Below are 125,671 nucleotides of genomic sequence, written 5' to 3'. Positions count from 1 at the left end.
TATTCATTCACTCCCATTTAAATGCACTAAGGTGAAGCACTTAAAAGCATGGTCCCTGGAGCTACCTGATCTTGAGCAAGTCACATAAATTCCTGTGTGTTTTGGTTTGCCCATCTGTAAAATGGGGATTATAATGGTATCTGCCTTACAGCTGTGAGGATTAAATGAATTCATACATATAAAATACTTAGAGGGATGTGTCTGGCATATGGTAAGCACTATACCATTGTTAGCTATTATGTTTCCATTCCTAATATGTGTCAGACTCTGTGTTAGACTCTTAAGAACACAAGAAATATAGGGGCACCTGGGTGGCTCAGTCGTTAAGCGTCTGCCTTCGGCTCAGGTCATGATCCCGGGGTCCTGGGATCGAGCCCCGCATCGGGCTCCCTGCTCAGTGGGAAGTCTGCCTCTCCCTCTCCCGCTGCTTGTGTTCCCGCTCTCGCTGTGTCTCTCTCTGTCAAATAAATAAATAAAATCTTAAAAAAAAAAACACAAGAAATATGTATGATGCAAACCCTATCCCCCAGAAGCAAGCTCAGGCTTTTTGGGGTGGGAAACACTGGAATATGAGATTAGGGTTGGGTCTGTCCCTCACCTACTTTTAATCACTGAGGAAAATTCTCTTCATCATAGTAGAGACAGAATACCCATCTTCAAAGGTAAACCACTGGGCAAGGTTAACCAAATTGTGACAGGAGCAAGATTGATCTCTGCTAGGCCTCTCACCCCTTGCAGAAGACAATCAAGTGGTGCGTTCTTCTTTTTTTTTTTTTATTTATTTGACAGAGAGAGACACAGCGAGAGAGGGAACACAAGCAGGGGGAGTGGTAGAGGGAGAAGCAGGCTTCCCGCCGAGCAGGGAGCCTGATGTGGGGCTCGATGTGGGGCTCGATGTGGGGCTCGATCCCAGGACACTGAGACCATGACCTGAGCCAAAGGCAGATGCTTAACGACTGAGCTACCCAGGCGCCCCTAAGTGGTGCATTCTTGATGAAACATTTCCTCACTGCAATTACCAAATTCCTTGACTCACTTTTTTTAGGCTCTTTTTTCCTGAACTCTCCAGGGCTTGCCTAAGCAATGGGTTGCTCATGTTTGGTTCGACAATATTTTTGAGGGCCTACCATGTGCCAGGCTGACATTGTACCTGCTGCCACAGATAGCCGGGAGAGCTCATAGCGGCTTGGACAAACAGGAAAAGGGATCATTCCAATACACTGTGGTGAGTGCAATGATAAAAGGTATATACTAAATGTTATGGGAGTTCAGAGTAATGGGAGGCCTGGTAGACAAACTAATCAGAACTAAAATGTCATTAGATGATAAAAGCAATGCATTTTTCTCCCCTAGTAACTTAATGCAAAAAATTAAGTAATGATGAAAGTTTGGGCCACTACTTTAGGTTGATGGGAGAAATCTTTTAACATATATTTTGCATAAGTAATGCCTTTGAGAGCCAAGCACAAGCAGGCACATGCCTATGTGTAGGGCCACACCTGTAACAGGTGGGACTATTGAGAGACTCCGGAAGGGTGAGTGGGGGAAGGGAACAGGAACCTTGGGTTCTAGGGGTGTGCAACATAGAACATTTCTTGAGTATGACTTGTATTAAGTAGGTGTGCTATTTTAAAGAAAATAAAAATCCAACACACATGGGTGAAGTCACTTTCTCTCAAGCTATTTCTTCATCACTATCATCATAAACAGGAATTTCCTGATGACCCACAAAAGGCACCATGTGGGTCATCCTCATCAGAAAAGGAGGAAAAGAGTGTAAGACACAGTACTTTACCTCAAGGGAGGCTAGTTGATGAGAGAAGACAAATAACGGAGTCCTAGGACTCAAGGGAATCTGCTGTGTTAACATAGAAGGATCTCAGCTAAAACAAGGCCTCAGGTTGTCTGAGGCCAGAGGAGAATCCCAGTATTCACATTTCTAGAGCTTCTTAGGGCATAGTCTCTCAGGCAGTTTGTCTCGAGACTCAGATTCTGAGGTTATACCAGTGATGAGCAGCCCTGGCCCATAGGTCTCATGTGGCTGCCAAGTGTCAACTTAAGGTGAAAATACAGAAATTTGCCTTCATATTGCTATGTTTGAAATATATACCATTTTAGTGATGAGAATGCAGGTCAGTTTTCTTCATTGACATTTTTAGTCAACCAAAGTTGAATTCTTTTCCCTTGGAGCCCAATCAAGGTTTTTTCTTTTATAGATAAAAAAAAAAAAAAAAAAGAGGGGCACCTCGCTGGTTCAGTTGATAGAGCATGCAACTCTCAATCTCGGGTTTGTGAGTTCAAGTCCCACAATCTGTATAGAGATTACTTAAAAAAATAAATTTTAAAAAAGTGCAGCCCATACATATTTTTATTTTCCCTCCACCAGTCCTTGTGCATAGAAAGTTGTGCACTGCTCACCCTCACCTTGAGCGGTCTCCAAGGGAATTTACTCCCCTGGCCATTCCCTCATTCCTTCCTTCTGAATACCTTATATTCCTTGCCTCTGAATGAACAGGCAGGTAAGTCAGCCTTTCTGCCCCCACCCCATCTGCCTTTCTTAGGGGTATGGACGTCATTCAGGGGTGTATAGAGTAACCCCGACCATAAACACTCATATGAGAAAAGAATTCTCATGCAAAGTCTTATGCCTCCTTCTAACTGGACCATTGGGGAGGATCGTGGGGGAAGATGTGAAACAGGCTTGAGAAGCTGGACAGGATTTTGACAAGCAGGGTGCTGTGGACATTTGGGGGGCAGGGGAGGGAGTGCAAAGTAAGTTCTAGGACCACTGTCTCTCCCAGTTTGAGTAAGTGGAGGTAGCTCTGCAGAGTGGCGAGAGCAAAGACTGAAAATGTATGTAGTCACTTGACAGGTTGTGAAGATCTGGAGTGATCAAGCAAAGGTTTTTGGGAAAGAAAAAAATCACTAGAAACACTTAAAAGTCTATTACTCATGGATAAGCACTATTTCCATTTGAATATGTGTTTTTTTCAGATATTTTACTATGCAAATGTAGCTATGTCTAAGAACAGAAATGAGATTATATCTTACTTACAACTTTGTAAACTGCTTTTTTTATGAGAAATATCATATTACATATGTCAATCCATGACAATTAATATAAGCGTACATAATAAAAATGGCAGTTAAAAAAAAGGCATAGGCATTGAGGGAGGCAGTGATGAAGTTAAATCAGTACTTTAGAAGGATTAATCTGTCACCGGGTTGCAAGATGGCTAGTGGGAGGGAGGGAGGTTTGAGGGCAAGAATGTTAGGTATGAAAGTGTTGTAGTTCAGACCAGAGGTTCAGGGAGCCATAGCTTTTACTGTGCTGTCTGTCATTGTCATCAATGTGGGCTGATGCCAGGCCTGATAAAGGACAATGCTTGAAAAGACCTAAATAAAATACAGTAATAGCTCATCCATTCCATAAGAAACTGCATCCACTGCTCAGCCTCAGAGCCTTTGGAAAATTCCAGGCACTTGACTTTGGCAGTCAATGGGAAATCAATCAATCCTTTTTTTTTCTGCTCCTCCCTTCCCCACCTTCCTGTGTAGACTGTAGAAGGAAGGAATGGCATGAGGGAACATTCTGGTAAGGCCATAGCCATGGAAATTAGCAAATCTCACTCGTAGTTTACCAGATTCGTGATTATTTCAATCACCACCACAGACTGATGCCCTCGATGGTGCAGAAGCAGCAGGGTTTTTTTTTGGAGGGGGGGAAGTTGGAGGGTAGGAGTGGTGGAGATTGTTGATTGGTAGGGGATCCTTCTGTTAAGACAGCTTCTGAGGGTGCCTGGGTGGCTCAGTTGTTAAGCGTCTGCCTTTCGATCAAGTCATGATCCCAGGGTCCTGGGATCTAGCCCCAGATCAGGCTCCCTGCTCCGCGGGATGCCTGTTCTCCGTCTCCCCCCCACCCTGCTGGTGTTCCCTCTCTTGCTGTGTCTCTCTCTGTCAAATAAACAAATAAAATCTTTAAAAAAAAAAGTCTTTTTTGGATTAAACAAATATTTATTTACTGTAGTATTTCTCAGTCTTTAAAATACTAACATTAATTGTAATTCTCTAAAAGAAAGATGTATACAGTTTTGCCCAAACTTACCCAAACTCTGAATCCTTTAAAGGGGAGAAAAAAGAAATATTCTAAAGAATTACTCTAATCTGAAAAAAGCAGCAGGACTAGCATGGGTCCTGGGGGATGGGGTGTGGCTCCAGCTGTGGGTCGGGAGGAAAGGAGTGTGGAAGGGGGGATGCCTCGTGATTGGTCAGGGCTGGATGAGAGCAACAGAGCCTGAACATCTGGCAAGAGCTATAAAAGACAAATTGTAAAAAGCCATACCATTTTCTTTGCCTTCTTAAAAAATGAAAACATTGCAAGGCACCTGGGTGTCTCAGTCAGTGAAGCGTCTGACTTCAGTTCAGGTCATGATCTTGGGGTCTTGGGGTGGAACCCTGCATGGGGGTTCCGTGCTCAGTGGGGAATCTGCTTGAGATTCTCTCCCTCTGCCCCTCCACCACACTCATGCTCACTCTCCCTCTCAAATAAATAAATAAAAATCTTAAAAAAAAAAAAACCATGGCTCTTCATGAAACAGCATGTTATAAAACAGTATGCTAAGTAAGTCCAAATATAAATCATAAAAGTCTGGAAGAGTCTGAATCAAAATGTTCATGGGGGAAAATTTTTTTTTGCATGCTATGGTTTGTTATCTTTTTTTACTGAACTATATTTTCCATTTTATATAATAAATGTCCTTCTTCCATAATTAATTTGTAAAAATCACTTTATTAAAGGAACCAATCATAAGCAATTAGGAAATCGAACAAAACTTCTTGTGCAAATTTTTGAATGTTTAGAATTTAATTTGCAGCCTTGGTGATATTATTTTATTACTTGTTATTTTTTTCCCTTTAAGCTAACCCTGGTTAGCTTGATTCATTTGAATGGACCTCTTTTAGAAAGAAACTTTTTCCTACGGCTGCTATAATAAAGTATCAGAATCTGGGTGGCTTAAAACAACAGAAATATAGTCATCCTCAGTTCTGGAGGCTAAAGACCTAAATCAAGGCATTACAGGAAGACGCTCTCTCTGCTGGCTCTAGGGAGGAATCCCCTTCCTGGCCTCTTCCTAGCTTCTGGTGGCTCTGGCAGTCATCGGCTTATAGCTGCATCACTCCCATCTCGATCTCCATTATCACACGGACTTCTTCTTCCCCGTGTATCTGTGCATCTTCTTCTCTTCTTATGAGGACACCAGTCATTGGATTTAGGGTCCACAATCATCCAAAATGACCTCATCTTTCTTTTTTTTTTAAGATTTTATTTATTTATTTGAGAGAGAGAGAATGAGAGATAGAGAGCACGAGAGGGAAGAGGGTCAGAGGGAGAAGCAGACTCCCTGCTGAGCAGGGAGCCCGATGTGGGACTCGATCCCAGGACTCCAGGATCATGACCTGAGCCGAAGGCAGTCGCTTAACCAACTGAGCCACCCAGGCGCCCATGACCTCATCTTTCTAACTACATCTGCAAAGACCCGATTTCCAAATAAGGTCACATTCTGAGTTTCTATCTGGATGGATGTCAATTTTGCGGGACACTATTCAATTTACTATAGAAATAATTTAGTCCACAAACCCTTCAAAGTATAAATTAGCACATTTTGGAGGGCCTCTTTGAGCCTATCAATATTTTAACTATAACCTCTGTGGTAAGCAATCCTAATTACATGACTCTCCTAGACAACTGTGTTGACAAGGTCCCTAGGGATGTTCACAGCAACAATTTTTGTAATAGTGACAAATTGGAACAACCTAAATGTCCATCAACTGGGGACTGGTTAGCTAAATTATCATACATCCATGCCATGTATACTGTATAGCCTTTAAAGGGAGGGAAAAACTGAATGGGAAGAAATCGAGAGGGAGACAAACCATGAGAGACTCTGGACTCCAGGAACCAAACTGAGGGTTACAGAAGGGAGGGGGTAGAGGAATGGGGTAACTGGGTGATGGGTATTAAGGAGGGCACATGTGATGAGCATTGGATATTATATGCAACTAATGAATTGCTGAACACGACATCAAAAACTAATAATGTTGTTGAATCACAGATCTGTACTTCTGAAACAAATAATGCAATATGTTAAGAAAAAAAAAGAAGAAGATAGCAGGAGGGGAAGAATGAAGGGGAGTAAGTCGGAGGGGGAGAAGAACCATGAGAGACTATTGACTCTGAAAAACAAACTGAGGGTTCTAGAGGGGAGGGGTGGGGGATGGGTTAGCCTGGTGATGGGTATTCAAGAGGGCACATTCTGCGTGGAGCACTGGGTGTTGTGCACAAACAATGAATCATGGAACACTACATCAAAAACTAATGATGTAATGTATGGTGATTAACATAACAATAAAAAATAAAAAAAAACTAATAATGTACTATATGCTGGCTAATTGAACATAATAATAAAAAAAAGAAAAAGAACTGAGTGACAGATATGGAAGACATCGAAGATAAAGTAAAAAAACAAAATTAAGTGCACAGTGTTTAATGTGTTTCCATTTATACAATAAGCTCCCACAAATTAAACAACCCTACATTTATGTTTATGTTTTAAGGGATGACTTTGTCTTTCAAGTACTTACTGTTCTCCTTCGATTTTTCTGAATCGCACTTCACCCTTGTATTAGTCTGCTCAGGCTGCCATAACAAAATACTGTAGATGGGCGGCTTAGACAACAGAAATTTATTTCCTCACAGTTTTGGAGGCTGTGAAGTCTGAGATCAAGGTGTTTGGTGATTCAATTACTGATGAGAGCTCTCTTCCGGGCTTTTGGACAGCCACCTTCTCACTGTGTCCTCACATGGTGGAGTTAGATAGTGAGCTCTCTTGTGTCTCTTTTGAAGGACAGTAATCCTATTACACAAGCCCCACCTTCATGACCTCATCTAACCCTAATTACCTCCCAAGGCCCCAACTCCAAATATAATGGCATTGGGGATTAGGGCTTCAACATATAAATACTGGAGGAACACAATCAGTCCACAACAACCTTCCTTCCAAAAAATTCAGGCCATAAAGCAATGCTTATACGTGAACCAACTTAGGCTTTTAAAAATTAGCACATAGGGGGGCACTTGGGTGGCTCAGTCAGTTGGGTGTCTGACTCTTGGTTTTGGCTCAGGTCATGATCTCAGTGTCCTGAGATCGAGCCTGGCACTTGGTGTGGAGTCTGCTTGTCCTTCTCCCTCTCCCTCTGCTCCTTGAGGCCCTGCCCCACTCGCTCACACGCTCTCTCTCTCTGGAATAAATAAATAAAATCTTTTTAAAAAATAGCACATAGGAAAAAGTACCATAAAGGACCTGGATTGGTCATTCAGATACTTGATATAGAGATAGTTCAGCTCACTTCCAAGATAGCTGAAATTAATCATCAGAATGAATCCAGAGTAACCAAGCTTGAAGAAACATGCTAGGCCATCAGCAATGTATCATTATGACTCATGCTATGGTTGTCATTCTTATCCTTTAATAAGATCTGTGGGAATGGCAATCCTCCCAGTTTCCTAAGCAAGTGCTGGAGGGATGTGCTATAATGGGAACTTGTTAAAATGTGAATTGCACAACAGCTCTCCTGAAATGGAAAAAAAAAGGTAATTGCTAAGGAAGAATGGTATTACTAACTAACATTTTCTTCCAGCACTGTCTAGTTCATGTCACTGCTGACAGGGGCATTTCATGACACTGCAGAGCCGTAAACCAGAAATTTTTTAAAAAAGTAATCCACATAGAAATGATGCAGAAATTCAGCGCTAACTCGGAAGGTAGTATCTTACAAAAAAAAAAAAAAAAAGAAAGAAAGACCTAAACTTGTTTTTTCCCTGAAGGGGTTTGAAATTTCAAACAGACAAAATGGAGGGGAAAAGTTTCCTCTCGTTAAAACACTTATTAACACAGAATAAATTGCATCTTGAATAAAGTAGTGTAAGGTGGCCCTTTTCAGAAGGCAGTGATGATACTAGAGTCAAATAACACAAATAACTGGGGATTTGCAATGGAAACCCATTTTACAGAAGCTACCAAAAGTCACAGGACCTTTTAGAGCATACTGGAGGAACTGGTTGGACCGTGGAGGAGAGCAGAACTATTATAGAGACAATGTTAAATGGCATAGACCAAAATATAAGACACTATCTATAAAAGCTTCCCTCCACCCCTTTGGAGAGATCCATTCTTGCAAATCTGGTTGTTTGAATAGAAAGTTTCCTTTTTCAGGGCACCTGGCTGGCTCAGTCAGTAGAGCACATGACTCTTGATCTCCAGATGGTGAGTTTGAGCCCCACGTTGGGCGTAGAGCCTACTTAAATTTTTTAAAAAAGTAAATAAATAAAATTTCCTTTTTCAAGTTTCAATCCAAATGCAACTGCTCAGCAAACGGCATGAAGTATTAGAAATAGTCAGCTTCTTAGACCCCTAAAATGGTGGGGGGGTGAGATTCAAAAACAAAGACAAAAACTGTGTAGATGGCCGAAATATAAAAGTCAGATGAGGCAACTCACACGACCTATGGAATCATGGTGTGCCTTCTCAGTTTCTTTAATTAAAATCATATTTGCTCAAAGGCACAAAGGGAAGTTTAACATTTATTTTTACAAGTTGAGCATTTCCATTACTGTCTAATTCAAGTTTAGTCCAGTGGCAGGCATGCAAGGAGGCTGCCCCAAACTGCTGATTGTTTGCTTAGATTACTTTGTGTAAGTTCAAACCTTTTAGAGCAACAAAATGCTCTGGTCAGTGGTTCTTAGTTCTTGCTGCACAGTAGATGCCCATGTTCTACCCTAAGCAAATGAATTAGAATCTCTGGAGTGTGATCCAGGTATCATTTAGTATTTTGAAAGAGCTTCCAAGGTGATTCTCCTGTGAATCCAGGACAGAGAACAATTATGCTTTGAGGTTTGGAAACACGTCATGTTATATTACTAACATTTATACTTTTTTCTAAATCCAAAAGTGGTACCTGCACAATGCAGAGACCTAGGAAAAATATGGAATAGCACAATTTTTTTTTTAAAGATTTTATTTATTTGACAGAGAGAGAGACAGCCAGAGAAGGAACACAAGCAGGGGGAGTGGGAGAGGGAGAAGCAGGCTTCCCGCAGAGCAGGGAGCCCGATGCGGGGCTCGATCCCAGGACCCTGGGATCATGACCTGAGCCGAAGGCAGACGCTTAACGACTGAGTCACCCAGGCGCCCCAGGAAAGCACAATTAAAAAAAAATTATCTGAAATCCCATTACTCCTTTATGTGTTTATCATTTTTTCTATGAATATATATGAAAGAGTAATATGCAAAATGTTTTTAAAAATATATTTTAGAATTAGAAGGTAACTTTAGAAGTCATTTAGTAGAAGTCTCTTATTTTATAGATGAAGAAATTAAGGCCAAGAGTTCCTAACTCAAAGTGACACAGGTAGTTCATTTGGAGTCAGGATTAGAATCTAGGTTTCCCTTGATTTTTCTTGAAAAACATAATTTGTAAAAAACAAATAAACAAAAAAACAACTTGAATCCTCGAGTTTAATTTCAACTTGAAACTGTTTTTATAAAGGATCTATTATTTCTTATGATATTCTAATAATCTTAAAAAAAAAAAACAAAACAAAACCAAGCAGAGCTTTTCAAGGACTACATTCATCTTTCTCCTGAAAAATTCTAGCATGCTTGAAGAAAGTTGCCTTCATCGTATTCTATGGAACACTGACTCCATAGGAAGTTTATAGCTGTGATAAGGGAAAATAAAAGTGGGGGGAGCTTCTTATTTAGGTGAATGGGAAGCAGAATTAAAGGAGATTCTTTATTGAATCATTTCTCATGGTTTTAATGTTATACTAATCCCACTGAGAATCTCTAAGATGTGTGTACAGAAGAGCATCTGTAGTTTTTCTCAAATGTGTTTTGACCCTGGAATCCTTCTTCAGTTCAGTTCCAATTTTCACCTCAGTCTTCATGTTTTTTTTTTTTAAACTTTTTTTTATTTATTTGAGAGAGAGAGAATGAGAGATAGAGAGCACGAGAGGGAAGAGGGTCAGAGGGAGAAGCAGACTCCCTGCTGAGCAGGGAGCCCGATGCGGGACTCGATCCCGGGACTCCAGGATCATGACCTGAGCCGAAGGCAGTCGCTTAACCAACTGAGCCACCCAGGCGCCCCAGTCTTCATGTTCTTTGGAACATGTTTTAGCAACCAACACTCAGGACTCCTAGGATAAAGGAAAAAGGACCTGCACTAACCTGAGGCCAAAGCAACCTTGATTTGGGTTACAGTTGAAACATTTTTGTAGTAAGTGGGGGAGTACTTTAAAAGGGAAGGAATATATGATTTGAATGACTGACAACCTTTTCAAAAGCGTTCCCTTACAATTTATTTAAGAAGCAGAACAACAGCTTGAACATCAAAAAAACTGCATGAAAACCATTAATTTGATATAACATATAACATTCTAAAATGTATTCTCTTCTAGTTTTTACATTTTTTCATATAAATGTAATTATAGTATATTCAGTTCTGTATTATATTTACTTTCAATTAATTTACTCACATTCACTAAACGTTCAATACATTATGTTCTAGGCAGTGGAATCAAATATAATTAACATGTAGTTCCTAACATCAAGGAATTTAGGGCAGAGTGCAGTGAGAGGAGGTAGATACGTGCTCAGAGGAGGTCAACAAACACAAAGGCAATGTGGTAAGGACTGCAGATTTCACTGGGACAAAGATTGACCAATAGGGTCAAGACCCTTGTGAAGTCTGAGATCAACCTCAAAGTTTCATCAGAGACAACAGATAAAGGCAGAAAAGTAGAAAGAAGCAGGAAAGCAATCTACAATTTCCGTCTTCCTATGATCAGATAAATAAACATTTTAGAATGAACTGGAAGGGGAAAAGCCTTTTCCATTACTGCCTTATTCAAACAGTCTGCTATGAACACAAAATATCTTTCAAATCAGGAAATAAAATGGGGGTGGAAACTTCAGCGGCTCCAGATCACCATCATCTTCAAGGGTCCAAACTCCTTAATTGGCCCTTTTCAACCCTACCTCCCAACCACATTCTCACAGCACTCCTCTTCCCTCACCCCCACCCCGACCAGATCAAATAACTTGGGGTCAAAGGAATAAGGGTTTGAAAATACAGTGCCATTTTCAAAGCGCCAATTTAAAAGTATTACAAAGCTGGCGAAATGCAAATAGGTGCGATTTTGCTAGCGGGCATTTAAAATTCCTTTAAAATGTGCATAGTCTTAGATCCAGCAACTGCACTTCTAGGAATTTAACTTAAGGAAATAAGAAAAGATACACTGTTTATAACACTTTATAAAAGGGGGGAAAACGAGAAACAAATACCCAATAACACGTTATATTATTATATAGATATACAACTCAATACAAAATCCGATCACTCGTGTGCCTTTTAAAAAAAAGCATTTTATTTATTTGTTTGAGAGAGCGTGCGTGAGCGACAGAACACGAGCGGGGGATGGAGAGGGGCAGAGGGAGAGGGAGCAGCAGACTCCCCACTGAGCAGGGAGCCCAGCAGGGGGCTCCATCCCAGGGCCTGAGATCAAGACCTGTGGGGAAAGGCAGAGGCTTAACCAACTGAGCCACCCAGGCGCCCCACTAGTGTGCTTTTTAAAATAATAATAATAAAAAATCATGCATGGGTGGCGGGCACTCCATTTAACCTCACAAACCTTGAAAACAGATAAACTTCTACATATGAAGAGATGGAAGCACTAAATATTTAACGTGTCCAAAGTCACACAATTAAGTAAAGAAGCCACGATTCAAAAGGAGGCCATCTGAATCTCAAACCCATGAGCCTTCCCACGTCCACACTGCTTCCTAGTTTTGGGGCAGAATGGGCATTGAACTATTTACCTCGCAGGATTAATGTGACTTAAATAATAAACACAAAGCTCCTGGGACATGGCAGACATTCTGTACTCGGAAGCTACTAAATAACTTGCTCAAGATCACACACAAACCCGTGGTGAAACCAGGTTTAGACGGGATTTGGAATCTTGTGTTCAGGGGAGCGCGCCGGAGCTCAAGAAGGTGTCCCTGGCTTCAATTCCTGACCCAGAGTGAGTATGAACTTTCCCTCTGTCCCGCAAGCGCACCTCAGAGGTCAGGGAGCACACAACAGGAATCTTCAAAAAGGAGGAAGCTAAGTACGGTCGGGTTTTCCCTGCACCCAGGTTCTCCAGCTCCAAGTACTATCTCGTCCTCCGCTCGCAAATTTCCGGGGTGGAAGTGACGTCTATGCTACGCGCCGGAAGCGGGCTTGCAGAGTAAGACCAAAAAGTAGTGGGTGTCAGTGGGCCTGGGTCCGGGCCCCGCTTTAGAGTAAGGAGCTTCGCAGCTTTGGTAGGCGGCCGTGTCCATGACGGCACAGGGGAGCCTGGTGGCCAACCGAGGCCGGCGCTTCAAGTGGGCCATTGAGCTGAGCGGGCCTGGAGGAGGCAGCAGGTGAGGAGCCCGGGCGAAGCTCGGTAACAAGAGCCTTCACCCCAGAATTACCGCGGAGGAATAGGACCTGATCTCTGAGATACAACTCTCTGAAAACGATAGGTGGCACAAAGACGGCTCCCGGGGAGCCAGCGGCTTCTCTACGGTGGACGTTTCTAATGTTCAAAAGATGCTTATTTCATTCCTCACAATAGACAAAAGTCTGACGAACCCACGAGAGGGCTTGGTGTAATCTGGGTAGGTGTATCTGAGGATCTTTATTCCAATGATTAGAACAGGAATGTGGGATATGAAGTGTGGGGGGCTGCAGCCTTAGTTTCTTGGTTTGGTTCTTTAGGAGCCGAAGTGACCGGGGCGGTGGCCAGGGAGACTCGCTGTACCCTGTCGGTTACTTGGACAAGCAAGTGCCTGATACCAGCGTGCAAGAGACTGACCGGATCCTGGTGGAGAAGGTACAGAGGTATAGATGTCACGGTAGTTCTTAGGCCAGTCCTGACCTACACATCACCCTTCTCGCCCAAGCAGCATATGAATATCCGACTGTAGGAGTCTTGTCCCTAATATTGGTAAACTGCTTGAGATTAATTTACAGTAGTAAAAGTGCTTAATAGTTGGAAAAATAAAAGATGTTTGAACATGTAAGAAGGTAGGTTGAAAATTATCTCTTGGTGCTGGTGCCCAATGGTTGAAGTCATCCTTTTACCCTAGTTCCCTTACAACCACACAACCAATGTGTCAGGATATTCTTTTGGCTTTATCTTCAAAACAGATTTAAATTTTTGCTACTTATCACTTCTTCTTATCTTACCTGTCATTCTAGTCTGAGTGATTTCATCTCCTGCCACTTTCCCCTTTGTTCTTCATTCCACTCTAGTCAGAATGGCCTCCTTGCTGCTCCTTGAAAATAGCAGGCAGGCTTCCGTCTCGGACTTTTTGTACATGTTCTTTCCCTCTTCCTGGAATACTCTCCCCCCAGGTGCCTGTATGACTTGCTCTCTCATTTCCCTTAGGTCTCTCAGATATTACCTTCTTAGAGAAACCTACTCAGGGCACCCCCTATCCTGTTTTCCTACTTCCTGTATTTCTCCATATCATTCATATACATGATATGGTTATGACCTGTCTTTTTACTCTTGTGAGGTCCAGGAAAGCAGATTTTGTGTCCCAAGTACCTAGAACAGTAGCTGGCATTTTCTTTCCTCCTAGCCTTAATATTGTTCAGTACTAAATGATCTTTATTTCATGAAATGCAGTGATTTTTACATAAAAATGACAGCTGGTATCAGTGCTTTTCTTGATAAGTATATCTTTTTTATCTTGGTACATCAAATAGTAATATGAACAATAACATGAAAGTATTATTAAAATGGCCTGATTTTGAAGGTAGATTATTATACTTACTTTAGAACAGTTCTGTTGTATGGACGGTTTGATCTTTAAAGTCCCAGATAAATGATCTTTTCTGTAAGTGACACACCAGGGAATTGCTTACAAATATGTCCATTTATTCTTTTAACATGAATAAGCTCAAATGGATGGTGATATATTCTTCTAATATTGCTAGGTTTACTTTGTTAATATTTTGTTCAGTAGGATTTTTGCATTTAGGTTCAGGAGTGGTATTGATCTATCAACTTTACTCATAATGTCCTTGTTAGGTTTTGGTATTTATGGGGCCCCATGTAATGAATGTTCATTTTTTATTTTCTGAAAGAATTTGTATAAGATTGGCTTTTTTTTTTTCCTTAAATGTTTAGAATTTGCCAAGAGAAACCATCTGGGCTTAATTACAGATTCAGTTTCTTAAACAGTTTTATGACTAAATTTTCAATTTATTATGCTGTTAGGTATTTCTTCTAGGAATTTATCCATTTCCCCAAATTTGTAATATGGTCACTTTTTTTTTTTTTAAAGATTTTATTTATTTGAAGAGAGAGAGACAGTGAGAGCAGGAACACAAGCAGGGGGAGTGGGAGAGGGAGAAGCAGGCTTCCCGCGGAGCAGAGAGCCCGATGCGGGGCTCGATCCCAGGACCCTGGGATCATGACCTGAGCCGAAGGCAGATGCTTAACAGCTGAGCCACCCAGGCGCCCCTGTAATATGATCACTTTAAGATTTTATTTATTAGAGAGAGAGAGAGAGAGAGATGATGAGCAGGGGGAGGAGCAGAGGGAGAAGATGGCTCCCCGCTGAGCAGGGAACCTGAGGAGGGACTCGATCCCAGGACCCTGGGATCATGACCTGAGCCAAAGGCAGATGCTTATCCAACTGAGCCACCTGGGCGCCCATATGATCGTTTTAATACGCTGCAAGAACTATAGAGTTGTCCGTCTTTTATTCCCAATGTTGAGTATTTCTCTTTTTCCTTCATCAGGCTCACCAGTATTGATGTTATCAATCTTTAAAAGAAAACACCTTTAGGGCGCCTGGGTGGCTCAGTTGGTTAAAGTGACTGCCTTCTGCTCAGGTCATGATCCTGGAGTCCCAGGATTGAGTCCTGCATCAGGCTCCCCGCTCAGCGGGGAGTCTGCTTCTCCCTCGGACCCTCCCCCCCCATATGCTCTCTTTCTCTCTCTCGAATAAATAAATAAAATCTTAAAAAAAAAAAAAAAAACACCTTTAGCCTTGTTGATTTAAAGAAAAATTCATTAATTTCTTTTCTCATTTTTCCTTTTCATTTCCTTGGGATTAATCTATTTCTTTTTCTAACTTATTGAAATAGATGCTGAGAATGACATGGATGGAGCTAGAGGGTATAATGCTAAGTGAAGTACATCAGAGAAAGACGAATACCATATGATTTCACTCATATATGAAATTTAAGAAACAAATGAGCAAAGGGGGAAAAAAAAAGGGGAGGGCAAACCAAGAAACAGACTCTTAACCATTAGAGAACAAACTGATGGTTACCAGACAGGAGGTGGGTGGGGGGATGGGTGAAAGAGGTGATGGGGATTAAGGAGGGCACTTGTGATGAGCTTGTATGGAAGTGTTGAGTCATTATATTGTACCACCTGAAACTAATACTACACTGTATGTTAACTGGAATTAAAACTTAAAAAAAATTGTAAAAAAAGAAATAGATGCTTACTTTATTTTTTTTATAAGATTTTATTTATTTATTTGACAGAGAGAGAGATCACAGGTAGGCAGATAGGCAGGCAGAGGCAGAGGAAAAAGCTGGCTCCCCGCTGAGCAGGGAGCCTGATGCGGGGCTCTAACCCAGGACGCTGGGATCAGGACCTGAGCCGAAGGCAGACGCCTAACTGACTGAGCCACATAGGCGCCCCAGATGCTTTATTTTTAGTCTTCTAAATATGTATTATACATTTTTCAGTGCTCTGTGTCCCACAAGGGTAATATGTGGCATTTTTGTTATTGTTATCAGTTAACAATATTTGTTTTCCATTGTAATTTCTATTTATGGATTTAGAAGGCATGTTAATTCCAGTATGTAGGGAATTTTTAGTTTTTGTTACTGATTTCTAGCTTAATTGCATCATAAGCAAAGAACATGCTTTGTATGATTTGGGTTGAGTTGACACTTTCTTCAAGGCTCAGCAAGTGGTCAGCTTTTTTAAGTGTCCCATGTGTGTTTGAAAAGAATGTGAATTCTCCAAATGTTGGGTGCAGTGTTCTATGTGTGTCAGTTAATAATGTCATTTAGATCTTAATATTTTGATTTGTCATCTTGTTCTTTTAGTTATTGAGGTGTGCTAATCTCCCACCCTCTGGATTTACCTATTTCAATTGTAGATGGGGCAATGAGAGATGCAGAAGTACAAGAACAAAAGTAGGGAAGTCTTTTTTTCTTTAGCCAAATCATGGGGGTAAATGGTATCTGGAAAACCAGTAGGAAAAAACATGAATGGTGAGGATGCCTTATTTTTAGAAGAGCAAGCTTCCTGTGGCAACATGGAGAAGGGCAGACAGAAGTGATGGAACTGAGGAGTCAGCTCAGTCAGGAGCACAGAATTGGGAATTGTGTTCATTTGACTTTAACATCAGTGATCCAATAAATGTGGGACTGAGGATAGAGATCATAGGTTAAAATTGTGTTTGTTTTAGCGCTGCTGGGACATCGCCTTGGGTCCCCTCAAGCAGATTCCCATGAACCTCTTCATCATGTACATGGCAGGCAATACAATCTCCATCTTCCCTACTATGATGGTGTGTATGATGGCTTGGCGGCCCATTCAGGCACTTATGGCCATTTCAGCCAGTAAGTATTCTTGATACAACAACCCTTCCTTAAGTTTTAAGAATTAAAAGACAAATTTTAGTGAAACCCATGAAAATCTTTAGTACTGCTCTTGGCTAGTTGCCAGGGGGAGGGTGTACAGGGTGGTGATGGTAGAGATGGTGGCGTGGAGGAGGGAAATGGAGCTTATCATGGCTTTTTGTTCACTTTTAATGGTCCTATTTGCTATTTTACTTTGGGTGTCTTTATATTATTTTAAAATGTGGCCTGATTGATATTAAAAAAAAAAGTTGTTTTGGTTTTGACACTTTTTGTTACCCCAACAGCTTTCAAGATGCTAGAAAGTTCAAGCCAGAAGTTTCTTCAGGGTTTAGTGTATCTCATTGGAAACCTCATGGGTTTGGCATTGGCTGTTTATAAGTGCCAGTCAATGGGACTGTTGCCTACACATGCATCAGACTGGTTAGCCTTCATTGAGCCCCCTGAGGTAAGGCAAAGGAAAAGTTAAATTTTGGGCAGTTGTAACGTAAATAGCAGACCCATTTGATGGTGGGGGATTTGAGTTGGTACTAGAGCTTATTTTTAAGAAATAAGATCCCTTGGGAGTTTGGAAGTTGTTACTTTTTTAAGGGTAAAGCTAAATAGAGCCAGTGATTAAATAAAGTACTTGATTCCATAAGTTCAACACCAATTCACCAATCACCTATTTACCTTTTCTTGTTTCAGAGGATGGAGTTTAGTGGTGGAGGATTGCTTCTGTGAAGAGGAGAAAGAAGCACCTGGTGCCTATGTATTGGGATCTCATTTACAACCTTCTTTTTGTGCCCAGTGGCTCCTTCTCAGCATACTAATTTCTTAACGTTATCACTCATGCTGAAAAGAACCCAAAGCTCTCTTTACTCCATGGTAAGGAGACGAATCCCAGAAAGACAATGTATGTATCACTCCAAACACACAAAGAAACTAAACCACAACCCTTGATTGAAAATAATGTAGAAAACTTTATTTATGTTTCCAGTACAGAGCAAAACAACAAATAAAACTGTAACTCTATGTAAACAAAAGAATGGTTGCTGCTAAATCAAGAACCACAGCAGCATCTCCTTTCAATAAATTAAATGGTTGAGAACAATGCTTAAAAAAAAAAAGTTGCACAAGTTTCCCTTAACTGTTTTCCTTAATGTTTCATTTCTATTTAACACAAGCTGGAACATAAAAATTCTGTTGGAGACACTGTGGAAGATGTGAGAAACTAATGCTGGATTCAGATTATACATGATGAAAAGAAAAATAAACCAGACAAAAAGAGCACATAAATATGCTTACAGTGTTGTAATTGCTACTTTAACATCTACAATAATGGATTTTTAACACATTTAGGGGGAGTGAGGACTGGCGGGCTAGTTGGGGCCACAGGAATCTGAGGCAAAGGAAAATACACGGTAATGATCTTTCCCCTGCCAAGAGGAACCAGGCACCTGTGGAGCAGATGCTGCAATTCAAACCTCAGCTTTTAAGATAGCTTTACAAGGCAGAAGGCCAGCGACTGGAGAATGTATATTGTCATAACCTGCCCTGGTAAATCTTAGCTAAGACTTAAAAGCTGGATCTTATTCAGAAGGCAGGAAGAGGTCTTTCCTTTCTCTTCCTTCTTGAAACACAAAAGCCCTTCTCCTAAGGTGCATTCTCTCTTACCAAGTTTTCAGTATTGCTTTATTTGCAGTGATTAGAAGAGACAAGACACTTCACAGACGAACAACATAAGCAACACATGGACGTGAAATGCTCTAGACAGAGAGGAGTTTAAATCTGGCCTAATAACCATTTTCCCATGTAAGTGATTTTATGTTTTAGGGGCTGAAGTAGTGGCTGTATTAATAGCCACGAACTCCCTTATCCCTTTAAAAGATTCTTAGAGCTCCAACCACAAACAGCTCTTCTAAAACCTTGTTTTCTGCCCATATTTTTTTCTCTGTGGAAAAAAAAAAAAATCTATATATATGTATCAACCACTTTGGCCAGAGGATGTGTGTAAATGTAGAGGAATTCCTGGGCAGGCTGACCTTTAAAGAATGGGGGCTTCAATATCTTGGGTCCTAGAGAACCTGTTCCACTACTGTGGACTCAACTAAACAACAGAATATTACAGTGGAAATTGTGAACAATGCTTCTACCCTGGGCAGGAAGGAGCAGGAAAAAAGACTTAAAGATTGTGTTTTGCTTTGCTACCCTGACTGGGTCTTGAGGTTGAAAAAAGCAAAGGGAACAAAATACTCAAATTCTTAAGCCATACTGAAGGGTTTTCTCTGTCCGTAAGAGTCAAATGAATAATCTGCTGGGACCTAGGTTTGCTTGCTCCATATCCTATTGGGTGATCAAAGAAGAGTGGCACTATTTATCATTAATAAAGTGATTCAAAAGCAGTCATGAATACAGGCAAAATAGTTTTTCTAAATACTTATAAAAGAAAGGACCATTTCACATATTTGTGAAATTAACACTCAAGGTAGTTTCCCTGTGCTTGAAAGCTAGGTGTTTTATGACCAGTAAATTAAAATGACCAGTAAATGTTTTATGACCAGCAAATAAAAAGCTAAGCTTGTACAAGTACTTCCTTGACACATTGAGAGCTTTCTGAAAACAACTGGAATAGCAGAAGACTGTTGGCTTGGATAATCTTGGTTTAGAGCCAAGTTCCTGCGGTCACAATGAAGAATAAAATTGATAAAAACGCTCATACTCCGGGCATTTAGGTGAGTTGAGTGCCTCAAGTCTTGGCTATGGCTTTGGAAATGAGTGCACAGGTTTCTTAGTGAAAAATAAGTTTCTTGAATCAGGTCAATGCCAATCGTATGCCACTTTAGTGAAGCAGGTAGGGAGAGTAGCAGCAACTCAATCTTTGGCACTATGGAAGGAGTATGGCTCTAGAACTTCGAATTCCATTGCTGGATTCCCCCTTTAAAAGATAGTTCAAAGCTTTTAGGGAAGGATTTTAGCCAGTCTTCCTAGTTTATTCCTATGATTTTGGACCTGTGCCTACTAACCCGGAGGGCATAAAAGAAAGGAGAGGCGAAACTACTGGTCAATGTGCATCATCATCTAGATTTCTTGGATAACAGCTTGCTTGTTTTGACCATGTCACACATGGTAACCACAGATGGTTTCAGTAGATCTTAATTTGGAGTTACCCTAATTTGGCCATTTGAAAACCTGAAAGAAATTTTTACTCCACCTTTAAAAAAACAATTTCCAGGATAAAACAATGCGTGTATTACAATCTTAACCACAGACTGGGTTTTGAGAACCAGTAGACATATAAACTGACACAGTACGTGTACTTGAACCTGGTATTTTGGGGGAATCTTGTGTTGGAGGAAGAAGTAGAGGCTATAGCCATGTTTCAGTTTTTGTATAGTACCCTAATATAAAATGGAGTCCTGGAGAGCAATGGAAACATTAAAGAAAATTAGCTAAAAAAGATTTTCACCTTGGTTTGCCACAGGTTATCTCCACAAAGATGTTAGGTCTCCACATACTTGGCCACGAATTCTTTAGTATGATGAAGCTGTGTCTCTGGCTGTTACCCCCATGGTGTCATCATTGGACCATGACTTCTGAGACTCCCCTTTAATGTTGGACATGTACTTGCTTTTTGTCTTCTTGAATTTCTAGCATCCCTTTTGCCAACTCATTTTAATGGTTTAGCCTGTTAATTCTAATTTGCCTTCAACTAGTACAGACATGGCTTTTAGGACTTGACCAGTGTTCTGATGTTGAGGAAATATCTGCTTCTTCTGTAAGGACAGCAGATCATATGATAGCAAAGAGCAGGACTACGTGTGCTTTTTTGCACAAGTACTCGAGGCTCAGCTTGTCAAGAGTTCAGTGTGATGTGTACAGAACCCAGGCCTCTACTTGATGGGAGTAGTAGTAAAGAGCTGGCACTTCCATGGAGAATGGAAGCCTTTTAGGAAAGGTGAGGCCAAGCAGAGTCTTCAGGAGTAGATTATGAATAAATGGTGATCACTTCACTGCCACCACCCCGGACAAGCAGGACTCGCTCTAGTCCCTCGGTGAGCACTTCTAGGAACTCCATGTCTTCCGAATTTGTCAAGGAGACAAACGGGGAGAAGAACACACTTTATAACCTGACGTGATAATCGGGGTTTATCTGACTGCAAAGCTGCAAAATGAACATGCTTGTCTTCATTATTATATATACTCAGAGTTGGAGACGTCTGAACTCTGGATTGAATTTAACCCTGTGAAATAATCCAGGGATCTAATTCCTTTGTATATGTAATACAAGACCTTCATTTGTTAGATTTTTTTCTAAATGTAACTTTACAAATGGGGGAAACTCACAAGTAATGTGTTTGTACCACAGCAAAATAAGCCAAAAAAGAAGAAAAGGCCACAACAGGGCAGCTTTGTAAGACTGCTCAAGAGAACCCAAGTAATTTCTAAGTGAAGCTGCTCAAATCAGATTTTTCTGCCAGTTTTTTTTTTTCTTAATCTCTTTTCCTTAATGGTACTGATGGGAATGGGACAGTCTATACCACTGCATTCTTGAAGGGGTCCCATTAAAAAAATCCTGTGATCAGGGTATGAGGAAAAACCCTTATCTCTTTTTTCCCTCTCAGAGATTTCACTTAAACTGCTTCTCCCCTAACTACATCCACAAGAAAGACGCTTTGCAAAGTGGGAGGAGCCTGAGAAAAGGAGAAAGGATTTGGGTATTGCATCTCTAGGATTGTTTCAGAAAGGATTCTATACTGTGAATAGTAGAAGTCATGTTGCAAATGTACCACCTAAAAAGTCTCTTTAGGGTTCAGAGAGAACATATATACCCAGCTCCCCCAAAGGAGATCAAACTCACTGCTAAGAATCCTTGCGTAAGACTTTTAACAGCCTTTGCTCCTTGAGAAGCAAATATGGGCAGACTAATGACTTTTAAGGTTACCTAGTGGTCTTATCTAAGAAAGAGGCTAAGACTTTCCCTACTGGTAGCTCCACTCTTGGAAAGGATACAGTTTTCATCACCCTCAGGGTTTCGGGGTGGCCCTGGCATATTCAACAAAACCAGCTTTGCTTCGTGGGACTTGTTAACTATAACCTCATTGAGTTTCACTGCCGTATGCATCCGCCTCACATTGGAATGGTCTCTGGACGGGTGGAAGGGAGAAACAGAGGTGGTTAAAGCAAAGAGAAAGCTAGGCATACAGTCAACTTTAAAAACCTTGAGATGCAGAGCTTCTTTGCTTTGACTATGAATAATGTAGTGAACAAATGATTTCCTTATACTAATATCCTGGGTTTTCTCATTCTACGTTCGCTTGTTTTATGCCAGGAACACAGTATGGTGAGAAAGGTGGTTAGCTTATGCACAATGTTAACGGGTAGCTGATACGCACAGGCAAATAACAGAGAGACGGCTGGATTTGGGGTGAAATGAAGAACAGACCTCATCCTGTCTAACCAGGCAAAGTCACATGTGTGCCACTGACTAGGATACTGTATTATATGATAATCTTGTGAGCTGGAAAACTTACGGACGCATGTTAAGCAGGTCCTGGAATCCTTCCATCGACTTAGCCTTTTGTCCCCGGGATGCCATGTACTTGTCTTTTGTCCAAGTCATGTGCACCTTCTCCTGATAGGTTTCTGTCTCTTCATCCTCATCAGAGCCAATGCTGGTCAATCGCAGCATTGAGTTCCGGTCTTTCACCAACTGTGCCTGAGAAGGGCCCAACACAGCTATGACCTCTGTACCCAATTCCCTCTCACGCTTCAGCTTCAATTATTTTCAAATAATAATGTGGTTATAGTGAAAGAACTGATAAAGGGAGAAGGAAAGAATGTGTCATTCTATGAGAACAATATAGTATCATCCCTCTCAGGGACAGACTAGCATTCAATGAATACAGGAAGGTCTCACCTCTCTGTCCCTCTCTGTTTTGGACAGTCGCATGTGCCGGAGCATCTGGGACCTTTGCTCCATCATCAGGGTGCGCTCATAAGTATAAGCAGATATGTCACTGTCATGCTGCCGTAGATAACACAAAGAGTGGGCAATAAGCACAAAGGAGAAAGAAGGATGAACCATACACTTTCATTTCCACTCGCTAAATTAAGCCAGAGAAAGTATCGCAATATCAACCTAAGTTTCACTCCTATCTTGTTCAGTTACTGAGCTCTATAATATTATGGACTGTAGAGCAAATCTAGAAGTCCTGAGAGTCTTTTCCATAATCTAACCATTACATGTTTCCTTGAAACAAAATACAAACTCTAGTTTTTTAAATTTTTTTTAAAGATTTTACTTATTTATTTGAGAGAGAGAGAGAGAATGAGAGATAGAGAGCATGAGAGGGAAGAGGTTCAGAGGGAGAAGCAGACTCCCTGATCAGCAGGGAGCCCGATGTGGGACTCGATCCCGGGACTCCAGGATCATGACCTGAGCCGAAGGCAGTCGCTTAACCAACTGAGCCACCCAGGCGCCCTTTTTTTTTTTTTTTAATACTGCCAGGTTATTACTAAAAAAAAAGCACTATGTGTGATTTTAACATGCATATACGAACTAAAACTTAATAAAACCATATTAAGCAGACAATAATCTGGTAGAAATATAAAGGTTGTATAACAAGAAAGCAAAAATAAAAAAACAACACCAAATACACAACACATTCACATTCTACTTATCTAGATCAATATATTAGGGCTTTGTTGGAACTAAGGGATTAATCCACATTTGCAGCTGAACAATTTCCCAAACCAGAAAAACTTCTAGGAAGACAGGGTAGGAAGAGGGGGAAGGGTGGTCTGTTTGATCTCAAACTCAGCTTTCTTACCATCTCTACCACTTCCACTTCTGCCTCGATGCGTAGGTGGTAGAGGAAGGTAGCCAGGTCCTTCTTCATCTGAATACTGTTGTCTTCTAGTTGGGCTACTGTGAAGATCCGAATGCTACATTTTCGCCACACCTGAGAAAGTACCATACATACATGGAAAGTGAGATGCAAGAAGGCCAAAAAAAAAAGTTATTCCTAAAACACAAGACATTTTTTGCTTTGGACAACCTTGCTATAGTATCAGGATATTTGTTGTTCTTAGCTTCTAACTTGATATACTATTGTACGAGGGCAAAAGCTTGACTAAGAAACACATTAAAAACAGCTTTTAAGAAGTTCTTAATTTCCATGCTTCGGCAGCACATATACTAAAATTGGAATGATACAGAGAAGATTAGCATGACCCCTGCGCCAGGATGACACGCAAATTCGTGAAGCGTTCCATATTTTTAGCACTGGGTGTTATACACAAACAATGAATCATGGAACACTACATCAAAAACTAATGATGTAATGTATGGTGATTAACATAACAATAAAAAATTTAAAGAGGAAAAAAAGTTCTTAATTTCCTAAGAAGAAGAAAACTGGCAAAAGGGTATATGTATGATACATTAAGAGGGTGCTGTATTCAGATAGCATATTGATGTCCCCATGCAGACTCTAATATTTATTATTTTAAAGTTCAGTTTAACTAGTCTTACCAAAGAATGAGCACACCTATGTATAAGATACCCACACACCCAAACACAGGTTTCCAGTATTTGAGAGACTTTGGTCTTTTTTTTTTTTTTTTTAAACAGACGTATCACTTGTTAATGTTTTTCCAAGAGCTCATTTGGAACTTTATTAACTTGCTGAATTTCACTTAGAGATAGGTAGGTATCAACTAGAAAGAAAACTACTTCTCATACAGTTGAAAGGATCATGGGAAAGCTAAGAAAAATCCCCAACTCTTCTGATCCTAAGCCCCAACACTATAATCAAAGAGGAAGGATCTGTCTAGTGAACCAGGACGATATTAAGGGAGAAAGACTTTTTTCAAAAGGTATCTAAAATACCTTGTGCTGTTTAAGTAGGAATGGTAATAACATGAGCATCCCCCCATCATGCACAATCCACCACACATCAATGTTGCCCTCAGAAAACTGCTCCACATTGCTGGGAAAGAAGGAGATGTTTTTAGCCACCAGCAGGGCCAGATGGGCAGCGGTTGTCACTCGAACTGTGCCTAGGGAGGAGACAGAATCAGGATAAACAGAGGACTCCTGAGGCTTGCCTTGCTTCCCACCATGTCAGGAAAGCAAGGGTAATGCTTTTTTTTTACATTTCTTTAAGCAAGGTATTCTGTTTACATAGTGGGTTATACCTCATCAAGTAACAACAATCATTAAGAAAAATCTGAATAACTAACAGAATTAGATTCAGAACCATGATTTATATTACTAGATATATTCTGATCACTACATTTCTAAGGGGGGTTATGTGAATTCTGGAGATTTTGATGAAAGACAATCCTTCCAATTCCTGTAAGAACGTCAATGAGGCAGATCACAAATGAAAATAGGGCAATTTCAGAGATAATTCCTAGCATAATACTTGACAGAGATAAACAATTCATGAACACAATATAGAGCTCGCAGGGGTGAGGAGAACAGGATTATTACCGTTAGTAGTTATTAGGTGCCCTTATAGGACTATGCTTCAGCAACGGCACAGTCTCTACCTTAGGAGGCTATGGGGTAGGGTTAAGGCAACAGAGGTTTAACTGTAATCCCTATTTGGGCCCTCAGGATAAAATGAAAAGTGTTCTGTACCGATAAAAGTCTTCCACGCTCGAGCATCTTCACTCTGGCGCCAGCCATTAGGCCATCCCATCACCACTGTGTTGTGCTTCATGCCCCCAAGGCCACATGACTGGATGAGGTGGGAAATGCCCTCCCTCAGCTTGGCTGCCACCACCAGCTGGCAGAACCCCTTCACCTTCTCTGCCTCCATTAGATGCTTTATGGTCTGAAAAAGAGAACCTCAATGATGAATTGCTTTACCCTGAACCTTTTAATCTACTACTCATTGTCTTATAATCTCCTCCTCTTTTCCAAACTCTGCATAAGACCATATCTCCTACAGAAAAGTCCAAAAAGTAAAATTAGCCCAATGGAATTTCATTATCCTTTGCCTTTTTCACTCTCTAAGTGCTTACTACATATATGGCTGGTTGACTACATGGAATTCCTCTGCCTTTTCCTCTATTCTGCTTTCCCTTCTTTGTAACATACCAAACAAATCAAGAACAGGGATCTTCATACAACAAATATTCAATATTCTTTCTTAACTGGCCAGGCTGAGTGTGAACATGATCTACTTCCTTCCTCAATCGCCCTGATACCCTGACTCGTATTATTAGAAACTCAATCTGATGATTCAGTTTCACTTAAAAATTTTCTCAGGTATGGTTTTTTTTTTCCTGTTTCTCCTATTTCCATCTGTTTTGATATTTTAATGGTGATTATTGATGACCCTTGTCTTTGCTTTGCTATTATTTATTCAAGCCAAGTTGGAGATAATATTTCATTTACTCTCTTAGTGGAAAGATGAAGGGAATAATGGTGTGGAAAGAGGACAGGATTTTCCTGAAGGCACAGATTAAGTCAGTGATACATCAGGGGTAATAAGCAACCTTTACTGATTTCCAATCCTGTGCTTTTTATTTATTTTTACCATCATTCCAGACTGTTTCTTCAAGCATTTCTAGTTTTTAGGGTTTCAAAGTATTCCAAAATGAAATCCAGTAAAATTTTCGAAATAAAAGGGTTGGTTTTATCATTTATAATAAGTATTAGAGTGAAAACTGCTTTCTTCTTTAGGGAGAACTTATACTTGGCAAGTTAATCAGAAGTAAAGCAAAAGAACCTTGCTCATGATACCAAGGTAGACTGGCAAGGAGAAAGGAAAGTTGTTCATTGCTCCTTGTCACCAGATTGAGCAGAACCATCTCCATGGTTCAAGGGACAGATTTAGTTTACATGACTTCTCTAAGGCCTGAGTCAACGTTTAGAGTCTATTTGCAAACAGTGCTTAGCCTTGACAATCTTAAAAGTTTAGTAATGCTTTTTAAATGGAAAAAATAAATTATTATCTTCTGGTTCATCTTCTTATTTGAGAGAATATGATTGCTCAAAAGTCAGCACTAAGAAGGAAACCTCTTAGATCACTCAGGAAAGGGATTAACTTAGAAATATGACATCTTACAACTTAACATCATAAAACCAGAAGCTAAATTCCACTAAGTCAATAAGCCTTGACTCCTACCTGCTCAGCAGCTAAAGCTTCCCCGTAGTTCTCCAGGAAGTTCCCCACGATGACAGAGCCTACAATAGTGAGACCCTTTCCTGCTTTAAGTTGTGAGGCAAAGGTGAGGAGGCGAGGATGCTTGACGTGTAAGTCCTCATCTAATTTCAGCAATACAAGTAACTGAGGCCTGCAGAGAGATTGGTGGGAGGGTGGAAGGGAGAAAAAACCTTGGGTTTGGGGAAGAGAATGACAATTCTACCTTTTAATTCAGGAGATCTATATAAAACTGTAATTGGGCAGAAGGAAGAGATTAGAGGAAACGATAGGATGAGGGTGTAGTTTATTTCAATCCTCCCAGTACTACCACAAATCGATCACTCTGCAAGGAACAATAAAAATGGCTGAAGTCTAGATCAGATACCCCATGAAGAAAAGGGAATAAAGTATGAAGGATTTGGAATCATTCAAAATGGGTCCATTATACCAATTCCTTGAGCCACCTGAATTCCTTATCCTGTAATCACAGAAGAACACAGTTCTGTGTGTTAACCATGTGCCACCACACCACTAAGCTCTACTGATTTCTTTACCTCCAGTTTTTAGTGTGTGGTGGTCCTTCTTCCAGCCGGAGCAAAGCAAACCGGGCTGCACTGAGGGACAGCCCACGGATTCCATCACCCCATTCTTTCTCCGCTCTGGGAGACAAAAGAGAAAAAAGCAGAGACAGATTTCAACTATAGCAAGTACAATTTCAAAACATAAAGTTTATTTTTTCTTTATCTAAAACTAACATATGCACAAGGAAGAAAATTAAAACTCATTATTATTTATATAATGCTCTTTATTAACATAATGAACCCACAAAAAGCAGATCCACAGTGTCCTTCATCAATGGACCACACTGTACAATAAACAATTCAAAATAAAGGCTGGAAGTATCACTCACTTGTCCTTCTATGTAACTGTTCAAAAGCAATAATGTATAGAACAGCAATTTGGAGGAGGAAATTATGACAGATCCAGTTTAATTTTGAAAATAATGGGGAGAAAGCAAAACTCAATGTAATCTTCTGAACCAGTGTTATTTATTCCTAATTTTTGCAAGTTGTTTCTGAAGTCTTAGTTGTTACAGTTATTCAGGATTAATTTCTTTTTCATTTCAGAGATAATACCTTGACTGAAGAGATAAGCAAAAATACTTATATTTGTGTTATACTTTAATACTCATCATTATTATTTTGACAAGTCCTTTAAGCTACTTTTTTCACTGATCTGTTCATACTTTCTCAATGGGTTCCCCTTGTTGATTCTGTATGTGTCTGTAAGATGGCTAAAAGAACTGGGGATACAAAATTTAGTTACAGATGAATGAGGTTATCTGGATCCTTACTGCAATTTTCATTGGGCTGGCTCTACACAAACTAGTCCATTCTGACACTTTTAGCAGTAATCAAGGTCAAATCCACAGACTCACCCTTGGTACTCGATGTACTTGTAGATCATACCAGCTATTACCATAGCTACAATGGCATAATACCAGGAAGAAATGAACATCAGAGCCAGACAGATACTCATTCCCATGAAAGAGAGGGCCCTAGAAAATTAAAAACAAAAACACAAACAAGAAAGTGTTTTTCTAAGCAGCTAAAAAAGAAGCCTGTGCTAGAGATGCTTCTCAAACTGGTGAGGGATTGCTACTATTTTTTAAATTCCAATATATTGCAGACTGAACTTCTGTAAAATGCAATAAAAATGAGTTACTAGAAAAATTACTATATGCCTGGATGCTGTGAGAATGTCAAATTGCTATAAAAGTTTCAAAATATTTTTCTCAATTTTTATAGTTGTCTTATCATGGACTGCAATAGTCAGTAGATCTGCACTGAGGCCCAAACCATCCTTTGTGCTGATGTTTCCCATTGCTGGGAAAACATATAAATGAACAGGATGTAATGAAAGTTATCTGTAGTTGTGAGGATAATTAATGCCTACTTGGCAAGCAAGGATGGGGAATGTAGTCAGAATTATTAACATGATCTTTTAAAAAAAGTATTTCATGTAAATATTGCTTAAAACCTTATGAACATTTATTAGCATACATGCAGAACCCACTGAAGGAAATCTGCCATTTAGTTTCCTTACTTTATGTAACAGAAACCTGGCAGAGGGGCACCTGGGTGGCTCAGGGGTTAAGCGTCCAACTCTTTTGATTTTGGCTCAAGTCATGAACTCAGGGTCCTGGGATCGAGCCCTGTGCTGGGCTCAGTGCTGAGTGTGGAGTCTGCTTAAGAGTCTTTCTCTCGGGGCGCCTGGGTGGCTCAGTCGTTAAGCGTCTGCCTTTGGCTCAGGTCATGATCCCAGGGTCATGGGATCGAGTCCCGCATTGGGCTCCCTGCTCAGCGGGGAGCCTGCTTCTCCCTCTTCCTCTCCCTCTCCTGTTCCCCCTGCTTGTGCTCTCTTGCTCTGTCAAATAGTCTTTAAAAAAGAAAAAAAAGTCTGTCTCTCCCTCTGCGCCCCCCACTTGTGTTTGCTCTTTCTCACTCTCTTCTCTCTCACTAAAAAAAAAAAAAAAAGAGAGAGAGAGAAACTTGGCAGAGAATGATGGAATGCCTGTTTTGATCAAATAGATCAGGTAGACAACCATGCTTACTGAAGTTCTTCTGTGTACAGAATGAACTTCTTAGCTCTATGATGAATTTCAAAGAGTGAACAGGAGAGTTATTAATATGGAGAAAATTAGATCTAATAAAAACATAGGCCTGAAAAGAAGGGGCGCCTGGGTGGCTCAGATGGTTAAGCATCTGCCTTCGGCTCAGGTCATGATCCCAGGACCCTGGGATCAAGCCCCACATCAGGCTCCCTGCTCCACGGGAAGCCTGCTTCTCCCTCTCCCTCTGCTCATGCTCCCCCGCTTATGCACTCTGTCAAAAATAAATAAAATCTTTAAAAAAAAATAGAAGAAGGATAAAGGGAAAAGGAACAAAAACAAAATAGTAACACAACAAAGTTCACAGTTAACATTTAATTAAGGTTAAAGCTAGAAGGATGATTAGAGGTGATAAAATCAGTGAGGATATAAATTTTTACCACATAAAGGTCACACTCCTGCCCATCACTGGTAAGTGAAGTCAGGAAAGGGTCAAGGAGGAAGTTAGCACAGAGGAATGTAGAACAGGTGCCTACAGGACATATTAAAGAACCTTTAGCTAAGACAGGAAAGAAAGGAGGAGATGGGATGGTAGCTAAAAGCATGATGACTGCCTTAGGACCGAGGAGACGTGAACTCAGCAGCAGCTGTGGCAACGTTTCACTGAGAGCTTTACTATGTAGCAGGCACTGTGCTGAGCGCTTCAGATCATCTCAAAGCAACCCTATGAGATAGGTAATACTATCAGTCCCATTTCACAAATGAATAAAATTAAATTTGATGTAGTTATGTGCTTTGTTAAAAGCTAAAAAGCTAGGAAATAGTAGAGCTGACACTGAGCTAAGGTCATCTGACTCCATAGCTCATACTCTTACCTGCTACATGAACCTCCTAAGGAAGAGAGAGTTCGAGAATGAAAACTGATGAGAATATGAGAATAAAGATAGAAAGGGGTAAAGTCCAGTGCTTGGCTAAGAGGGAAATGGGAAAACAGATATGCAAAGGGTAGGCTGGTTTAACCTGAAGAATGCAGCAGGCTGGAAATATTTGTTTCATAGTTTTGATCTTTATTCTCAAGGGGGTGTTATAAATTATAAAGTGACCTCTGGAAAAACACGGTGAAGTGGTGGAAATTCAGGTAATCACTGACGTTGAAACAGGCAGTAGGATGGCGGGCCAAGAAAAATTGTATTAACCACCCAGAATCTCCTAGTTTTCTAGTTCAATGATGGGTTCTCTCCAAATGTCGGGATGAAGAAGAAAAAGAGCAGACTTACCAGTGGTAGTAGCGGAACCGGGGCCTCCAGTTGGGTGTTCGAAGTAATGTTTGCAGTGCACATGCCAAGTTCACAAAGAGGTAACACATGAGGAAAAACCTGGCAGAATAAAAACAGTAAGAGGCATGATTATTACTGTAAAATGATTCTCCAAGAGTTATTATAGATAAAGACCTTGTTGTTCTAGCCCACTAGCCTTTGATTAAGACTAGGATGGAGAGAACTTTAACTTCTCCCCACTAACTTGCTCATTTGCCTGTGTTCTCTCTCAGTGAAAGACACAACCACTCTTTACCCAGTTGTTCTTGGGATAATCCGTTTCCTCATTGTCACTCATCATTGTTCCAAATCAAGTCCTATGGATTCTACCTATTTACACATTTTTAAACTTTTCCCCTCCTTTCCATCTCTACTACTATCATCTTAGTTCAGGATCTCATTTCTTCCTTGCTGGATTAAATAAGCTTCTGGTTGGCATTCCCAGCTCAATTTTAGCCTCCTTTCACTGGTCTTTTATACCAAATTGATCATTCTAAAACATAAATATGATCATTCTATCCTCAAAGGATCACTCCCTACCTCCAGGTAAGAGTTCTGGGTCTTCTGTGACCTGGCTCTACCTACTTCTCTGCTCAGCTACCCCCGAACAGGTACACTCCCCTTTCTATCAAAGCCAAACTACTGTGAATTCTCAGATGTGCTGCGTTGTTTCAATCCTCAATTCCTTTACGCACGTTCCGTGTCTGGGACATCTCACTCTTTTCGTTGCTTAGTAAATAACCAGTCCTCCTTCAAGATGCAAGTGTCCCTTTCTCCAGAAAACCTTTCCTGAGTCTCAGTCCATTTAGGTGCCTCGCTTTAGAGCTCTTACAGCAGTGTTCACCTTTACCACAGTTCTCATCACACTACACAAGGATCACTGGTCTATCCATCATCGATTCTTTAGGGTTGTGTCATCCATCTTTGTATTCCTAGCATGCTGCCCAGTGCCAGGTGGGTATTAAGTCATCACTAAGTCACAGTTGAAGGATCAAAGCTAAGAGTAGCAGTGAAAGCTACAATCAACTGATAATGAATAAGAAATGAAGGCAAAGAACTTGTGAAGTTATACAGGTAGGAAGAAACCATGACAATTTATAAAAGTTAGCCTTACTTGAAACTTCTTAGGAATATGTATTATTTAGGTGAAGTTACACCTATCCTTGGCTCACTCTTTCATCACTACTGTTATATGCCTGATGGAAATCAACATGTATTACACATCACATAAGCAAGAAAAGTGAAGAGAAGAACTGGCTCTTACATAGAAAGAATTGGGGCCACAAGATCCAGGGAGGCGATAAGAATCCCCAGCTCTGCAATGGCAGCAGTTAGAAGTAAAGCCCAGGTAGGTTCCCCGTTGGCTTTACTGTGACCAAAAACCTGTATAGAGAAGGGAAATATCAGACACAGGTGTGTGGGGAGTGCCAGATGCTACAGTTTCAGATATATGAAGGATAATAGCATTATGAACTGTGGTATCTTTTAAGTACCTTTACCCCCCTCACATATAAACTCATCCCTCACAGGGATTTAGAAGGTCTTGCTACAGTTTCAGATATATGAAGGATAATAGCATTATGAACTGTGGTATCTTTTAAGTACCTTTACCCCCCTCACATATAAACTCATCCCTCACAGGGATTTAGAAGGTCTTGTACTAAAAACCCACATGTCTTCACATTATATGATCTAGTAATTCCTAAGCCTATGAAGACCACAGTTTCTCATAAAATCCGAGAAAAAGGAAATAGGGTATGGGAAAGGGTTACTCACTCTCAGAAAGGGTATGATGTTATCCTTGGCTATAGCCTGTAGCAGTCTTGGTGCACCTGTGAGACTCTGAAGTCCAGCCCCACATGTTGAGAAGAAGGAGCCGATGACAATCACCCATGGGGACGGCCAAGATAAGGTACCCACCACCAGATTACCTTTCACAGCATCCCCAAACCTGGGAAAGAAATGGGAGTGCGGAAATTTACCTACAGACTGAAAGACTAGAGAGACATTTACCTAATTTTTTCTATTTATAATCTTCAGAAAATTAAAATTGAGACAGATATAAATATTAAGAAATGTAAAGGTAGGCAGATATTAAGAAAAAATAACCTGTGGAGCCAGAAAATAAAGCTAAGCTTCAATCGTAGCTTTTTCCCCTCAAAATATCAAAATATCTGTGCTCTTTGCAGAAAAATTAGAAAAATACAATAAATATAAAAAGCTGGGAGGAAATTCATAATCATAACATAACTGGCAATATTTAGCATACTTTGCATTTTAGTCTGTTTACTGTTTTTAAAAACATAGATGAGATCACATTACACCTATAATTCCATATTCTTTTTAACTAATAAGCATTTTCCTATGTCATGAAAAACTTCATGAATAAAAATTTTAGTGGTTTTAATAATTGCATCATAATTTACATAATCCACCTCTCTAGTGTTGGTTTTATACTATGGAAAATACTGTGATTGATATCTTTATGCACATATCTACATTCACACTTCAGATTTTTTTCCATTATGGCAGATTCCTAAGGGAACAACTAAAATAAAAGGGATCAATATCTTTAAATATTTCAAAATTACTACCAAACTGCTTTCCAGAAAGGTTAGAATACATTTTATTTCCACTGGAAATATGAAGGTTTAAGTCTTATAGCACAGACCCATTTCACACCAGCCTTGAGTATTAAAATTTTTAAGTCAGTGCTAATTTGATGGGTATAACATGGCATCTCATTGTTTAATTATTTATGGTTCTAACCATTTTTATTATCACACACAAAAAGTAATGTGCAAAAAAGCAAATGTACGTTTCAATAAATTTTCACAAACATCCATGCAGCTACTATCTAGTCAAGAAACAGAACACTGCCAGCACCCAAAAGTCTGCTGCCCACTCGCTATCACGAGCCCTTTGGTCCCCCCACCGTTCTTTTAATACTATGTCAGCTTACCTGTTTTTAAACTTTCAATAAATGAAATATGGGATATGTGTATATATGGGATATTTCACTCAACATTGTGAAATTCATCCTAATTTTTTTTTTTGTATATAGCTGTGGTTCATTTATTGTTATTGCTCTGTGGTTTTCCACTCCATTTCCATTATGAATACATAATTTATCCATTCTACTACTGATGAACATTTGAACTATATCCAGATTTTAACTACTAATGATAATGCTGCTGTGAGAATTCTTGTGCATGATTCCTTTTTTTTTTTTTTACAAGAGAACAAATCTACACCTTTATTTCCTTTTCATTAAATTTAAATCCTTGAGGGGTACAGCATCACATGGATTCTGTGGCCAATGGCTTTACCAGGAAGGTTGCTTCGGAATTTGGCACGAACCATGCCACTGTTTCCATGAGCACGAGTTACTTTTCCCCAGATTACTCTGGTTTTGTTTGGTTTGCCACCAGGAGTCACTGTGTTGTTCTTTGCTTTGTACACATAAGCACATCTCTTGCCTAGATAGAATTCCATTCCATCTTGAGCATAAACACCTTCGATTTTAAGAAGAGCTGTGTGCTCCCTCTGGTTCCGGAGACCCCGCTTGTAGCCAGCAAAAATAGCCTTGGACCACACAGCCTTCCAGACATTATTTGGCGTTATAGGAGTCCTGTTCCCAGCAGGCCTCTGCACACTCCAAGATGGCGGAAAAAAAGTTGTGCATCATTCTTAATGCACGTATGCATGTGTTTCTGCTGGGTTTACCTAGCAGAGGAATCGCCGGGTCATAAGGTATGGGTACGTTCATCTGTAGAAGATAATGACCAACAGTTTTCCAAAGGGATATTCCAGCCTACACTTTCAATACTGTTTATATGATGGTGTAATTTACCAAAGCACATATGCCCATATATTTTCAGCGACAATAATATGGTAACAGTAAACTGTGCTACTTATTCTTGTCAACAGTATGTGTACACAGCATCTACTGGGGTTTCTGTCCTTAAAGAACTTGATCGAATCAGGGAGAGTGATAGGAAAAGCTACAGTGTATGTGTACATGCAATAGGGTAGTGGCGAGACAAGAGGGGCTGTGTGGTTGTGTCTGCTGGGTGAGCGTGGGAAAGCTTCACAGGACAGAAGACAGTCTAGTCTTAGAGGATCAAGGTGTCTGCCAGGGGGGAGTTACCCGTTCTAAGCAAAGGAAAATGTACAAACAAATGTGTGGCTGCGTATTTAACTTCAAGCATGGCTGGAGCACAGGGAGTTTATGGGGGAATGATGGGAGAGGACATCAGAAAAAGGTACACAGGGCCGGATCGAAGTGATGGGTTCCGAGGGGCTTTGGCACACTGTGAAGCAGGAAAGTTGGTATGAGCTAATTTTGTGTTGTAGGAAAAATCATTCTGGCAGCAGCGGGAAAGAAGGATTGGAAGGTGGTATTACTGAAAGGGAGATAATTACACTACTTTAGGCAAAAGATCCTGAAGGCCTGGGCAAAGGGATGGGGATAGAGAATAGTAGAAAGGAGATCTAATAAGATGAAAGGTGGAATTCACAGGACTTAGAAACTGGCTGAGGGAACTGGTGGCAAAAGTGTAGGATGGCACCTATGTTTCTGTTCTGAGAAACGGTGAATGGTGAGGCTAGTAACTCCCCCAGATGGGGAAAATGGGAAGAGATCTAGCAGGTTTAGGGGATTTTTCTAGGAATCTCTTACAAAAACATATTTTTTGTTCATAGGTGAGAGGAAAGGAAAAACACCCAGTGGTCTTCATGAATAAAATGAAGAAAGTTTTAAGATTGTATTTAGAATGCTAAACAGATACATACTTCCATGTCTCATAGAGGAGATGCTAGAGACACTTAAAAGTTTTTGTTTTTTATTTTATTATTTCTTTAAAGATTTTATTTATTTATTTATGAGAGAGAATGAGAAAGAGAGAGAGAGCAGGAGAGGGGGTAAGGTCAGAGGGAGAAGCAGACTCCCCGCTGAGCAGGGAGCCCGATGTGGGACTCGATCCCAGGACTCCAGGATCATGACCTGAGCCGAAGGCAGTTGCCTAACCAACTGAGCCACCCAGGCACCTTTTTTTTTTTTTTAACTTGCTCTCCTTCACTTTTGGTTTTAGTTTCCAACAGCTCTTCATGTGCAGGGAAGCCCTTAATATGCAAACAAATACACTACTTTATTGAAGCGCTATATGCATTGCATCTCACATATTTAGAACAATATAACTGGTACTTATTATTCACTAACCTTTTGGGAACTATATACATATATTTTCAAATTATTAGTCATGATCTATACCTCAGGTTGGGTTTTGAGTTTATGACTTTTGTGGGGCAATGTGGAATGATCAGATATAATGGAAGACATACACATAAATGTTACAAAGAGATTGACTACTTACTTGTCTCTAAGAACAACACCTTCAATACAGGCACCAAAAAGGACAACATTGCTTAAATCTACCATACTGAGAGTCAAGGAAGCTGACCTACAACCCTCTGAGATAGAAAGTAAACACTCAGGATATTTCTTCTATCAATAAAATGAGGTGCTAGATTCACTAACGTTGTCAATTCTTTCTTGAATTTTAGAGCTCAGGAGGATAGATTATCTGGTGAGAAGTGAGCTGGTAGAAAGCAGGTATCTTTATTACCAGGATAAAAATATTGATCAGCCTCATTCCAGAGATGTGCCTATGACTAAAACTCAGGCTGGATTCATGAAAAGGATACAGACAAAGGAGGTGGTCAGGATGGCGAGGATAGTGCCAATGGGAATAGACTTTTGAGCATCCTTCAGGTCTCCAGATCTGTTTGATCCAGCCATGATACCTTTAGAGGGAAAAAAGAACAAGTTAACTTCTTAGTTCCTGGATACTTTGATATTCATGCTGATACCAAAGATTGGAAGCAAATCTGAGAAGCCTGAGAATATAATTCTGTCTCTTAAGAAAAATCACTCCTTTGGTCTCCTAACTTCTAAAATAGACAAGAGCCCTTCTTCTTACCTGTGACAGAGGGGAAGAAGATCCCCACCAGAAGAGTAAAAGAGGTGGTGATGTCAACAAGGACATATTCATGGTTTAAACTGCCTAAGACATCAGAAGATTTGGCTGAGGGCTTTTCAATGATCTCTCCCTTTAGTAGGTAATTACTCCAAAGATTCTCTGCAGTGGGAAGAAAAAGGTATATAAGCAACAGAAGTATGGAAAGAAGATAATTAGGTAATTTTCTACCTCAACAATATTCTAAATCAGATTCCTCATTTATATAGCTCTTAAAGGTATGTTTGCTTCTGCATGAGCACATATATATCATACAATAAAGAACACATAAATAAAAACCTAATCCTCTTTCTCATCTGATTCAAATGTAATTTGACAAAATGCTCTGGTACATACAAATACAGTTAAATTTACAAATGCAAATTAGTAGAAGTTAAGTGGACTAAAGATGAATGCTCAGAAAAGCTTATTTTTCTTTTAAATTAGTAATCAATGCTATTTCTAACACCTTAGTGTAAACTTGATTACGCACAAAGACATCTGTGGACCAAACATTTAAGACGGAAGTCACTTAAGGCAAGAGTTTCAGAAACTGGGCTGAGTGAGGACAACAGTACACGTGGATGTGGTGGCACTACAAGCTCCACCTGGCTGTCACTGTGGGAAGAACACTGGCCGTCTCACAGTGCAACACACAGGGTACTGTATTACTTCAGTCGACTTCAAAAAGTGATTTGCCTAGCTCTGCTCTCAAAAGGAGGGAAATTTTATTTTGTTTTTGAAAATATTTTATTTATTTATCCACCAGAGAGGGAGGGAGAGAGAGAGCACAAGCAGGGGGAGCGGCAGGCAGAGGGAGAGGGAGAAGCAGGCTCCCCGCGGAGCAGGGAGCCCGATGCGGGGCTCAACTGCAGGACCGAAGGCAGACGCTTAACGACTGAGCCACCCAGGTGCCCCCAAAGGAGGAATATTTTAGCAGAAAGTGTCACAAGAGAGTTTGAAAAAGGGTAAGTTCACTAACAGAAAAGCAGAAAGACGTTGAATTTAGAGCGGGGTGCTGAGCTTAAGGAGGGAAGGGATACTGTGGCAGCGAGACATTGTGGACAATATGAGTCTACGATTGAAAAGCCTGCTTTCCTGAGATTAAAAACTTGTTCAAAAACCTCCTGACTTACCTGTAATGACACCACTAGCCAATCCAGGAATGCCCTGAATTGAAGTGACATTATTGTGAATAAAGTATTCGTCACAGGTGGCATTGAAAAACTGACTCGAGTTACAGAAGAAGCCCCATAACTTTGACGGTACTGTCATGTTGTTAATTTCCTTGGTCTTAGAGCAAATATCAATGTGTCTTGATGAAAGGGTGCGGTTACCCAGCATGCAGACCCTAAGTGAAAACAGAGAGAAAGATGAAGGGTAAAAAAAAAAAAAAAAAAAAATTTAAAAAAAGAAGGTAGGTTAGAAATAGGTTAGTAAATAGGTTAGTAATGGAAAAAACAAAACAAAAAACCCTCATCTCTAAGAGGACGTGAAAGGATCTAATACTTATTGACTTGTTCTGTAGATGGAGATTTATTTACATTTTCTGCAATTTAATCCTGACAGCCATCTCACAAAATATGCATTAGTATTTCTATGTTGTGGATGGAGGAACTGAAGTTTAGGGCAATAAAGTAGTCTGCCCGAGTCATACTGGTAGCAGGGTGATAGAAGTCAAACAGAATAACTGAAGACACTGTGCTTACTCATCTTCCAAATTTTCTAGATTATTAACCAACTGTTAGGTCTAAAAGAATCCTACAGTCCTTTTGTTCTTTCTAAAAAAAAAAAAAAAATTTCCCCCCTTTTTTTTGGCCTAGAAAAGCCTATGTTCATAACAATCCCTCTGAAAATGTTTCACTAAAGGTCAAATCTTCTGGCTACTGTTTTGAGAAAGACAGCTTGGCTGGAATAAAAAGCACATCCCACTATGGCCTAAGAGAAAACTTTTTGAATGTAGGCCTAGACCCAGTGGGAGTGAAGGTATTTAAGGATATTACACATAATAACTGCTGATTTTATTTTTTTCTTTAACCCAGAGTTATAAATATGAACAAAAGAATAATACTCCCATAGTTAATGTACCTCTCAAGAGGAACAAAGAACTTTTTAAATCTGCAAAAATGACAGCATATATACAAAATGAACCATGTACCCATTACTCAGCTTCAACAACTCAATATTGCCCAGTCTTGTTTCAAGCATTCCTCTAGGGAATTTGGTCTTGTTCTGCTGGAATATTTTAAAGAAAATACCACCCATCGTGACCTTTTACCCACCAAAAAAGAGAAGCATCAAAGGAGAACTTCAGGCAAAATGGAATTTCTCAAGTTAAGATATCCAGAATATAGCCTTCAGTACTTTTGGCTAGTCTGTAGTCCCTAAATGAGCAGACTAAAAATTGATGATGGACTCTATCACTGACGTCATTTAGCATAGTAGAAGAAATACTGGACCAAGAGTTAGGAAATCGAAGGGTTCATATTCTTGCTCTGCCATTAACTAACTTTGGGGAAAGTCATTTAATCTCTATAGATCTGCTTTTTCATCTCAAAAAAACTATTTTTCTGTAATCAGGTTAAATCAACATAGGAATGAGGAGTTTGATACCTAGATAATCCAGATGACTTTTTAAAGACAATCTCTGTAACAAGATTACAAACACCTCTCAGTGCTAGCTAATCTCTATGCCACTAGTCAAATAGAGAACAGGTGACCGGAGAGTCACCTATCTGTACAAATCCATTACTACTTAAAAAAATACACTTTAATGTACCTGCACTACTTAGGGTATATCATACAATCTCTATATAGAGATATATATATATATATGTAAAAATGTGACATTTATTTCTCCTTATTTTATAACCAGAAAGTCTGCTATGGTATTAACAGCAGGTTAAAAAGTTTAATTAATTACAAATATTTAGGTAGGAATTTAGGTTTCTTTGATTCTCTTGATATTTTATTAATAATAGGAATCCAACATTTGTACTTTACAAAGCTTGCTGGTAATAACTATACTATCGTAAAGCTCTTCATGAATAGTTGTTCAAATATACACAATCATTATAAGGAAGTTTTGAGAAAAACCTAGTATCTATATCCAAATGATGTTTAGAGCTGCCAGTTCCATGCCTGGGATGTAAGGAAGAGGGTCAACATGAGAAGTCTGCTGGGAGGCTTCCTGCCCAGACACTAACTGGGCTCATCTACGAGCAAAATCTCCGGGAGATTGAAACTGTACTTGAAGTGATCACATCACCAGACACTGTCACTGACTACCCAGTAACTGATGGCCGGTCAGAGAGACAGACACGTACGGGAAGTGTGGAGGGGCAAAAGAAGACTTGATGGCTCCAGCATAGATGGCCAAGATGGACACAATGACACAGGCCAGGAAAAGTGAGGCAAACTTGTTCACGTAGCGTACACCGATGAACACCACCAATACCATAAGGACCAAGAAGGCTGTGCCATAGACACGCATGTTATTGAGCATGGCTGCTGATTCCTTGAGTGCATCATCGCTACGAAAGATTGCAGCTCGGGGGACAATATATACCTGTTAAGCAAAGGAAGTAGAAAATGAGGTCATTTCAAAGTCATCAAGTAAAAGGGTTGTTGTAGTTTGCATTTGCTTTCACACAGCAAAGCAAAGATAGAAAATGACTGGAGACTTAACCTAATTCCTACAGAAATTGGATGTCATTTATGTTTTTTTTTTTAAGACTACATGCTATTCTGAATATCTACATTTCCAAATAGAAACAGCAAAAAAAAGCATTAGTAATTTATTCAAAGGGTTATATAAAATAATTGTAATGATTATCTTGATTCCTATTATTCCTACTTACTTATGATTTTAAATAGTAAAAAAAATATTCCAGTGAATGAAGAAATGAAAAACATTTTATTTCACTGGGATGAAGATATCAAAAAAGATAAAAACTTTTACTTTTTCCCTATTAATGCAAGTCTTGCCTTGATCAAGACTTTAACTTCTTGAAGTGGCAGGGTGTTGGTGAATGGGTGGTAGGGAAGCAGTATACAGGCAAAGGATACTCTCAACCTTTCTGACTTATGTTCACAAGAGGAATTCAATAACAGGTTAACAATCACCTGATTGATTCTATAATGGATCTCTCGGAAGTTTTGCTTTCTTTCAAACAACAAAATAAATCCAAATCTCTATCTTTTCTACACTGTAGACCACAATTAAGCTATTACTCACCAGAAAAATTTCAATGGCACCAAGGATATACATGGCAGCTGCAAATGTGGTACCAAGATAAAAGCAGAGGCCAACAGCCCCACCAAACTCTGGGCCCAGTGCTCGGGAAATCATAAAGTATGAGCCCCCAGCTAAAAGACAAAACAGAATGTAAGCAGGATAAAGAAAGTACATCAGTAAGAAGAATGTAAACAAGTCATAAATAAGAAGGATAAATGTTTCAAGTTTTTCAAAACTCTGAATGTGATAAAAAGTAGATTTGCTAATGGGAAATAAAAGATAAAACCTTTATGGTATAATATGCTGAACATCTGATGCTCCACATGAAGTAGCACAATTTGTCAGTATTAATTAGATAAGCATCAAAGAATATTTACTACAGGCATGAGACAGCCCAATAAAATACATTCTAACTAAAAAGAAGCTAGGAAGGTGATACAAATTAAGGATTCTAGCTTAGAACATGATGAGATTTTTTCCTTTTTCTTTTAATTGAAGTATAGCTGACATAAATGATATATTAGTTTCAAGTGTACAACAGTGATTTGACGATTCTGTACATTATGCACACCATACAAAGTGTAGTTACCATCTGTCACCATACAATGTTATTACGATATTACTGAATGTATTCCCTATGCTGTACTTTTCATTCCTGTGACTTATTTTGTAACTGGAAGTTTGTATCTCTTATTTCCTCTCACCTATTTTGCCCATTCCCCCCATTCCTCTCCTCTCTGACAACCGTTTATTTCTTTGGGTTCGACATATAAGTAAAATCATATGGTATTTGTCTTTCTCTGTCTGACTTATTTCACTTGCATAAAGTGGATCTCTAGGTCCACCTGTGTTATCACAAATGACAAGATTTTGTTCTTTTTTATGGTTGAATAATATTCTGGTGAGAGAGAGAGAGAGAGAGTGTGAGTGTGTGTGTGTGTGTGTGTGTGTGTGTGTGTGTGTGTGTGTGTCCACATCTGTATCCATTCATCTACTGATGGGCACTTAGGTTGCTTCCATATTTGGGTTATTATAAATAATACAGTAAAAACCAGAAGGGTGCATATATTTTTTTGAATTACTGTTTTTGTTTTCTTCAGATAAATACCCAGCAGTGAAATTACTGGACTGTGTGGATTTCTATCTTTAATTTTTTGAGGAACCTCCATGCTGTTTTCCAAAGTGGTTATACCAGTTTATATTCCCACCAACAGTGAGTGAGGGTTCCCCTAGTTTACAACATAAAGAGATTTTTAAAGAATGTATTCTCAAGTCAAATACTGTGAATGTCTATGACCAAGAGACTAAATAGTATTCTAGTCGTCGGAAGTTTGCACTTCTGACTGTATAGCATAAACATACAGTAGTTGCTGACAATCCCTGAAATCCAGCCTACTGACCTGGCACCACTCCATTAGTGGCAATGGCACTCATGGAGATAGCAGTCAACATTGTCTGTAAAGGAAGTGAAGGAGAAGATTGTTACTGTAGTTCTGTACTATTTTCCCGTCTGTGGGCCTCAGAGCACTTTCTGAAAAATTAACTCTTCCTACCTTTATGGAGGGAGTTGGCTGCCATACCTAATAGTATGGAAATGAGATGATGTGGTTCAACTCATTGCCCTAGTCACATTACTGTTATCTTGAGTATTCTGTTAAAATGCTTCTATATCATAAGCAGTAGGTTAGGTGCTAGTAGGAGCCACTGATCTCACCCTGGTCTCCTAGTTCACTTGGAAAACAGATTGGAAACTGACTAAGGACTAGCTACAATTACAAGAACAATATTCAGTGAGGGGAACCACTGCAGACTTCTGAAATAATAAAAACTGTATTTTGAAAATATTACGTGGTAGCAGCATAGAATGGACTGCAGATAGGGAGCAGATGAAGGCAGAGTGACTTGTTAGTAGGCTATTATAGTTCAGTGAAAAGTAAGGACTGTAGTGCTAGTAACAGGAATATAAAGGAAGGGTTGTATGTAAGAGATTTCAGAGGGAGACATGATTGACCTTGGTAGCTGATTAGATGTGAGAGGCAATCAAGGAGCCAAACATGGCCCTCGAGTTTTAAGACTAAGAAACAGAGAAAAAAGAAAAAGGTAGTACTATTAAGTTATTAATGATACAAACTATGTCTTCTTATCCTGCTTTATGTAGCACTCAGCTGAGCATAATGTACCAGGAGGCTATAATAATGATAGTAATTAAAGAGGCCAGCAGTTAAATAAAAAAAATAAAAATTTTTAGTAATAATCAACTTATAATAAAATTGACAGATGTGGCTGGGGTATGTGGATGAGAGGAGTTTAAATTCCAACAAGATCAGAATGTTCTCAGTACAGTGGGGAGAAGACCTGGAAAGCACACCTGAATTTCTGGGGAAGGGATAACAGATGAGCCTTCAAAACAAAACAAATACCCCTGACCCCAAACAACAATCAGTTTTGTTCCTCAATACTATACTGGAGTAGTACATCATCATTTTCCAACTTTGGTGCTATCAAACTCCAACGGTCTATATTCTGAATTCTTTGAATCAAGGACTACATCTTCTACCTCTTCTAAAAGTCTTCCTTTGTAATTTCTAGTACATCATATTACGCATATAAGCACCAAAGACTGGACACTAAATAACTGAAAATCCTTCAGAGTTTAATATCAAAATAATGTCTCCTGTTGAGATCATGAGTCTTTCCCGAATAGTCTTTGTGTTATTCTCAAATAAGTCAAGCGCATATAATCTTGAGCTCCTGCAATGTTCCAGGTGATCTCTAAGAGCCAACTGGGGACTTACACAGCAGCAGCAGATAAGGACAATTGCAAAGGCCTGAAGAACTCCAGCTGTGCCCACGACCCATGTAAGGCGTAGAAACAAAATCACTCCAAAAATATTTTGTAGGCATGGGAGGTAGACACCCATGAAAGTACCCATTTGAGGGGTCTGCAAAGAAAGATGTTGACAAAAGAAAAATTACATAGTCATCTAGAAGAGATGCTTTTATCCCTTTATTTGTATATAAAAAGTTGCTCCTTAACTACCATCTTACTTACAAAACACATAATTAGTATAATCAGTATCTTAAAAGAGGCACATATAAAATCTCCATCTTATAAATGATCACATTTTTCCTAGAGCTATACATTTTTACTTTACACAGGTCCCCATATGTTTTTACATGGGCATTTGACCACAAACTTTTAAGTGTACCCCCAACAATTAAAATGTTCTGTTCTTTGAAGCTATTAGCTTTTTTTTTTTTTAAGATTTTTTTATTTATTCATTCGAGACACAGAGATACAGAGAGAGAGAGAGAACATGAGCAGGGGGAGAAGCAGAAGGAGGGGGAGAAGCAGGCTCCCCGCCAAGCAGGGAGCCTGATGCGGCACTCGATCTCAGGACCCTGGGATCATGACCTGAGCCGAAGGCAGACGCTTACCCATCTGAGCCACCCAGGTGCCCCCCTTTTTTAAAGATTTTTAAGTAATCTCTACAACCAACGTGGGGCTCGAACTCACAAGCCTGAGATTAAGAGTCACACGCTCCACTGACTGAGTCAGCCAGGTGCCCCTAGCTTTCCCTTTTCATTTAAAAACTGAATAATGATTTGATGGACTTCCTTCAGAGTTTGGCATAAATCCTTCATGGTAGCTGGTAAATGCAGTTGGTAAAATGAAGATCTGAGGGTCATTTTATCCCTGAACAACCAGAAAGCTAACTTGTAATATTGTTCCATATTTTCATTTTGAGAAAAACTGAAATTTAGTCTTTGAAAAACCCCATCACTTGACAACAGAGAGATGGCATCAGCAGATGGGTGTGAACCCTCTTCTTCTGAAGTGCTATTCCCTGTCCCTGGAATGCTCTTCTCCCAACTAGGGGGCTCATTGTCTCACACTGGTTAGGCCTCTGCTCAAACATCACCCTGTCAGAAAGGGCCTTCCCTGACCAACCTCTCTACAACAGCAACCCCCTCTGCCCTGGCTCTCTTGCTGGCCAGTTTCAGTGTCTTTATCCTTTTTTTTTTTAAGAATTTTTTTTTTTAAGATTTTATTTATTCATTTGAGATACAGAGATACAGAGAGAGAGAGAGGAGAAAGCATGAGCAGGGAGAGAGACAGAGGGAGAGGGAGAAGGAGGCTCCCCACTGAGCCAGGAGCCTGATGTGGGGCTCAATCCCAGGACCCTGGGATCATGACCTGAGCTGAAGGCAGACGCTTAACCATCTGAGCCATCCAGGCGCCCCATCCTGCCTTTTTTAAAAAATGAATAATTGAAGTTAACACACAATGTTACATTAGTGTTCAACAAAGTGATTTGACAAGTCTTTGCATATGTTATGCTATGCTCATCACAAGTGTAGCTACCACCTGTCCCTGCTTATATTTTTGTTAAGACCATCGTCAACACGTAATATACAGTTTAACAACTATCTCCTCATACTGGAATTTAGATTGCATGAGAGCAGGACATTGTATGTTCTGTTTTTGCTATGACGTGCCCAGAACAGTGCCTGGCATATATCAAGCATTCAACAGTTACTGAGCAGAGTGATGCCCTGGATATTTCCTCCTTTCTTATATATGGGGCTCTTTTTATTTATCCTTGTTATTTGAAGGCCTCACCTTAGTGGGCTTCTTTTTCCCCTCAGTGATGTTCTCTGCTTCTTCATGTTCCTTTGCTCCTTGTGTCAGGTTAGTATAATTGGCCATACGGTTGAGGAGAGAAGATACCTTTGGTCTGGTGTCCATTTCTTCCTATAAAGCCAGAGACATGGAGGAAATGCATAATAAAGAACACTGGAAATAAGCATCAATGTGGCCCTCTACCAGAAAATTGCAAATTAAATGAGAAAATATATCGCAGGTAAATATTTTAAGAAAATTTATAAATGAGGCTTTATTCTCCTCCCACATTAAAATATCAATCAGGACTATACAAATCCTTATAAAATTCTTAAGTGAAAAGCTTTATCATTCTTTCTAATGGCTTAACTTTACAGTAAAAACAAAATCACACTGGCCCCTACAGACAGCTGTAATCTTAAAAAAACATTAATAACATTACCTTTAACTACAGTGCCCCTTTCTTTAGGCTACTAACATTCTTTTTTTTTTTTTTTTTTAAGTAGGCTCCATGCCCAGCATGGAGCCCAATGCGGGGCTTGAAATCACGACCCTGAAATCAAGACCTGAGCTGAGGTCAAGAGTCGGATGCTTAACCGACTGAGCCACCCTGGTGTCCCTAGGCGAGGCTATAACATTCTAATAACATTTATGGCTATTATTTATGGCACCAAGCACAGACAGCTCAATAAAAAACTTTTGTGACTGAACTAAATATTTATCTCAGATCTTTTCTTGAAGGATGCTGAAAGAAGATATCATTTAAAAAACAGGTACACTAAGAGAACTGGAACTTGCATCATTGTCCAAAGCCAGACACAAAGGCAGTGCTGGACCAAAGCAGGCTCCTTTCAACTATTCGACTGCAGACCCCGTCAGAGTCCATATGGTCTTGGGTAAGACATACAGACAGGCCCTCTTAATTTGGCAGCCTATTTCCTACACTGATTTTTCTTTTAGTAGTTCTAAGGTAAATGATGGCCTTCCCAAACACAGAGTTGAAAAATACTCTATTTTATACTTCATAGATAATTCTAATGCAAATATTTAAATCCTAGCTGAATTAGACAGCAAGGTTCTCCATGCCTGTGATGTCAACATTCTTCCGCAATTCATAGAAATCTGATTTAATGGCTACTTATTAGATAGTGATAATTAGATAATTAGATAATTAGATAGTGATAATTAAATTTGCATTTAACAATATGAAGACCTCTGGAAACACTATTCAACTACAATGACAAGTTATAGTATTATATTTTAACAAGTAGTTCTTAAAATTATCCAGCCTGTACTGTTTTAAAAATAAATGGGATAGAAAACCCATTTTCTGAAATCTGTTCCTGAAATTTCTGCCCTAGATTTCTCCCAAATATTACCTCAAAGAGTGCCAAGTTTTTATCAAAATATTCATCTCCTTCTTCATAATTGGAATTATTGAGATAAGCATTTCGAGCTTTCTTATGCCCATCATCTGGAAAAGAAAAAAAGGAAATCAAGTTAGTTTCTCATTGGTATTAAAGAAGTATCAGCACCAAATAACTTCATTTGCCTCTGTATTACCAGAATCCATTTTCATATTCAAATTTTAATCTGAGAGTGGGAGAACTAAAATTAGCCAGGCTTAGAGAATGTGGCTCCCTCCAGAACAGGAGCAAAAATAAATCTAAGAGGTAAACAAGAGGAAGGTTTAACAATATGAAGACCTCTGGAAACACTATTCTTTTAGGATTCTAGCCTATAGGACTCTACTCTTAAAGTCACTCAAATCTAGAATAAAATTTTTAAAAAGTACTTACTGAGTTATTTTACTTTTAAAATTTAAATTCAATTAATTAACATATAATGCATTATTTGTTTCAGGGGTAGTACTTATTGAGTTCTTACTCAGTGTATTACTACACACTTTATACACTATTGCTATTGATAGTGGTAGTAAAAGCCCTCTACCTCCAAGTCTGTCCAACCTTTTATAAGTGACAGTAGATAAAAAAAAAAAAAAAGACATTAGGTCATGTAACCAAGCATTATTTTTGTACAAACCCTTGCCACAGTTTTTTTAATGTTAAAAGAGGCACCTCAGAAGAATTTGGTGAACCAGATCTGCAGAAAAAAAAGAGACTAGGTTCCCTCAGACAGCAGAGTCTGTGTACTTCCTTAGCTTTGGTTCTTCGTTGTATTGAGAGAGATATATAATTATAATCTGTCAGTCAGAAAAAGACAAATACCATAGGATTTCACTCAAATGGGGAATTTAAGAAACAAAACAAATGAACAAAAGAAAAATAGAGAGGGAGAGGCAAACCAAGAAAGAGACTCTTAACCACAGAAAACAAACTGAGGGTTACCAGAGGGGAGGTGGGCAGGGGGATGGGTGAAATAGGGGATGGGGATTAAGGAGGGCACTTGATGAGCACGGGATGATGTATGGAAGTGCTGAATCAAAAACTGTCTCCCTGAAACTAATATTATACTGTATGTTAACTGGAACTTAAATAAAAACTTAAAAAAGAATATACTTAATGAGTACTGAGAAAAAAAAGGTTATATATAGTTATAATCGCCTTGTAGGAGAGAGAGAGAGAAAATAAAAAATTATGTAAATGTCATTAAGAACTAACACTTTAGGGGCACCTGGGTGGCTTAGACGGTTAAGCATCTGCCTTGGGCTCAGGTCATGATCCCAGGGTCCTGGGATCAAGCCCCGCATCGGGCTCCCTGCTCAGCGGGGAGTCTGCTTCTTCCCTCTGCCTCTATCTACTGCTCTGCCTACCTGTGCTCCCTCTGTCAAATAAATAAAAAAAACTTAAAGAACACTTTAAGTATTCAGGAAATAGATACTAATATAAAAGTTAAAGAAATTAATTTAAAGTCCTATAACCTCAAATACAAGTTTAGGAAATAGTCAACAAGCTATCAAAATAACTGGATCACGGCAAAGGATGGAAGGGCCAACCTGATAGGGTCCCCACCAGCTAAAAATGGGATAATATGAACACTAAAATAATGCATTGAACTGAAATGTAAATATGTGAAATATCCAAAATATTAAAAAAAAACTAGTCACCTTTGCAGAGTTATTAAGGAAACGTATTTGAAAAACAATAAATGGAAAGAATCAAGCAATTATCCTAGAAACATTCTAGCTAATAAATGTGGAATTTAAGAAACAAAACAAATGAGCATAGGGGGAAAAAAGAGAGACAAACCAACAAACAGACTCTCTTATTTCAAGTTTTTATTTAAAGTCTAGTTTGTTAACATAGAGTATAATATTAGTTTCAGGAGAAGTTAGTGATTCATCACTTACATAGAACACCCGATGCCCATCACCCATTTAGCCCATCCCCTAACCACCTCCCTCCTTCTCTATAGGTCAGAGTCTATTTTATGGGTTGCCTTTTTTTTTTCTTTCCCCTATGTTCAAGTTTTGTTTCTTAAATTCTACATATGAGTGAAATCATGTATTTGTCTCTGACTGGCTTATTTCGTTTAGCATAATACATTCTAGCTCCATCCACACTGTAGCAAATGGCAAGCTTTCTTTTTTACAGTTGAGTAATATTCCATCCTGTGTATCATGAGTTGGTGGACACTGGGGCTCTTTCCATAATCTGGCTATTGTTGATAATGCTGCTATAAACACTGGGGTGCAGGTGCCCCTTCGAATCAGTATTGTTGTGTCCTTTGGGGTAAATACCTAGTAGTACAATTGCTGGGTTGTAGGGTAGCTCTATTTTTAACTTCTTGAGGAACCTCCACACTGTCTTCCTGAGTGGCTGCACCAGTTTGCATTCCCACCAACAGTGTAAGAGGGTTTCCCTTTCTCTGCATCCTCGCCAACATCTGTTTCCTGTATTGTTAAATTTAGCCATTCTGACAGGTGTGATATCTCATTGTAGTTTTTTAAATTTGTTTTTCATTTGTTTATTGTTTAACTTAAAAATATTTACTGAGTACTAGAGACAAAGCAGTCAAACAAGATGCTTAAGCCAGTTGTCAAGGACCAGACCAGTTCCCTTTAACTTGACTTCTACAGAAATTTCTGGCTTAGCTCTCTACATATTGTTTTTTTTAACAGTTTTATTAAAATATAATTTATACATCAAACAATTCTTTGATTAAAAGTATACAATATTAGAGTTTTGGGTATATTACATTATTAATTTTTTAAATTGTGGTAAAATCATAAAACAAAACTTGCAATTTTAACCATTTTTAAATGTACAAATCAGAGGCATTACATTCACAATGTTGTACAACCATCACCACTATCTGTTTTCCAAATTTTTTAACCACCCCACATAAGCTGTTTTTTTTTTTTTTTTTAAGTAGGTTCCTCACCCAGCATGGAGCCCAACTCAGGGCCTGAACTCACAACCATGAGATCAAGACCTGAGCCAAGACCAAGAGCCAGACACTCAACCAACTGAGCCACTGAGGCAGCCCCATCCCCTACATAAACTGATTTTTTAAAAATATTTCTTTTAAATTGATGGAAAAGCTTTACTCTTCTCAGTTCTACCACTGGACACAATGCCCCTTTTAAGATCCCAATGTGTTCTTCATCCTTTTTTTATTTAATTAAAAGATTTTACTTATTTGACACAGAGAGAGAGACAGCGAGAGAGGGAACACAAGCAAGGGGAGTGGGAGAGGGAGAAGCAGGCTTTCCGCGGAGCAGGGAGCCCGATGCAGGGCTCGATCCTAGGACCCTGGGACCATGACCTGAGCCGAAGGCAAACGCTTAACGACTGAGCCACCCAGGCGCCCCAATAAAGTTATTTAAAAAAAAAAAAAGGAAAATGTAATTCTTTTCTTCTCTCTACCGGTTCCAGAAAATTCTAAGAAGAATGACACAGCTTTAAATTATTACCACTTTGGAGTAATTCATTTATTCAATTAATTCACCAAGAATTTATTAAGTTCTTATGTGCTGGGCACTCTAGGACCTGGGGATATAGCAGTAGACAAAGCAGTTAAAGATGTTGCTTTCATTGTGTGTATACTGAAGTCACAGAAGACTGTTAAAAACACATACACACACATATACAAAACTAATTTATAGTATTAGCCAATTTCCATGGTGTAAATATTCACACATGCCAATTTTAAACTACTAACAACAAAATCCAGGCATATACTGTTTACAAGAGACATATAATGACACGTAAAAGCTGAAAGTAAAGAGATCTATCAGGCAAATAGAAACCAAAAAAAAGCTGATATTGTTTTATTATCACAAGATAAATTTAAGGGGAAAACTTTATTTTGCATGAGAGGGTAACCAAATAACAAAAGGGTGAATTCACCAAGAAAGCAGTTTATAATTTTTTTTTTTTTTTTTTTAGAGAGAGAAAATGAACGCGTGAGACAGGGAGAGGGGCAGAGGGAGAGGAAAAGGGAGAAACTTAAGCAGGGCTCCATCTCACGACCCTGAGATCATGACCTGAGCCAAAATCGAGAGTCAGACACTTAACCAACTGAGCCACCCAGGCCCCGCAAGACAGTATTTTAAACATACGTCTATGGCTTATAGTTGTCCTTCGGTATAATAAATGACTCCCAAATTTAGTGGCTTAAACGCACACTTTTATCTCACAGTTTGTGTGGGCTAGCAATATGGGCAAGGCTTAGCTGAGCCCCCTGCTTCCGTCTAAGAAGCTCCAATCAAAGCTCTGCCAGGACTATGGTCTCATTTGAAGGCCTGGGGAAGAGCCACCTCCAAGCTCACTGACACAGCTGCTGGCAGGATTCACTTTCTTTCAGGTTGTTGGCCAAGGGCCTCCCTTGGTTCCCTGCCACATGGGCCTTTCCATAGGACAGTTTACAGCATGGCAGCTGGATTCCCTCAAAGCAAGTCATCAAAGAGAGCCAGAGAGAGAGTACAAGACAGATGTCAGTCTTTTTGTGATCTCATTTTGAAAGTGACGTTGCTTTTGCCATTTAGAAGGTGTCATTAAGTCCAGCCTTCACTCAAAGGGCAGAGGCTATGATCTTGGTCTATAACAAAAGTTGTTAGAATTTAATTGTGAAAAGATAAATTTTTAAATCCTTCCAAATTTAAAAATTAGAGAAAATATGCTGCAAAACAAGGATCAAAGATTAAAATACTTTAAAAAATTAAGTGACAATAAAGATTACCTATTGAAACTTGTAGGATCCACCAAAAGTAGCACTTCAATGAAAAGTTAGTCTTAAAAGTTTTACATTAGCAAAGTAAAAAGAATAAAAATTATTTGAGCTAAGTACTTATTTTAGCAAGCTAGAGAAAGAGCAGAATAAACCCTAAGACAGGAGAAAATATGACAATAACTATACAGCTGTCCTTTGGTTCAATGTCCTTTTCTGTCTTTCAACTGTCCATTTTTTCCTGGGTCCTTATGTTTTGGGTAGATCTCCCATAAATAGCAGATAGCTGTATTTTTAAAATCTGACGATCTTTCTTTTTAATTGTCAAGTTCAGTCCATCAACCATAGCAATTTATATGTTTAGATTGGATTCTACCATTTTAAAATTTCTATTTGGTCTTTTTTCTTTAGGATTCATTCTCATTTCTTCTCTTTGGATTTTTGCTTTGTTTTTCCCTTATTCCATTTGTTCTCTCACCTCTTTTGGAGTTTCCACATTCTATATCTATTCTTTCAGTAATTAGGTTTGAAATTTTACCACATATTTTACTTACGTAAAGGGGCGCCTGGGCAGCTCAGTCGGTTAAGCATCTGCCTTCGGCTCAGGTTATGATCCCAGGGTCTTGCGGTCGAGTCCCGCATGGGGCTTCCTGCTCAGCGAGGAGGCTGCTTCTCCCTCCATCCCTCCCCACTGCTTGTGATCTCTCTCCCCCTCTCTCTCAAATAAATAAAATCTTAAAACAAAAAACCCCAAACTGTTAAGTGAGTTTAAACAAAAGTCTGTCATCCTCCCAAACAACCAAGACTTCATTTTGAACACTTCCGTTCTCTTTTGATTCATGTATTACTGTTCTGTCCAATATTTCTAGTAGCTTATTTTATTACACAAATAAGACACTAAAAATATTTCATGGAGACAACACTGACTTGGGTGAAGGTCCATGTTTACCATTTTATTTGTTCAATATTTTTGTTGCATTTCAGAGTACTAGTTTCCTGGGATCATTTCGCTTTTACTTGAGGCACCTTCTTGAGAATTCCTTTAGAGGAGTTTCTCAAACTCAGCACATATTTGTTGTGGAAGATGTCCAGTGCATTAAGAGCATCCCTAGCTGTGAGTCACTAGATGCCAGAAGCATCTCCAGTAGTGACAATCAAATAGTCTTCAAACATTTCCAAATATCCCCTGGGGGACAAAATTGTCCTCAGTTGTAAACCACTAGCTTAGAGCAAGTCTCGTGGTGAAAAGTGTTCTTGGCTTTCATTTAGCAACAACTGTATTTTGTCCTTATTACTGTCTTGTTAATAAGCACAAATTCTAGGATAATAACAGCTGTGCAAACATTTTAAGACATTATTTGTTAATCTGTTTTGCCACTGAGAATTCTTCTGTCATTCTGCTGTTCCTTTGATGATCTGTACTTCCTCTCCGGCTGATTTCAAACTCTTTTCTTAGGTGTTCTGCAGCTTCATTATGTCTAGGTGTAGTTTTCCTTCTGTTCTGTTCACAAACCCCTTTTACCTGTTTCTAATCTGTTAACTTTGTATTTTATATTAATAACTATTTTTTCTTTTCTACAAGTTCCAATTGTTCTTTCTAAACAGTCTTTCATTCCTGAGTAGTATGCTCATCTTCCTAACTGCACCCTTTATTGATTTAAACATTTAATAGTTTTGTGTCACAGACTGGACCACTTCATCCCTCTTGAGGGTTACATGAGTAGGAGTGCCAGATCCAATATACTACTTCTCTGCTGGTTCAATAGCCCTACAATATTGTTGCTATAAAAATCTGGCTTCAGAACAATCCTGCCCCATTCTGCTGCCTGCTGGTCCAAGCCATGTCCTGACAGCTCTGCCCTTCCCCCTCTCCCCCCCCCACCCCGCTGCAGCCCCAGCACCTCAACATTTGGGGCCTCTGGAGTCTGAAGTTTCAAATGAAACCACCTTAACTTCCTGACTCTTTGGTCCTGGATGTTTCTGGCCCAACTCTGCTTGCATAATTTTGGGGGTTTGGAAGAATATTCCTAGAGACTTTGCCTACATTTATGAGACCAATGATGCCTCCAAGATATTATCAGGGTCTACATGTGGTGGTGTTGGGAATGTGAGGGTCCGATAGCGCTCCTGGCCAGTCACGAAAGATCAAGGCTTTCCAGGCAAGAAACAAAGTTCTCATCAGGAGTGGTTAATTGAAAGGCATGTATCAATTCTCAATCTGTTTCCTGGTGGGAAATCATGCTGCTTCAAAAGTACAGCCTTCACTCTCTTTCTCTCTTAAAAAGGGGGTGAGGGTACGGGAAGAGGCACCTGGGTGGCTCATTTGGTTAAGTGTTTGACTCTTGATTTTGGCCCAGGTCATGATCTCAGGGTCATGAGATCGAGCTCTGTGTTGGGCTCTGTGCTAAGCATGGAGCCTGCTTAAGATTCTCCCTCTCCCTCTGCCCCTCCACTTACATGCTCTCTCTAAAAAAAATTAAACAGATATACAGACAGTAGAGCTTTTCAGAAGTCTGGGTCACTACTGTGACCTCAGGAAATCTCAAATGGAATGGAAGTTCTAGAGTTTCTGAATAGTAAGTTAGTTCTACTCTGCAGGAACTAAGAACCAAATCCATATCCTGGGACTGTTTTAGGATTATCCAGTATCCTAAGATAATTCCTTTGGAGGATACCTACTGAGACTGGTCTCAATAATGCTATGAATTAAACAGTCCATCAGATCATTATGTTAGTTTTTTAACCTCATTTTACTATCCAGATAATGCTTACGTTACTGGGAACTTACTGGTGTTTCACTGCACAATTCAAACAAAAACTGATATAAGTGCCATTGATTCTACCAGATTTCAGATTTCCATTTTTTATGGCATACATTTTTTTTTTTTTTGTAAATAGAAAAATGGTATTTCGAATGTCTTGCTCTTTATACAAACTTTATTGTTGTGGTGCTATTATCTCTACATTGCTGCTTTTGTAATTTGCCACTTATACTACAATTTGGGGCTAAGTTAAATCCATCTCAGACTATTCCCTTAGTCTCCTGATCTTGTCAAATGGTGTTTGCTGGTCTGAGCTAGGAAGGACAAGAGCAGTAAATGTACTTAATTTCCCTTGGCACAGGTTTGGGCCTGAACTATGTGACTGTGTGAACACGAAAGGTTGTCTCAAATGTTATAAATTATGTTTTTGATTTTACAGTGTTTGAATAAGTAGTTAAGAATCATACATTATAACTGCTATTATCTCTTAAGTCAATAGCTTATTCTCTTTTTCTTTTATTTGAAGAAACCATGTCATATGTTCAGTAGAGTTTGATTTTTTCTTAAAGATTTTATTTGAGAGAGAAAGCACAAGTGGGGGAAAGGAGGTAGAGGGAGGGAGAAGCAGGGAGCCCGACACAGGGCTTGTTCCCAGCACCCTGAAATCATAACCTGAGCCGAAGGCAGACGTTTAACCGATCAAGCCACCCAGGCACCTCTAGAGTTTCTGATTTTGATGATGACATCCATGTAATACTGTTTAAATGTTGTTCTGTTTTTTTGTATTTCCTATCTATTGCTAATGAGGCCCAGAGGCTTATCCATATTCAGTATTTTTAGGGGAGAGGTAGGAAAACTCCTTCACAGTGGTATTTTGATCTTCTGTCAAGAGGTACACGTCATCTGATTTTATTTTTGGGATACTAACAACTGTTGGTGATTAATGACTAAATCCATTAATTTATGAGGGATTACAAAGTGGTGATACTCTTCTATTATTCTTCCTTAATTTACTAGCTGAAATACTTTTATAAAGAGACACTCCCTCTAATAAACTATTTGGTTACCCATCTGTATAGTTAAAGGTAAGATAAATACTTCATTCTTTCCTTTTATTAACCAATTCTCAGAATAATGGATTGGTTCACTAGAATACTACAATGGTGACCAATTAGTTTTTTAAAGTATCAATACAAACTCATGAATTTAAATATTGGATATATTTCAAATGAAATTCTTTTCCTGCATCAATTAAGATGATTCATTCTTTAATCTCCTTTTTTTTAAGAGGCAGGGGCGAAGGGCAAAGGGAGAGGGAAAGAATGTTAAGCAGCGTCCATGCCCAGGGCAAGCCCGATGCGGGGCTCAATCTCACAACCCTGAGATCATAACCTGAGCCAAAATCAAGAGCCAGACGCTTAAATGACTGAGCCACCCAGATGCCCCTAATCTCCTTTGGTTAACACACTGAATTATATACACTGATTTTTAATGGTAAACCAACCATTATTTCTAGCAGAAACCCAAACTGGTCACAGGGGTAATTTAAAAAAATATGTATTGCTTAATTTAGATTGCAAATATTTCATTTAGGACATCTGTATTCATAAGTAAAACTGGCCTATACTTGTCTCTCATTGTCATTGCTAAGTTTTGGTATCAAAGTTATGCAATCCTCAAACTGAGTTGGGGAGTGTTTATTTTCCTATTCCCTGAGAGAAACTGTATTTTTCCTTGAATGTTTGGGAAAATTGTTGTAAAAATGCTAGGGCCCACTGCTCATTTGCTTACTAAAATGTTTTAAATTAAAAATTATACAGACAGAAAAGTTCATAAATCATAAGTATACAGCTTAATTCTTTACCACAACAGCAGTTTCACTCTTCCATACAGCGCCTCCACCTAATCCTGAGTTTTATGAGAGATCTGATGAGTCAGTGGAATACAGTAGATACATTAAAATAACTGTGCCCTATTGACAGGAAGAACATAGAAGGTCTGAAAGATGCTATTATAAATTCCATTCAGCAGGCAAGGCAACTGAAGCAGTTTCTAACCTACCAGGCCAAATTATGCTGAACAAGATTTTTTTTTCTTCTTCAAGATTTTTAAGTAATCTCTACATCTAACATGGGGGTCAAACTCGCAGCCCTAGATCAAGAGTCACATGCTCCCCTGACTGAGCCAACCAGGTGCCCCTAAGCAAGATTTTTATAGAGAACTGGCAAGATTTTTTTTTTTTAAAGATTCATTTATTTGACAAAGAGAACACACAAATAGGGGGAGCGGCAGAGGGAGAGGGAGAAGCAGGCTCCCCCTGAGCAAGGAGCCCCACAGAGGGCTAGATCCCAGGACCCCAGGATCATGACCTGAGCCGAAGGCAGACACTTAACTAACAGCCACCCAGGCACCTCAAGAGCTGGCAAGATTTTAATTCAAGCTAAACCAATGCCCCTTCTGTATGATGGTTAGAAAATATAATCAAAAAACCATCTTTCGGTCTTTTACAAACTTTTTTTTTTATAACCCAGCCTTTTAAGGATTTTGAGGCTATAGCTTAAACAAAGATACTCAGAGGAGTGCCTGGCCAGCTCAATCAGTAGAGCATACAACTCTCAGGTCGTGTGTTCAAGCCCCATGTTGGGTGTAGAGCTTACTTTAAAAAGAAAAAAAAAAAAAAGAAAGAAAGAAAAGGAAGGTACTCAGGATAGGACCCAGAAGATGGTAGTTATTAAGAGCATGAGAAAAAAGGAGAATATAATCATATCTAACGAACTTCAGAGCAGGATGAACTTACCTGAGAATCTAGCCAGAGGACTCTGGATAAATTCCCAGGCTTGTTTAAAATTGAATGCAAATATAGGCTGCTAAATGAGGTTAATGGCTGGAGTAGTCTCTTTGCAAATATTTGGGTTTTTAGCTAATCCTAAGAGAAGTCTTCTTCCCAATCATATACCATTTCTTTCTGCCCACAATTCGTTTACTATCTTTTACAACAAGTGCTTCAGTGGAAACAAAATCCAGCTTACACTGGAATGGTACCAACTCCCCTGACTGTCCATTTCATTAGCTAAGTCCTTCCCTACCTCCATTACACACATGTTCCTGGCCAGATGATAAACTACTTTCAAATTTCTCTACTTGTTGGCATGTATCGGAGACAGAAGCAATTTAATAGTTTAGGGGAGAAATTTACTTTTCATGGTCTGCCTAAATCTTTCAATGAAATCTTAATCACTCCTGGTCCAAATATGAAATTTTTATATAGAAAAGAGTAATTTTGAACAGTCTAAATAAGCTATCAAATATAAAAGTCTAAAAAAAGAGAATAGTGACAAACCCCCAATGTCACAAGGCTAGGACCCTTTTGATCAGATTTCTAGCTATATGTTTATGTCAAACCATTTACCTAACAAATATTTATTGAGTGCTTAGGATATCAGTTACTGTTCCAGCACATAAACTATCTCAAAGAAAAGAGAATTAAGATCAGAAACTTATGGGGCACCTACCTGGGTGACTCAGTTGGTTAAGCATCTACCTTTGGCTCAGGTGATGATCTCAGGGTCCTGGGATCAAGCCCCGCATCAGGCTCCCTGCTCAGTGGGGAGTATGCTTCTCCCTCTCACTCTGCCTCTCCCCCCTGCTTGTGCTCTCTTTCACTCACTCCCTCTCTCTCTCAAATAAATAAATCTTAAAAAAAATAAATCAGAAACTTATGTCCTTAACAAAGAAAGAGCAGAAAAGGAGTATCAACTAATACTCTGAACCTATAATAAGCAAACAAGTATTTTCCTTACTTTTTGATAGCTTACATTTTCCACAACTGCTTTGCACATAAACAGCAAAATGTTCAGCAATGTACGAATCAAAAAAAAGCCTCAAATCAGCCCTCATGCACCGTTGGTGGAAATGTAAATTGGACCAACCACTGTGGAAAACAGTATGGAGGTTCCTCAAAAAATTAAAAATAGAATTACCATATGATCAAAAGATTCTACTACTGGGTATTTACCCAAAGAAAATTAATTTGAAAAGACATATGAACCTCTGTGTTTATTGCAACATTATTACAACAGCCAAACTACAGAAGCAACCCAAGTGTCCATCGACAAATGAATGGATAAAAAGATGTGGTATTATATGCACAATGAAATATTCAGCCATAAAAAAGAATGCGATCTTGCCATGTGCAACAACATGGGTGGACCTAGACTACATTAGGCTAAGTGAAGTCAGGCAAAGAAAGACAAATATCACATGATTTCACTTACATGTTGTATATAAAAAGAAAATAGGGGGCACCTGGGTGGCTCAGTTGGTTAAGCGACCAACGCTTGATTTCGGCTCAGGACATGATCTCAGGGCTGTGAGATTGAGCCCCATGTCCCAGCGTGGAGCCTGCTTAGGATTCTCGCTCTCTCAAAAACAAACAAACAACAAACCAAAAAAACGAAAACAAACAAAAAGGATTCTCTCTCTCCCCCTCGGCCCCCCCCATAAAAAAGAAAAAAAAAGAAACAAACAAAACAACCCTTAAATACAATGAACAAACTGGTGGTTTCCTGAGAGGAGGTGGATGGGTGGGGTGGGTGAGATAACGGGGGTTAACAGCATAATGTGTGGAGAAGTTGAATCACTATGTTGTACACTTCAAACTAATGTAACATTGCATATGAACTATAAATGAATTTTTTAATTCTTAATAGAAAAAAAAAACAGATACAAACTTCCAGCTATAAAATAATATAGTCAATAATACTGTAGTAACACTATATGGTGACAGTGACTACACTTATTGTGGTGAGAGTACCGTGCAATGTACAGAATTGTCCAATCAATATGCTGTACACCTGAAACTAATATAACACACTGTAGGTTAATTATACTTCAAAAACAAAACAAAAAATCCAACAACAAAAAATAAGCCTCAAATCAAAAGACACACACAAAATGGCTGTTAATATATTTAAAAGCACTTAACCTCACTCATGATTAAAGAAGTACAAGTAAAAACTAGAGATGCCATCTTCATCTACTAGAGAAAGAAAAAAAATTTTTTTTAAAGATTTTATTTATTTATTTGACAGAGAGATACAGAGAGAGAGCAAGTAGGCAGAGAGGCAGGCACAGGGAGAGGGAGAAGCAGGCTCCCCGCTGAGCAGGGAGCCCCATGCGGGGCTCAATCCCAGGACCCTAGGATTATGACCTGAGCCGCAGGCAGCTGCTTAACCGACTGAGCCACCCAGGCGCCCTAAGAAAGAAAAAATTTTAAGATTGGTATCTGCTCTTTATGATAGGGATGTATCTTTTTGAAGATATGTATACCCTTCGACCAAGGAATTCTACTGTTAGGAATTTTTCCTTCAAATATACTGGCAATGAAAATGCAAGAATATACGTATGAGATGTTCACTGTAACATAATTTTTAACAGTAAAACACCTGGAAATAAGCAGTCAAGAATAGGGAACTGGCTGTGTAAAGTTAGAACACAGGAAAACAAGGGAATACTATTCTACAACAAAGGAACAAGGCAAATCTTTATGTACTGAAATGATGTGTCTAAGATAAAATGTTAAGTGAAAGAAAGGAAGTCGCAGTCTGTAGAGAATAACCCCATGGATAGAAAAAGGAAAGAAGATAGTCACATATAATAAGAAAATGTACAATTAAAAATTTCTAAAAGAATTCCCAATTAGTGTCAATAATAAGTACCTCAGGGAATTGAGGTGAGATGGTGGGGAGAAGAGATACTTTAGAGGACTTTACTTTCTTTACATGTACTTTTGGTATTGTCTGAATTCCTCCCCAGAGTATGTTTTATTTCTATATTTTAAATTTTATAAGTTCTGAGATGTTGTGGAATTCTGTTAAATAACAAGCTTACTGAAATTTAAGTATGTGATCCCTAGAAGAAACAAATTTATTTCCATCACTTATTTAACAGATAAAGAACTGGAACATCAACTTCTTCTTCTTTTAAGATTTTATTTATTTATTTAACAGAGAGAGACACAGCAAGAGAGGGAACACACACAGGGGGAGTCGGAGAGAGAGAAGCAAGCTTCCCGCTGAGCAGGGAGCCCTATGCGGGACTGGATCCCAGGACGCTGGGACTATGACCTGAGCCGAAGGCTGACACTTAACGACTGAGCCACCCAGGCGTCCCGGTACATCAACTTCTACATCTTGCTTAAGCTCATGCTGTTTATGAAGTACTTTCAGTAATTAAAAATGAGGGTGATTAAAAGACCAAGAAAAATAATAATAAGGGCAAAGTAGATGCACAGCCCAAGATATTACAGAGTATTATAGTATCTTCTTGACAAAATTATCTTGGAAAAAAGAAGCTCTAATTCTCACAGATTTTATTTTTAAACACAGACTATGTAAATTACTTTTACATGTAACTACATTGGGACTTAATAATCATTTGCAGAAGTAGTTTCCTAAAACTTACCAAGTTGGGAATGGAAATAGCAGGAAAAAAAGCTGAGTGAAAAGCAGAAAAGGAGGGGATGGAAAACAGAATTAGAAGTGGGAATAATGTCTGTTAGTATAGGCAGGAAAAGGGTGACTTTAGAGAAAGTCAATCCCCACAGTAATACTATACCTAACAGCTGGCTGTGTTCCCCTGTGATGGAGTTCTGACTCGGGTCTGAAAAACAAACAATCGAAAAGAAAAGAAAAAAATGAATGACCAAAACAAATAATTTCTTAAAAATTAGCAACAAAAGTCAACCAAGGAAATAAGCAAAAAAAAAAAAAAAGTTTTTTAATGCTCAAAAAACATTAATAAAAGAAAATAAACTATTATAAAAAATAATCACACAGCTTTTTTGAAAAGTTAAGCAACAGAATTACCACGTGACCCAGCAATTCCACTCTTAGGCATATACTCAAAAGAACTGAAAACAGGGACTCAAAACAAGACACCTGTATGACAATGTACACAGCAGCATTATTTACAGTAGCCAAAAGGTGAAAACAACCCAAGTGTCCTTCAATAGATAAATGGGTAAACAATAACGTGGCATATACATACAATGGGATATTATTCAGCCATAAAAAGGAAATGAAGTTCAGATATATGCTACAACATGGATGAACCTTGAAAATATGCTAAGGGAAACAGGCCAGAAGCAGAAGGACATTTTGTATAATTCCATTTAAATGAAATTTTGAGAAAAAAGTAAATTAAAAAGATAATCACACAAATTTGACTAACCAATACTAGTTCCATAAAGTAGTATGATTTGGGGCTTAACACATGGGTTACATTTTCTCTTTAATGGCAAAGGACATATGGCCATAGCAGCTCAAAGTCAAGACATAAGTAAAGCACTCATTACTACTAGCAGGTATGTTCTGATTCGACTTCATGATAAAATTACTAAACCGGCTTTTATAAATATCTACTTCTTCTAATCTATAATAAAATTAGTGGCAATAAGCCAAGTTCCTAATGCAAGAGATATTGACAATCATCATTTAACAACTAACCACTTGCTTTTTTTAAAGGCTTGAAAAGCATTAAGGGCTAAATATGGAAAAGACTCTGAGCTCCAGTTTCCTCCAAGATTAAGTCTCTTGAGACACTGAGGATTACATCTGGCTTCCCTGAATGTGTCTGGGGAACAAAAATAATTTTAGACGAGGGGGTCTGTGAACAATGGGAAAAAAATTGCATTTTTATTTTCACTAACCTCTAATTGAAGTTTAGTATTTTCTCCAAGAATGATGTCAGCAACAAACTACATAAAAGTTCCTGTGCTTTGTCAACAATAAATATGATTTTTCATATCACACTGTAATTGTTATATATATCTCATAATACCATTTAGGTGCAATACTACTTTGAAATTATGGTAGTAATTAAAAGGCTGCTAGGTCTTCTTCAATGCATTGATAAAAAAAAGCACTTATTAGATCACGAACTTAATTTTGATAATTGTATTTTATATAATAGGCTTCTTTTTAATCCTATATATATGTATTTATACACATGTGTAATACTTTACACATTTAAAAACATTACTCTGGGGGCTCCTGGGTGGCTCAGTCATTAAGCAGCTGCCTTCGGCTCAGGTCATGTTCCCAGGGTTCTGGGATCAAGCCCCACGTCGGGCTCCCTGCTCAGCGGGGAGTCTGCTTCCCCCTCTGCCTGCCTCTCTGCCTACTTGTGCTCTCTCTCTCTGTCAAATAAATAAAAATAAAAATAAAAATAAAAATAAAGGGGGGCCTGGGTGGCTCAGTCATTAGGCGTCACCCTTCGGCTCGGGTCGTGATCCCGGGGTCCTGGGATCAGGCCCCACATCAGGGAGCCCGCTTCTCCCTCTCCCACTCCCCTTGCTGTGCTCCTGCTCTTGCTGTTTCTCTGTCAAATAAATAAAATCTTTAACTAACTAAATAAATATAAAAACATTACTCTGAAAAGGAATTTGTAGACTTCAGACTGCCAAAGAGGTCCCAGATAAAAAAAAGATTTAGAATTACTGTTTTAAACAAAATTCAAATAATATTTTCGATGGTGTTTATAATAAATGTTTTTTATACATAATTTAATTAAATCTAACACTTTAGGCATCCCATACAAGAAGAACCAATCAGAATACTAAACAGATTCTGGTTTCTGATGTACAGTTCATATTATACTATATTTTACATACTCTAATCAAGGAGGAAATAAGGTAGAAACCTGGTGGATACAACTAAAGTTTTCAATGTTATGTGAACATTTTAAGATATAATTTTAGATTTTCTTCCTTAATTTGGTTTTTAAAAAGATAACTCTATAAATTTTTATATTCTCAGATGTTTTCCCCAACATACCACCAAACAGATACCAAGTTTTTAAATTTAAATTCATGTTATTTCCTTTTAAATAAACAATATGGGTTTGTGCGTAAGACAAAGTAGGAATAACAGTTCTGTTGTACATCTGTGTATTAGATTCATCTCTTTCTCTCTCTCACACACACACACATGCACAAAGGGGATAAATTAGGCCCTTTCATTATAGAGAAGCAGGTATATAGGTAGCATGGAAGGAAGAGTAGTGAAAGAATCATAGAATTTTAGAACCAGAAGAACTATGGTCATCATCTAGCTCTACTCTAGTGATTCCAAAGGAAAAGTTGGAGAAATTACCAGCATCATCTGTTTTTTTCCCTAAAATCATACCAACAACCCTTTTCAAGATTCTGATTCCAAGACACTGTCATTAATGGGAATGCCTTTTATGTATGTTGGGATGGGGCAAAGTTTAGAATCTCTTAGTATTTATAGTTGAGAGGTGATTGGTTAAGTGTCTGCCTTTGGCTCAGGTTATGATCCCGGGGTTCTGGGACTGAACCCCACATCAGGCTCCCTGCTCAGCGGGGAGTTTGCTTCTCTCTCTTCCTCTGCTCCTCCCCCTTGCTCGTGCTCTCGCTTGCTCTCTCTCGAATAAAAAATCTTTAAAAAAATAGTTATAGTTCAAAAGATGAATGCTGTTAATAAGTGGCCAAAGACACAGCACACTATTGTCAAGAGAGAGATAATCTTAGTCTTTTGAGGACCTATCTTCATGATTCTTGGTACTCTGTAATTCTAACTTTTTTGTCCTAAAATGAAGAATAGCCTAAAACAAGTTATTTGGAATTTCCAGGTAATCTATGAGTTTTAGAAAAACATCTCAGATAACTCAGGCAGAATAGGTATGATTTTAGATGGGGAAATACAAATGATTTTCTTTCTTACAAATCACCTCCTTGTATACTACATACTCCCTTGCCTTCTAAACTGTGCCCACATGCCGTCCGTACACTTTCTGGTCAAGCCAGGCCTCTTCCTTTGAACACCCTCCTATATTTGAGATGAGTAGAAATAAGTCTTTGTGTAGTTCCCTACAAGTTCAACTTAGATTTGTTTTTCATTTTTTATGAATTGAAGGAATGCAGGGCAACCTTTACTTAATACTTATTTGGTAATTTGAAGACTAACCTCCAAGAACTTGCAAATACTTCACTGAAAGCACGTAAAACCCAAAACAAGGGCAAATCTAGGAGTAAACAGGTTCAGAACCCATGAGAATGAAATCAGCCATGCCTATAAAAATCACAATTGGTAAATGGGTTTAAGTTGAGGGGTGTTTCTGGGTATGCACTCCAAATTGTGTAATCAACATGGTAACACTGCTCTGAGATACATCTGGGCATCTTTCTATTGTCATATCTGAACTCTCCCATTTAACATTTTTCCTGCTTATGCCACTGATGAGGGCACACCCAAGTTTGCCAAAGCCTGGGAGTTGTCCTAAACATTACTCAAAATGTTTATTTTAACCAAATTACTTCCTGTAATAGAAACAACTTGCCAATAACGTACTATTTTTACCTTCGATGGTCTTTATAAACTAAGCTACTCACAGGTTATAACTCAAAAGGTTACATACTAGGTGATATCAAAAGCTTATGATACTCTACCAGTCAAAATGGTAGTTCAAATAGAATCATGTATCTTTTCACATGTAAATACAATCAGAAAAATGACCTGACAGTATTTCCTTGTTACAGTAATGATACAGTTTTACAAATGGGCACTTTCTCAATATATTTCATTTATCCTGGGTAAATGGTAAAGAATGGAGATTTTATTTAGTTTCTTGCCATGTGCCTCGGAGAATAGAGAGAAAAATGATTGTGGGTGGTACCTGTTTGCAAAACTGCCTCTAAATAGTTTTTCTGAAGAGGCTTATTATCTCCCTTAGTTTGCCCATAGCAATAGCCTTTTCTGAATTTCCTTTGCTAATTACTTCATCTACCATTCTTAGAGAATTTGAAGCGAATAAAGGCTAGCTTGTACCTTGCATCTAAAACTCAGTGTAGTAGGTTTTAGTCTTCATTAAAGATAGTATCAGTACTTTCATTAAGTAACACAATAGTGGAAACTATTAGGCCTAATTATCTAGAAAAAGAAGTAGGCAGGACCAAGTGCATATACAGGAGGACAATCAGCTCATTATAGTGTATATTATCTAGGCATACTTCAATACAAGGATACAAAATACCTGAAATCACCAGTCTTAACACATTCCTAACTTTCTGGACTCCAACTTTTAAAAAACCAAAGTAGCATTATCATAAGAAACCATTTTGACTCAGAATTAGGCAAAGCGGATTAAAAATGGAATCAAAGACAATTACTCTAACATTCACAGTTACTAGATTCTGCCTCTCTAAATGGGTACCTATTGTAGTGGGAAACCCAAGAAGGAAAACAAGCTGAAATAAGGTAAAATCTGAAAAAGCCTATCTTCTTTATATACATTTTGAACTTATTGCAATGAGACTGGAAAGACCTAGAAAAATTTACATGTGATTAATTGGGTTTAAATAAATAAGTGGGTGAAAAACATAAGGCAATTGTAGGCAAAATAATTTAGCTGTAAGATGGAAATGTAAAGCAATGCATACAGAAGTTAATGTAACTAGTTTTTTATGTTTCTAGCCTACCCAACAAAGGAGAGTCAAAAGATCCTTATCTGAATTTTTATTATTAATAACATATTTTTTAAAGGATACTTAGAATATACTTCTGCCAAAAAACATAATTTCTGCTAGGACAGAGTCTAGTCCAAACCATCAGTCATGCAAGTGATTTGTGTAGACAGCTAACCATGGAGAGAATAAGCTATCGTAGAAGTGAACCAAGGACTGTACTTCTTGTACCATGCATTTTCTTTAGTATATTAATAGAGATTTGTTGAGAAAATGATTTGGGGTAGGGGTGGTAAATAAACTTGGCAAATATATTTAACACTCAAGTAAATTCCTATAATGTTTAATTTCTCAGACATTTCAATACGCTAATGGCTGCATAACTAATCTCCAAAAGAATATATTTGGCATTCTTAAATAGATGAGAAGAGATAACTCATTTATCACCACACATCTTATGTAATTAGCGTCATACTGTATACACTCTGGGAAACGTTCAACTCATTCATTTCAATATGCCAAGGTTAAATGATAACTCCCTGAATCATCATTCCCATTTTCTCATTCCTTTCACTTAGCAATATTACCATTAAACGAGTATTCTCTAAATTCGCCCAAAGAATCATCTGGAGTTATTTTTTTAAAAATTTTATTATGTTATGTTAATCACCATACATTACATCATTAGTTTTTGATGTAGTGTTCCATGATTCATTGTTTGCATATAACACCCAGTGCTCCATTCAGTACGTGCCCTCCTTAATACCCATCACTAGGCTAACCCATTCCCCCTACGCCCCTCCCCTCTAGAACCCTCAGTTTCTCAGAGTCCATTGTCTCTCATGGTTCCTCTCTCCCTCCAATTTCCCCCCTTTCATTTTTCCCTTCCTGCTATCTTTTTTTTTTTTTAACATATAATGTATTGTTTCAGAGATACAGGTCTGTGATTCAACAGTCTTACACAATTCACAGCACTCACCATAGCATATACCCTCCCCAATGTCTATCACCCAGCCACCCCATCCCTCCCACCCCCCACCACTCCAGCAACTCTCAGTTTGTTTCCCGAGATTAAGAATTCCTCATATCAGTGAGATAATACATGTCTTTCTTTGATTGACTTATTTCACTCAGCATAATACCCTCCAGTTCCAACCACGCCATTGCAAATGGCAAGATTTCATTCCTTTTGATGGCTGCATAACATTCCATTGTGTGTATGTATGTGTATATATATATATATTTATCTGTTCATCTGTCGATGGACATCTTGGCTCTTTCCACAGTTTGGCTATTGTGGACATTCCTGCTATAAACATTGGGGTGCACGGACCCCTTCAGATCCCTACATTTGTATCTTTGCGATAAATACCCAGTAGTGCAATTGCTGGGTCGTATGGTAGCTCTATTTTCAACTTTTTGAGGAACCTCCATACTGTTTTCCAGAGTGGCTACACCAGCTTGCATTCCCAACAACAGTGTAGGAGGGTTCCCCTTTTGGAGTTATTTGTTAAACTACAAATTCCTCCATCATATAACTAGCCCTAATTGACTCAATCTCATGAGAAAAGCCTGAGGTTCTGCCGTTTATCAAGTGCCCAAATGACTATTATATATCTTCATTCATTGATTCAACTAGTTGATTAAGAAGTCTCAAGCATTGTTCTATGTGCTAGGGATAGAGCAATAAATAAATGCGAAAGACAAATTTCCTGTTCTCATGCAGATATGGGGAGATAAAGAATAAAAGAAAGTTAATAATCAAGATTATTTTCTTTATAACATTTATCATAAGCCCAAATTAAGAAAAGTGAATAGACAGGCTATTTTGGATTGGGTAGACAGTAAAGGCCTTTCTGAGAAGGTAACCTTTATGATGAGACTTGGATGTAAAGGAGACAGACATGTGAGGATCTTGAAGAGGACTGATCAGGGCAGAAAAGTAGCCATGCAAAGGCCTTAAGATGGGAATAAGCTTGGCATGTTTAGGAAATAACAATGTGGCTAAAGCATAATGAGGAAGAAAATGGTTTTAAAAAAAAAGTCCTCAAACTAGGTAGCAGATACATGCTATAGTATTGCAGACCATGGTAGAGTGTAAATTTTACTTTGAAAGTGAGGTGACACAATTGGAAGGTTTTAAAAGCAGTAAGAGAGGTCTGATTAACTTTTTAGTTAACTGCTGAAGAATGCACTGTGGAGGGAGGAAGAGCAGAAACAGGGAAGCAATTAGGAGTCTACCGCAGGAATCTTAGGAAGACACAGTAATAGCTGTTGTGAAGAAGGGAATCCATGGTGGAGAGAGCGATGAGATCTTCCAGAGGAGAATTCTTGAGCTTGTCTTCAGAGGTCATGTCCATGTTACTCTAAATTTATAGTTTCTTTCATTCATTTATTTACTCAAAAAAATTTTTTGAGCACCTTCTGCATGTGAAATACTATTCTAATTACTAGAAATGTAGTAGCAAAATCCCTGCCATCAAAGAGCTTACATGATCAAAGAGCAACATATTTGTCAAGAGTGATGAGTTCTAAGACCAAAAAGCAGAATAAGAGAATGGAGAGGATTAGTGGGGGGATGGTTTGTGTGCTAGTTTAGATACTGAGTCTAAAAAAGGTCTCTCAGATAAGGTGGTATTTGACCAGAAACTTGAAGTGAGGCATCTAGCCATACAAATATCTGCAGGAAGAACGTTCCAGGCAGAGGGAATGGTTAGTGCAAAGAACCTGAAGCAGGTGCAGGTTGGCATGTTCAGTGAACAGCAAGGAGGCCAGGTTACCAAAGGGAATAGGGTAAAAGTGATAAGAGGTGGATATGTGGGGCACCCTGTGGAACACAGAGGAATTTGGGTTTTAACTTTGAGTAAGCAAGGAAGCCATTGGAAGGTTCTGATTTATGCTTTAACATGATCACTCTAGCTGTTGTCTGGAGAATAGACTGCAGGAGGCAGGTGAGGACGCAGGACACAGAAGGCTTTTGCAATGGTCCAAGAAAAGGGGATGGCAGTTTGGATCAGGTCAGAAGTATCAGAGCTGCTGAGTAGTGGTCATAGGCTGGTTTCACAAGGTTAGCACACCGGTTGACTGGAGATGGTTGGGGTGGGGTGGGGAGAAACGAGTCAAAGGTTTTTCCAAGAGCAATTAGAAGTTCCTGAGCTGTGGGTGTCTGGGAGAAGAGTGATGATGGTGATGATGAATGGAGTGAGGGAGGAGGCACACTGTGACAGCCGTGCAGCTGTCCTGGAGCAAATGCGAGGCACAGTGAAAAGAGAACACAGGATCTGGAAGCAGATAGAGCTCAGGTGGGATCCTAGCTCTTTATTCGCTATTCGTGTAACTGCGAAAATGCTTCAATTTCTTAGCCTTAATTTACGATCTATGCAACAGGAACACCACAGAAATTATTGTGAGGATTACAGATGGCAGATACTCATTAAATGGTAACTATTAAGAAAATTGAGAAGAGCCATGGAATGATCCTTAAGAAAATTTAAAAAAACTATAGTGCTGCAAAAAATCATGATTAAATTAGAATTTAGGTAGCTGGGGATAGTTTTTAGAACTTTAAACATTTTGCAGTACAACAGTACTTAGAAGAATACAAAAGTAATGTGGGTGAATACTTGGACTAATATACACATTGATTAAAATTGTACAACCACGTGATATTAATAGTTTAAGTAACTCATCTTATTTTGAAATTTGATACATTGATAATTTGGACTAAATATGCATTAACATATGGTTTGGGATTTTTTTGATAAAATAATTACAATAGTAATTGTCCAGGAGTGTCTGTATTACATTCCCAGTACAAGTTTATTAATGACTCCTATTCAAATAAGCAATAAATTGAGTGAGTTTTAAATACAAATAAAGCTATGTTGGATACTGTAAGAAATAAAATAATGAGAATAAGGTAGTTCCTGACATTAAGAAGCTCACAAACTAGTTGAAGAGTCAAATTCAACTTAAGAAACTAAAAAAGAATGGTAGTAATAATGGGATTTCATGTTTAATAACATTTTACAGTTTTTGAAATGTTTTCACATATTTCATTTGATTCCCATGATAACTCTGATACAGGTAGGACAGATATAAAGAAGCTAAAGCTAAGTTAGGTTCAGTGGTTTGGCCAGGGTATAATGAGAGTAAATTTCAAAGACTGGCTTGAATCTGGATTCTGATTTTCTATTACATTATGCTGATCATAAAATGTAGGTATAAGAACAAGTATTAATAACATAGTTAACTCTTCATTATCCAGGAAAATATATTAGGAAATTACAAAAAGGTATGTATGAAATAATTAAATTACAAATCAGCAAGATAATGTGTGGAACTAACAGTGATCATTAAAAACACCACTTATGGGACACCTGGGTGGCTCAGTCAGTTAAGCGTCTGCCTTCAGCTCTGGTCATGATTCCAGGGTCCTGGGACTGAGTCCTGCATTGGGCTCCTTGCTCAGCGGGGAGCCTGCTTCTCCCTCTCCCTCTGCTGCTTCCCCTGCTTGTGCCCCCCCTGACAAATAAATAAATAAAATCTTAAAAAACAAACAAAAAAACCTCCCAACATGTATCCCACTAAGACACACTGCCTCTTGATCTCTTTTTTAACAGGCTAAGAGCCTCTGCTTGGCAAAAGTATCTAGCAAGATTAATACCGTTTATATTATATCTATTTTTAGTTTATTCTCTATTTATAGAGTGGTAAGCACGCTGGTATTTCATTTAGTGATAAAGTTCCTTTCAGTGATTCAATTTAAGAAAAAAATATTAAACACAAAGATACATAAAAATGGAAAGATTATAAAGGCAGTCTCTAAATGACTCAATTTAGGGAACATGTCCTACTATCATCATACCAAATTTGCACAGCAACCCTGTGAGGAAGAATTTTTCCCACGTTCCAGAAGAAGCTAGCCCAGAGAAAGCTGAAATTTGTCCAAGGTGGTAGAGCCAAGGTGGTACAGCCTTTAGTACTGTTGTTAAGGATCCAAAGAGGGGGAGGAGCAACATGGATCGAGGCAGTATGAGCTTTAAGCAGAACTTTAAAAAACCTTAAAAATCACAGAGAACTCAAAATCACAGGAGCAGAATAAACATGGCACATGTCTGGGATGGTTTGCTTAGAAGGGTTGGGTCATATTAGCAAAATCTTTGGAGTCTAAAGCAGATGGAAAACAACTGAAATTCTCTACAAAGAAGTCTAAAAACGGGGGCACCTAGGTGGCTCAGTTGGTTAAGCATCTGCCTTCGGCTCAGGTCATGATCCATCCCAGGGTCCTGAGATCGAACCCTGCCTCGGGCTCCCTGCTCAGTGGGAAGCCTGCTTCTCCCTCATCCACTCCCCCTGCTTGTGTTCCCTCTCTCGCTGTGTCTCTCTGTCAAATAAATAAAATCTTTAAAAAAAAAAAAAGTCTAACAAGAAAAGCAGTGTTTTAGGCAAGGAAACAAGGGCAATATGCAAAATGAAATGAATGTCAAAGTTATTAGAGACAGACAGGCATAATCGTTATTAGACCACTGTAATGTGTCCATGTGCTAACAACTACCTTGAACATGGTCTCTAGGATTATTATTGTTAATTCAATCGATACTCTGAATGCCTACCATAGGTCAGGTACTGTGCTAGGCACTACACATACCGAAGGAGTTACCCTTTCTTCTCAAGAAGTTTGGAGAGGAATTATACAATTATGAAACAATAAAAATAATTGTTACAGTATAGGTACAAATATTGTGGGAATCAAAAAGGAAAGAAAACAAAATAAAGCAGTCAAGAATGGTATCAAGGAAATAACTGAGCTAAATCTTGAAGGATGGATAGTTTATCAAAAAGCAGAAGGGTGAGAGAAATGGAGAAGGGGAGACATTCTAAACAGAGGTATTAACAGGACATGGCTAATGCAGAAGTTCTAGAGATACAAAAGGAATAATTATACTTAACAATATACCTTTATATAATGCCAGGTATGTATTACAACCAATATATAATGATATATAATGTAATATTATATATTATAGTATCATACCTACAAATACATTGTACCTAATATATAACATACACTTAAACTGACAGGAACAAAGAATTTGTCATTGACCAAAAAAAAGTGGGTAATAAGAACCAGTCAGCATATGCGTTTCCAACTTTTGATTTTTCCCCTTCCCTCATTCACGAAATCCAGTCAGTTGTGGCTTCTATACCCATTTCTTCTTTTCCACTGCACTGCCATCATTTAGATTCTTGTCCTTTCCAGCCTGGACCATTGAAATAGCTCAATTATTCTCCCTGTCACCAAATCTCCCACCTTCAAACAATCCTGTATTTTCCTTCATATTAATAATCCTAAAATTCTGCCTTTATTAGGTTGCTTCACTGCTTAAAAAACAAAACACTTTCAAAGGTCTCCGATGACAGTGCCAGGAGTCCCCAACCATTTTGTGAAGACACGATCATTCTCACTTACTTATATCCGGACGTCACATGTGGGTACTGGTTCAAGTTCCTCTAAGGAATGGAAAGGACTGTCTTTGTAGGTTCTGCTTCCATCCCTACTGTGAATTCTCAGGCTGGGCTTAGGGGTGCTGGAGGTAGCAGAGGCTAATGGATTCAACACCTACAGTAGACACTGGTTTACTTGTTTGGATCCCTTGGCTTACAGGATGAACTCCAAAAACCTCATCCTGTCTTTCAAGTCCTTTTATAATCTAGCACTAGCTTACTTCTAACCTTATCATTTGCTGGGGCTTAAACTCAAGACCCTGAGATCAAGACCTGAGCTGAGATCAAGAGCTGGATGCTTAACCAACTTAACCAACTGAGCCATCCAGGCATGCCATAGACCCATGTATCTTTGATTATATCAATTTTTCGTTGAAAATTTCCTTTTCTTTCTTTCCTACTTATCTGAGTTCTACGTCCTTTAAAGGGCCAACTCAACTGCTTCTTTGTTTAGGCCTACCCTGAGGTTTAATTTTCTATCAGCTTTAACCTTCCTCTGAATTGTTGGGCATATACTGCCTTGTATTATCTTTTCATTAATCAACCTATTAATTCAAAGACTATTTACTAAGCACCTGTGTCAATACTATATGCTAGGCAGAGGCACCTGGGTGGCTCACTCGTTAAGCTTCTGCCTTCGGCTCAGGTCATGATCCCAGGGTCCTGGGATCAAGCCCTGTATGGGCTCCTTGCTCCGTGGGAAGCCTGCTTCTCCTTCTCTCACTCCCCTTGCTTGTGTTCTTTCTCTTGCTGTGTCTCTCTGTCAAATAAATAAATAAAATCTTAAAAAAAATACTATATGCTAGGCACTTGGGGATACAAAAAGAACAGAACACAGTCGCTACCCTTGGGGATTTATAGCACGTATGGGTAAAACAATTACATTATGGTGATTAAAGCACTATATAGTAAAGGTATAGATAAGGGAGTGTGTAAAATACATTACATTCCCTGAAGAATGTAATGGAGAAGCCATCAAGGGAGAAGTGAAGTTTGAACTCAGACTGTTCAGTTGGAATGTTCTAGATCGTGAAGGCACGTGTATGACCTGCTAAGCAGAACAGACTTTATTCTGCAGGCAATGGGGAGACAATAGTGTTTTAAATGGGAGAGTAAAAGGATGAGATTTATATTTGAGAAAAATTCCTCTGGTAGCTACTATAAGGTTGGCTTTAGGAGGCTAGACAAGAAGCAACAATGAACTATCCTGAACTAACGTAGTAGCAATGAGGATGGGAAGAGGGGGACAGATTTGAGAAATATTTGAGAGACCAAAGGGTCAACAATTGGTGAAAGAAAGGGATTGGGGAAATGTTTTAGTACAGCGAGGGGTAAGACCCAATACAGAAAACATAGGAGAGAGGAGGAAAGAAAGGCGTACAGATGAGCATCACATCACGTAAGAAGGAAGAAGGTAAAGGACAGGTGTCAGTATGGATGCTGGGAAGAGGCGTTGGGAATTACAGTTTACTCTGAGAAGTAGAAGTTCAGTCATGTGCTGAATATAAGAGAATGGAGGATTGGGAGCTTAACAAACATTTTAAGTTTCGTGAAGAACTTAAGAGAAAGGAGGATAACTAGGATTACTTAGAAGAATGTCTGAATAGTGTTAACAGTACAGCTAAGGTTGGAAATGAATTTTTGGTGGCACCAATTTTTTTTTTTTTTTTAAAGATTTTATTTATTTGACAGAGAGAGAGACACAGCGAGAGAGGGAACACAAGCAGGGGGAGCGGGAGAGGGAGAAGCAGGCTTCCTGCTGAGCAGGGAGCCCGATGCAGGACTCGATCCCAGGACCCCAGGATCATGACCTGAGCCGAAGGCAGACGCCCAACGACTGAGCCACCCAGGCGCCCCCATGGCAGCACCAATTTTCATAGCTGTGAGATAACCACCCCCGTGGCCCTACCCGAGCAACACAGCTATCAAGATTGAGAGGAAAGGGCGCCTGGGTGGCTAGAAATTCAGGACAAATTTCAATAAAAAGTTAATAATGAAAATAAAAAATTTAAAGACATCATATGGTGATTAACATAACAATAAAAAATTTAAAAAAATTTAAAGACATCATCAAAACACAGAGTTGAAAATAAAAGGATAAACTTCACTAGAAGTCAGTGTAAAGAGAGAGGAACTGAGATCAGGTCCTGGAAATAACAGAACAAAGTGCAAACACAGAAGGAAACAGAAAAAATCATTGAAAGAACTATGACTGCAATGCTGTCATGCCAATTTTTCCCAACAAAACTTGACACCTTTTAGGTAAGAAAGGTAGGAAGTAGTAAAAAGGCAGTCAATGGGAGCAGAGAACACTATACACAAATCCTGAGAAAGTTTGTGAGAGTTCATTTAGCAATCTTCCTTCTGATCCATCAGACTTGGCCTGAAGAAAAGGTGGCAAGACAACAGCAGCCAGCAGGCAAGTAGCTGAAGTTGGAGTAGACCGAGAACCAGGGCCAGTTATAAGTCTTATCTAGGTCACTTAGTCCTGACTCCTGCAGCAGGGGCCCACTGTAGTGCAGGGAAGGGGACAGCCTGATGTTGGTAGACGTGAAACTGATGGCACTGGGGGACAATGGGCTCTAGACAGAAGAAATGGAAGGAGACACTAGGCCAAACAGGCAGATCTGCCACCAATGCTGGGTGCTCATCAAAAAATATCCTTCAAATTCTGATGCATATGCCAAGTGTAAGCATTAGATTAATAGAGAACCTTGAGAAAACCAATGCTGTCTAGTAGAGTGGTGCCAAGCAAGAGAAATGTTCTTAGAAGGCCCCTTTTTTTGTTTGGGCTTCAGATTTGTATAAGAAAATGACATAAATTATGTTCTGAACTCATTTGAGTAACTCAGTTATGTTGAAACTCTTCATATAGGAGTAAATCCACCAGAAGTTGAAGAACTCATCTATGAAGAGAGTTGTGATTTTAACAAATAATCAGTAAAACTTGGGTAACAACAAGCATAATAGCAGAAAGCAGATTTAGTAAAAGCCCATGGTATAATATAAAGATGGTTTCTTCGGCCAAATCCATGTAGAAGAGGGCAGAACTTACATAGTTAATAAAATAGAAAAAAATCTCACCAAGAAATAATCCTTACTTAGGATTTGGGGATTGTTGCAAACATTCAAGAAGACTGTTGATACCTTATATCCTTCTTTGGCATTGTGGATGACCCAAATTATTTTTCATGAACTGTAGAAAAATATATTTCATGTTTCCTTCACTTTATATATTTCTATATTTCCCTCTCACCCTCCCTCCCTTCCTTCCAAGAGTTGGACACTCAACTGACTGAGCCACCCAGGTTTCCTTCACTTTAAAAGATGGTTTTGGAAGAAGAGGCCTAACCACCATATAGACCACCTCCTTAATAAGGAGGGTAGGAAATTGACCTGAATACCCAAATTCTAAGGAGCTAAACTTTGTATTATATGGACTAAGAGCATAGAATAAACATTTCTGATATTTTAAGAACCTATATTGATTTCATGTCATGGTCAAAGGTTAATTGCTTAAATTTAACATTTTCTAAAGTTTCAAACATAAAGTTAAAATGGAAACAACTGCTGTAAATGTTGTATATTTAAATTTTAAAAAGCATTTTTAGTGTGTATGTGAATATACACATGAATACAAACAGGTTTTATTAATAAATGTGTCATGATCTTCCATAATTTAAAAAAATACATAAATGTAACCTTACAGTATATAACCTTTTGAGACTGGCTTCTTTCATTGAGCATAAAGCCTTGGAGACTCATGCAAGTTTTGGATGTATTAGTACTTAGTTCCTTTATTTAAAAACTTTTAGAGATATGATTTACGTATCATATAATTCACCCATTAAGTGTTCAATTCGATGTTGAATATATTTGCTTTGTTGTGCAACTGTCATCACAATCTAATTTTACATTTTGGTCCCCATACCCATTAGCAGTCAATCTCCTTCTCACTCCCCCACCTTACCCAGTCCAAAGCAACAACTAACTTTCCATTTCCTAAATTTGCCTATTCTGGACATCTCATATAAATGGAATTATATAATATGTGGTCTTTTGTGACTGGCTTCTTTCACTTCACATAATGTTTTCAAGGTTCATCCATATTGTAGGATATAGCAGTATTTCACCTGATTTTTATTGCCAAATAATATTCCATTATGTGGACATACCACATTTCACTTATATATTCATCAATTAGTAGACATTTGAATTATTTCTATCTCTTTTTGGCTATTGTGAATAACGCTGCTATGAACATTCCCATACAAGTTTTTATGTGGACATATATTCTCATTTCTTTTGGGTATATATCTAGGAATAGAATCACTGGGCCACATGGTAACTCTAGTTCTATTTCTAACTTTCTGAGGAACTGCCAATCTATTTTCCCAAGTGGTTACATCATTTTATGTTCCCACCATAAGTATATGAGTGCTTCAATCTTTCCACACCCTTGTCAACACTTGTTATTGTCCATCTTTTTATTAGAGCCATCCTCATGGATGTGAAGTGGTATCTCACTGTGGTTTTGATGTCCATTTCCCTGACAACTAATGATGCTGAACAGCTTTATATGTGCTTATTGGCACTTTTTTTCTCTACTCATCTCCATCTGGAAAGCTTTTGCCTCTTTTTCCTCCCATAAATTTGAGGTTTTGCTTTGACTCATTTAGTACTTCTACATCATAATTACTACTGAATTGTTCCCTGAAGTATGTCCCTTTGGTTAGCATTTACACAACACATTCCCAGGAGAGTCTGTCATCTCCTACTATTTCTATTCCTTTCCCCCCCTGTGATCTCTCTTCCACCCCATTTCTTTGGTGAAAAACCTTTCTTAAATATTCTCAGAATACTTAAGGGGTTAAGTGGTAACACATTCTCTAAATTTTTGCATATTATGTAACATGCATCCCCCCCTTGTAGTGGAGATATCTTCACTATAAATAAGGTCTTTTTCTCTTGGTAATCTGTGGATACTCTTCCACTGTCTCCTAGTTTACAGATTAGAATTATGATGCCAGCCTGACATTTTATAGATATATCATGTTTTATCTGGGAGCCTCCAAGATGAATCCTTACAGTTCAAAAAACTTACCAGAATAACTCTAGGTTTGAGTTTTTCATCACTGATCTTCCCTGGAACTTCTTTCTGCACACTGAAGTCTTTAGCTCAGGAAATTTTTTCTATTTGTTTAATTACTGCTGCTTCTCCATTTGTTTCTTTTTCTGGAACTTATATTAGCCAGATCGGGTGACCTGAATCTACACTCCCAGTCTCTTTTTTTCAGTCTTTTTGGAATTTTGGCTCTGTGCTTTGAAATATTTCTTCCACTAGATCTGCCAAGTCAGTAAATGATCACATTCATTCATTCCTTTATTCAATAACTATGCACTGCATGCTATGTGCTAAGACAGTGTTCTAGGTGTTGGGTGTTGACAACAGATTGGTAGTGTGTATAGGAGAAAAAGTTCCTGCACTTACAGTGCTGACATTTTAGTGGAGATAGTATATTAAAAAAAAGTGTTTATACATGGATTGAGAGTCAGTCAGATGGTAGTAAGTATTTAGCTGGGAATCATATTTCTTGCTCTATAAAGTCTTTTTTTGTACTTCAACTTCCTTAAATATTCCTATTATTTATTATTTTCATATTCAAGTTACTGTCTCCTTCAGCATTTCTATTTAGCTAGTCTACCACATTGTTTCTTCTAAGTGATCTTTCTCTTTCTGGTTGCCTGGCTTCCCTACATGGGTTCTTTTCCTTTATTACCTCAGAGGGGCTTAGGTTTCGTTGTCAAAGGACCACAAGTGAGTGGTAGCAGTCTCCAGAGAATGGACAGACAAAGCCGGCGCAATGCCCGTAGGTGGGCAGTCCAGCAGGCAAGCTGACTGCCTTGTGCAGGCCCACAAGGAAGCCTCCCAGCACTCAGGTCTCCTTACATCTCCCAGCCTCAGACACAAAGAGGTATCAGTCCCCTGGCTCTTTCCCTTTCTTCTCTCCTCCAAGAGTCCATGGATCTCTACCAAGCCAAGCTCTTTCCTGGATCTGCCATTGTTATCCTCACCCCAAGGCTCTTGTCCAGCCCCTGAGGAACAAGTCCTGTGCCATCTTTCCCTGACAGATCTCCCAGAGCCCAGGCCTCACTTGCACCTAACTGTTCACTGGATCCAGGGGCCATTTGGCTCAAATAAGGCAGATACAGGCTGGAATCAGGAACAGAGGGATAGTGAGATTTCACCTTCCCAGAACCTGCTCTGAAAAGCATGTTCTGTTTACAGACTAATACTAAAAACATTCAAATCCTGGCAAATAGTTCAAAAATTTAAAAAGCCTCTGTTAAGTCCAAATATCTGTGAGTTCTACCATTTTCAACTACTGCCCTTAATGTTAAGCTCTGAGAAATAAGGAAGATCTTAATGTTACTTGGACTTAAAGGATATCGACTAGATGGATGAATAATCGTAATATAACTATGTTACATAAAAGAAGTCAGACAAAAGAGAGTACATTCTCTATTATTCTATTCATATAGAATTCTAGGAAAATGCAAACTAATGTACAGTGACAGAAAGCAGATCAATGGTTGCCTGGAGACCAGGGAATTAGGTGAGTGGGTTACAAAAGGGTACAAGGTAACTTTTGGAGGCAATGAAAATGTTCATTATCTTGATTATGATAACTGTTTCAGGAGTATATACAGATGTGAAAACTCATCAAAATGTACACTTTAAATATATGCAATCTATTTTATATCAATTATACTTCAATAAAACTTTAAAAGAAATATTGGGGCGCCTGGGTGGCTCAGATGGTTAAGCGTCTGCCTTTGGCTCAGGTCATGATCCCAGGGTCCTGGGATCGAGTCCCGCATTGGGCTCCCTGCTCAGTGGGGAGCCTGCTTCTCCCTCTGCTTCTCTCTCTCTCTCTCTGTCTCTCATGAATAAATAAATAAAATCTTTAAAAAAAAAAAGATCTACCACCAATCTTAAAAAAAAAAAAAAGAAATATTGGTTGGGGAAAATATTTGCAATTTAAATCACAAAGAGCTAATATCCCTAAATACAAGGAACATCTAAAGATAAAGAAAAACACCAACAGGTTTTAAGAGATATGAACAGAAAGTCACTGAGCTTTTGTATGAAATTTTCCATAATAAAATAATTATCAAAAAAATATTAAAACACTATCCCTAGCCCTCATAATTCACAATATGGATATGAATATAATTACAAGCCACTGCAAGTTCAGACCATACTGCAAAATATATGTACTGATAGATATGGATTGATGCAATAATCAAAGTGGGGGTAGAGGATTAGGCAAGTCATCTTGGTCTTGAGATGATGTGAGTCTGTACAATTTTTTGTGGTACACAGGAAGTAGGCAGAAGAGGAAAGAGTTCAAGGAAAAATATATGAACAAAGGCAATGTGATTGCGGGGGAAATAAAGACAGCTTTTGAAAAGGACTCTTACTATAGGTTCACCATTCTTAATACAACCATTGAAATCTCCTGTCACCAAAAAGCTAGATGTTGCAGTGGAAGGAACCCACAGGAAAGGAAAGGAAAGGAAACCTAATTAATTCACTATGTGAGGGTATGGAATGGATCAAAATAATTTACACTATTTATGCAACCATATTCAATCTTGACCATGTATATTAGCATTTTTCTCTAAACAGACTTGTGGTTTTACTTAGCTTCATTCTAAGAATAAGATCCATGAAAATATAACTTTTTCTAATACACTAAAATAAACATCTCTTTCATACATCCAGTAGTATATATATTCTTAAAAGTTATATTAAGAGGGTGCCTGGGTGGCTCAGGTCATGATCTCCCGGTCCTGGGATCGAGTCCCGCATCGGGCTCCCTGCCTATCCGGGAGTCTGCTTCTCCCTCTCGCTCTTTTTCTCCCCCTGCTTGTGTTCTCATTGTCTCTCTCTCTCAAATAAATAAAAAATCTTGTTTTTTAAAAAAGGTTATATTAAGATTCTTTCACTTACTCCATATGCCCATCATTAACACTCAGTCTTTAATGAAGCCTCTATTCCTATCTCACTGAGAAGTATACATCTTCCTAGGAATTACAGAAGCAGAGGGCTAGTAAAGGATTGTCAGAGTTAACCAGGTTCATTGCTTGTTCAGATTTCTCAATTTTTAGCATCATCTGAAAGAGTATTTTGCATGTGGAAATATTCTACACCAAATTTTTAAAAATCTAACACATGAAAGATAGAAGCAGCAATTAACTTCCAATTAATTTTGAGAAATACAAAAAACAAAAGAAATAGAACCTAAGAAGAATTACTAACTACTGAGACACCAGAGCAATAAATAATTGTGTGACTATTTAAAGTAGAGGGACGGTGTGGTGTGGTGAAAAGAAAAAAGGCTTTCGAGTCACAGAGACCCTTGTCTGAGTTCCGTGTCTATCACTTATACAGCCTATCTAATTTCTTGGCACCTAACTTTCCTCATCTCTGCAATGGGGATAATGGTCACCTGTCCTGGTTGTTGTGAGGATTAAATAAACCAATATTTGTAACGTGCCTGGCACACCCCAGGTACTCAACAATTATGACTATAATGTTGATGACATTTTGTAATGTAAAGTCATTTCCTCTTTCCACCTGGCAAAACCAAGACATGCTAAATTCTTTAAAGCTTATCAGCTTACAATCTATTCTGTAACTTATGCCAAATGTCTAAATTCAGTCTGAAATGTGAAACTGTATTTTGCAATATGCTACAACTACACTTAATATTTTTATAACCCTGAACTAAATGTTGCTTTGAGTATAGAATATCAGAATATTAAGCAGTATGCATGTATATATATATTTTGGAGAAATTTTATCTTTATAGCATTAAATGAGTTCTAATCTGGTATGTCCCCTATGCGGCAAAAGTAGATGATACACAGAGGGCTGGACACAAAGCAAGGAAAATTGGGCAAAGATTCTAGAAAAAAAAAGATTCTAAAGAGTACTGAAATTCAGGGAGGTGTTCTTTCTGACAATGATGGAATATTAGGGGCTGGGAAGGGAGGCAGAAAAACATGTCTCACTGAGTTATATTGAAGGAAAACTCTTGACTCTCATTTTAAAACAGCAGATCTGAATTTTTGTTAGCTGGGTTGGTAAAAACCCCACTGAATAGTTAAAAGGGCACACACACAAAAAAACTTTTACATCTTTACTACAGAAAATATATTTTTTAAGTTTTTATATTTTTAATTTAATTTTTAAAAGATTTTAGTTATTTATTTGACAGAGAGAGACACAGTGATAGAGGGAATACAAGCAGGGGTGTGGGAGAGGGAGAAGCAGGCTTCCCGCTGAGCAGGGAGCCCGATGTGGGGCTCGATCCCAGGCCCTGGGATCATGACCTGAGCCAAAGGCAGACACTTAACGACTGAGCCACCCAGGCGCCCCTGATTTTTTAATTTTAAGTAGACTCCACACTCACCATGTGGCTTGAACTCACAACCCTGAAATCAAGTCACACACTCTACCAGCTGAGCCAGCCAAGAGCTCCCTGAAAAGATTTTTTTTTTTTTTAATCAATACCAAGAAACTCTTTGTCTACTTCAACCTATTTCAATGTTAGTCAGTAAAAGAAAGTCGTCCTATCACTTTCTTTAGAACATAAGCTTCATGGGTAACAAGCAGAACTAATAGCAGTTTAACAGCTTGTGGATTTTTAATAAAACTAAAACTCTATTTAACACAAAATCTCTCTCATAGTATGTTCTCATACCATTTGGATTACTTGACAGCTAATGTCTGGAGATGCTGTTCAATACCAATACAGGTTTCTTTCTTTTGTTACAGGTCTGTTTCTGAAAATTTCATTAGAATCCTATTTCCAAGGAAGGGTAAATCTTCCAATCTGCTATCTGTATCAAGTGAAGGTAAATCCAGCAGCTGAAATCTGCCTAATCCATAGACACTATAAGAAGATCTGAGGGTTAGGGAGATGTGGAATAATTATTCCAGAGAAATACTTTAACAAACTCAATAAATATTTAAATAAATGAAAGAATGAAACATTTATACCTGATTAAGTAAATGCAATAAACAGTAACATTCAGTTGCACTGTTCCTATAAAACCCATCACAGATTTGGTAACAAATCAATTCCTGGGGGACACATGAACATCAAGATACAAAGTAACTTACTCTTAAAAAAACTATGACTTGGCATCAGGGTGTGATGGGAAGCACATAAAATTTAGAAGTCTGAACACTGGCTCTGCTTTACTCACCATGTAGCCCTAGGCAAGTACTTACTGACCATAGCCTTGGTTTCTTTATCTCTAAAAAGGCATTAAACACCCACTATTCCACAGTGAAAAGAAGATGAAATTGATAATCCTTCATTAGGTAGCCTTATCTCTTAGCTCTCTTCACCATATGTCCAATGTGCTAACTACCTTAAATTTTTATTTCCCACATGCGCTGTACCTTCTTCTCATATCTCCTATTGTTTTACTACTACTTATAATCTTTTCCAGATTTCCCTTCAAGAATCAGGTATATCCCAACCTCTAAGATACCTGTCTAGGGTCCCCTCTAGGTAATATTATTCTCTCCATCACCTGTTACCCAAAGCTGTTTCTTTTTGTTCTTATTAAACCACTAATCCCAATAGATAAAAGGCAGCTCTTATTTTTGCTGTGTCACACATGTGTTAAGTGCTTTATATTCATTTTCCCGTGTAATTCACAACCACCATGTAAAGTAGGTACTGTTATTCTTTTTATCAACGAGTAAAGTAAGGTTAGAGAAGTTAAATAACTTGCCCAAAGTCACTCAAGTAATAATTAATACAAATTATCACTACTCTTAATTAGTAATAATTAGTAAGACTGGGATTCAAAGCCAGGTCCCTGGCTCCAAAGCCATTCTGCTGCCTTTGGTGGGGAACTTATACTTTCTGTGCCTTTGTAGCCTTAAGAAAAAAGTCCAAAACCTGGCATGACATTTGCACTGAATGTGTGTTTAGTGAACTTAAAAGAGAGAGAAAAAGTCTATTCACTGAATAGCCTCTTATGTGCAATTCACCTGGATTTGGAGATACACAAATGATTTGATAAGGTCTCTATCCTCAAGGACCGACAGTGAGTCGGGTGGGGGAAGAGAGACAAGTTAACAGATGACTGCAATACAGATGTGTTTCATAGGATCTCCATGGACAGGCTGCTGGGAAAACATAGGATGGGGCACCTAAACTGGACGGGGAAGGAGGAAAACAGTCAAGAAAGATGTTAAGAGGGGCACCTGGGTGGCTCAGTCCTTAAGCGTCTGCCTTCAGCTCAGGTCATGCACGATCCCAGGGTTCTGGGATCGAGCCCTGATCGAGCCCTGCATTGGGCTCCCTGCTCAGTGGGAAGCCTGCTTCTCCCTCTCCCTCTACTGCTCCCTCTGCTTGTGCGCTTGCACTCGCGTGCTCATTCTCTCAAATAAATAAAGTTAAAAAAAAAAGGGGGGTGTTAGGAAGTCTGAGTTTCTGCTTTTCCCTTCAAAACTAATTAAGCAGGGTTCTACTAGATTGACATTCTAGTAGTTAGCCTGGCAGGGATTAATGTACTTCTTAAAATTAGTTTAGATTGTCTATATTCGTATTTCTATTTTATCTCAAATTACCTGTCTAGTTCAAATAAATATCACCTTTGAGAGAACACATTTTAAAGAAGGCTTTGCTTTCTAAATATGTTCCATTTATATGACAGTATGTAGGGCGCCTGGGTGGCTCAGTCGTTAAGCGTCTGCCTTCGGCTCAGGTCATGATCCCAGGGTCCTGGGATCAAGCCCCACATCGGACTCCCTGCTCTGCGGGAAGCCTGGTTCTCCCTCTCCCACTCCCCCTGCTTGTGTTCCTGCTCTTGCTATGTCTCTGTCAAATAAATAAATAAAATCTTTAAAAAAAAAATCATATATATGACAGTACGTATTTTTCTCTCCTCACAGATACAGACAGAAAAACATGAAAAAAAGCAACTGGTTACAAAACAGGCTAGTGTTAGAAGTGCTTGCCACAAAACCACAATCAATTTAGATTTTTAACTCAGAAGAAGAGGGGGCTAAAACTTATTACGTTTTAAGCAACTGCTCCCAAAACAACATCTATCCTCAAAAATGTCATAATCCTAAAAAACAAACAAAAAACTTTTTAAGTTTTCCCCATGTTTCCCTCCTTCCCCTCTAATTTAACCCTACAATAAAGAAGATACGATTTAGATAATACATTCCCATCAGTTGTTCACTTACCAAACAACAGTTCATTCAAGTGGACACTTTTGGGCTCTCATGGAAAACACCAAAATAAAAAAGCCTTATTAAATTCAAGTTAGATTATATCTGTCACTTCTTTGCCCAAAGCAATAACTATGGAAGAACATAAATTAAGCCTAGCATGTCACTTACTACAAAGTTGGCTACTATCAAAAATTTTTTACAGCTCTTCTAGGTAGTTGCTAATAGATTAAATGACTTCAACACTGTTGCAATGTGAGGAAAGCAGATTTCACCAAACATGATGGGACCAGTAAAGATGAAATAATAAAACAGAGCAGAGGTGGTAATGAAATAAAAAACCAATGACAAGTGAAATGAGGTACAGATAGACTTCACTTGTTTGCACTGTGTGAAATTAAGACAATAGTAAAGCCAAAGTCTAAAGGGATTAAAATCTAAGGGCAGCAAACATAAGCAACTAAGAAAGTATTAACTTCAAACACACACAATCAGGAAAATAAAACCTTAACTTCCTTGAGCTAAAGTTGTGGAGAACTAGGTTCAAGTTCAAAGTAGGCTAAACACTTCAATTTATCACCCTTGACTATTCAGCAAAATGAAAATAACCTGGCAAAGACTTTCCATAAAAATCATATCTCCCCCTGGTAAATTCTCTCACTAGAAGAAAAAAATAAAAGGAATTTTTTTTTTGTAGTCTTTGTAAGTTAGAGATTCTTAAAAATTCATAAAGACAAGAGACAGTAAACAGCAGTTTACAGAAAGTAATTATGTGTTACTAGCTATAAAGAAAAGTTAGAGTCATGGAATTAAAAGCAATTTTGAGAGATTATTCTCTTAGCCTATATTCATATACTAGAGAAGTTTTTTGACAATTTATGAAACTTATAGACTTGAAAAATAAAGGGCTTCAAACTACATCTATATTTAATGCAATATTAACTAACATTTTAATTGCATATTTAAAAATTCAAAACCACAATTCCCCCAGCAAGTGTAACTGTTACCATTTAGAGAAAATAATAGGGATAATCACATTCATCAAACTTACTAAACCCGATGCTATGCTAGTCATCAAAATGATCTACCGTACTTCTTTCATTAAAGAGTTCTTAGACCATTCGCTACTGAATTAATGTTTAACTGGTAAACTGAGGCAAAATACTGAATAACCTGAGAAGTCACAAGTGCAGCGTCTACTGTACAAAACTACTGAACCATACTCTTCCCCTTTATGTACTTTTCCAGATATAATTTAAACTGTCCCAGCAAAAGGTGCAGTTTAAATTCCACGTAAATTGACTTTTACTGTGCCTTTCTTTTCGCTTGAAAACTTTTCACATATTGCCACTGATTCAATTTCACCTGTAGGTAATGAACACAGAACTCATTGTGGGGAAAACAAACCAGAATGTGAAAGGAGAGAAGTTATCAGATATACGAGGGAGTGAAACAGTTGACTGAAAAAGACTTTAACCACAATACTTTCTCTCCATCCTTAAGGAGGTATTTTTAATATTTTAGTTACCATTTCTTTCACAAAAGACCCCATAGGTTCTAAAAGCTCCTAAATTGAGTACTCACCTAGTTCATCCGAATGCTGAATCAGGGCTTTTATTTCTGCTAAGCTGGGCTGTCCCTCTTTGGAGACCGAAGCTGCTGCCCCCTCCTCTGGGTCCTCTACCTTTGTCACCGTAAAGTGTGGCATTGTTATAGTTAGGAATCCTTTGCTCTCGCTGTATTTAAACTTCCTTCCAGTCTACTTTCCCTGACTACCTCTTCCTTGCTGTGCCCCTTTCAGACTCAAATCACTGCCTACGGGAGACCGAGGCTGGGAATAGGGAAGTACTTTCTGTTCACGTGACCTACAGCCCCAAGGGAGTGGAACGCTGGAAGACACGCCTTCCACTGTGTTTATCATTCACTCAAAAGGAGTAAGCACTCCACCCCTTGCTTATGGTTGTTAAGCTCAAGAATCCCAAGAACTGTTTAGGCAGCTTTCCCAGAACTGCCAAAAGCTGAGAGTGGGCAGAATTCATGAACTACCGCCCACTGTGTACTCACCCACTCATTTCCTTCACTTAAGTTATTTCCAACCCTACATGCACGTCATGATCTCAACCTCTGCCCTCATATTTCACACGAGAAAGATTAGGGAACAGTTCATTGTACAAACTTTTCTTTTAAAGAAAAACGGGCACTACATCAATTTAGAAAATGAAAGAAATTTATTTGTAAACTTCTGTTGTTGCTTTAAAGTATATGAAAAATAGTAATTATTGTTCAGATGAGAACACTAATTCCACAAGTATTCAATGAACGTCTACGTATTTTACACAAGGCATAGTTCTAGACACTGTAGTGAATGCTACGAATCCAAGAAGAGACAGTAATATTTCCAAAAGTCCAAGTTTTAAAAGAGCAAAATATTTTTATAAAGAGTTCAGACTTTAAATTATAGAGTTTAAACATCGTGTTTTAAAGAAAGAAAATTCAAGAAAATCTCACTGCTTAAGAGTTGTATTGTTCCCTCAACACATTTAACATATTTACTTCTTGGTGTGTTTTATCAGATAACTGTATCAAGTGCTCAGTTGATAACTTTAACTACAGAGTTTGAGGCCCTATCTCTGAACTTAGATAAGGGAGTTCAGTAAATTGAGCCCTGTGTTAACTTCCATGTTGATGATGTAATATAAGGGCTTTGTTGTTAGTTAACACCTGACATGTAAGACTGCACTAAATTTAACAGAAGGAATGATGGTTTACAATCCTCATTTATTCCTATACTATTTCTAAAAGAAAAGAAAGCCAATAGTTGTTGAAGACCTACTTTGTACTCTGCACTGCACTAGGAACTTTTCATTATGGTCTCATTTAATCAGCACAGAAACATTAGGCTAAGGAACTTGCTCAAAGTCACAGAGTTATAAATAGCGAAGCCCAACCTAAAAACCTGTAGTACCCTTGTTAGTAGGTGGCATAGAAGTTTCAAAGAAAGAAAACTCAGACACCCCCAACTTTAATTTCATGGGTTCCTGTATAGCACTGATTTGTAATCTTGGCTGCACACTGTAGTCAACTGGGGAGATTTTAAAACTACTGATGTCTGGGTCCTATCCCAGATATTCTGATTTAATTGCTCTGGAGTAGAGCCTGGGCAATAACACTTTTTAAAGGCTCCCCTACCTCCCAGATGGTTCTAACAAGCAGCCAAGGTTGCAAATTACTAAGGGGAAAGAGAAAAGTTTATCACCTAAGAAATCTTTGTACTATTTTTATCTTTGTAACTATTTTATCTTTGAAATGAACTAAGTCAGGTGAGGTGTGCCCTTAGTGATTTTTCCATACTTAACAACTCAGGTAGCTACTCTAATTTATTCAAAGGAACTTAACTACCAAATTGTCAGAGATTTCAATATCATATTCTGGGTTCCAAGTTCTTTTTTTTTTTAATTTTTTAATTTATTTGACAGAGAGAGAGACAGCTGAGAGAGAGAACACAAGCAGGGGGAGTGGGAGAGGGAGAAGCAGGCTTCCCGCCGAGCAGGGAGCCCAATGCGGTGCCTGATCCCAGGACCCTGGGACCATGACCTGAGCCAAAGGCAGACACCCAACCACTGAGCCACCCAGGCACCCCTGGGTTCCAAGTTCTTTAATACTTCTGTGCCACGGGATATTTCCAATAGGATCTTGCCTTTCATATTTATTTAATAAAGAGACTTGAACTATGGCTAATCATCTACAGTTGATGGACACGAACAATGACTTAATTATAAACCTGTGTATAAGCCTATGTACAAGTGTTATCCTGTCACTTCTCCCCTCTAAAACAATTCCTCGTGCTTGCTTCGGCAGCACATATACTAAAATTGGAACAATACAGAGAAGATTAGCATGGCCCCTGCACAAGGATGACACGCAAATTCGTGAAGCGTTCCATATTTTTTGGACTCTGAAAAACAAACTGAGGGTTCTAGAGGGGAGGAGGTAGGGGGATAGGTTAGCCTGGTGATGGGTATTAAAGAGGGCACGTTCTGCGTGGAGCACTGGGTGTTATGCACAAACAATGAATCATGGAACACTACACCAAAACAAATGATGTAATGTATGGTGATTAACATAACAATAAAAAATTAAAAAAAAATCCTCAAACTAAAGAAGTAGGAAGGTAACACATTCCTGTTAATCTTTGACAGGAGAATTTATTTACCAACTTGATGCTTTGATAGCACAGTGCCCAGCAATTTTAAAATAGTTCTCTTTTAGGGTGGACTGTAGATAAAAGTGCAGGAGCATAAAAAATTGAAGGCAAGTTTAAAGTAATACAGAAAAAGTTTGGGGGAGGACTGGTAAAGCTGAGGTGAGTGCTGTGTGGGGAGTGATTAGATAGAGAAGGTAGAATGTAAGAAACAGGGGTGCCTGGATGGCACAGTTGGTTAAGCATCTACTCTTGGTTTCAGCTCAGGTCTGATCTCAGGATCCTGAGATCAAGTGCCCCCTTACCCCTCTGAGCAACGTGCTCAGTGTGGAGTCCGCCTGGGTTTCTCTCCCTCTCCCTTTGCTTCCTCCCTCCCCCGTGCTCTCTCTCGCTCTCTCTCTCAAATAAATCCTTTTTAAAAATTAGAAATAGCTATTTAAAGTACAATAAACTATGACAATGGGGGCACCTGGCTGGCTCAGTTGGTAGAGCATGCGATTCTTGATCTAGCAGTTGTAAGCTGGAGCCCCACATTTGGTGTAGAGATTACTTAGATAGATGGACAGATATGTGTTAGGAAAAGTAGAGTAAAATGTTAATCATAGACTCTGGTGGGTGTATAGGTGTTCACTATAGAAGTCTTTCAACTTTCCATATGTTTGAAAATTCTCATAATAAAATGTTGGGAAAAAATACAACTGACACCATTATGAAAATGAACACACAAGTCAGAGACTGGGGGGAAATACTCCTAAAACATGTACTTGACAAGGGACTTGTATCTTGAATATATAAAAATCCTCTACAACTCAATAATTAAAAGACCAAAAACTCAGTAAAAAGTGGGGGAAAAAATGGGGCATCCGGGTGGCTCAGTTGGTTAAGTAACTGGCTTTGGTTCGGGTCATGATCCCGGGGTCCTGGGATCGAGCCCCACATTGGGCTCCCTGCTCAGTGGGGAGCCTGCTTCTCCCTCTGCCTCTGCCTGCCACTCCGCCTGCTTGTGCTCTCTCTCTCTATCAAATAAATAAATAAAAATCTCAAAAAAAAGTGGAAAAAAAGATTTAACTAGACAATTCATAAAGGAAGTTATATAAATGGCTAATAAGCACTTGAAAAAGTGTTCAACATTGCAGGCTTTCAGGGAAATGCAAATTAAAATCATCATTAAAACTGTTGGCAAGGATGGATGCCTGGGTGGCTCAGTCGGTTAAGCATCCACCTTCAGCTCAGGTCATGATTCCAGCGTCCTGGGATCAAGTCCTGCATCAGGCTCCCTGCTCTGCGGGGAGCCTGTTTCTCCCTCTCCCTCTGCTGCTCCCTCTGCTTGTGTTCTCTCTCTGTCAAATAAATAAGAAAAATCTTAAAAAAAAAAAAAAACTGTTGGCAAGGATGTAGAGCAAATGTTGGTGAGAATATAAAATAATACAACCACTTTGGAAAGAGGTCTGGCAGTTTTTGTTTTTAAAGGTTTATTTATTTTAGAGAGAGAGAGCACACGCATGCTTGCGCAGGGTGGAGGGGCAGAGGGAGAAGGAGAGAATTCCAAGCAGACTCCACTCCAAGCACCGAGCCTGATGAAGGGCTGTATCCCAAGACCCCAAGATCATGACCCAAGCCAAAACCAAGAGTCAGAAGCTTAACTGACTGTGACACCCAGGCACCCTGGTCTGGCAGGTTTTTTAAAATAAATTTTGAACAAATATGTTTATAGTAGTTTTATTCATAGCAGTCCAAATAGGAAACAGACTGGTTATCCATCAATAAGATAAAGAACCTGTTGTATATTCATACAATAGACTATTACTCAACAATAACCAGGAGTAAACTACTGATAGATTCAACAACATGGATGAATCTCAAAAACATTTTAAGTTATATATTACATATTAATTATATGCATACAGAAGTATTTAGATTTGAAGCATAAATGATGCCTGCAACTTACTTTAAAATGCTTCAAAAATAGATGGATCTACTGGAAGGGATAAATATGTGGTAAAACAAATATAGCAAAATGTTAATTGTAGCATTTGGAGGATAAAGATACAGATGTGTTCTTTCGATTCTTCTGTATGTTTAAAAATTGTCACAATAAAATGTTGGAAAAAAATACAATAAACAAGTTCACTGAATGCTTTATAAAAGATCTTTAGATCTAAGTATAAAGCAAATCACTTATGGGTCAAATTCCATTTCACATAAAATTCAGGCAGTTACATAGATGGTAGTCCTGTACTTTGATTTGATAGTGTTGAATGCTGTTTGAAATCAGAGTCATCATACAGACTTGAAATATTTAGTTTTACATTTAAAAAAAACTATGGTATTTTTAAGTAGTAAGACAAAGGGCAGGCTAAGGCAAAAAGGGCATTTATAATGGCACTACTCCCATAGTGCTTTGTACATTAGGCCAAATATTATACATATTGTATTTATTTTACTAATCAGTTTCAGTAAAACTTTGTGACTACATTATGTCTGATTTTTATTTTTTTTAAAGATTTTATTTATTTATTTTAGAGAGAGAGAGAGAAAACAAGTAGGGGAAGCAGCAGAGGGAGAGGGAGAAGCAGGTTCCCTGCTGAGCAGGAAACCTGATGCAGGGCTCGATCCCAGAACCTGGGATCATGACCTGAGCCAAAGGCAGACATTTAACTGACTGAGCCACCCAGACGCCCCGTTATGTGTTTTTTTAAAAAAGCATGCCTACCCATTCTTTAGAAGAATGGATCTACTATGGGTAATATTTTAAAAGTATAGTTTACCATGCTACACTACCCAACTGCTTCTTTTTAATCACAGCTAACAGCTCATGACAACTACCATTTAGTTTTATTCAACCCATTTGTTAAAAAAAAAAGACAAATTAGATATAGTGAAAAGACTTATACAAGGAAAAGTCAGTGGGAAATTATTTTCAACACAAGGATTCTTTCAGGTTGTACTATATTGTTATACTACATCACTCAGTTTTAGAGTGAATCATATATGTATTTCTTATTTGTTCTCAGAACCTGAGAACTGTATTGTACAAAAGCCATACACAAATAATCTAGAACCACACTGTGTTCTGAAGTGATTCTTTTTTTTTTTTTTAAGGATTTTATTCATTTATTTGAGTGAGAGAGAGAGAGTGAGAGAGACAGAGAGATCATGAGCAGGGGGGAAGGATAGAGGGAGAAGCAGACTCCCCGCTGAGCAGGGAGTCGGATGTGGGGCTCGATCCCTAGGCCTAGGATCATGACCTGAGCCAAAAACAGATGCTTAACTGACTGAGCCACCTGGGTGCCCAGCTGAAGTGATTCTTAAGAATTTAGTAATTCATGCTAAAAATGGATCCACAATGCAAGAAAACTTCTATAATAAGTGAGCAGTAAGCAAATCCCTGGAATTAAAAAGCCACATACATTTTGAACACATGAGTTTTACCAAATGTCATTCTGCTCGAGAGCATCTTGCAGATATAATGTTAAGGTTTTAGTAACACATTAAATAGTATTCTTTTTTTTTTAATAAAAAGTGCAACTAGAGCTTGATCAATGGTACCAGCATACTATTAAAAAGCTGGGAAAGTATAAAATAGAGCAGACTAAGTTCCATGAAATACACACAATGTAGACTTAACTCATCTGTCTACACCTTTTCATAGAATTCTGTCTCTCTCTCTCATACACACACACACACAAATTTGGTGGGAGCAGTGTGCAAAGAACGGATTCTGATTTGGAACAGATTCAAATCTTATGAATCTCTCCTAAACTCTTGAATTTGAAGATCCATTCAGAGTACTTTATCTACTATTAATAAACAGCCACACTTGAGAGAACCTTTAAAATTATAAACAATAGTTTTGTGCTTATAGTATTTGGTCTATTACAAATGGTATTTTTACAAAAAATAGTAAAGAAAGTGTAACCTACTTCCAAGCAGTTGCTTTTTGTTTTTTTCCCAAGCAGTTGCTTCTAATGTAGCATGTTATTACTTCAAAATATTTAGGATATACATTCTCACTGAATCATTGTAACCACCAGCCAGCAACTAAATATAAGTAGAAAACTACATGAAGCTTTAATTTTCTTGGTCAAGGTAAATTTATGATAAACTTTGAGCAACAAAGGTTAATTATGTTTTATTCTCAGTTGTAAACCCTTCATACTCTTTATTCTATAAATCTAACAACAAATCTGTAATAATTTATCTTATTAAGAGAATGTTGTTTGACAGGAAAAAGATCTGAATTATAGAATTTCTTTAAAATGTCTGAATTATAGAACTTCTAAAAAGGTACAGGAGTTCCAAAAATTTTTAACTTCCTATCTTCAAATATTAAGAGAGGAAAGAGGTCACGTGTTAGAGCAGGGATTCTTAAGGAAAATATCAGACTTGCCTGAAGGACTAACCCACTCCCTGACCCCCATTCAATTACTCAAGCTTCAAAGGGCCACTGGTAGGGAAACAATACCTCATGTGGTATCATTCAAAAGGTTAGGCAAACAGTCAAAAGGACAGTGCTTTGCAAATTACCTCTGGTAAAGGACTATTTTTCTTTATATTCACAATTCATATGAAATACTAGAAAAATGGAAAATATACAAAACACAAGTTCTAATTTTTATATTCAGATTTGACATAAAATTGCTCTATCAAACTGCTATCCAAGTTTTTAAAAACTGTCAATTTCTGAACTTATCTCCTCACAGACAGGTTAAGTAAACAGCTCATGGACAAGCACCATTTACATACTATACTCCAAATGGCTGTGCTACAGAATGTTGTAAACATTTTACTGGCAGAGAATAAGCAGTTCATTACTTAAATTTAGAGCTATAGCTGTAAAAGTATACTGACTTTCATTCTTAAGCAGAAAATGTGTATATATTTTCCTTATTTAGCATATCAGCAAACCCTTTTTCTCCTTCAGACACTGGACTGTAAATAATGGTTTAAAATATCAAAATGATCACAAATTCTAAATTATGCCTTATTATGTGAACAATTATAGAAAGAATTTAATGAGTTAATCAATTACTTTGGTGAAGACCAACTATCATGGACAGTAAGAATTTAAAATTCCTAAATCTCAGAATTACCAAAAATTGTCTATGAAAATGGATTTTTATAAAATGGCATCAGTGATGAATATATGACATATTTGGGGGCTAACAACTGAAAGACAATACATAAAAGACCTTATTGTCTGATGGACTCAACGTATTGTACTGCAAGGAAGACAGAGACTTCTCCAAACCAAAACATCAGGAAAATCTCATGCTTTACTGAAGCTGAAGAAAGCATGCGTTATTCAGTACATATATGAATGCCCACTGTGTGCCAGGAAAGAGGAATACAATGGAGAATGAGGCACTGCTCCTGCCCTCGAGGAGCTCACAGTCATGTTATCTACTTCACTATAAAATAAAAGGCAATCTTAAACCAGGACTGTACGTACAGTGTGGTGTAAGCAGAGACAGAATGTTTAGAAACATACTACTACCTTGCCTCGTTATTTCTTCAGGGACGAAAGCTGTGAGTCTTCACTAAAGGAAAGAATGCAGTAGAAGGATAGTTGATGGCGAGTTAATTTGATAGCTATGTCGCCCATTTTGGCTGCTGACCCAAATACTAAAGAAGGCATTATCAAAAGCCTCTGGGTACTCAGAGTCCTCAGCTTCCACTCTTTCCTTTTCTACAACATTACAACTCCCTATATAAGGCTGCCCATCTCTTTCATTAGTCGAATGTCATTACAGCCTAGATATTATAGGACCCAAGAATCACCAACCAAAAACAGCACTGGCACTATGAACATGGACTACTCAGTAACTCACTCAGAATTTCATTTCATTTAATTCATTATGAAATACTTGCTAGATAGGCTTCTAATCAACACTGCAAACAGTGTTTAGAAAATGAAACTGCAACACATGGTCAAAACTTAAGTCATATTTCTAAAAATGTAAAGAAAGGAAAATGAAAACACAATTCAAAACAAAATTTTCTTGTTAATTTCACCTATGAGAACAAGTGGTTTTTTTGTTATTGTTGTTGTTGTTGTTTTAAATAAGTTATTGCTTCTTTCCTCCCTTGCAACAAAACTCCATTTTGAAATAGATCTGCGAGGTGCCTGGCTGGCTCAGTCAGTATAACATGCTATTCTTGATTGCAGGGTTGTGAGTTCTAGCCCCACATTGGGGGTAGAGATGTAGAGATTACCAAAACAAAAAAACAAAAATAAAAAAAACCCAAAAACAAATAGATCTACTGAAACTTGGGTCAAAATAAGAATATTCATTAACTTCAGGGGAAATGACTGTATTAAATCAATAACTGTATAATTCAGCATTACTAAGCTGCCCTGGGTATTTGCAGACCATTTATTTAAAAGACACTGAAAGAGGGGCACCTGGCTGTTTCAATCAGTGGAGCATGCAACTCTTAATCTTAGGGTTGTAGATTCCAGCCCCACATTGGGTGCAGAGATTACTTAAAAATAAAAACTTTAAAATACATATTTTTAGGCCAGATTTCCTTTCAGGAACATAGAACCTTAAAATGATTCAGGAAACATGTCATTTTACTACCTCTTTTTGAATAATAAAAACAATAAACTGTTTCCTTTCATGTCCCCAATGCAAGGCAAAAAGCTGCAAAAATGTACACCGAACATAAAAATTGCATTTCTTTTATGCTTCTTACTAAATGTTTCAACAGAGCCAACCAATGTTAGTATAGTAGAGGAAGTGTAAGTGTAATAACAGGAATACTGATATTAAAATCACACACACCTGGGTTTAAATCACTGTTCTTTAGTTTATTACTTGTATGACCTTGAGTAGGTTACTTAACCTTATCAGTTTCAATTTTCTTCTGGATGAGAAATCCCATCATAGCTCCTAAGGAAATGACTTTTTTTAAATGAAAAGGTATCTGGAACGCCTGGGTGGCTCAGTAGGTCAGGCACCTGCCTTCTGCTCAGGTCATGACCCCAGAGTCCTGGGATTGAGTCCCGCAATGGGTTCCTTGCTCAGTGGGGAGCCTGCTTCTCCCTCTGCCTGCCCTCTTCCTGCTTGTGCTCAAAACATGATTTTTCAGGAAAGGAAAGAACCTCTCAAGGGAAGAATGTTTTCTATATATATATCCTAATAATTCTTAGAATTTTATTTGGAAATTAGCACACTGCTCAACTATAAAAAAAATAAATCAATTAAGTAAATTTTTTACATGCATCTTAGATATAAATTACCCAGTTGTGAAAATAAGTATTATTTCTGGATATTCTGTCGGTTAAGTGTCTGCCTTTTGGCTTAGGTCATGATCCCAGGATCCTGGGATTGAGCCGAAAGCAGACACTTACCCGATGGAGCCACCCAGGCACCACTCTTATGATTTTTCTCAGTAACTTTTCTTTTCTCTAGCTTACTTTATTGTAAGAATATAGTATAGAATACATACAAAATTGTTAATTGACTTTATATTATCGGTAAGGCTTCCAGTCAACAGTAAGCTATTAGCAGTCAAGGTTAGCGGGGTGGGGGGGGCGGAGTAAAAAATGATATTCAAATGTTCTCTTGCATGGGGGCTGGCACCCCTAACCCCTGTGTTGTTCAAGGGCCAACTATAATATTCACCTTTGATTGGCAAAACAATGTAATTCACTTATTTTGGTTTGGGGCAAAAAATTAGAAATTTTTTGGAGAAGTACAGAAAAGTACTTAGTACTCTGAAACATGTTCTTATGAAAAAAAACCTAGATAACTTTCAAAGTTGCTTAATCAATCATTATTCTGATTTAACCTTAGCATGAGAGACATTTATGAGACCTACCAATAACACATAAAATTGGTAGATCAAATAGGCTAAACACATGTGTAGTGTAATGGCTCCAAGGGCAGATAAATATTCTATTCTATTAGACCTACTAACATTTAAGGAAAAGCCTGCTGTGCCTATCCACTCAGTGAAATCCCAATCAGGTGGGAAAGGTCTTCCCATAGGTACAGCATTAATCACTCTTTCCTTTGGGGCTCTGGTCTTCAACTCTGGCATTCTGTTAGAAATCAGATTTTTGAAAACTTTTTAAAAACTACTGATGCAATTAAATCAGAATCCCTAGATAAGGGGCAGAAGTATTTTCTAAAAAGATCTCTAGATCATTCCAACATGCAGCCAGATGAAGCATCAATGCTCTATTGGGTACATTTCACTTGCCTTTATCATAGTATGTTTTTAATTTTTGTTTAGATTTCTATCTTTTTTAGTCTAGAAGATCTTCAACTCAATATATATTTTATTGAGTGCAAATTATATGTAGCATCACACACCATACTAGGTGCTGATGATGCAGAGACAACTTTGTGTCCCTGTCCATGAGAACCCTATTAGCCTAATTGAGAAAGATAACATATAAAAAAAACAACAAAATTAAGTGAAATAGGTGCTATAGTAATACTCTGTGTAAGGGATATAGGGATATAAAGAAATGATCTATTATCTGAGTGTGGGGTTGAATCAGAAAAAGTTTGAGAGAGAAGGTGACTCTTTGAAGAAGGGACTTATCTAAGTTATTTCTGCATCTCTACCACCTAATACCCCCCCAATAAAAACTTGGTAACAGCCACCCTTGAAGTTGGTATATTTAGGGCTCCTTGACTTAAATGGCTTCTACTTTTACTCCACTTCAAAAACCCACTCCCAAGGCTGCACACTAGATCATGTTAACACTGGAATTGCCCCAACTCTGAAACCATTAATTCTAACATCCAACTGTTCGACCACAATCTTTAAACCTTCTACATCCTCCACTACCACCTCACCCCACCAAGTCCTCCAGTCTCCGTCTCCATTTTTTACCACAGTTCATCATTTTCCTTTGCTGTATCTATTATATTATTCTACAGCGGGCTGCATTTTTCCTTTTTTCGTATTTTGCTATTTTTATTGTTGCACTTATACAACATTATGATCTATATGAACATTTGTTTTCTCTATTAGATCATAACTTTCTGTAGAATAGTTATTGGATTCTTTTTCTTGGTCCTGCATCCTTAACACTGACAACAGGACCTGACCCCAATAAGTGTTCAGTAAGGACGCCTGGGTGGCTCAGTCGGTTAAGCATCTGCCTTCGGCTCAGGTCGTGATCCAGGGGTCCTGGGATCGAGTCCCACATCATTTCTCCCTCAGCCTGCTGCTCCCCCCTGCTTGTACTCTCTCTCTCTCTCTCTCAAATAAATAATCTTTTTAAAAAAAGTGTTCAGTAAATGGCGAAGGAATGGATAAAGGGTACTTGTCATTTTCATCACCAGACCACAAGCTCTCCAAAGGCAGAGACTATCTCATCTACAGATTTCCTATAATTCCTACTGTAGTGCCTCACAAATATCAGAGCCTCAGGGAGTATGTGTTAAATTGTAAAAGGATGAAATGTATTAGATACTGTGTAAGACATATAAAAATATGTTCCCTGCTCTTTTTTGGGAATTATTATTTCAACAATCATTTAAGATAGCCAGATGGTTTTGAGGCAAATGTAAAAAATGTTCATTATGGCAGAGACAAAATGATATATGGAAAGCACTGGATATAAGTCAGGAGGCCTGTGCTTCAGTCTTGGCTTTGCAACTTTGTGAGCTACAAATAACCATCTCTGTGAGCCTTAGTTTCCTCAGTTTTTAAAATGGAGTTTGACCAGAATTCAATTTTTTTCCCCAGAACTCAATTCTTGATCACCTGAGGTTCCCTAACATGCTATGCCTCTTAAAATTTGTATTATAAAAGTGATATACCCTCGATATAAAAAATTGTACATGCCCTTCTGAACTGTTTAGGTAAAGGGAAGTTCCCACCCTCCACTCTATTTTCATAACTCTCCAAAGCTATCCACTCTCAACAGTTCCTGGTATCTTTAAGGCACTGTTCATGTATAAGCAAGTACAGACTAAGATTCTTGTTTTTATTTACCAACTGCACAGTCCCATCAATTCTAAGGGAAGCTTAACAAACCGAAAGGACAATTATAAATACTTTGATAACAGGGGCGCCTGGGTAGCTCAGTTAAGCGTCTGCCTTCGGCTCAGGTCATGATCCCAGGGTCCTGGGATGGAGCCCCCACAAGGTCGGGCTCCCTGCTTATCCCTCACCCTCTGCCTGCTGCTCTGCCTACTTGTGTGCTCTCTCTCTAATAAGGAAGATCTTAAAAAAAAACTGATAACAGAAAAATAGTTATCTACTCAAAAGGCCAACAGTAGAAAAAATTAAAACAGATAGAATAAGTATTTAAAACTTCCTGTTTCACACCACCCCACCCCCTCACCCGCCACTGTGCAATGTAATGTGAGTAAAAAGCATATGACAAATTTAAGGTGGGAAGCTTAAATGTGGAAGAAATGTGGGAGGCATGGGAATTGTGGAGAAAGGAGAGATAATCATACCAATGTCACAATCATGGAAGGATGTATAAAAGGCCAAAAAGTCACAGAATTCTAAATATTAAAATAGCAAACACAATTTTGAAATACACTATGAGCTTAAAGACAGAATCAACTGCAGAAAACGCAGTGTTGTTTTCCTAAAATAATGCCAGCCCAGAGACAAGAGTAGATCACTGTGTCCTTGATTTTCTTGACAACAGCATCCTGTAAAGATCTATATCTAAGTCTAACAAGGGTATCCACAGATTAAGAAGCCAAAGACGAAATAATTGTATTTTTGACCAGTCCCTCTGATAGTGGGGAAAATATATAAGATTATAGTTGTCATAAGAATTTATTTTAGAAGATAGAAAGAGAAAAAAATAGGTCATTTCCTGAGAATATACTGGAAAATAGTTTTCTATCTCTAGTTTCCTGAGAATATGGTGGAAATTGCAATCTAATGGCTGGACTATTGATTTCTCTTTCATTTGGTACCAGAGCATCTAAACATTAAGGACTATGTTAGAAAGAGAGCCAAGCTTTAACTTCTATAACCACCTAGACAGCATAGATTTCACCTAGACATGTCCCAGTTTTACCCCATCACGTAAAATGACACCACTCTATACTGTAAAGAATGCTTGTAAATAAGGTCAGAACAGCAGCCTGGATCAGGATCCTGTTCCACAAGGCTAACACATTACTCAAGTCCACTTTTTAAACAGATTAAAAGTACAGTTCCATAACATATAAGTCACAAGTCTAACAACATTCAGCTATAAATTGTCTAGCGACAATTACAGCAATAAAAAAATTAACAGTTATAGTCTATACCTGGTATTTTTACAACCTAAATATAGTATGATGGATATAAACTAAAACAACAATTTAGAATTTGAGGAAGAGAAAATGATAAATTATTTTTATTCCATAATGTAACTTTAATACCATGGTACATGGTATAAAGTTTGTCAAGAAGTTGTAAATAGATAAGTCCATATCTCCATAAAATAAGTCAGTCAAGTGAATTCGAGTACTACAAACTTTACCAAATCTACCTTGTTTCCAAACATTCAAACACACAAACTGAAATGAGGAACTAAAATCATTCTGGTTTCCTGCACCCTTTAGGTTAAGAGGAACAGTATTTCCTGACACCGGAAAATGTCAAGTCAGTAGCTGAAGCTATGGTTTTCAAATTTGGGTAGAATACCATTTTAAGAGTCTTTAAGATTCTTAAGAGAAATTTTCATTACTTGACATATCTACGTCAGAATTTAGCACAAAACTAAACATATAAAGCAGTACAGCAATTCTCAAACTTTTCTACCCCACAGTCTGAAAAGTGTTATGACCTTCCCGTTTTATCTCATTTCTCTCTTCCGTCACCTCCTCCCACTAAATCCAGTAAAAACTTCCAAACCAGCTAACACAAATTCGTTTAGGCAGCTAAAGGTCTGCAGTGGTGAAGTAAGACAGAAGTGGCTTGTGTACCACTACTTCCTGATTACAGAGACTCAATACATCCCATATAAAGTTCAAAGTGAAAAAATTATGTCGAAATCAGGCCCTAAAAGCCTCTTTACAAAATTATATGGGAATCAGGCCCTAAAAGCCTCTTCAGAATTTCTCCATTCCACAGGATAGCACAATAGATCCACCAGCCTCATGTGAACTTAGCTTCTTGAACCACTGTCTCTGTAAAATATACATTTTCAAAAAGAATTTTGTGATACAATATCTGAAGTCTTTGTAGGAAAGCTAATAACTAAAGGTGATCAATAACTACTGCTAGTAACTAGCCTTAAAAGCAGACTGTAATAGAGCCCCAAAGCTTGCTCTCCACTAAATTTTACAATCCAGGATTCTCTGCGCTGAAAAACTATTAAATTCTTTGATATTCACCCTTAACCAAAACCACTCATTTCAATTCCAAGGAGGCAAAAATGAAGTAAAAATAGAAATCTACTTTCTTTCCCACATGCCAAAGTTATTACTACAGTCATCGTGCTAACCATTATTCCAAAGGGTTCCTAGGCATCTCAAAAAGAGATTGCTCGGTTCCTGATGATTACTGTATAATGGAAATCAACCAGATAAATAAGCCAGTAATTAAAGTATCCTGTCATCTGTGTTCCCACTTACCCTCCGTAACATCCTGGGGGTTAGAAGTCCGGTCACTAGCTGGATCCAGTGCAACAGTTGCTAGTGAAGTGGTGGCTCCAGACATCTCACTCATAGGCTCACTACGGCTTGTTTCAGGCACACTTTCCCGTGAGCTAAATCTTACTCGGGAACTGGATCGGGAGCTGAGGTCCGGGCTGGTATCTGACAAACCTGGAATGTCATCGATCTTCGTTGGTGTCACCATGAACCGAACTGAAGCCATCTTGGTGGTGGTTTCTGGAGGATGCATTATTCTCTTTTCCTTTATAAGAACAAAGAAAAAAGGAAAACCCCGCAAAATCCTTTCTCCTACGCTTTTGATTGCAAAAATAGAAAAGATAACTTTTTAAAAAACCCTCAATAACCTTGATTTACACCACACAAAAAGTCCCAAATAAGAATCCTACTCAGAATTCAAACGGACTATCCTAGAAAGTGCACTACCAGTAAATATTTAAGGAAAAAAAAAAAAGACAAAACGATGCCAATCTCGTGGAACTTCGTTCCTTCAGAAAGAAGAGTGATCTAGCTGTCTCCCCTGGTCCAGGGCTGCGGGCTCAGTGCCATGGTCTCAGAGAAGCAGGTGAAGCCTTTCTCCCCTGGACCCCCAGGTTTCCGCCGAGGTAGTTAAGTCTTTTATCTGGTAAATGTCCCACGGTTCTAGTTGAGCAAAGTGCGCGCAGGCCCACCCTTATGAATATAGCACAGATCAATTTGCGAAACGGTGTACACCCGCCACCTGTTGTGTATCAGGTGAATACCCCACAGGTCTGGCTGGGTGGTGTGTGTAGAGCCAGCCGATGTTTGGGAGGCCAATAATCCACCTGGGTCTGGTGGGAGAGATGAGCATGCATAACGGGAAAAATACCCCACGCTACTGGATAGAAGAGAATGAAAAGGATGACCAGAGGATGCAGGGGCAGAGCGGATTCCCGTCTCCAGGAGGTCTGCGGGGGTGGTCCACCCGCTCTTCTGGCAGAACGGTTCCTAGGATCTGGAACGAGGCAGCTTGCGAGCGGATCAAGATCCCTCGGACTGCAACTCAGGGTCGTGGCAGGTCGTTGCTAGTCCATCGAGCCCACGGTCGGCTCGCTGGGTTTCTCCTGCGTGTGACAGGACGGGCCACCCCTTTGCCGGAGGATGCTTTCTCCCCCACCAGGGCCGCGGCGCAGGTCAGCCCCTCGCCGTTCTTCCTTCGGGTCCTAGCAAGAGAGGAGATGGCCTCGCAGGCTGGCTCGGGTTAAGCAGGAGGGGGCGGCGGGGATGAGGGGAGGAGGAGGTCGCAGGTGCGGGATCCCGGCGCCAGCTGATGCGGATGCGCGCGCAGCTGTTGTTTACGAGCCGGTAACTGTTTCGGAGCCGCGGCGCGCGCAGGAGGGCTCCGGCTGCCGGGGAAGGCGCCCCCTCCCCGGGCGGACGCCAGAGCAGCCGTTACGTGACCTCGCCGCCCCCGGCCCCGGGCCCGGCGGGCTGTGCCAGCGCCGCCGCAGCCCCTCCCTTCCCTCCCAGCTCGTTCCTCATTCGAGGGTAACGGTCCGAAGAGAAGCCTCGGGGAGCGGTCGGAGGGCGGTACCGTCCCGCGAGCGTCGAGGAGCCCCGCCCAGCCTCTGCAGTCTGCAAGGTGACGGGAAAGGTTGCGCGCATGCGCTGCCGGGGTCGCAGCGGGACCGAGGAGCCAAACGTGCGAGGCCCGGAGGAAGATGGGAATTGTAGTTAAGTGTTGGGGTCTGAGCTGCGTGCGCTGGAGAAAACAAACCCCTTTCCTTCTGGGTCCCGCTGTGTTGCACGAACTCACTCTGGAGGCATTGGGGGAGCAGACGATGCCCCTTGCCCTCAGAACCTCAAAAACCATCTCTTTTTAATAAAAGCGTCTCTGAAAATACCGTTCATAATTTCTTTAAAAAATCACAAACCTCCCATACCATATACCTAGGTATGACCCTACTGAAATTTTTAAGCAGATGTCTGTTTTTAAAGTACCGTATTGTCAAATCATATTCATTTTGTGCTAAATTTTTCTCTTTCCTGTCCTTAAAATGTCTTTTACCATGTATGCATGTATCAACTCATGTTGTACACCTTAAATATATACAATTTGGTCAATTATACCTCAATGAGGCTGGAGAAAAACGCTATTTTCACTTTCTAGTTAGACTGAAGGTTCAGTTAAAGAAATTTTTTTAAATTTTAAGATTTTATTTATTTTTGCGAGAGAGAGTGCACGTGCACACAAGTGTAGTAGGAGAAGTAGTCTCCCTGCTGAGCAAGGGGCTCGATCCCAGGACCTGGGGATCATGACCTGAGCTGCAGGCAGACGTTTAACTGACTGAGCCACCCAGGTGCCCCTGCATTCTGGTACTTTTTTGGTCATTGCAATGACCTCAGTCAGGAGATGAGAAAATGCTTGAAGAATGAGTACATGGAAAAGAGGACCAAGAGCATGGAGCATGACAATGCAATGTGAAAAAGACTTTTTAATCCCGTGGAGGAATCTGAAAAATAAATTACAGGCATACCTCATTAAAAAAAGAGAGAAAGCCTCAGATTTGAATGACCAACAGGCTTGCCTGAGAAAAACATTAATACCTCAGGAAGTGAATTTCTTGCTTCCTCAGGAAGCTATGAGCCAGAGTTGTTAATCATAGGCTTTAAAGAGAAAGAATCAAACTTTAAGGAGGCTTACATTTTATCTTGTTTTTAAAAAAGATTTTATTTATTTGAGAGAGACAGATAGTGAAAGAGAGCACAAGCTGGGAGGAGAGGGAGGCTGACACAGGGCTCTATCCCAGGACCCCCGGATCATTACCTGAGCTGAAGGCAGGCGCTTAACTGACTGAGCCACCCAGGTGCCCCAGGTAGTTCACATTTTAAATGGGAATTTATTTCTCATTTTGTTACCTGGATCTTTCTTGTTTTGTGTTTTTGTTTTGTTTCTGTTTTTTTTTAAACATTTTAGTCCTTATTTACACATTGTATATCTCAAAAGTTTTTTGTTTGTTTTTTTAATTTTTATTACCGGATCTTTTTAACCACACTTTGGATTTTATGTGTCATTTGATAAAAGGGAATTTCCTGGCTCAGGTTTTCAATACAGTTCTGATCTATTGCTAAGGATGATGTGTAAACATTTCCACTTGTCAGGTGTAAGGACCCAGGCAAAGCCAGGGCACAGATGGTTAAATTTAAATGCCTCGATCAAAGCTATAGGAAATAACTTTCAAACAAAATATTGATGAGTCAAAATTTACTTAACACTTCTATTTGTATGTTAAGTAAACATGCTAAGAAAAATATCCTGGTGGCAGTAGTAGGGAAAACACTGGCAATGGAGTAAAAAAGTACCTCATCGTTTTCTCCAGGTCTAAAATAAAATAAAATAAAATAGGGGCGCCTGAGTGGCTCAGTCAGTTAAACGTCTGCTTTCAGTTCAGATCATGATCCCAGAGTCCTGGGATCCAGTCCCAAATCGGTCTCCTTGCTCAGTGGGAGTCTGCTTCTCCCTCTCCCTGCCGCTCCCCCTGCTTATGCTCTGTCAAATAAGTAACTAAATAAAATCTTTAAAAAAAAAAAATTTCAGAATGCTGTGGTGTTTGTGACATTCCTGAAGCAGGTTTATCAAGACACTGCATTCTTCAGTGTGCCAGTGTGGAGGTAAGTCAGGATGCATGTTTAAGACATGATGGAGCACAGCAGAGCACCCCAGCTCCAGGTGGCCATGGCTCCTGCACTCTCCACAGCTGACCCTGCTGGGCTCAGCCAGCCCCCGCTGCTCTCATAGACTTTCTCATTTTCATAAGGAAATGGTGGGTTTCTGCAACATCCAATTTTGTTTCATACCACAGTGTGTTTTCATTCACTTACCTATACTACCTAATACCCATCTACTACAGCTCTTAAAGCTCTCTTCTTCCGTTTCTGAGCATACCTCAGAAGATGTTAATATCCAGAGAACCTTTTAAGGAAAAAGTCCTCTGTATATTTAAACCAGTCTACCTTTTCTCCTCTATTTCAATTAGGAATATTTCCAGATCAAAGTCTTTTCATTTCAGTTTACACAGCAGGTAGGTAGCATGGAACAACAGTAATCCTTTTTGGGGAGGGGTGGGGCAGGTAGTGGTTTACTTATAAAGACAAAATTACAGGGGCGCCTGGGTGGCTCAGTCGTTAAGCGTCTGCCTTCGGCTCAGGTCATGATCCCAGGGTCCTGGGATCGAGCCCCGCATCGGGCTCCCTGCTCCGCGGGAAGCCTGCTTCTCCCTCTCCCACTCCCCCTGCTTGTGTTCCCTCTCTCGCTGTGTCTCTGTCAAATAAATAAATAAAATCTTAAAAAAAAAAAAAGACAAAATTACAGTCAAATTACAAAACACTGCTAGCAGAGTTCATTTACTGACTTTGGTGTTTAAGAAGTTTCCATAGCAGATCCTTTTTCCAGTTATTGCAGAATCAACATTTCTTCCATCACTGTCCCCTTAATAAGACAGGGTAACACTTTAAAATCCCTGTAAGTGAACATGCTAAGAAATTAAAAATTGCTTGACAGGAAACAAGAATTTCATTTTACCATTCGCATAAGTGATTCAAAAATCATTTTTCTTCCATTAATTATCACCCAAGTGGAGAGATTTTTTTTTTTCCCAGCAGTCAGCAACTACCCTCAACTTTTCTGCTGAGACAGTCAGACATCAGAGTCCAAGAGAAATGTTTATCTATCCCTTTCCAGGACCCGTGCTGATAAATTAAATTTGTGCCAATTTAAGTTCCATCTGCTTCTAGAATCTAGAATCTTGATGCAGTAGAAAAAGATTGTGTAATTAGAACACAATCTCCATAAAGCAATTTTTAAATCAGTGGCACTAGGCAAACATTCAAATCCAATGTCAAAAGCCACAAACGCGAAGATTGGAAAATAATGAGTTGATTAACTTAGCAAAGAGAGGAAGAAGCAAGCCAGCATTTCTTGAAAGCTTATATACAGTATTTTGCCTCATCATCCCTCTACTATGAATTGTCCTAAGAAATCTCCTAGGGGGGCGCCTGGGTGGCTCAGTTGGTTGAGTGACTGCCTTCGGCTCGGGTCGTGATCCTGGAGTCCCGGGATCCAGTCCCGCATCGGGCTCCCTCCTCGGTGGGGAGTCTGCTTCTCCCTCTGACCTTCCTCTCTCATGCTCTCTCTCTCTCAATAAGTAAATAAAAAATCTTAAAAAAAAAAACTCCCAGGGTTTTTTTTTTTCGTTTGTTTTTTAATTAACCCCAACAGTAGCTTAAAAAACAGCAAAATCCCTGCTTGAATCTCTCATACCTCATCTTCTAAATTAAGATCCATGTAGTTCCACAAAGCAGCTGGCTGCCAAGGAGAATATAAAGTTAGGTGCATGTGAGAAGACAATTCCTTGATGGAGAGAACTAAAAACCTGGGAATATTTTCAGAGGGGGAGTAAATAAATATCAAGGCATTTGTATTCACAACGGTTCTATTTGCAACACAGTGTAGATATATTGTCATCCACCACTGAATCCTATCAAATTTCAAGTTGGAATAAGGCTTAGAAATGATGAGAAAAATGAGACTACACTGATTACTTTCTCAAAGGTATGCAGAGGGGAAAATCCTGGTCTCCTGACTTCCAATTCACTGCATTCCCTCTACAATATAGCTGCTATTTTTTTTTTTTTAAGATTTTATTTATTTTGAGAGAGAGAGACAACACAAGCAGGAAGAGTGGGAGAGGGAGAAGCAGGCTTCCGGCTGAGCAGGGAGCCCCACGTGGGGCTTGATCCCAGGACCCTGGGACCATGACCTGAGCTGAAGGCAGACGCTTAACGACTGAGCCACCCAGGCGCCCTGCTCTAATTTTTCAAGCAACTCCTCCATTTTGAGTCAAAACGTCATTTCAAGGGGCAGGAAATCACTTAAAGGAGAACAAGGGTATTTTTCAGTGAATGGGGACAGTTGTGGAAGATTCTGAACCATTTTTCCTGTTCCCCAACAGCCTATCACGCACAGCACTATTGCTACAGCAGTGACTGAAGGTTTTCTTCCAAGTACTCTTGTTGTACCCCTGGGGTGCTCTTCCTTCTCCTCTCCCTCTTTTTTGTTTTTAAACCCCGCCTTTTCCCCCACAACATACAAAATAAGAGCTTTTCAAATCATTTTAATAACCTAGCAGTGATTCAAAATATGGAAAGAAGATTCAAAAGAGGGATGCTACCATGATGGATTTACACAAGCATGATCAAGGGCAACGATGAAACCGGATTCCAAAGAGCAAGGGTGCTAAGAAGGCTTCAACGCTCACAGTTTGAAGAGCTTGGTTTCAGAAAGTCTCTGAGGGGTAGCAGAAGAGACATGAAGTTTAGGGGACCCTCAGAGGACAGGGCGCGGTTGCTGGGTCATGAGCACCTTGAAGCGTTTCTTGACGGTGATTCGGTGTCTAGAGTATTTGTCATCTGGGGAGAACCGAGCAGGATGCGCCGAGCAGGTCTGTTGTCCCATAGGGTCAAGCTTCTGCTCGAGGAATAAAGAGAGACATAATTTCAGCACAGGAGTGGTGGGAAAACTCAATCACTGGCGTCATAAGGGAGACAGAGGCTGGGATGGGGAGGAGGCTGCGCGAAAAAAGGTAAACAGGAAAACAGGACACGCGACGGTTAGATCAACAAGTCATACACTCCTTCCACCACTCGTGGCTTCAGGGCTTGCTAGTTCCCCTCACCCACCCAGGCAATTCGGGGGCGGGTCTCAACCTCTTCTCCCACCTATGCTTCTTGCCATGACCATTTACAACCCGTTTTTTTTTTCCCTCACCTTCAGCGTATAGACTCGGTCTCCCTGCTCGTTGAGGTAATACTGGAGAAACATGACCACACCGAAGCCAGAAATTCTAATTTCGTCTGCTACTTTTTCTGATGGTCTCACGTGTTTGTTAATTTCCTTTCGGTAGAGCCGGAAGTCTCTCTCAAGGCCTGCCGGGAAATGTAGTCCATTTAGGCCTCTCTCCACTGGCCAGAAGGGGGCGGACTAGTGCAAGGATTTGGCCCAGTTGCAACCCAGTTGCAACCTTGCAGGCGTTGGCTTCCAGTTGCAACTTTGCTGGCGTTGGGAGACACGTGGAGTGTGCCCACTGTGTGCAAGACACTGCTAGAAGTTAGAGGGGGGTAAGAATGGATATGAGTTGAACATTGATGAATAGAATCCTGTCTTTATCTCGAGATGCGCACCCATTTCACAGGCAGTGGGTTTCTAGTGCCTGGAGAAACGAAGGCTCCAGGATTCAGAGCCCCTTTACCTTGGGATATAAAGAAGAAAATTTTCTTCCCTCCCCTCTTTTACATCCGGTTCCCGCGTCCTATTTCAAAGTATTGGCGGTAAAGAGTGCATGATGGGTATTCAATATTAGGTACAGCGAAGAGAGCGTGAAGTTATCTTATGAAACTGGTGAAGTATATTTTAGTGGTCGAACCAAGATTTAAACTCAGGTCTCTTTACCACAAATCCAGCGCTCTTTCCTATAGTGGTGAGTAGCTAATAATAGCATAATATGATGCACCTCCTAGGGTTATTTCGAATTTTTAAAAGAACGTAGAAATTCTCTTTATAGAACTCCGGGTTTTAAAAAATGATAATTGGAACCCAGATATTACAAAGACGATCGTTACAGTATTATTTACCATGGCAAAAACATTGGAACATACGTTAATTTTATAACCAAGAAAAGCCTGAAAGCGTTTTTCTTTTTTTAAAGGATATAGTCTGTATTTACCTGTAGCTGCATAAAATATCTCTGCAAGGATTCACAAGAAATATACTATTGGTTTCCTCTGGGATAAAGAAATTGGTTCCAAAAATAAAGAAGAGAGAGAGAGAGAAATCAGTTCCAGAGGAAAGGAGTGGGAAGGACCCTTGCTGTATATTACATTTTGCATATGAACTTTTGAACCATGTTAATGTATTTGCCATTTCAAAAACTAAAATTATTTAACAAAAATTTTAAACAAAATAATTTAACAAAAAGGGCTTTTTTGATTTTGGAATCTTATGCTGAATGGCAGTTTTTGGTAGAGTGGTGCTTTTCAGCCAGGGGTAAACTGAACCTTCTGTGGACTGCAGAGCTGATAGTACTGGACTATTTGGGACTGCAGGACAGCTTTTTTTTTTTTAAGATTTTATTTATTTATTTGAGAGAAAGAGAGTGAGTGAGGGAGCACAAGCAGGGGGAGCGGCAGGCGGAGGGAGAGGGAGAGGGAGAGGGAGAAGCAGGGCCACCCGCTGAGCAGGGAGCCTGGTGGGGCTGGACCCTGAGATCATGATCCCAGCAGAAGGCAGCTGCTTAACCAGCTGAGCCACCCAGGCGCTCCTGCAGGACAGCTTTCTAAGGAAATGATATGCATACAGCCAATCATATACCCTGATTTTCTGAGACAATCCTAGTTTCAAACATTCTGTTTATTTGATCCTTAAGTGCATGGACTATATGCTCTGAATTTGGTTTGGAAAATATAGCCAACATTGTATTAAGGCAAGGGTCTGTCACAACCTGCTATTAATAGGAAGTCAGTTACAGAACTGGGTGGGTTTGAAGGGCATAAAACTATATATATATATATATAATATATATATTATATATATATATAAAGAAATGTATAAGTAACCGAGATATAAAAATGTCATCATTTTCTGGGAATCAGAATTTACAAACTGCCCTAAAAAGACACTCAACAATTGTGTTGCCATACTCTGGTTTGGAGGGAATTCCTGGTTACTGCTTACTTATCAGAGCCCTTTGGCATCTTTCTCTACCTCTGCCCCTGCTCCCCTCCCCTCCCCCACTGCGGAATGCCTTGACTCCTAGATTCTAGTTCTGTTTTGATCTGATCTTTGTCTTTCCTTCCTTGGATCCCTGTGTATCTACTGGGGCCAGGTTGCTCTCCAGGTCCTGGACCTGACTGTCTCATTCTGGAGGCTTCCAGACAGCCACAGTTAGTGCCCAAACCTGAGAGGATGGCTTCAGATAGAGGTAAGTCTGCAAGTGGTGGGGAAGCTCTTGGCTACCTGCTCACACCCTTGGGAGTTCAGATTTGACACTTTACCTGGGGACCAGCTTTTGGGGCTGACCTAAAGGGATTGTAAGAACACTAGACCCCAGCAAAGTCATGAGTGTTGGGAAGGCTGGGGAAGGAAATTGTGCCATTAACACTGGGTTAGGGGATGAAGAGAGGGCCTCCTGGGAGGCAGATCAAAGCCCCTCAGGGGAAAGTGCTAAGTATAGAAAAGGGATGGCAGTTAGCAACTTGTTTCTCTGGAAGAGGAATCCCTTCAACATATGTTTGTGTGGCATGGGCAGGGGTGTGTGTGGTGCGAGCAGCACAGAGAAGGCTCAAGGGGAAGGTCCAAATTCCTGTGTCTTCTTTAGGCAATTGGAGCCTGCTCTAGAATTATGCCCTGAGAGAACTGAGCTGGAACCACTCTCGATCTTACTCAGCGGGGTGGGTGGAGACTGTAGTTGGAAAACTGTTCCGCTGGGTTATCTGTTGCCTAGTCTGTAGAGGAATGTCCTCCCAAAAGCTAGCCTGGAAGGTACTGTAAGTGCCTCTGCTCAGAGCCTGATGGCACATTTTTGCCCCAGAGAGGGCTTCTCTTCCAGTTCCGGGAGCAGTTTCCCTTGATTTCCCAGGGCCAGGGGAGGTGGGTAGCTCCAACCGGAATGAGAGATGGGGCTTCCCTGAGATGCTCTCCGTTTTTCTACCTTTTTCTCCTTTTGTGGAACTCAGGCCTTCAGACCCATTTCACTTCCCGGAATCCTCCTGGCCCTCTGCTTTGTGGTTGAGATGATGAGTTTGCTCATATTCCATGTCTCCTTCGTGGTCAGGAAGTGGAAGCTGAGTGTTGTTAGTTTGCCAGGGGAATATTCTTTATTAGAGGGGAAGGAGACTTGTATGAAATTAGGCAAATGATCTTCTATTATGATAATTAAAACTCCTGAGACACATGTCCTGATTGATTAAGTACACATTTTATGTATTTTTCCTTGGGTTCTTGGCCTAGAGTCCACAGAGCTCCTTCTCAGCACCTTCTGTGTTACAGACTTCATTGTGCCTTGTTCATAGTGGACCCTAAATTTCTGCTATTACGACTTCCAAGCAGAGGGACTACAGACAGTCTACACCACCAAATTTTAACATGTCCAGCAGCTTACTTAGAGCTCTGGAAACCTTTCTTTTTTTTTATTTTTTTATTTTTAAAAGATTTTATTTATTTATTTGAGAGAGAGAGAATGAGAGATAGAGAGCACGAGAGGGAAGAGGATCAGAGGGAGAAGCAGACTCCCTGCTGAGCAGGGAGCCCGATGGGGGACTCGATCCCGGGACTCCAGGATCATGACCTGAGCCGAAGGCAGTCGCTTAACCAACTGAGCCACCCAAGTGCCCTTTTTTTTTTTAATTTTTTTTTAAAGATTTTATTTATTTATTTGAGAGAGAGAGAATGAGAGAGAGCACGAGAGGGAAGAGGGTGGAAACCTCCTTTCTTAGCCACCCCTCCCCTCACCCATTTCCTGGTCCTTATCTCTTAGTCATTCCTGGCTGTTACATAACAAAATTTCTGGAAACCAAACATCTAATCCACACACGCTTTCCAGGGAACAGCATTTGTGTGAGCCGTGGCAGGGACCACAGACTAGCTGGGGGCAGGGTTCAGGTGGTTTGAACGTGTTTGGAGTGGATGGGAATAAGAGAGGTACTTGGGTGCTGGCTGCCATGTGTTAGGGAGTCTGAGCTGATGGGCCCAAGGGTCATTGCAATTTCTCTAGGGCAATAATTCTCACCTAGGAGTAAGGGATGTCAAAATCTTTTGGGGGACACCTGCAAACTGCAGGTTCCCCCGCCCTAGTCCTTCCCTCACCTGTTGAGAATCAGTGCTCTGATTGTTCAGGGACTAAATGGAACTCCCATGACCTAACCTCTGACCTCATTTTCTCCTACTCCATTCCCTCTTTTTCTTCGTCTCAACAGCATCTCCACTGTCAGGACTGGATATGACCATGACACCTGGTGCCGCCCTGTCTCCTTTCACGGCAATTCCCTTTCCCCAGCCTGCTGCTGGCCCACCAGACCAGCCACCCTGGGAGCAGCCTCCACAGCCTCCCATGCCTTCAGCATTCTCTCCAGGCAACCCTCTGGTGCTCTCTGCTCTCCCCAGCCCATTGTTGGTGATGGGGGATGGGGGCCCTGGCCCCACTGGGGCTGGAGTCATTGTCAAAGTCAAGACAGAAGGGGGGCCAGCTGAGCCCTCTCAAACTCAGAACTTCATCCTTACTCAGCCAGCCCTCAATTGGATTGCCTCAGGCACTCCCTGCGGGGCCCCTGAGGGTCCTCCCCCTCGATTCATGACAGCTTCTAACATGAAGATCCTTCTGCCCACTAAGGCTGTCGGGGCGAGCCAGGAGGGCCTCCCAGGCCTCCATGCTCAGGCTCTACCACTAGCTGTCCAGCTGGCCCCCATTGTGCCCCCAGAAAAGGCTTGGCCAGGGCTACACGGGGCAACTGGAGAAGGAGGTCCGTTGGCCGCCCAATCTAAACCCTCACTGGGTGACCTCTCCTATACCTCCAAAGGTGTTTATGAGAACTTTCGACGCTGGCAGCGCTACAAGGCCTTGGCTCGGAGGCACTTGTCTCAAAGTCCTGATGCAGAAGCCCTTTCCTGCTTTCTTATGTAAGTGGGGAGATCTGAGATTAATTATCCTAGCGGTTTTAAACAAGGAGGACTTTGGGTTGGACAGGAGGTTGGGCTATCTAGGAATACTTGAGGGCAGGTCATGAGGGTGCTAGCGAGGCTATGAGAACACAAAAGCATAACGATGGTGATGATGATAAGCCTCTTTACCCACTTCCCAGATTATAACGAGCTTTCAGGGGTCTTCTCTCAAGTGATCCTCACAACCCTGTGAGTTCAGGCAAGCATATTAATGTAATCCACATGTATAGGTGAGAAGACTGAAGCCCGGAGGTTTCCTATGACTTAAGCGAGGGGCCATGGGTGGAGCTTAGGTCTCTGACACCAAGTACAGGGGCCTTCCATTCTATTTTATTACCGTCTGACATCGAGTTAAGCTGTCCACACCAGCAGCATGAGTGCTGGGCCCTGACCATTTGTGTAGGAGTGGAGGATGGTGGGGGGCCGGGCAAAAGAATGTGCCACCCCGTCCCACCACCCGCTATTTCATTCTGAGTTCAAGTTGACATAGAGAGGTGGTAGAGCTCCCTTAGTGACCGATGGCCCAGGTTCCACTGCTTGCTAGATTGGTGACCCTGGGCTCCACATTTACTACCTTGCCCTCAGTCTTCTCATCTAGAAAGGGGATGATTATACCAAGTTCAGCGGGTTGCTGAGGTGAAATAAGTTATTACCTGTGAAGTGCTTAGCAGAGCACCTGGCACAGAGAATGCCTTCTTTAGTTGCAGCTGCTAGTATTATTACTATTATTCTAAAAAAGGCAACGGAGAGAAGAGGAAGAGAATTCACAAAAGGCCAGAATGTCTATGTGAATGGATGCTTAGCCTGGGACCCCAGGGGTCAAGAGCTGTCTTTTGTGTCTATAAAGCCAAGTCATTAGCCAGCCATCTGGGGAATTTTCTCTTCTTCTCCCCTAGACCCACCGCTTCCCTTACTGCACCGCACTCTCGGTGTTCTGTGTAAACCACTATGTAACATGCCACGTTTTACTGGATTTAAAAAAGAGGTGCGTTGCTTTCCCAGTCTCTGAGCTCTTGAAGGAATCTCCCTTTCCACCCTGACTCTGGAGTGAATAAATCAAAAGTCTCCCCCAGAGTCCTTGGTGTAGATCCCCTTACCAGCTCCCTGCCTTCTCCAGATGTCTCTGAGTTCCCTTAGCAGGCTGGATTTCTAACTCCTGGCCTCTTCCTGTTCTCCATGCTCAGGGGCTCCTCCAAAATGCAACCCAGACTCTCTGTAACAGTCGCCCAGGAAGATGGTAAAATACTGAGTCCCGAGATCCTGGGGTGCCGAAATCCCTAATTATAACAAGTGTCAGCAGGTGATTCTAGGCACAGTGCTTGAGGACTCTGGCAAGTCAGAAGGGCAAAAATGAATCATAAAGAACTTAAAGAGTATTGATATTTGACTGTCTGTGAGGGTATCCCAGAGGCCAAAAAAAAAAAAAAAAAAAAAAAACACTTAAAAACCAACAAATAAAAACACCACACAACCTTTAATTAGAGATTCATTTGGGTTAGGTAGTGCCTTTTTTGAAAAGCAAGAGCCTTTGGGCAGGGTTAAGCCTACTGTATAATGAATCCATTAATTTAATAACATGAGTGCTTTCTTCCTCATGTTTAGTTGAGGATAGCGCTGTGAGAATTAGGGGTGGTTGATTTCAAAAGTGGGGAGCAGAAACAGTCATCTGATTTTGTGTGACATTTGAGAATTTCAGCGAGAAGACAGTCCAGTATGGTAGATGGGTGGATGGGAGGTTGGGGGTCTGGAAGTCTAACCAGAGGTGGGATGTGACAAGGATTGGGGGGCAAGTTAGCTCTGCTGAGGGACAAGGGGGTGCGTGTTGGTGTTTGTCGGGACAGGTGGATGGGGGGGCACGTTGTAAAACATGACTGACCCAGTGGGGTTTTAGCCCAGTGCTTCGCTCCCTGGCCCGGCTGAAGCCCACTATGACCCTGGAGGAGGGGCTGCCAAGGGCTGTGCAGGAGTGGGAACACACCAGCAACTTTGACCGGATGATCTTTTATGAGATGGCAGAAAAGTGAGTTGAACCAACCCTCATTCTCCTGAGGGGTGCTGTGTAGTGGAGGGATGGATGGGGGCAGGTAAGAGGCGTGGATTGGGGTGTGTGGGTACTTATTAAAAGGGATACTAGGAGGAGTGGTGTAAACTAGAATGGGGTCTCCCGGATTCTCACTGCTTCCACCCCCTTGACTCTTGGGTTTTTCTGTCCTCTCACCTTGAAAGCTCTCCCTCCCCCAGATCCTGAATTATACATATAGGTCCTTGATATTGAAGCTCTTAGAATGGGATTGAAGCCCAATTGGTGTAAAAATTCCTTATAAAGGGACCTAGCAATGAGGACATAAGCCCTACTGGGCAAGTTCTTTCCTGTCGCACTGACCGGGTAGCAGGTGGCTGCTGATGCCGACCTTGGGACCACTCCTCCTCTGGAAAGAGTGGCACAGAAAATCATTTACCCTGTTATCCCAGGGAGGGCTTGGTGCTTGCAGAGGTTGGTCAGGGGAAGGTCCTGGATGCCCAGAATGGTCTCCTGGCTCTTATCCCTCATTTTCCATGACCATCGCCTTGGTTAAAGAAATAACTCTGGGGAAAATGAACCCTTTCCTCCAAAACTTAAGTTTCCATTTCCTCCCTTCTGGACCCATACCTCCTAGAATTACTCTTCCTGACACCCAGTTCCAGCCTCAGGACTTGGATCTCAGCACTGCCTCCTGGTGGGAACTGCCTTGAACTGCAACCCCAGGCCCTGCTGTAGGATTTCAGTCCTCCTTTAGGGTTGTAGGTAGAGGCAGATGAGGCCTTGTAGGGCAGGCTGGTAGGATCCCGCTAGGCTTTGCCTAGGGCTGACTGACTTCAACAAGGCTGTATGAATTGCTGCTGTACATCCTCCATGATGCTGGGTGAGATCAGGGATGAAATAGAAGTGAAAGTGATGGCTCTGCCCTGGAGAAGCTCAACATTCATTTTCTCAACGAGTTTCCCAAGGGATGACTGCACGTAAGGGACTCTGTCGTGATCTTGTGAGGTTTCCCCGGAACGGTTACTGGGCCGTCTGTGAACACCTCCCTCCTGGTGTCTGGCCTTCTCGGCACTGTCCAGCCCTCCCTCAACCCTCTGCAGGTTCATGGAGTTTGAGGCCGAAGAGGAGATGCAGATTCAGAACACACAGCTGACGAATGGGTCCCAGGGCCTGCCTCCCGCAGCCCCTCTGAAACTCAACCCTCCAGGGCTCCCTGCCCCTGAGGTTAGCCAGCAGCCAGGTAAGACTACCTCATTCCAACCGGAGCTTGGGGCCCAAGGCTCAAAGGGAGGTGTACACAGGGCAGTCGTGCACTAGGGAAGGCATCGCCCTTGCTTCTGTCACTATCCCTCTTGGGGGTGGCAGTGATGTTCTAAGCAGGACATACATACGTAGGAGGCTGGCTTCCCAGGTTCCCTTTGTCCCAAACTGATCTTGGCCAAGTAAACCAACTACTTTCTAACTGAAGATGTACAGGAGGCACATAATACCTCATCTGCCTAAGAAATGGGGGCTGGATCGGAGGACTGCTCAGAATTTCAGGGGTTTCCAGATGCCTCATGCAGGCACTGTCTTGGACCCTCCAGCTCCACAATCTGCTCCCACAGCTGGTCCTGTTTCAGGCCTGATCCAGCCTGTCATCCTTCCAGCGTACCCACATTGCTGCCCTGACCAACGCAAGGTTGGGAGGCAGAAGCCACAGTCCCTGTGCCACCCGCCATTCCTCCTTTGCGTCTCTTCCCTTAGCGTACATTCCCAAAAAGGCGGCTTCCAAGGCACGGGCCCCCCGCCGGCGGCAGCGCAAAACGCAGAGGCCTCAGGTTCCTGAGGCCCCCAAGGAGATCCCCCCGGAAGCTGTGAAGGAGTATACTGACATCATGGACGGGCTCGTGGGGAGTCAGTTGGTGGCAGACGGAAAACAGGAAGAGGAAGAACAGCAGCAGCAGGAGGAAGGGATGTATCCAGATCCAGGCCTCCTAAGCTACATCGATGAGCTTTGTTCTCAGGAGGTCTTTGTCTCCAAGGTGGGCTGGATCTGGGTGTCTGGTTTCTAGCAGATCCCGGGTTCGAAACTCCAGGGGACTAACGACCTAGGGTTTTTCCTGAGGCAGTTAGGAACTAGGCTGTCTTCCTACTGAGAAATGTGTGTACGTGCATGGACACATGTGAATGTGTACAGCCGGTGGTGGTCACAGTTAATAACAACCCCAGGGAAGGGCTGGGGGAGGGTGACACATTGGCTTCTTCTCTAGAGGCTCTTGGTTCCCAGGTTACTTCCTGTCAGGGACTCCGATCACCATTTTCTTCTGTTCCCCAGGTGGAGGCCGTCATTCATCCTCGGTTTCTGGCAGATCTGCTGTCCCCAGAACAGGAGAGGGACCCACTGGCCTTAACTGAGGAGCTGGAGCAAGAGGAAGGACTCAGTCTTGCCCAGGTAAACCTGGGAGGTAGGAAATGTCAGAATAAGCAGCTTGCATGATTTTAACTAACCCTACACTGTCTTGGTTGGTATGATTTCTGGAGACAAGACAGCTTCAGGATTGGGATTCCGGTGCAGAACAAGTAGGCAAGAGACTGTGGAAACACAGGAAAAGGGGAGCAAGCACAGGGGGTCAAAGCATGGGAATAAGACCCAAGAAGGCTGAAGAGAAGAGCTATGGTATCTGTTTCTGATACCATGACTCAGGCCGCTTGCTTGCATTCCCTGCCCTGTCCAAGTACCATCTCCTCACCACCCCCTCAGCCACCCCTTCTCACGGCCATGTATCGGACAATGCTTGTCTACTCTCCTTCCAGCTGGTCCAGAAGAGACTCCTGGCCCTGGAAGTGGAGGATGCAGAGGCCCCTCCTAGTTGCAGTGGAGCTCAATCAGACTCCAGTCCTTCTGTTTCTGATGAGGATGAAGATGGGGGTGGGCGGCTTCGGCCCTCACCTGGGCCGCGGGCGGCTGGGGGCACCGTTCACCTTGGAAAGGCTACTTCTCCAGGAAAACGGGTGAGAGAAGAGCATGGTGGGCAGGAGCGGGCCCTAGATGGCCCAAGGGGCGTGTGCAGAGACGGGGACACTTTGTCGTCCCCCAGCAGCTGGGACCTGCAGCTAGAACCTACAGCTCCACAGGGAACTCGAGGGTCCTTAAATACGGAGGAAAGAGGGGCTGGGAAGACTGCAAGTCAAATATCCCCACCTCAGGACAACGACCTGGGAGGGGCTAGGTCTCCCGGGCACCCCCTGGTGGCTGACAGAACTTCTGAGACTCTGCCCCTTTGTTGGCAGGAAGGCCCCCAGCCTGAGATAGTTCCCCGTTTGGATGTGGGACTCGAAGACCTGGCTCCCCTGCAAGGACAGGGGTTAGAAAAGCGGGTCCTGGGGTTGCAGACAGGCCAGCAGCTAGGGGGTCTTGGAGTGCTTCCTCAAGGGCTTGAGCCACTAGCAGTGCCCCAGGAAGGCTCTTCGGGAGCCATGTGGGGAGATGACAAAGGTCCTCCCGTGGTTCAGGGTTATGATCAGAACCTGTCCCCTAGAGCGCCTGGTGACAGGGAGGGGGACGGAGCCTCTCTCAGTCCAGGACTTTGGCTGAGCAGTGAGCTGGATGCTGTGGCCTTGGAGTTCCCCTCACAAATTGAGGAGGTCATAGAGAACTTCCACGATGGGGAATGTGTCACTGAGCATTGGGGAGGCTGTCAGGTACTGGGCTCCAGAAGCAACATTTCTCTGGGTCCTGGAGAGACCGCAGCACCTGGGGATGGGGGGAGCAGTGCCATTCCCTGTGGAGGCACAGACAGCAGGGCTACCCTGCAAAAGGCAGACTATTGCAGCCTGCCGGGACCTCTGAGGGCCAACGGCCCATTTGTGAGGCCCAAGGAAAATAGAGAACAGAGCCCTGAGGCTACAGGGGATCCCAGCCGTCTGTGGGCTGAAGGTTGCCCCCCTTTGCTGGGAAGTAGTATCCACGCGCCCACACCGGGGGTTCCCAAAGAAACTCTTCAGCCTGCATGTCAAGGCAATATCCTTGTGCTGGGGACCCAGGGTATGTCCCCCTTCCCCGAGGCCAGCCTGGAGGTGGGAAGCAGAGGCCATTCCGTCTCTCCTCAGGTGGAAACCACAGACCATGTCACCATACTAGATACTGGAGATGCCTGTGGCCTCCAGCTAGCGGTCATTGAGGATACCCACCCGCCAAATTTTAACTCCTATGACCCCCAAGGAGAGGGCAGGGAGGATACTGATTTATCCAAGCCTGAAGACCTTGCTCCCTTACCAGGGAATCAAGAGCCTTACGCACATGGGACCGCCAAGTCAACATCTCCTCACCAGGGCCTTGGAAGCACTTCCTCTAGATGGGGGGCCAGGGATGCCTTAGTTCTGACAGAAAGCTCTCCTGTCAGTGAAACATGCAGCTCAAGGGATGGGGCCAAAGGGAAGGAGGAGGAGCTGGAGGAGCGGTAGGAGGGGGAGGAGGGGGAGGATGAGGAACTCTCCAGCTTTGCCTACCTCTTGGCCTCCAAACTTAGCCTGTCGCCACCAAGGGGGCCTCCCTTCAGTTTTCCCCCTGCCTCAGGCCTGCCCTCGACGGGAGGGCGGGGGGTCCAGAGAGCATCCCACTCCCTCTCTGCTGAGGCAAGAGACCTTGGCCAGTCTCCACATCCTGTCGCCAAGTCTGGGAAGGGAACTCTCAGTGGAGGTCTAGCTCCTGCCGAAAAGAGGCCCTACCAGGCAGCTGACCTTGGCATCTCTGGGGAGAAGCCCCTGGCTCTGGGAGTGGTTCGAGCCTCACAGCCTCGTAAAAGGCGGCGTGACACTTCTGTCACCAGCCGAAGGAAGAAACGGCGGCGTAGTCAGTAAGGGACAGCAGGACCCTCCTAGCCCACCTGCTGATCCCTAAACGTCGGTCCCCCAGAGTTTTCACCCCAGCTGCTCACCAGCAGAGACTGGTTCTCAACCCCATGTTATTTTGTTGTTCTGCAGAAGTAGCAAGTGTGGGGAGGTCACACTGGCTAGGCTGGAGGCGGTCCCCTCGGCGGGAGGTGGAGGAGTACCTTTGGAAGTTGTATGGGGCAAAGAAAAATAAAGATTTTTTGGTTGTTGGAAAATGCTTGCAATGTGCCCTTTCGTGTTCATGTCTTCACTGCCAGATGGGGTGGGAGGGGGCTCCGGATTCCCTGGATCTAGATACCACTCCAGCCTCCAGCCTTATCCACGCTCCCTGATGAGCTCCTGTCCTGAGAAGCCGCCAGTGATCCCTTCATCCCTCCCCTTCAGGAAGAGCCTGGACTTGATGCTGGGGAGTGCTTCTCAGGACAGGCCACATTGTCTGTCTCCCTTTGAAAGTCTGTAAGATAGAAAGATGCCTTTTTTTTTTTTTTAACCTGTCAGATCTCTGGGTTAGATATCTAATTTCCTAAATCTAATTATTTTCCATAACTCTTGTCTAGATAGCACCTTTTTTGGGGGGGGGGCCCTTGTTTTTTTCCCCCCGCTTCCTTGAAGAGGCTGGACAGAAGGGACTTAAATGCCCTCCGTTCATCCATCCCCTGGCAAAAGAACACCCTCCTGAGCCTGGTCTGAGCTGCAGGGCAGGCTCTCGGCTGCTACGGACACAGCTCTCTGCTCCCACCATGAGGGGGAATCATTCCCAGTGGGATTATTAAATATAAAATGGTAGTTAGCTATTTTTTAATCTCTAATGAGGACAGAGCAAGAGGGAATAGGCTGAAAAGAGGTTCATGAGGAAGCCCGTTAAAATGTGCATATATATATATGTGCATATATAGGGTTATGACAACAGAAGGGGAGGCTTTGACATCGGCATGATTTCTGTGCAGGAAAGAGCCCCATCTAGTCCACCTGGAAGTGAGGATTCATCCAGCAATGGCCAGGAGGACTGACCCTGGGAACCTCTGGGATCGTCCAATGGGCAGCCTGCAACCATTAATCCCTTTTGTTCCCAGCTGATACTATCAATGTAACAGCCTTATTTTTTTTAAATAGATATAGATATATATTTAGATTTATATATAAAATAGTTTTTTACAAAAAAAAAATACCCAAACAAACAAAAACCGAAAATCAACTTAAAAAAAAACAAACACAACAACAATAACAAAAAAATCAAGCAGGAGCAGAAACGGGCTTGAGGCACACGGCAGGCCGGAGGCGAGCTGGGGAGGTCGAGGCGCTCAGTCGCCCTTCTGCTTGGGTGCTGGCACAGTCCCGTTGGCCAGAGACATGGGGTTGCCGGGGACTGAGGCCTGTGGTTTCAGGGAGGGGCGCAGGTAGGTGCTGAAGAGCTTCCCGTGGAGTGGGTCGTGGAGAGAGAAGGCCTGGAACTGACCTGGACAGGCAAGAGTGAGAAGGCAAAAGGCCAAAGGATCTAAGGAGGAGGGGAAGAGGGTGGCCCTGTTCTTTTTTAGAATTGGTTATGTCCCGTCCCTCTCATCTCTCCCAGCTTCACTTCTCAAATCCAAGCTTCCGTCCTCACCTCTCAGAGGATGAACCCCGCCCCCCCCGCCCCCCCCCCCCCCCCGCCCTTGTCCCCTCCCAGCCCGGTGCTGATGGTGGCCCAAGCCCTCTTGGCAGAGAAGGCAGTGACTCACAGAGGGAGAGGCCTTGGTGGGGTCCCGCCTGGCACAGCTCAGCATGCAAAGTCGCAGCAGCAGGGCGGGGTGACCCCAGCAGCAGGTGCAGGATGGTGCTGAAGCCCTGTCTGTACAGCAGGCGGCCAGGCCCCTCTGCTTGCTCCTCGGCAAAGAGCTGACACAGAAAGGGACGCAAGTCAAGCCCTGTCTTCCTGCCATGGCCCCATACCGCCCTGCAGGTCTGCCTGACAGGTTCCTCCTCTTCCGAGAGTGCGGAGTACAGGCCCTCCCTGACTCCTTGCCACCCCCACTCAGCCCTTTGTGCGGAATTAAAAACTCACAGCTGCTGCCCTTGCCCTGTTCTCAGGCAGGTCTCAACGCTGGGGCCCTGGGGTGGATACTGAGCACCTACTATCTAGAAGCTGCTGGGAGCAGCACCCCACAGAAGCCTCTGGGTGGGGTAGGCATGGCCACGCCAACCCCCCCCACCTCCCTGATACCTCAAAGGCCAGGCGAGTCAGCTCCTCCAGGCTCCTGCCCCCATCCAGAGCTGCCAGGGCCAAGGCCACATCTCGAAAGTCCACCAAACCTTGGCCATCCTGGAGGGAGAAACCGGGGCAGGATGAGGGCCAATGTCCTCCCTCCTGCCGTGGGTTTTGGCTCCTCCCTCTTCTCAGCAGGCACAGGGATGACCCCTGTGTCTGCTTCCCTCAGAGCTGTGAGCTCTAAACTCTCCAGGATTCCCAGGATTTCTCTCAGGTCACGGGTTCGCTCGAGCTCTCTCCACGTCACCTGGTGACGAAGCTCTCCTGAAAGGGATCGCCTGTGAGTGTTAGGGACTCCCTCAGGAATGCTGAACTTACCATCAAATTTCTGATATACCCCATGCTGGAAAAACTGGTTCTCAGCTGACTCAGCCTATGCTGGAGAACTGGTCCAACAGACTAAAAAGGGCCCACTGGTGTAATTTCTTACCAAAAAAACCTCAAGGAGGATGCCTGCCCGGGTGAAACCACGCTATTCCAGTTTTGGTTCTGCTCTGCTACAGGCTTTAGTGGAGAAGCTCCTTTCAGACACAGTCGGCCCCAATCTAAGAAATCAACACTCTCTGTCCCTTTAAAGGATGTTGAAAGCCATGATGTTAGGTATCTTAGACCAGGAAGAGCTCTTTGGGGTCAGTGGTGGTTGTTTGCAAACATTAAGAATCTTCTGGGATTATTATAATTCAACAGGAAAACTTGGTTAAGTTCCAGGAAATCTATGGAGTGCCAAAATTCTTGAGATAGTTCAGGAATCCCCTAGAGAAGCTATGGGTTATTTTTAAAAAGTACTGCAAAGATCTCTGAGTCTCAAACCCAACTAACCCGTCCCATGTTCTCCGTATGTGATCTTCCCACCACTCGGAGGTGCCCCACAAGGTTATATGGTGCCCCCATCTTTGCTAATCTCTAAAGTGGCTTCAGAAACTTATGGACCTCACTGACCAATTATTTCTCCATTGTTCCTTCCCACAACAATGATAGCATTGCTCTTCAGTGCACTGGATACTCTATATAAAAAACGAATCCCCCAGCGGATCTCAGGAGATGGCCATCCAACAACGGCTGTTAGAACATCCAGGGCAGGTTCCAAACTGGCCACCCATGTGGCCAATTGGATAGTATCCTTAAAGCCTGAGCACATCAGCCTGGAGGGCAAGGCCTGGGTTCTGACCTATGAGTCCTAGCTCCTTTACCTGCTGGAAGTAGCTGAAGGCTCCAGCCACTGTCCGGGGGTCCGAGAGCTGTAGCTGCCTGGCAAACTCTTCCTGACTGATCATTCGACTCCGGCCTGGCTCTGCCCCAGTGTCCACACGGCCAGGGGACAGCCTACAATGGAATTGTTGAAGGCAGAGAGTTTACTCAGCTTCTTCCTGGACCTTGGCCCCAGCCCCAAGAGTCCCCAGCACAGGCATATCTGGTGTTTTTCTAAGATGGACTCTAACTCACAGTTCTTTGAGAGCCATTCCTCCTTTTCTCACTGGGCTTATTATATATCTTTCCCTTTCTTTTTACCTCCTTCCTTTTACTCCATTATCTTAAAAAAAAATCCTCTACCTTCCCACTTATTTTTTTAAGACTTTCTTTCCTTCTTCCCATTTCTCTCTTTTTTTTCTTCTATCCGTAAGTGACACTGCCCATACCCTTACATTCGAGGTCACCTACCCAGCCTTCCGAAGCACCTTTCCCAGTTCCCAGAGCTGCGGCTCCAGTGAGACCTTCAGCCGGCCCACCACAATCACGGGTAAGCTCCCCACAAACTCACACTCAGTGGCTGGAATGCCCAGGGCCCTACAGGATGAAAAGCGATGGAATGGAGTGAGGCAACAAGGAAGAAGAGTCTTCTGAGGGTTCATTACCGAGTCTGGGCTGCTGAACAGGGAGGAGACCAGGCCCCTTCAACCACTCCCAGTCTCAGCTGTGCAGAGCCCATCCCATTGCCCACCCCCCCGCATCTCTGCCTCGGAACCTCAGCCTTCCACCCACCCCTGTGCTTTCTATGTCCTGTGTATCTGCTCCAGGAAATATTTTTTGGGATACTCACTGTGCCATTACCCTCTGGACATTGTTGGCATAGAGGGTGGGGTTCCTGCTCTCCTCCGGGCTGGGGTGGTACACAGGGAGGAACTGAAACAAACACACACACACACACACACACACACACACACACGCACGCACGCACACACCTCATCAGGACCTCAGTGCTATGGGTGAGCACTCCCACCCTCTTTTCCCTTCAAGGGTCAGCTGATGCCCATTCCCCTCCCCACCCACAGTAGCGGTGGGGAGGGTGGGGAGGTGTCATACCTCCACGTCCACGATGCTGCAGGGCTGAGAGGCTGTGAGCCAGAGGACTTTCAGTCTAAGAGAAGAGAGACCTCAGATGCTCACCAATCCCTAAGTATGGGGCCTCCCACCCTGAGGAGGGGAGTGGGAAAGTTCTGCCCATTCGTATAAAAATGGACCCCTAACCACACAGTGAGCTAGGTAAATGTGCAGTTGGGAGACAGAGGGAAGGGCCAGAAGCTGGGAGGGAAAGTGAGAGCACGGCAGGGACAAGCGTGAGGAGGAACTGCCAGAGAAGAGGTATGAGTAACCGCAGAAAAGGGGAGGCAACTGTGCTGGCTCTCAAGGGAGGACTGAGGGAGATCGCTCAGAAACACTGGACGCTGAGTTCAAAGGAGCTCTAGTCACAGCAGGAACGATTAGGTGGGATGGCTGAAAGCACTTCCAGATTACATCGGGAAGTGAGAACAAAACAGGCAAACAGGCAGCCTCTTCTCTAGAGTTCCCTCAATCTGACAGTGAAGAAGGTCCGTTTGCCTTGTCTGGAGATTGGAAGATGGGCCAGGAAATCTCTGATGGGCTCTGCCCCCCACCCTCACCCCAGGAACACCAAGACTCACACTCCAGGGCCCCTCCATGCCCAGCTGGTGGTGTCCTAGAGATGAAGCAGAGGTAAGGGGAGAAAGGCATTACTCTTTTTCCCTGGAGCTTGGCCAATCCTCTTTGGGCAGAGGACCTGCCCCCTCCCCCACCCCATGTGCACATCCCACGGCAACACTATAAGTTTTCACTGATTTAGGGTGGATTTGGGCTCCCCCGCCTCCTCTCTTGGACTCAAGACTCACCAGA

At 40.6% G+C, this 125,671-nt stretch overlaps 6 protein-coding genes and 2 non-coding genes across 15 annotated transcripts in view; 4 read left to right on the top strand and 4 right to left on the bottom strand.

Moving 5' to 3' along the window:
• The first annotated feature begins 12,311 nt into the window (after positions 1–12,311).
• Positions 12,312–18,045, top strand: EMC4 (ER membrane protein complex subunit 4). Of its 6 annotated transcripts, none has more exons than XM_027569105.1 (5): positions 12,312–12,527; positions 12,865–12,979; positions 16,596–16,749; positions 17,055–17,215; positions 17,455–18,045. In XM_027569105.1, the coding sequence occupies exons 1-5, from the start codon at positions 12,442–12,444 to the stop codon at positions 17,488–17,490; spliced, it is 552 nt and encodes a 183-aa protein (XP_027424906.1). In that variant the 5' UTR covers positions 12,312–12,441; the 3' UTR covers positions 17,491–18,045. The 6 variants fall into 6 exon arrangements, with proteins under 6 accessions (XP_027424906.1, XP_027424911.1, XP_027424910.1 ...); XM_027569109.1 differs by having other exon boundaries at positions 12,512–12,527; positions 12,865–12,987; XM_027569106.1 differs by lacking the exon at positions 12,312–12,527 and adding an exon at positions 12,534–12,764.
• On the bottom strand, positions 17,710–103,112 carry SLC12A6 (solute carrier family 12 member 6). Of its 3 annotated transcripts, none has more exons than XM_027569102.2 (25): positions 101,630–103,112; positions 61,224–61,268; positions 47,094–47,188; positions 45,715–45,846; positions 43,886–44,032; positions 42,491–42,545; positions 41,091–41,221; positions 40,180–40,421; positions 37,990–38,204; positions 36,818–36,976; positions 36,543–36,641; positions 36,212–36,269; positions 32,613–32,787; positions 32,101–32,219; positions 30,798–30,896; positions 28,348–28,467; positions 27,464–27,568; positions 26,892–27,060; positions 25,397–25,592; positions 24,641–24,810; positions 23,580–23,711; positions 22,667–22,774; positions 22,281–22,465; positions 21,760–21,893; positions 17,710–20,826 (listed from the first exon to the last, which is right to left on the bottom strand). In XM_027569102.2, the coding sequence occupies exons 1-25, from the start codon at positions 101,898–101,900 to the stop codon at positions 20,735–20,737; spliced, it is 3,453 nt and encodes a 1,150-aa protein (XP_027424903.1). In that variant the 5' UTR covers positions 101,901–103,112; the 3' UTR covers positions 17,710–20,734. The 3 variants fall into 3 exon arrangements, with proteins under 3 accessions (XP_027424903.1, XP_027424905.1, XP_027424904.1); XM_027569104.2 differs by lacking the exon at positions 101,630–103,112 and adding an exon at positions 86,453–86,690; XM_027569103.1 differs by lacking the exon at positions 61,224–61,268 and having other exon boundaries at positions 101,630–101,900.
• Positions 23,928–24,030, top strand: LOC113910598. Its single transcript, XR_003516111.1, has one exon. It is a non-coding gene; the product is annotated as a U6 spliceosomal RNA (small nuclear RNA).
• On the bottom strand, positions 32,795–34,517 carry LOC118357040 (60S ribosomal protein L35a-like; the record flags this gene model as incomplete). The annotated part of the gene is made up of 1 exon (XM_035727876.1): positions 32,795–34,517. A coding segment is annotated over one exon (405 nt), but the record flags the coding sequence as incomplete, so codon positions are not given.
• LOC113910590 lies at positions 88,711–88,817 on the top strand. The gene has a single exon (XR_003516103.1). It is a non-coding gene; the product is annotated as a U6 spliceosomal RNA (small nuclear RNA).
• Positions 103,113–107,789: 4,677 nt separating the features above from the next.
• NOP10 (NOP10 ribonucleoprotein) lies at positions 107,790–108,587 on the bottom strand. Its single transcript, XM_027571138.1, has 2 exons — positions 108,456–108,587; positions 107,790–108,155 (listed from the first exon to the last, which is right to left on the bottom strand). The coding sequence occupies exons 1-2, from the start codon at positions 108,507–108,509 to the stop codon at positions 108,015–108,017; spliced, it is 195 nt and encodes a 64-aa protein (XP_027426939.1). The 5' UTR covers positions 108,510–108,587; the 3' UTR covers positions 107,790–108,014.
• Positions 108,588–109,051: 464 nt separating this feature from the next.
• Positions 109,052–120,471, top strand: NUTM1 (NUT midline carcinoma family member 1). Its single transcript, XM_027571326.2, has 8 exons — positions 109,052–109,164; positions 110,569–110,664; positions 112,658–113,357; positions 115,291–115,419; positions 116,523–116,662; positions 117,169–117,446; positions 117,740–117,856; positions 118,219–120,471. Exons 1-8 carry the CDS (start codon positions 109,077–109,079, stop codon positions 119,866–119,868), a joined length of 3,198 nt encoding a protein of 1,065 aa, XP_027427127.2. The 5' UTR covers positions 109,052–109,076; the 3' UTR covers positions 119,869–120,471.
• A 947-nt stretch (positions 120,472–121,418) lies between these two features.
• LPCAT4 (lysophosphatidylcholine acyltransferase 4) overlaps positions 121,419–125,671 on the bottom strand; it is a 7,476-nt gene continuing 3,223 nt past the window's right edge. Inside the window, exons 6-14 of the mRNA XM_027568704.2 lie at positions 125,668–125,671; positions 125,443–125,477; positions 124,844–124,898; positions 124,581–124,663; positions 124,202–124,327; positions 123,733–123,865; positions 122,498–122,596; positions 122,016–122,172; positions 121,419–121,753 (exon numbers count right to left, since the gene is read on the bottom strand). The exon at positions 125,668–125,671 is cut by the window's right edge and continues 55 nt beyond it. Coding sequence (XP_027424505.2) covers positions 121,599–121,753; positions 122,016–122,172; positions 122,498–122,596; positions 123,733–123,865; positions 124,202–124,327; positions 124,581–124,663; positions 124,844–124,898; positions 125,443–125,477; positions 125,668–125,671 — 847 coding nt within the window. The 3' untranslated portion in view covers positions 121,419–121,598. The remainder of the gene's footprint in view (positions 121,754–122,015; positions 122,173–122,497; positions 122,597–123,732; positions 123,866–124,201; positions 124,328–124,580; positions 124,664–124,843; positions 124,899–125,442; positions 125,478–125,667) is intronic.

The sequence above is a fragment of the Zalophus californianus genome, chromosome 6 (assembly GCF_009762305.2).
Source record: "Zalophus californianus isolate mZalCal1 chromosome 6, mZalCal1.pri.v2, whole genome shotgun sequence".
NCBI classification, from domain to species: Eukaryota; Metazoa; Chordata; class Mammalia; order Carnivora; family Otariidae; genus Zalophus; species Zalophus californianus.
Note: the sequence above shows the minus strand (reverse complement) of the source record. Positions and strands in the feature narration are given on the sequence as shown.

Bases quoted from the DNA above. Each gene is read 5' to 3' on its own strand.
- EMC4 (XM_027569105.1), top strand. From the start codon at position 12,442: ATGACGGCACAGGGGAGCCTGGTGGCCAACCGAGGCCGGCGCTTCAAG. The intron at 12,980-16,595 runs GTACAGAGGTAT...TGTTTGTTTTAG, and splicing joins ACCGGATCCTGGTGGAGAAG to CGCTGCTGGGACATCGCCTT. The intron at 16,750-17,054 runs GTAAGTATTCTT...TTACCCCAACAG, and splicing joins ACTTATGGCCATTTCAGCCA to CTTTCAAGATGCTAGAAAGT.
- SLC12A6 (XM_027569102.2), bottom strand. From the start codon at position 101,900: ATGCATCCTCCAGAAACCACCACCAAGATGGCTTCAGTTCGGTTCATG. The intron at 25,593-26,891 runs GTAGGAGTCAAG...TCTCTTTTTCAG, and splicing joins AAGCTTTAGCTGCTGAGCAG to ACCATAAAGCATCTAATGGA. The intron at 22,466-22,666 runs GTGAGACCTTCC...GGCCCTTCTCAG, and splicing joins AAACAGAGAGGGACAGAGAG to GCACAGTTGGTGAAAGACCG.
- NOP10 (XM_027571138.1), bottom strand. From the start codon at position 108,509: ATGTTTCTCCAGTATTACCTCAACGAGCAGGGAGACCGAGTCTATACG. The intron at 108,156-108,455 runs GTGAGGGAAAAA...TTCCTCGAGCAG, and splicing joins ACCGAGTCTATACGCTGAAG to AAGCTTGACCCTATGGGACA.
- NUTM1 (XM_027571326.2), top strand. From the start codon at position 109,077: ATGAAACTGGTGAAGTATATTTTAGTGGTCGAACCAAGATTTAAACTC. The intron at 116,663-117,168 runs GTAAGACTACCT...CTCTTCCCTTAG, and splicing joins TGAGGTTAGCCAGCAGCCAG to CGTACATTCCCAAAAAGGCG. The intron at 117,447-117,739 runs GTGGGCTGGATC...TCTGTTCCCCAG, and splicing joins AGGAGGTCTTTGTCTCCAAG to GTGGAGGCCGTCATTCATCC.